Source organism: Miscanthus floridulus, chromosome 19 (genome assembly GCF_019320115.1).
Source record: "Miscanthus floridulus cultivar M001 chromosome 19, ASM1932011v1, whole genome shotgun sequence".
NCBI classification, from domain to species: Eukaryota; Viridiplantae; Streptophyta; class Magnoliopsida; order Poales; family Poaceae; genus Miscanthus; species Miscanthus floridulus.
Genome location: NC_089598.1, coordinates 19343264 through 19485902, shown reverse-complemented (window position 1 = coordinate 19485902; position 142639 = coordinate 19343264). Strand labels below are relative to the sequence as shown.

At 45.1% G+C, this 142639-nt stretch overlaps 8 protein-coding genes, 1 long non-coding RNA gene and 3 pseudogenes across 12 annotated transcripts; 5 read left to right on the top strand and 7 right to left on the bottom strand.

Moving 5' to 3' along the window:
• The first annotated feature begins 38984 nt into the window (after positions 1–38984).
• LOC136528480 (histone H3.2) lies at positions 38985–39635 on the top strand. The gene has a single exon (XM_066521445.1). It carries the CDS (start codon positions 39070–39072, stop codon positions 39478–39480), a length of 411 nt encoding a protein of 136 aa, XP_066377542.1. The 5' UTR covers positions 38985–39069; the 3' UTR covers positions 39481–39635.
• A 1044-nt stretch (positions 39636–40679) lies between these two features.
• Positions 40680–46895, bottom strand: LOC136528478 (uncharacterized). Its single transcript, XM_066521444.1, has 9 exons — positions 46737–46895; positions 46258–46347; positions 44364–44452; positions 44062–44125; positions 43356–43433; positions 41844–41920; positions 41698–41764; positions 41508–41615; positions 40680–40984 (listed from the first exon to the last, which is right to left on the bottom strand). The coding sequence occupies exons 2-9, from the start codon at positions 46327–46329 to the stop codon at positions 40955–40957; spliced, it is 585 nt and encodes a 194-aa protein (XP_066377541.1). The 5' UTR covers positions 46330–46347; positions 46737–46895; the 3' UTR covers positions 40680–40954.
• A 5214-nt stretch (positions 46896–52109) lies between these two features.
• LOC136525668 (BTB/POZ and MATH domain-containing protein 1-like) lies at positions 52110–53241 on the bottom strand (annotated as a pseudogene).
• A 783-nt stretch (positions 53242–54024) lies between these two features.
• LOC136527660 (uncharacterized) lies at positions 54025–59270 on the bottom strand. The gene is made up of 9 exons (XM_066520451.1): positions 58685–59270; positions 58535–58600; positions 58334–58439; positions 56011–56053; positions 55840–55912; positions 55517–55604; positions 54643–54699; positions 54461–54539; positions 54025–54343 (listed from the first exon to the last, which is right to left on the bottom strand). Exons 1-9 carry the CDS (start codon positions 58756–58758, stop codon positions 54330–54332), a joined length of 600 nt encoding a protein of 199 aa, XP_066376548.1. The 5' UTR covers positions 58759–59270; the 3' UTR covers positions 54025–54329.
• On the top strand, positions 59111–61151 carry LOC136527661 (uncharacterized; annotated as a pseudogene).
• Positions 61152–68948: 7797 nt separating this feature from the next.
• On the top strand, positions 68949–71808 carry LOC136529759 (uncharacterized). Its single transcript, XM_066522831.1, has one exon. The coding sequence runs from the start codon at positions 69284–69286 to the stop codon at positions 70307–70309; it is 1026 nt and encodes a 341-aa protein (XP_066378928.1). The 5' UTR covers positions 68949–69283; the 3' UTR covers positions 70310–71808.
• A 3756-nt stretch (positions 71809–75564) lies between these two features.
• LOC136527137 (uncharacterized) lies at positions 75565–77185 on the top strand. Its single transcript, XR_010776688.1, has 3 exons — positions 75565–76296; positions 76388–76503; positions 77043–77185. It is a non-coding gene; the product is annotated as an uncharacterized lncRNA (long non-coding RNA).
• A 4498-nt stretch (positions 77186–81683) lies between these two features.
• On the bottom strand, positions 81684–82199 carry LOC136525667 (uncharacterized). Its single transcript, XM_066518578.1, has one exon. The coding sequence runs from the start codon at positions 82197–82199 to the stop codon at positions 81684–81686; it is 516 nt and encodes a 171-aa protein (XP_066374675.1).
• A 2389-nt stretch (positions 82200–84588) lies between these two features.
• LOC136525666 (BTB/POZ and MATH domain-containing protein 2-like) lies at positions 84589–87590 on the top strand (annotated as a pseudogene).
• A 5681-nt stretch (positions 87591–93271) lies between these two features.
• LOC136526929 (protein-tyrosine sulfotransferase-like) lies at positions 93272–111485 on the bottom strand. 3 transcript variants are annotated; one of them, XM_066519498.1, is made up of 12 exons: positions 111381–111485; positions 108902–109076; positions 108753–108824; positions 107831–108119; positions 107081–107227; positions 96083–96187; positions 95650–95797; positions 94993–95045; positions 94826–94894; positions 94584–94700; positions 93861–94028; positions 93272–93572 (listed from the first exon to the last, which is right to left on the bottom strand). In XM_066519498.1, exons 1-12 carry the CDS (start codon positions 111466–111468, stop codon positions 93384–93386), a joined length of 1620 nt encoding a protein of 539 aa, XP_066375595.1. In that variant the 5' UTR covers positions 111469–111485; the 3' UTR covers positions 93272–93383. The 3 variants fall into 3 exon arrangements, with proteins under 3 accessions (XP_066375595.1, XP_066375593.1, XP_066375594.1); XM_066519496.1 differs by lacking the exon at positions 111381–111485 and adding an exon at positions 109268–109932; XM_066519497.1 differs by lacking the exons at positions 94826–94894; positions 111381–111485 and adding an exon at positions 109268–109933.
• Positions 111486–111788: 303 nt separating this feature from the next.
• Positions 111789–120564, bottom strand: LOC136526930 (protein-tyrosine sulfotransferase-like). Of its 2 annotated transcripts, none has more exons than XM_066519500.1 (12): positions 119841–120561; positions 119464–119638; positions 119315–119386; positions 118393–118681; positions 117669–117809; positions 114648–114752; positions 114226–114373; positions 113560–113612; positions 113390–113458; positions 113135–113254; positions 112486–112650; positions 111789–112079 (listed from the first exon to the last, which is right to left on the bottom strand). In XM_066519500.1, exons 1-12 carry the CDS (start codon positions 119899–119901, stop codon positions 111936–111938), a joined length of 1542 nt encoding a protein of 513 aa, XP_066375597.1. In that variant the 5' UTR covers positions 119902–120561; the 3' UTR covers positions 111789–111935. The 2 variants fall into 2 exon arrangements, with proteins under 2 accessions (XP_066375597.1, XP_066375598.1); XM_066519501.1 differs by having other exon boundaries at positions 111943–112079; positions 112386–112650; positions 119841–120564.
• Positions 120565–124624: 4060 nt separating this feature from the next.
• Positions 124625–128369, bottom strand: LOC136529755 (transcription factor WRKY19-like). The gene is made up of 3 exons (XM_066522829.1): positions 127524–128369; positions 125865–125990; positions 124625–125631 (listed from the first exon to the last, which is right to left on the bottom strand). Exons 1-3 carry the CDS (start codon positions 127853–127855, stop codon positions 124926–124928), a joined length of 1164 nt encoding a protein of 387 aa, XP_066378926.1. The 5' UTR covers positions 127856–128369; the 3' UTR covers positions 124625–124925.
• Between the last annotated feature and the right edge of the window lie 14270 nt (positions 128370–142639).

Below are 142639 nucleotides of genomic sequence, written 5' to 3'. Positions count from 1 at the left end.
TAGCATACAATTGATGATCTCTAAGTCTGGTCAAGACAGTTCTCAGATGCTCTTCATGATCTTTTTCGTTCTCGGAGTACACCAGAATGTCATCGATGAACACTACCACAAACTTATCCAATTCTGGCATGAAAACTGTATTCATCAAAAACATAAAGTATGCGGGAGCATTCGTCAAGCCAAAAGACATGACAAGATACTCATATAACCCGTATCTGGTGGAAAATGCAGTTTTTGGTATATCCTGTGGCCTAATCTTGATCTGATGATAACCGGATCTCAAATCTATTTTTGAGAACACCTTGGCCTTGGATAATTGGTCAAACAGAACATCAATATGAGGCAAGAGATATTTATTCTTGATGGTCACAGCGTTGAGTGGCCTATAATCTACGCACATTCTCAACGTGCCCTCTTTCTTCTTTTTCACAAACAAAGCGGGACATCCCCATTCAGACTTGCTTGGTTGAATAAACCCCTTTTTCGACAAATCTTCTAATTGCTTCTTCAGCTCAGCTAACTCATCTGGAGGCATCCGATAAGGTCTCCTTGAAATCGGAGCTGTTCCGGGGACTAGCTCGATTCCAAACTCAATCTCCCTATCTGGCGGAAGACCAGGTAGCTCATCCGGAAATACGTCCGGAAATTCACACACTATCGGAATCTGATGAATAGGTGTGACTGCCGTAGCACATGTAACACTTATAAGGTCTGTCCTTCGAGGCAATGGTACTTGGAAAGTACCCTTACCCAGGGGATCCTTAAGGGTAAGAACTCGACTTCCCGTATCTATGACTGCTCCCCAATCCTTCATCCAATTCATCCCGATAATGACATCCAAAACTAACCCAGGCATAACTATTAAATTCACTCGAAACTTCCTGCTACCTAATTCAAGGGTTGCCCCTCGAACCATCTGGTTGGTCAAAACATCAGCCCCTGCTGAACTTATTCGGTACCCATAACCCAATTCTGTGCATAGTTGTCTATGTTTCTGTGCAAATGCTTGACTCATAAAAGAATGCGATGATCCAGAATCAAATAGAACAACTGTAGGGTTTTCGTTGACAGGAAACTTACCAGCAGTGACAGGCTCTCCCTCTAGAATTTCATCCACTATTGTACTATGCACTCTAGCATTATAAGTCTGCTGCTTCTTCTTAGGCGGGTACGGACAAAACCTCGAGAAATGACCGGGTTGATCATAGTTATAGCAGGGTCCTCTTACTGTCCCGGCAGATCCCACAGCTCCCTTGGAACTGCCTTGTACCGTAGTTGCGGCTGCTTTGTTGGGCTGTACTGCCATCTTGTACGGCTTTTGAGGTCCACGGAAATTCTGACTTCTTGGCTGAGGTAGCCTGAATCTAGCGCCAGGTGCCGATGGGCGATAAGGAGGACGACCTCCCATAGGTGCCCTAGCTTGAGACGGCCCACCTTCAAAGGCTCTCTTGCGTGTCTTGGCTGCGGTGCTGGCATTGTTATTCTTCTCCTGCTTCAGACAGTCGCTGATGAAGTCGTTGAATCTGACGTGGTTGTTGATACCAACATGCTTCATCATTTTTGGATTAAGACCCCTCTTAAAACTGGCTATCCTTTTAGCATCTGTGTCAACCATGTCGGGAGCATAGCGACACAAGTTGTTGAAGGCATGCAGGTATTGCGTCACGGTTTTGGTGCCCTGGTTCAATGCCAGAAACTCTCCCAACTTCATCTCGGTCAGTCCGGGTGGAATATAGACTCCACGGAAGGCCTCAGCAAACTCTCTCCAAGAAATTTGAGCATTTGGAGGGAAGGTGGTGCGATGGTGCTTCCACCACATTCCCGCCGGTCCTTGCAATTGAAGTGCAGCATATTCCGTTTTCAGCACCTCAGTCATTCTCAACACACGGAATTTATCTTCCATCATGTTGATCCATTCCTCAGCATCGAGTGGCTCTATTGCTTCCTTGAAGACTGGTGGCCTGGTGTCCATGAAATCTTTGAAGCTGCTATATTGGTTCACTCCCATGCCACCACCTTGATTGTTACCACGTTGAACGTTGTTGGCGATGGTTCTGAGAAGATCCTCCATGTTCTTCTGAGATTGTTCTGTGTTGCGCTGACTCCCGAGCAGCTGTGCGAGGAACATTTCGGGGGTAAACGGGGGAGGAGGTGGCAAATGCGGTTCATGGGGAGGTTCATTATTGTTGCTGTGGTTTCCACCACCACCACCACCGGTCCCCGCACCGTTGGCACCGGGCTCAGCGGCCTCATACGTGGTTCGGCGAGTGTTTGTCATCTGCATATTTCAGCAACAAGTATGATTGAGTGATGCTGTAATAATTGCGAGTGAAGGAAAAATTATGCCATACTGAATTTACTGGAGAGAATAAATTCATACAATAAAAACAGAGGCACAACAATCGCATTCCAATTAAAACAACAGCACTTAATCGAATTACTTCAACGGCAAACATTGCGTCCATACAATCACATTGCCAGCATACATACACTGGACTTTTTATGCGTTCAGATATCGCATTCTAAAATCAAGTTCCAACCATATGCCAAGTCTCATACATTCGAAGCAACATACGATAGATTACATGCCAACAAAAGAAAGGTCATCGCGACAAGACCTAGATACTAGCACAAAGCAACTAGCCTACTCCTCGGGGCCATCGTCGGGATCGGAGACGTCACCATCGCCCCCAGGTGAAACTGCAGGCTCGTCCTCGTTGTCGTTGTCAACGTCCATACCAGCAACGTTCGGTGGAGCATATGGGCCAACCCCATTGTAGAGCGCGTGAAACTCCTCGTGCAAGTAGCCGTTGTATTCCTCTAGCTCATCGACCCTCTGCAGCAGAAGGTTTCTTGCGTTCCAGGCTTCATTCCTTTCTTGAACCAACTGTCCAATCATGCGGTCTGCATTGTTGTTAGCTTGAGTCAACGTATGCACTCGCTGCATAGCTCTATCACCTCTCTCAACCGCTTGGTCTCGCTGTAAGTTCATATCAGCCAACTGCTCCTGCAAGCTAGCTATAGCTCGTGCCTATCTCTTCTTCTGCTTCTTCCCTTTGAGCTTATCCTCACTATGCAAGCCAGTCAAAGTCCAGTAGGTACTCTCAAGACCCTCATACGCTCTGATGGCGGCGAACATAGCACTCATTGCCTGGTTGTCGCTAGCCTGTCCCTCAGCTGGACCTCTGACCAATGCACTTCCCGAAGGCTGAACCCAAATGGCATCACGAGGATCATCCCTAGGAAAAGTACCAGCTAGAGCTGCAGTAAGCTCACTGGGAAATCTGCTCATAATGTCCCTAATGACATGGAAGGCTGCTCCCTCTGCACCCTCAGCTGGAGTGCGACCCTCAAACTCCAAATGCCAACCATCCCAATCTAGAGCATCACCGAGAGCAGGAACCGTGATCTCCACCACTGCAAGTCCATCATCTGCTAACTGGCTTTCATTCCACGAGTACACCGGCTCTTGACCCTCTGGGTACCCCACATCATGAAGCACTCTCCAAAGCAAAGTTGGCATGCCAAACTCGCTCAAGAAGGTGTCCGTGGTGCGGTGCTCCCTTAGGGCCAACGGACGTCGAGGTGCTCTTCCTCCGGTGGACTTACGGGCGGTCTGCTTCGTGCGGGCCATCTGTAGCAAAAGTTCTCTTATTACTTCGGGGAAACATATTTTAGGTGATACACTTTTATCAAAATGAGATAATCAATTTATAAGGGGAGGTATGCACGAGATGAATGAGATGCCCAAGTAGCATGATGTATGTACGGTTCGTACGTTCTCACAAACTTAGGAAATAATAATTTCTAACGACGAATTCGGTGGCATAACAACGATCTCTCAAATACGTAGTTAATACGTTCTACACGATAGCGTTGTTATGTACCTGCAGAAGATCCATTTCAGCCCAATTCCCAATGAATGCATAAAAGCAGTAAAGTTTTATCTACACGCTCTACACGAATCCCCAGATACATGTACAACGGTAGTAACTACCTGAGCCATCGTCCTATTGACGGCATCGCCTCCACCGACGGAAGACCCTTACATGGGACACCTTTGTAAAACATGCGTAGAACATGTAATTACTCTAGCATCATATAAGCATTCACCCTAGATCGGCAGTGTATCCAATCATGCTCTCACAACTCACACTTACCGAGGCGTAGAGGCAAATGATCCATTCATTACCACTCAAACAAGTGGCACTCATACAATAGCACGCCGTATGAGTGATGAAAGAGAAATATGATGCAAGAACCCCAGTCAGTACTTAATTAAGCCACCTAAAGTCCTTAACTGGGCATAAAGGATATGATCACTGGCACACTTTATAGTTTTAAAATCACGTTTTCCAAATGCCTTTTTGTTTTAAATACACTTGTGAAGAGTAACACGCTAAACCATGCTCTGATACCAGCTGTGACAGAACCGACCAATTATACGAAATTAAGTAAGAAAAATCATCCACCAGAGCAGATGATTGACAAACTTAAGCCCGTATAACCCGGTAGTCCGTGAAATCACGAAGGATTTCAAACCAACTCGTGTCCCAGCCATGATCGTAGTAAGTTTAGCGGTCACCATCACATATTACATAAAAGTTCGCGGTCTCAGATACATCAGAGTTTAAACATAGTTATTACAAACCAGTTCGAATAAAAGTAGCGGAAGTCATTTGTTCAAACCACACACACACTCACGCGGAGTTTAAATACAGTGCCAGCGGATGATCATCTCCAACAAAAGCATTAGATGAGACGTAAGGAATGACCATGCCCATGGTCCTAAGCATCACCCATCGCAGGATAAAGGCAGTTGATACAGTAGCCGTAATACATCTGCCCATCTGCAACAAGTGGGAATAAAACCCTGAGTACGAGAAGGTACTCAGCCAGACTTACCCGACATGACCGAAAATAAATGACACCAAGGATTATGAAGGGCTTTATAGTAGGGTAGCTGACTCATTTGCAAAAAGAAGCATTTTAGCATTTCAAGAACCTTTCTAGAAGCGTTATTGCCAAGTTAATTATTATTAACCTGTCAACTAGGTTTGCACCTATTCTAGAGTAAACATGTGATTAAGCAGATAATGATAACCAATGATCATTAAACAATTTCCATACTGTCATATTCACTATAACTGTCCAAGTGTTCCATGACATTTACTACGATGAAGTAACTCAAGTCAAGTGCTCACTATCCAGGAGCGATGGCGATTCGAATCGATTCCTAACTAGCTGGTGATTTATTCCTTACACAAACCTCACTCACCCGCTAAAGTGAGATATTGATCACCGAGTCAACTTTTCAGGAATCTCGAGTTTGCTAGGAACCACATGTACCCAGGGGCCGACCGACTGCACTTTGGTCTTATCATCCCGCCCCCGTGTCCTACCACACCTGCTCTGGTACAGTGCGTTGCGGGCAATCTACTCGGCCCGAAAAATCTCCCAGCTTCGCGGTCGGAAGGTACTTTATCTGGCTAGCTAAATGTAAGGCATGCGTTCAACATGACTCGAGGCCCAACAACGGTCGGTCCTTAATCGACACAGAAGGAAACACTACAGTCCAAAACTCTGCAAGTCTCCGTCCGGTCTCAACTTCATTTAACACTTAGTTATACCATGACTTCATAGTCATCCAAGCAGATCCAGGTAACCACCTATAGCTTGCAGGTGACAGGAAATCACCCGACTTCTACCGGTCTAAGCCAGCTAAGCATTGACTCGACTGCGGATACCAGGGTAACAAGGATATAGTATAACAAAGGTAAGCAAGGTATAATGCAGCAACGGTTGCAAACAACTCCTGAACGTAATGCATCAATTTAAAGTAAAGTATTTAATTAAATAATTGCAAACCGGGAGAAAATGCTCCGGGGCTTGCCTCTCTCGAAGGAGCTCGGACGGTGATCGGGGCACTCCGGAAGTTCCTCAACGTCCTCCTCGTCGACTTCTGGCACTTCCTGCTGCTGCACCTCGAGCTACTCCTCGGGCTCCTCGGGTATGACGACTGGGTTCTCGGTTTGCGATCCTATATGATGCAATGCGCGTAAGTGATTATGCAAACGGTGCATCGAAGGAGATGAATGTAATGGATATGTTGAAATGCAAGGTAGTCAACATCATCCAAGAACTATACTACAAGCACATGTCATCTACTGCATTCTCTTCTACTACTAATATGTTAAGTTAACATACCTTATGAAATGCTTCAAAGATACACCAAAGCTTTACTAATTTCCTAATCACACTTAAAGCAACACTTGCTTAAACTCTAATTAATAATAGGTTTGAATAGCAACATATATTTTTGATGTTCCTAAAAATCTGAGAAAATTACAGTAGCATACTACTACCCTAAACAGACTACCATAAAAATTTCATGGCATTTGGATAAGTAAACTATCCTACACAAAAATGACAAGCTATAGCATAAAAATGAGCATGAAATTACTTTGTACTATGAAAAGTGTCAAACAACAGAATTAGTATTTTTCCTAGGTTCTTAATAGCATATAATGACTGTACAAAAATTATCACATGCATGTTTTATACAAAGTTTGCTCTCTAACAAAAATAACAGAATTCAGCCATTAAAGGTACTTGAACTACACCTCAAAATTTTCCCACAACACATGCATGAAACATATTTTTCCTAAGAAGTACATGACACTAGAAGATTAACAAACTTAGAATCATATTTTTTTGAATCCTATAGATTTTTCTACATATTTTTCAAGTTATCAATAATATTCATGATTAAATAAAGTTCCACAGAAAAGTATTTCAAAAATGGCATGCAATAATTTTTCCTAGTAGATCTGATGATAAGGAACCTAGCAAAATTTGTTTCAACAAATTTGGAGCAAGTTTGACCATCCAAATATTTTTCAAACCATTTCAGATTTCAAATAATAAAGAATAATGAAAATCAATTCACTTAAGCGTTACTGGGCCGGCCCGAAGGGAACAGTTGGCCCACGGCCATCACCGGCCTTCGTGGCCCGAGCGCAAGGGAGAGGGAGACGGCCCAACAGGGCGTCAGCCCCCGGCCTGGCTCGGCCTGGCCAGCCAAGGCATGGTGACACGCCGGGGCGCGCGCGCTGGCGCGACGGCGCGGCTCGGCCAGCGGCCGGCGGCCGTCTCCGGCCATGGCAGCGCAAGCCAGTGAGCGCAATAGGTGTGCGAGGCTATGGCACAAGCGAGAAGGCAGCTAAGCACGGCTGAGAAGGGGAGAAAGAGGGCGCTCCACGGCGACCGAGCACGGCGGCGCCATGGATGTCGGTGGCGAGGCGCGGGGAAGCTCACCCAGGGCTTGGAAGGCGGCGCAAGCGCGAGCGTGAGCCGAAGGAAGGCGAGGCGCGGCTATGGGCACGAGCAATCGGAAAATGACGTGGCGGTGCGAGAGCTTGGCGTCGGCGGAGCGGCGGGCGCGGCGAGGGCGGAGCTCGAGCTCTCGGCTCTGGAGGGAAGAAGAAGAAGCGTGGGCGCGAGTGAGCGAGTGCGCGGGCATCAGCAGGTGAAGGTGGGCGCGTGGGCGCGGTGTTAGGCCGCGGCTGCCGCGCGGCGGTTGACGCCGGCATGCGGTCGCCACGCGGCGGATGCTTTCTGCCGCGGTCGTGGCGTGGCGCGGCGAGCAGCAGGGGGATGGCGCGGCGCGCGGGGCTGGGCTGGGCCGAGGCACGATGGGCTAGCGCGCGGCTGTGGGCAGCTTGCTGGCGCGCTGGGCCGGCTTCGGCAGGCGGGCTAGAAGCGAGATGACGGCCCGCGAAGGAGGAAAAACATTTTTTCAAATAAATTTTTCAAGGAATTTAAATGCCATCTTTTAAATATTATTTTGAGCAAGAAAATGACCTCTTATGAAAATGTACCAATAATGAAAGTTGCTTAGAATTTAATTCTCTACAACTTTGCTTTTATGACCAAAGTCCAAATCTATCTAGATTTTAAATTATAGAATCAAAGTTAAATTTTTAACTCAAAACCCTAATTTTGGGAAATTACTTTGGGAAGCAAAATTTTGAATTAATTTGAATACAAACCTTGCTCCAAAAATTGTGCTAAACAAATCTAGATGATTTACAAGCATAACCAACAGTTTCTACTCAACTAGCAAGCAAGAATCAGAGCAAAACAACTCTAATAAGTGTATGCATCATTTACTTTTCACAACATGTTTCGTATGTTTCGAAGTAATGTTTCAGTTGTTATATGCAAGATTACGCATGTGTGATTAGGATGCTTGATGATGCACGATATGCATGATTAGCAATGCCTAAGTGCAGGCATAACACCGGGGTGTAACAGGTTCTCCCTATGGGTACTCAAATCTTTGTGAAGGATGCACTATTGTATCCTAACTCAAAGTGCACTCTTTTGAGCTTCCAAGATATCCGTGCAAATGGTTTCCATGTAGAAACCAAGATTGAGCAAGGTGTTGAATACCTGCTCATCACTAAATTCGATGGGTACCAAAAGTGAGTGGTGGAAAAGTTCCCTTCATCGCCATTGGGTTTGTACTACACGTACATAAAACCCACTGAAGGATATGTTGCGATGAAAATCATATTCAGAAACACGGAATCGTTTTGGATATGGCATGATCGATTAGGTCATCCTGGGTTGAGTATGATGAAAAGGATCATCAACAATTCTGCTAGCCATGATGTCAAAGGCTTCCCTAATCCTAAAGATTTTATTTGCACCACATGTGCGAAAGGGAAGCTAATCACTAGACCATCCCTCCCGAAGATTAGGGATGAGTCACCTGTGTTCCTTCAAAGGATACAAGGTGACATTTGTGGACCAATTTAGCCCCTATCGGGCCTGTTTAGGTACTTTATGGTACTGATTGATGCATCTACTAGATGGAGCCATGTGGACCTGTTGTCCACTAGAAACCATGCCTTCTCCAAGCTTATTGCCCAAATAATCAGGCTCAAAGCAAGTTTCCCTGATAACAGCGTCCAGTCCATTTGGATGGATAATGCTGGTGAGTTCAGGTCAAAAGCTTTTGATGATTATTGCTTAGCCATGGGCATCAAGGTAGAGCATTCAGTACCACATGTCCACACATAAAATGTGTCTAGCTGAATCCTTGATCAAAAGGATCAAGTGGATTGCCAGGCCATTGTTGCAGAATTGTGAGCTGCCAACCAGCTGTTGGAGCCATGCAGTGTTGCATGCTATAGCACTAATCCAACTCAAGTCAACTACATATCATGACACATCCCCCTTATAGCTAGTGCGTGGGTAAGAACCAAGTATTTCCTATCTACGTATATTTGATTGCGCTTTATATGTGCCAATACCACCACCCTAGCGTACATCAATGGGACCCCACCGGAAGTTGGGGATATATGTTGGTTATGAAACTCCATCCATAATCAAGTATTTGGAGCCTATGACTAGGGATCTTCATACGGCTTGATACACTGATTGTGTCTTTGATGAAGACCATTTCCCAGCATTAGGGGGAGATAGGCATCCAGAAGAATGCCGGGAAATTGAATAGAATGCAACTGAAATGCAATCCTTGGACCCACGCACCAGTGAATCTAAACTAGAAGTTCAGAGGATTATACATTTGTAAAGTCTTGCAAATGAGCTGCCAGATGCCTTCACTGATCACAAAAGAGTGACAAGGTCGCATATACCAGCAATAAATGGGTCGTAGAGAGTACAGGTACCCCAGATGGTTACCAACTCTACTGTCTCCCCTAATCCTAGGAAGAGGGGGAGACCTTCAGGTGCCTAGGACAAGGATCCATGGAGACGTCTGTAGAAATGACCTGAGCCACTTGCATCACTCAAGAAATCAGTTGACGAAGCTCAACCTGAAGTTGAGAACGCCCCTGAAGAGGCAACTCAATCTGAAGTTGAGATGGTCCCTAAAGGACCCCATCCCTAAAGATGGAAATCCCAATGTGTCGCACGCACACTATAGCATTGGAAGATCGGGATGCCCTGGCTCAATCATTATGGCGTTCAACATGACTCGAGGCCCAACAACGGTCGGTCCTTAATCGACACAGAAGGAAACACTACAGTCCAAAACTCTGCAAGTCTCCGTCCGGTCTCAACTTCATTTAACACTTAGTTATACCATGACTTCATAGTCATCCAAGCAGATCCAGGTAACCACCTATAGCTTGCAGGTGACAGGAAATCACCCGACTTCTACCGGTCTAAGCCAGCTAAGCATTGACTCGACTGCGGATACCAGGGTAACAAGGATATAGTATAACAAAGGTAAGCAAGGTATAATGCAGCAACGGTTGCAAACAACTCCTGAACGTAATGCATCAATTTAAAGTAAAGTATTTAATTAAATAATTGCAAACCGGGAGAAAATGCTCCGGGGCTTGCCTCTCTCGAAGGAGCTCGGACGGTGATCGGGGCACTCCGGAAGTTCCTCAACGTCCTCCTCGTCGACTTCTGGCACTTCCTGCTGCTGCACCTCGAGCTACTCCTCGGGCTCCTCGGGTATGACGACTGGGTTCTCGGTTTGCGATCCTATATGATGCAATGCGCGTAAGTGATTATGCAAACGGTGCATCGAAGGAGATGAATGTAATGGATATGTTGAAATGCAAGGTAGTCAACATCATCCAAGAACTATACTACAAGCACATGTCATCTACTGCATTCTCTTCTACTACTAATATGTTAAGTTAACATACCTTATGAAATGCTTCAAAGATACACCAAAGCTTTACTAATTTCCTAATCACACTTAAAGCAACACTTGCTTAAACTCTAATTAATAATAGGTTTGAATAGCAACATATATTTTTGATGTTCCTAAAAATCTGAGAAAATTACAGTAGCATACTACTACCCTAAACAGACTACCATAAAAATTTCATGGCATTTGGATAAGTAAACTATCCTACACAAAAATGACAAGCTATAGCATAAAAATGAGCATGAAATTACTTTGTACTATGAAAAGTGTCAAACAACAGAATTAGTATTTTTCCTAGGTTCTTAATAGCATATAATGACTGTACAAAAATTATCACATGCATGTTTTATACAAAGTTTGCTCTCTAACAAAAATAACAGAATTCAGCCATTAAAGGTACTTGAACTACACCTCAAAATTTTCCCACAACACATGCATGAAACATATTTTTCCTAAGAAGTACATGACACTAGAAGATTAACAAACTTAGAATCATATTTTTTTGAATCCTATAGATTTTTCTACATATTTTTCAAGTTATCAATAATATTCATGATTAAATAAAGTTCCACAGAAAAGTATTTCAAAAATGGCATGCAATAATTTTTCCTAGTAGATCTGATGATAAGGAACCTAGCAAAATTTGTTTCAACAAATTTGGAGCAAGTTTGACCATCCAAATATTTTTCAAACCATTTCAGATTTCAAATAATAAAGAATAATGAAAATCAATTCACTTAAGCGTTACTGGGCCGGCCCGAAGGGAACAGTTGGCCCACGGCCATCACCGGCCTTCGTGGCCCGAGCGCAAGGGAGAGGGAGACGGCCCAACAGGGCGTCAGCCCCCGGCCTGGCTCGGCCTGGCCAGCCAAGGCATGGTGACACGCCGGGGCGCGCGCGCTGGCGCGACGGCGCGGCTCGGCCAGCGGCCGGCGGCCGTCTCCGGCCATGGCAGCGCAAGCCAGTGAGCGCAATAGGTGTGCGAGGCTATGGCACAAGCGAGAAGGCAGCTAAGCACGGCTGAGAAGGGGAGAAAGAGGGCGCTCCACGGCGACCGAGCACGGCGGCGCCATGGATGTCGGTGGCGAGGCGCGGGGAAGCTCACCCAGGGCTTGGAAGGCGGCGCAAGCGCGAGCGTGAGCCGAAGGAAGGCGAGGCGCGGCTATGGGCACGAGCAATCGGAAAATGACGTGGCGGTGCGAGAGCTTGGCGTCGGCGGAGCGGCGGGCGCGGCGAGGGCGGAGCTCGAGCTCTCGGCTCTGGAGGGAAGAAGAAGAAGCGTGGGCGCGAGTGAGCGAGTGCGCGGGCATCAGCAGGTGAAGGTGGGCGCGTGGGCGCGGTGTTAGGCCGCGGCTGCCGCGCGGCGGTTGACGCCGGCATGCGGTCGCCACGCGGCGGATGCTTTCTGCCGCGGTCGTGGCGTGGCGCGGCGAGCAGCAGGGGGATGGCGCGGCGCGCGGGGCTGGGCTGGGCCGAGGCACGATGGGCTAGCGCGCGGCTGTGGGCAGCTTGCTGGCGCGCTGGGCCGGCTTCGGCAGGCGGGCTAGAAGCGAGATGACGGCCCGCGAAGGAGGAAAAACATTTTTCAAATAAATTTTTCAAGGAATTTAAATGCCATCTTTTAAATATTATTTTGAGCAAGAAAATGACCTCTTATGAAAATGTACCAATAATGAAAGTTGCTTAGAATTTAATTCTCTACAACTTTGCTTTTATGACCAAAGTCCAAATCTATCTAGATTTTAAATTATAGAATCAAAGTTAAATTTTTAACTCAAAACCCTAATTTTGGGAAATTACTTTGGGAAGCAAAATTTTGAATTAATTTGAATACAAACCTTGCTCCAAAAATTGTGCTAAACAAATCTAGATGATTTACAAGCATAACCAACAGTTTCTACTCAACTAGCAAGCAAGAATCAGAGCAAAACAACTCTAATAAGTGTATGCATCATTTACTTTTCACAACATGTTTCGTATGTTTCGAAGTAATGTTTCAGTTGTTATATGCAAGATTACGCATGTGTGATTAGGATGCTTGATGATGCACGATATGCATGATTAGCAATGCCTAAGTGCAGGCATAACACCGGGGTGTAACAGGTTCTCCCTATGGGTACTCAAATCTTTGTGAAGGATGCACTATTGTATCCTAACTCAAAGTGCACTCTTTTGAGCTTCCAAGATATCCGTGCAAATGGTTTCCATGTAGAAACCAAGATTGAGCAAGGTGTTGAATACCTGCTCATCACTAAATTCGATGGGTACCAAAAGTGAGTGGTGGAAAAGTTCCCTTCATCGCCATTGGGTTTGTACTACACGTACATAAAACCCACTGAAGGATATGTTGCGATGAAAATCATATTCAGAAACACGGAATCGTTTTGGATATGGCATGATCGATTAGGTCATCCTGGGTTGAGTATGATGAAAAGGATCATCAACAATTCTGCTAGCCATGATGTCAAAGGCTTCCCTAATCCTAAAGATTTTATTTGCACCACATGTGCGAAAGGGAAGCTAATCACTAGACCATCCCTCCCGAAGATTAGGGATGAGTCACCTGTGTTCCTTCAAAGGATACAAGGTGACATTTGTGGACCAATTTAGCCCCTATCGGGCCTGTTTAGGTACTTTATGGTACTGATTGATGCATCTACTAGATGGAGCCATGTGGACCTGTTGTCCACTAGAAACCATGCCTTCTCCAAGCTTATTGCCCAAATAATCAGGCTCAAAGCAAGTTTCCCTGATAACAGCGTCCAGTCCATTTGGATGGATAATGCTGGTGAGTTCAGGTCAAAAGCTTTTGATGATTATTGCTTAGCCATGGGCATCAAGGTAGAGCATTCAGTACCACATGTCCACACATAAAATGTGTCTAGCTGAATCCTTGATCAAAAGGATCAAGTGGATTGCCAGGCCATTGTTGCAGAATTGTGAGCTGCCAACCAGCTGTTGGAGCCATGCAGTGTTGCATGCTATAGCACTAATCCAACTCAAGTCAACTACATATCATGACACATCCCCCTTATAGCTAGTGCGTGGGTAAGAACCAAGTATTTCCTATCTACGTATATTTGATTGCGCTTTATATGTGCCAATACCACCACCCTAGCGTACATCAATGGGACCCCACCGGAAGTTGGGGATATATGTTGGTTATGAAACTCCATCCATAATCAAGTATTTGGAGCCTATGACTAGGGATCTTCATACGGCTTGATACACTGATTGTGTCTTTGATGAAGACCATTTCCCAGCATTAGGGGGAGATAGGCATCCAGAAGAATGCCGGGAAATTGAATAGAATGCAACTGAAATGCAATCCTTGGACCCACGCACCAGTGAATCTAAACTAGAAGTTCAGAGGATTATACATTTGTAAAGTCTTGCAAATGAGCTGCCAGATGCCTTCACTGATCACAAAAGAGTGACAAGGTCGCATATACCAGCAATAAATGGGTCGTAGAGAGTACAGGTACCCCAGATGGTTACCAACTCTACTGTCTCCCCTAATCCTAGGAAGAGGGGGAGACCTTCAGGTGCCTAGGACAAGGATCCATGGAGACGTCTGTAGAAATGACCTGAGCCACTTGCATCACTCAAGAAATCAGTTGACGAAGCTCAACCTGAAGTTGAGAACGCCCCTGAAGAGGCAACTCAATCTGAAGTTGAGATGGTCCCTAAAGGACCCCATCCCTAAAGATGGAAATCCCAATGTGTCGCACGCACACTATAGCATTGGAAGATCGGGATGCCCTGGCTCAATCATTATGGGAAATCACGATGAGTTGGAGGATGATCATGAGAAGATCACCACTAATTATGTAGAGTTAGGAGAGTCATATAAAAGAAAGACCAATGTTGTTGACATATATTTCGCCTCAAAAATTACTGACTCAATGGATCCAGATCCAGAACCAAAGTCCACGATAGAGTGCCAAAAGCGCTCAGATTGGGACAAATGGAAAGCAGCAATTGAGGTAGAGCTACGCTCACTTTACTAGAGAGGGGTTTTTGGACCTATAGCCCCAACACCTCTGAAGGTCATTCCTGTAGGATGCAAGTGCGTCTTCCTCCAAAAGAGGAATGAACATGGCCAGGTGGTAATATACAAAGCAAGGCTAGTGGCACAATGGTTCACGCAGAGACCCGGCATTGATTATGATGAGACTTACTCTCCTGTTATGAGTGGCATAACTGAAAGCCCTAGTTTGGTTTTGGATAATTGATGAAACCTAACACTAACATGTGATCTAAGTGTGTAAATTAGATAAGGTGGTCCAACCCAAGTGGTGAAGCTAGATGATGGTTATGGTGAAGGTGGGGGCCACAAAAGAGATGATCAAGTGCTTCACATTTGGAAAAGAAGAAAGAGAAAAACAAAAATGGCCTCAAGGCAAAGGTATAATGATAGGAGCCATTTTTTAGTTTGTACTCAAGACACCATAGAGGATGTGAGTAATTTAGGATCGATAGTTGTACTATAAAGAGGAGAAATCTTTGGCTAAGCGGTTATCCACTACTATAGATTGATATATCACTATCACCACTTTCACTGCTGTAGCGATATAAGCGATTGTGTTATACTTCCACCACTGGTTGGACCGATAGCGAGGCCTCTCAAGGAAGGAAACTGGCAGTTGAGACTTCTACCATCAATGGGTTAACAATAGATGTGGCATTGGTATTTTTTCAGTCATATGAAAAGCCGAGCCGACTGGGCTACATGTTATGGCCGCTAGCCCTCCACGATCGTTTGGTTTATCGATGATGAAGTCAGTGTGAGTTATTTCCCAACTACCCACAACACAGTTGCATCACCATTACTTACACTTCTCCATCTTTAAGGTTAGCCTATTTAACTAGGGTCTGGATGCACCTCTTGGGCTCAATCCACACACTCGTGAGTGCTACTATATCTTTACTTATCACTAAGAAGTGCTTTGTCTTCATCCTTGCACCTCTCATGGCCTCCTCCTGGCCGTGAGAGGTGCAAGATGGAGATAAAGCACCTCACTGGGTGTTTGGAGAAGGACTTCAAGATTGTGTGCTTTAGATTCCATAACCTTGCTACCCTTAGCATCGAGATGCAGATCTGCATCCCTTGACATTAAGAGGTAGCAAGATTATGGAATATAAAGAACCTCACTGAGATGTTGGTGCAAGTTTTGTGAGGTGCTCCTTCTCCATCCTTGGCGAGGTGCTGCCGTTGAACAAGAGCTTGACCTTGAAGATTGTAGATCTTCTTGTAGATCTTGTGTTAATAGAAGATTTGTAATCATCTAGTTCTCTCCTGTTCAAGGGCTCCATACTTGATTGGGGGTGCTTCAAGTTTGCAAGGTGCTCGTTCTTCAAGATTGGGTGCTTTTATATTCCATCTTGTAGCTCTCACGGTCAAGAAGTAGATCACATCCCTTGATTGTGAGGGTTGCAAGATGGAAGGTAGAGAACCTCACTGAGGGTGAAGTTTTGTGATGTGATGTGTCATTCTTTAGATTCCATAATCTTTATACCTCAGAGGATCTATTGCTTTGTATGTGCAAATCACCATATGGTATGGATTTGTTATCGTGTAGACCTCAATGGAAAATATGTAAATAAGTACTACCAAAGTATTTAGTTTGGGTCAATGCTTGATAGCTAAATCTCATCGGCTTAAAATAGCTGACACCTAGAGTATCACCTTTAGAACAAAAAATAACAATAAAAGATAGGATCAAAAGTGACATTCAAACAGTAGATCATTAACTTACAACTTATAAGACCCTAGATATAATCTATGGTCCTAAGAAAACATTGTTTACAACATCTTGTTTATGGATGGTCACTGCGATAGCCTTGGTAGCATCAGTGAAGTCTCGAATTAGGTTCTCTTGATCTTCCAGCCGATCAGTGTTCGGAAAACCAGGATCTAGGTGACAGAACTCATGCCCTGAACGCAATTGCGCTGTAGCAAGAGTGGCACTGACACCATAGCAGACACCATGAGTTGCCACTTCTCTGGCATGAACCAGGATATCCAGCAGGCGATCTTCAAGAGAAACACCCTTGGCGTTGTTGCTGCAACTGCGCTAAATGCTGCACGTTAGAGGGTCTAGTGGTGATTCTCTAGGTTGATCTTCCACCAACGAGCCTCCTCGATCTCGCGATGTGAAGCTGCCAATTGTTCCTCAAGATCTAATGAAAATAAAGGGTTACTGGATAAAGTCACGAATATAAAAGAAAAGACTCTTCAAAGAATTTTTACTGCTACCCTAACATGAGCTTCATTAGCCCTCATCTGAGCAACATTAGTCTCTTCTTCAGATGTAGAGAGGTCTATTTTAATGGCATCAAGACATTGCTCGAGCTGACCTACCTCATGCATGGCTTTAGAATATAGGTTTCTGACCTCCCTCCTTTCATGGATAAGATTCTAGATATCCTAACCTGACTCTAAGGATGAAGATGAAGATGAAGATACCATGGACCAAGCAAGATGTACAATCCATTGTTGTCCAACCTTTGCTGGAGTTGGCCGATGTACCACAGCATGAGAGGTAGGCCTGCATATTCAAAGGATTAATGCAAGGTAACCATAGAGATAAGAAATCATTCCCTCTCGCCCTTGGCGATGAAGAGGGACACAAAGGTGTGGAGGTAGATCCATGGCTTTTGGAGTTTCCTCCCTTGGACGCTTGCCATGAGCCATTGTTCAGAAGAAGACTAGAAGGAGAAAACGAGGAAGAAAAGATACGTGTCACAGCACAACAAAGGAACACAAGCAGTATTCCTTCTACTCTGCCTTGCCTCTAAATTTATAGCCCTAGGAGACAGTTGGTTCATCAAAAATTTGGAGACTTGTGTTCACACCGAAATTTATTCCAAAATTTAGGGGCATGTGTTCACACCAAAATTTGGGAAGGTGCACAGGAAGCCCAAAACTCAGGGAAGCGTGCGTGAGTGTTGAATGTCATCCCAACTTCCAACACCATCCCCACCACTCTAGGAACCGTTGTATACCTCATCTTCTCTAATGCGTCTTAACTGCACTGAGTCTAGGTGCATCTTCAAGGTTGGCGTACAGTAAGTGCGTGATTGTTGAATGTCGTCCGAACTTCCAACACCGTTCCCACCACTTATTACGTCGGGAACCGTCGTATACCTCGTCTTCCCTAATGCGTGCTCCCTAGATCACGTATCTTAACTACACTAAAGCCTGGGTGCATCTTCAAAGCTAGCCTATTTAAGCTGGGTCTAGGTGCACTGAGTCTCTCATCCCTCCCCTCCTGTCCCCTCCCCTCCCTCCAAATCCCTTAGTATTAGACTAAGTGAGAGAGCGGCAACTCCTTTCGTCCACCATGGTTCATGGCGTACTTCGCGCGGCTCCACTATTGTTGGGAGAAGGCTTTCAAGATAGGGTTCTGCAATAGCCTGCTGATGGTGGCCATTCATCTTAGGTGTTAGAGGAAGTTCCGTGAAGAGATGGGGAAGAACAATATCATCTTTGATGCCCTAGGTCACTGATGACACGGTGGCTAGGCTCGTTGATGGTCGGCATGCAGGAGACTTCCATGCCAGAATATTTGTAGAAAATTCTAGAGGGCAGAGGGTGCCTTGCTATTGTCGGGAAGCCTTTTGAGCCCATAGATCTTGACCTAGGATCTCTCGACGCTGTGGCATGCGTTCCTCCCCGACGTTGACGAAGTGTAACCCCTCGGTGTTACGCCCTAAACAAATTACCAAATCATGTCATGAGCATCATGTTTATGTGATAATGCATGTGATGGAATGTGTAGATAACATTTTTGTAACTTAAGATGATCAATAAAAATGTTAAATGAGAATCTATTCCATAACTCATATGCATCAAGTAGGGTTTAAAACTAATTTTTATTGAACAAAAACGCTATAGAACATATATGTAGCCCTTAAATAAAGTTTGGAATACGAACTTTGTAGATGACAATGAAATACTTGCCGTGGAAAACTAACATTGCTAGCCAACATTTTTAATAGCCTAGAAATGCAACTTGGAATCAAGTTCAGCTCAAAGACTTAGAATATTTTCAAGTTTATAAACAGCAAGACAATGTAATGTTTGGCGATTTATTTTGTGAAATCGAGTTAGGAGGTGGTGTCGTGTTTTAGCTTGCGTTGGTAGCCTCACATGCCATCTTGAGCATGGTGAAGATGGTTTGGTTCCTAAAGCAATCATTTAGTTGTTATGGGCGCTTTAAAATGCATGCACGACACGTTTTTGGACTGGCTCGCCGGGTGGATGCGGTCACCAAGCTCGAGCACTCAGCATCACCGCGCTAGTCATGCGTGGCCGACCATGGCTACCTCTGGCCTAGCTATGGCCCGACCACCGCTGGCCCCGCTACGCGGAGCTGCTGCTGCCGGCTGCCCCACCCCACGCCATGATGAAGCCACTGCCGGTGCCATCACCTCGTCATTGCATCCACGCACTACTGCCCTGCCTCGTGTTGATGCTACCAATGCCACCGCAATGCCATGCTATGCTACTGTCGCTCGCTCTACCACCGTGGGCACGTGGGTTGTCCTGGCTGTGCTCACGCCATCGCCTCGCCTTAATGGTCTGGTCATGTGTCACATGGCAAGTGCGTAGGCATGATCGCAAGTTCGGCCGATCGCTAGCTGCCAAGGTGAGGATGGCCAAAGCTCGGACCCATCCCTCTTTCCCTCTGCTGCCATCGTTGTTGCTGTGCCAGCATGTTTGACAGCGAAAGGTCATCTCCAATCAATTCTGCCCATCTACGGCCCCGCCAGTGAGTTCTTTAGCTGCCCAACCCCATCTAGCCATGAATCACGCATTGCCAAGCTCTAATTTGGAGCTTTCCTCACCCCTGGGCCGATAAGGCCATGATCGGTAGGTGCCAATGGTAGCCCTCCTACCATCACCCCGAACCAATTCACCTACACTACTAGCTTCGCCTTGCCTCCCTCTCCACCTTGCGCATGCTAGAGGAACCGCTACTACTTCCCTGTCACCGTTGACGTGACCATGCCATCGTGGTGCGCCACCGCACGACTCGGCCGCACGTGGCCACCCCTTCTTCGCCATCCTCTACCCCAATTGTCACCTCGTCTAGGTCCATGATAGTCTCCTGATGCTCACTCGCTAGCCAATTAGGTCCGTAGCAACCCTAGCTCACTAGAGCGAGTGCACCGCCACCACGGATGGCTGCGTGTCGTTGTAGCTCGCTCCAGCGCGTCCCGCCGCCCTGCGTTGCTGCTTGGTGTAGGCGGTTGGACCGTAGGTTGGCCCGACCGATGGGCCAGCACGAGCCTCTAGTGGCCGACGTGGTCGCGCCGTGTCACCGCCCGCTGCGCCACCGTATGCTGAGTCATTAGGGGTAAGTGCGGGTGAATTAGAGAAAGGTCAGGGGATTAAGTGATAAGGCATGTGAGAGGGGAAAATAGTGTTAGTACTTAGTTGTGATTTGGAAGAAGTTTGAGGTCTCTTTTGCATAAAGTGCCAGCGTGGGGGTGCCTCGCGTGTGGGCCGCGGAAGCGGGCCGCTGCGCGCGGGTCGCGCGTGTGGGCCACGCGGGAGATTCACTTTTCTCCTAATTAATTAGAAATAGTTTTCTAATTTAATTTCTGAGCTGATCTTTGGTAATTAATATAAAATCATGTAGGTGTCCAAAAATTGGGAAACAAATTTTGTTAGGTTCCTAAAATTATGATATATCTGTTGGTATATTTAGTTCATGTTTATATGTGTTGACACTAGGAGCTATTAAATAGTATGAGAATGCTTAATATTATTAAGTTGATTATTGTAGGAATTTTTGTGGTGCATTGGTGATAGCTTGATCCTGAAATTTTTATAGTAGCTTTATTGTATTACTATGTGCTCACTGTAATTTTTGTAGCTTTAGAATAGACTAAGCATTAGGGTAGTTAAATGCTATTTGTTTCAATATACATTAAATCACTAGTAGAAATAAAGATATATCGTTAAATTGCCAAGCTAAGGGTTTGTTAGTTGAACCCAACACTTTGCTTGATGAAGATGGTAGTTAGCTTAGTACCTTAGTCATTAGAGCTAGCATAGTAGCTTAGTATGTGTATTCTTATTTTAAGAGTTGTTGTTGCCTAAATGCTGAATGGTTGCATCATCATCGCATGCATGTAGAGAACGAGTTGGTGGAGATAGTGACCACCGATGATTGCAAGTTCGAGGAGATCATCGAGGAGTATGAGGAGGAGATTCTCATGTAGGAGGAGGTCCTAGAGCCAGCACTGACTGACACAGTTGACACCGCGCCTGCCTAAGGCAAGCCCCAGTGCCTAACCCTTATTTTTGATAATCAGTGAATATATACATGTGATGTGCATTTACGTTATAGAAATTTTATGGAAACCACATGCATAGATATATCTATCCTATGAGTCTTACTAGTGCAGGTTCGAGTAGCTGCTATGCTTTGGTTTTCGGTAGCATAACCTGCCGTTACTCATAATAGGTGATTATTATAATTACTCTCATGATAAAATGATGAAAGGAAAATAAAGACTGGGCAGGGATATGGTATAGGTATTGGTGGGTGTAACGAGTTGTGTCCTATGGCCATGGGGCTTAGCTTGGTTACACTATTTTCTCTGTCCATGTCGATTGAGGACCGTCCATTGCTATGGATGGTAGTTAGATCATAGACTTATTATCCTGAGCACATACTTGCTTATGGGAGCGAGAAGGCTCATTACGCTCTTGTTGTGGGTTCTGGCTCTTTCTAGATCGACTGATTGGAGGTAGGGAAAGGTGGAGGTCTAAGCACCATATTGAGACCGGATATCAAGTGTGGAGGCTTGGAGTCTAAGTTTGGACAGGGACCTGGACCCCATGATAGGAGTGGAATGGGTTGGTCTTGTTTGTGCCTGGGGTACAAATAGGGCGTGTGTTTTGGGGTACCTAGGTGGGATACATTGGTTTGCAAATCACCATTTCTGAGAGACGATACGACTTGGCTATGGTCTAGCACCGTAGTAAGAACTAGAATATGAAAGATGGTAAATTGGTTCTGATTGCTCAACCCTTGCTTAAAAGTAGAATAGGTGTTTACTTAGAATGGTTAGCTAATGAAGTAATCATGACTGCTAATAAAACATGATCTTAAGGATGTACTATTAGTAATGCTTTTCGCAAGCAAAAAGAAAACAGCAAAACCATATTGCCTATCATACCCGTTGGAGTTGGGAAACTATTCCCATTAGTCGGGTAAGTCTTACGAGTACATTGTGCACTAAGGTTTTTATTTTACCATGTTTTGTAGGTGCAGCTCTAGGAGTAGCTCTTCGGAGGATTCTCCTGGTGGGCACAGATGAATCCTTGTATTGTTTCCGCTAGATGTTTATTTTCATTCCACTGTTTAATTATCACACACTGAACCCTGGTATTGTAATAAATAATTTCTAAGAACTCTTGTTGTATAAAATGGACTAAGTATTGTAAGCTCGTACTCATTATTGAATTCTAGAGGTAAAATGTGGATTGATTCAAGTTCTCCTGTGGGGTGTGCTTGATGGAGTTGTTCGATGTAGCTAACTTTTAGGGTGCTTAGTGTCTAGTGGAAGACAAGCGCCTCCGAAAGCGTGTTATTTTGGGCAATTCTACCACATGAAGACATCATGGGCAAGGCTCCCCACGGGGTTCCTCATCCTCTCGGATGTTAGAGGGAGTTCCACGAGGTGGTTCTTCCCCATGCTTCTTCCAGGCATCGTCCCTACTCATGGCGAAGATTTAGAGGTGCGGTGAAGGTTAGTTACACCTTCATTCGGCTTCTACGCTTTATGAGATGTCCATCGCTCAGTGCGGGAATAAACCTACGATCATTGCTAAAATTTGGCTTCTGCCGATGTTTATGCTGATTTGTTGCGAGAGAAAAACACTATTTGTTTGCTGAAAAGTACTATTGAACTAGTGCTGAAGAACAGAGCCAAGGTTTTTGTCATCATACTGTAGGTGCTGATAGATCCTTGTTATTGTATGCCAGGTGAATGAAAAGTGTAACAGAGTTAATCAAAAAAGAATGTCTTTTGTTGATTTTGAACACTATTACCTCACTGTGATGCTAGTGGGGTGTTGCTTTGTATGTGAAAACCATCGTATGGTATGGCTTTATAATCGTGTCCATTGTTATTGTAGAGATCAGTACCTTTATTATGCAACATCAGCTGACGAACTTTGTCATGTTAGCATCCATTCTTTTTGTAAAAAGTATGTTGTCTGTTCAGTACGCTACTAAGGCCCTATTGAATTAGTATCAGCATTGTACAATTCTATCATCATCTGATATAAGCGTCATTGAAAAAATTGTATCACCGCCGGTAGCCTTCACCGTCGATATCATCAAAATTTGCAAGCCAACGCTAGACTCCCGCGTGTTTTTAGAATTTTTGGCATGTTTGTAGTTAGCTTACAAAGACCGCTACCCACCCAGCCACCACCCATGTTCGTCTCCTCATCAAGTGCTGCTATTGGCGTGCAAGCCGCCACTCACTGCCGACAAGCTAGTGATCTGCGCTGGTATGCCTCACTAGCATGCTCACACAGATCCACTAGTGACTAGGCTAGTACTCATCACCGCCGTGGCCGCTCAAGCTCATTATCGCAAGATCCAAAGGCAAGGTTAATGCTTTCTCGCACTTCCCTTATCCATGTTTCTTAGCTTTTTATTCTTATTCCCCTCTTATCTCATCTGAGTATGAATCAAGCTTTCATTTGATCATTAAGGAGCTCACGAGCACATCCCCATAGGTACTCCTACTCTGATTTAGGTGACTGCGCTACCGCTTCCATCGCTGGCCTTGCTCCACCACATCCTAGTCAAGATGGAGGAGGAGGCCACCAACAAGAGGAACAAAGTAGGCATCCTCATAGTCCAATTTTGGCATGTCTTTGTTCAGGTAGGGAGTTGTTTTGAGTCCTTATATAGTCCAATTTTGGCTTGCTAACTAAACCAATGGTATGTTGAATATTATTAATTTTGCTGCTTTGCATTGTGCGGGACTTAGAAAAAGAAAAAGGAGGAGACTACAGTGACCGGATGCTGGCTCTGCCCTGACCGGATGCTGCCTAGCTGAGTATGGTCAATTATAGCGAGGAGGCGCTGTGTTGGACGAGAGCGTAGGGGACATGATCGAAAGCCAGACCTGACGTGGGGTCACGTTCGGTCATGCACAATAGTGGAGGTGCAGTGCTTGGCACGTGATCGGACATAGGCGACGCGGCGCGATCAGACACGCAGGGGGCACATCAGCTCAATGAAGACATACGTTGATGTTAGCTTGGTGAATGAGGTTGTGAGGACAAGACATTGTGGCGCATTAGGTCACCTTCAACCGGGTGCGTCTGGTCATCAAATTTGTGCTCTAGACCCTTACTAGAAATGATCGGACGCTACATGTTCATACATCAGGTCACGTGAGCGGCGCATCCAGTCATTCTTTAACTACGCAAATGAATCATTTTCAATCGTCGGAGATGAGCGGCTGTGGTTCAAAGGAGGAACGTGTGGCATCCATTGGTTGAACAAACTCGGGCGATCGGATGTAGGGGTAGCATTCGGTCAATGCGTCTAGTCATGTCTGCGTAGAGCCAACGGCTCTATTTCGTGAGGTCAGCTATTTAAGGGGTGTGGCCAGCTTGGGGCTCACTCTCTTGGTACTTTGACATACTTGACATCCTTGTGAGCCTAGGGAAACATCTCGCACTCATATCCATCATTGATTCATCATCATAGTGAGTTTGGGAGTGATTTCAAGTACATTTGCTTGAGTGATTGCATCTAGTGACACTTGGGGATTGTTGTGGCTATAGATTTCTTATTTCTATTGGTGGTTGCCACCACCTAGATGGCTTAGAGCATTAGAGGAGCTTCGACATGTGTTCATGATTGTTCGTGGCTGGCTCTGGTGATTGTGAGGGGTCTTGCACCTTCCCCAGCGAAGAGCCACAAGGTAGCTCTACTAAATTGCTTATGTCATTGAGTTACCTCACTTGTGGGTAGGTTCTTGCTGTGTCCAATTATGTGTACGAGGTTTGTGCAATATCTCTTAGCCACTAAACAACCAAGTGTTGGTCGATACAACAGGGACTAGTGTGCTGATAAGCATGTGAACCTTAGGAGAAAAATCTTGTGTCTCTTATGTGATTGGATTTCTCCCGATGATTTGTTATCTCCACATTATGATTGGTTCATTCCTTGATGTGGCAGTATAATAACCCTACTCACTCCATTACTTTCCCGCAAACTAGTTGTAGCAAGCTCTTTAGTGTAGCTAGAATTGAGAGCTTGCAATGTAGCTTAGTTTCATCTAGTGGGGCTCTTTAGTGTAGCCTTGTTGAGAGCTCTTAGTGAGTAGTGACTTAGCCTCTTGTGTGCCTAGTGATCGTAATAACTAGAATTGTTTGGTAGGTGGCTTGCAACCCTTATAGAGCTAGAACAAGTTTACATTTCGCCATTTGTTTCACTAATCAAATTACTCTAGTGAATTTGTAGAGTTTTAAATTGGCTATTCACCCCTCTCTAGCCATATTAGGACCTTTCAAGTGGCATCAGAGTCATGGCAACAATTTGATTGAAGGTTTAACAACCTCGGTGTTAAATTATGGCTCAAGTTGTGTTCAACCATATGGGGGGCAAACCATCGTTCTTTGATGACACATGCTATGATTATTGGAAGAGAAAGATGAAGATGTATCTTGGTTTAATCAATGATCAAGTGTGAGATGTGACCGAGAGTGACTATGTGATTATTGATCCCACCAATCTCACCATCCAAGACAAGGCCAACAAGCAATGCAACACAATGGCTCTCAACACCATCTACAATGCCATTGATTCCAAGGTGTTTGAGCAAATCAAGGATTGTGAGAAAGCTATGAGGTGTGGAATAGATTGGAGGAGACCTATGAGGGCACACCGGTGGTGAAAAGTGCTAAGTTGTACATTCTCAAGGACAAGTTAACAAGCTTCAAGATGAAGGATGATAAGAGCATTCTGGAGATGTTCCATCGATTGCAAGTGTTTGTCAATTATTTAAAGGCTTTGGGTGAGAAGATCAATGATGATGATGTCTCACATCGGTTCTTGATGTGACTACCTCCAAGATTTGAGATGTTAAGATTGCTCATCATAAGAGGAGGATTGAAGGAGCTTACCCCTAACTAAGTACTAGGGGATGTCATGACACAAGAGACATACCATGTGGAAGAGGGGGGTTGACAAGGATGAGAAGAAGGAAGATGAAGACAAGAAGAAGAAGAGTGTAGCATTCAAGGCTAGCTCATCATCCAAGAACAAGGGCAAGTCTAAAAAGAATCAAGTGATGATGAAGATGCTAGTGACATTGAGGATGAAGTTATGGCTCTCCTTGTGCGTAAGATGGGCAAGTTCATGAAGAAGAAGGGCTATGGTGCAAGAAGGAGAAGAGATCACAACAAGGAGTATGTGAGAAGATGCTACAAGTATAAGAGCCCAGATCACATTATGGTGGAGTGTCCCTACAATAGTGACAATGACAAGGATGAGAAGAAGAAGCATAAGGAGAATAAAGAAAAGGAGAAGAAAATGACTCACAAAGAAGAAGGGAAATGGCTATGTAGTCACTTGGGATAGTGATGGCACCTCCGATGATGATGATGGCTCTTGTGATAATGACAAGAAATCCATCAAGAAGGCACTAGCAAGCATCGCCATCAATAACAAGCATTCCATCTTCGACACTCCATCGACATGCCTCATGGCAAAGCCTACCAAGGTAAAATATGATGTGCGTGATGATGATTGTGAAAGCGATGATTATATGAGTGATGATGATGATGAGTATACCAAGGAGGAGCTCTTGGACATGTATGAGCAAGTACACACTTGCTTTGAGATAAAGAGAAAGGAGTGCAAAGAATTACACAAGAAGATCAAATCTCTTGAGCAATCCTTTGATGAGCTCAATGCTTCTCATGAGAGTCTAAGGGAAGACCATGAGATGCTTGGCAAAGCTCATTGTAAGCTTAAAAAGGCTCACTCCTCTCTCCTCGAGCAAGTCAAGAAGGAGCAAGTGATTGTGTCATGTGATGTGGGTCTAACATGTGATATTCTTGATGAATCTTTTTATAAGTCTATTGTTGTTGCTCCCACTAACCCCTCTTGTAGCACTACTACTTCTACTTCACCTTTGAGTGATGGTTTCACTTATGATGCCTCACTAATGGTGGAAAATGAGACCCTCAAGAAGGAGGTAAATGAGCTCACTTGTGCCTTAGGCAATGCCTATGGTGGAGATGCCTGCTTGCTAAAGTGCTTAGATAGCCAAAGGTTTTCTCTCAATAAAGAGGGATTAGGCTATACCCCCAAGAAAGATAAGGCAACCTTTGTCACTCCCAAAGCTAGCTTTGTGAAGGGTAATGGTCGGTTTTGTAATAAAAGCAAGCAAGTTAGAAATATAGAGCAATATTGCAAGACTAGCAAGAATAAGCAACCTAATATATCCTTAATTAGATTTGATTCTTGTTACATGCTTGTTAAGGGTGCCAATTGTGTGAAGGCTAAGTTCATTGGTACACCAATTGTGAGCTCAAAGAAAAAAGTCATTTGGGTAACAAAGACCTTAGTAACTAACATTCAAGGACCCAAGCAAGTTTGGGTACCTAAAAAGAATTGATCTTCTTTTGTAGGTTAATTATAAAGCCAAAGGAAGACATTGGGTGCTTGATAGTGGGTGCACACAACACATGATCGGTGATTTAAGAATATTTAATTCAATCAATGCAAATGAGAGCAATGGAATTGATAGTATCATATTTAATGACAATGGCAAAGGCAAGGTCAAAGGTTTTGGTAAGATTGCAATAACCGATGACTTGAGCATTTCCAATGTGCTACTAGTAGAGAGCTTGAACTTCAACCTATTGTCGGTAGCTCAATTGTGTGATCTTAGTTTCAAGTGCATATTTAGTGTGGATGATGTAGAGATCATAAGTGTAGATGGCTCTAACTTGATATTCAAAGGATTTAGATATAAGAATCTATACTTGGTTGATTTTAATGCTAGAGAAGCTTAATTGTCAACATGTTTGCTTACTAAATCTAGCATGGGTTGGTTATGGCATAGAAGGCTTGGTCATATTGGAATAAAACAATTGAATAAGTTGATTAAGCATGATCTACTTAGAGGCTTGAAAAATGTCACATTTGAGAAGGATAAGTGTTGTAGTGCATGTCAAGTCGGGAAGCAAGTTGGTAACACATATCCTAAGAAGAGCATAATGAGTACATCTAAGGCATTTGAGTTATTACACATGGACTTGTTTGGACCAACCACATACACTAGCATTAGTGGAAATAAATATGGATGTATGATTGTGGATGATTTCACTAGATACACTTGGATGTTCTTTCTTGTTGATAAGAGTGATGTGTTTGCAGCCTTCAAGACATTCATCAAGAGAATTCACAATGAGTTTGAAACAACCATCAAGAAAGTGAAAAGTGACAATGAAAGTGAATTAAAAAATATGAGTTGATGATTTGTGTGATGAGTTTGGGATTAGGCATCAATTCTCGCCCAAGTACACTTCTCAATCAAATGGCTTAGTTGAGAGGAAGAATAGAACTTTGATTGACATGACAAAATCAATATTGAGTGAGTACAATGTGAGTCATTCATTTTAGGCTGAAGCAATCAACATGACTTACTACTATAGCAACCGACTCTATTGTTATCCCATGGTGGAGAAGACACCTGATGAGCTCTTGAATGGAAGAAAGCCCAACATTGCATACTTTTGAGTTTTTGGTTGCAAATGCTACATATTGAAGAAAGGCACTAGATTGAGCAAATTTGAGAAGAAATGTGATGAAGGTTTCTTACTTGGTTACTCCACTACTAGCAAGGCTTATAGAGTTAGAAATTTGGCTAGTGGTACTCTTGAGGAGGTTCATAATGTGGAATTTGATGAAACCAATGGTTCCCAAGAGGAAGATGAGAATCTAAATAATGTGAGAGTCACTCAATTGGTCAATGCAATGAAAAACATGGACATTGGTGATATAAGGCATAGAGAGGTGATTGATATTGAAGATGACAAGAATCAAGTGCTCTCTAACTCAAATGTGCAAGCTAGTGGTTCTCATGATCATAATCAAGCTAGAACAAGTGATGACAAAGTGCAAGATCAACAATAAGTGGCTAGTTCATCATCTCAACCAAGTGATCAATCAAATGCAAGCAATCAAGTGCGAGTGCTTCAACCAACCAATGTTGCAAGAGATCATCAATTGGATTCTATCATTGGTGATATCTTAAGAGGTGTACAAATAAGATCAAGATTGGCATCATTTTATGAACACTTCTCATTTGTGTCATCCATTAAACCGAAGAAGATAGATTAAGCTTTGTTGGATGTTGATTGGGTGAATTCTATGCATAAAGAGTTAAACAACTTCACAAGAAATCAAGTATGTGAGTTAGTTGAGAGACCTAAGGATCATAATATGATTGGAACCAAATGGGTCTTTTGGAACAAGTAAGATCAAGATGGGATAGTTATAAGAAACAAAGCAAAATTAGTGGCTCAAGGTTACACTCAAGTTGAAGGTCTTGACTTTGGAGAAACATATGCCCCGGTTGCAAGATTGGAAGCAATTAGGATCTTATTAGCCTATGTATGTGCCCACAACATTAAGTTATACCAAATGGATGTGAAGAGTACATTCTCAATGGGTACATCAATGAGCTAGTCTATGTTGAGCAACCTCCCAATTTTGAAGATAAGAAAAAACCCAACCATGTCTACAAGTTGAGAAAGGCTTTGTATGGATTGAAACAAGCACCGAGAGCATGGTATGAGAGATTGAGGAATTCTCTACTCTCTAAGGGATTCATTATGGGCAAGGTTGACACCACTCTCTTCACGAAGAAGATTAGCAACGACTTATTTGTGTTGCAAATCTATGTTGATGATATTATATTTGGATCAACCAATCAAGATTTTCGTGAGGAGTTTGGAAAGATAATGGCAAGTGAGTTTGAGATGTCTATGATTGGAGAGCTTAGTTACTTTCTTGGTCTTCAAATCAAGAAAATAAAGAATGGCACATTTGTGAGTCAAGGCAAGTACATCAAAGACATGCTCAAGAAGTTTGGCATGCATGAGAGCAAAGCTATTAGTACACCAATGGAGATAAATGGAAGCTTGAATAATGATGCTAGTGGCAACATGGTGGATCAAAAGATGTATTGGTCTATGATTGGAAGCATACTCTATGTGACCGCATCAAAGCCGGATGTGATGTTTAGTGTATGCATGTGTGCTAGATTTCAAGCCTCACCAAGAGAGTCACTTGAAGGTAACCAAGAGAATATTGAGGTACTTAAAGCATATATAAAGTATTGGATTATGGTATCCCAAATGAGCTAGATTTGAGTGATTGGATATTTGGACTCCGATTATGCAGGATGCAAAGTTAAGAGAAAGAGTACATTGAGCGCATGTCAATTGTTGGGAAGATCACTTGTGTCTTGGTCATCAAAAAAGCAAAATAGTGTGGCACTTTCAACCGCCAAAGCGGAGTACATTTTGGCCAGTAGTTGTTGTGCTCAATTACTTTGGATGAAGGCTACTTTGAGTGACTTTGGAATCAAGTTCAAACAAGTGCCATAGTTTTGTGATAATAAAAGTACCGTGAAGCTCACCAACAACCTGGTTCAACATTCAAGAACAAAGCATATAGATGTTCGCCATCATTTCATAAGAGATCACCAACAAAAATAGGATATTTGCATTAAGAGTGTGGACACCAATGATCAATTTGCCGATATATTCACTAAGCCACTTGAAGAGAAGAGGTTTTGCAAGCTAAGGAATGAAATGAACATACTTGAGTTCTCAAATATGTGTTGATGCACCCCTATATATGACATGCCTCTCCTTCGAGCAAGGCAAGATAAAGTTGATTGACATGTCATTCCTCCATTGCTAAGGGCTTGCTTTAGTGCATCTAGTCATTCCTATCATGTCTTAGGCCCATTCAAGAAAATCAAATGAATTTGATGATTGTATGGTACCACTATTGCTTGTATGCTTGAAATGATCTAGTGGTAGATATGACATGTTTATGGGCTTGTGAACCTAGTATTTGATCTAGAAAATGAGCTATAAGTATTTAACTCAACATACAAGATAACCTTTATTTGGAGGTGTAAAGAAGCTTGTCCTTGGATCAAACCGAGTTAAATATCTTTTGCAAGTAATCTAGATTGAACCAAATTAGGAAAATGATCCTCACTTCACATGGTTTCACCCCAACCTATCTAAAATTTGAGGTCACTTTTTGTGCTAATTGTTGACAAAGAGAGAGAGAAATTCACAAAGATAGAGATAGGGGGAGCAAACAAATGAAATGGCATTGTAAGGGGATCAATTAAACTCATAAACTTGTATGTTGCATTTGTATGTGCATTACATATGTTTGATTTTATGGCACAAGTTTTTAAATTCCCTATCCATGCTTGTGTGGTGTACGCTAGACTCTAGAAAATGATTGATAAAATGAAAACTAGCATGCATAGGATAGCTAGATATTCCTTGATCTTTACAAGTGGTACTAGAGCCTTGCTTCTAATGTTGATCTCATGAGATATCTAGTTTGTCTTTGCTTTTCAAGTGGTATCTAGCAAATCATGGTGCTAAGGATGGTGTTCAAATGACAACTCCGATTGGTATCATGCTTGAAAGGTCCATTCTTTACACCTTAGCATCATTTGGTAGCTATTACTCTCCCAAACTTCAATTCTATGCATATGTGTAAGTTTTTATATCTAAACTCTTAGCACATATGTAGGGGGAGCTAATACTACTAATTTAGGTTGATGAAACTTGTCCATAACCTTTACATATGGTAATATGCTTGGGCAAGCAACATGAATCCTAAAAGATTTCATTGAATATCTTTGTAAATAGGTTGTCATCAATTACCAAAAAGGGAGAGATTGAAAGCCCTAGTTTGGTTTTGGATAATTGATGAAACCTAGGACTAACCTTTGATCTAAGTGTATGAATTAGATAAGGTAGTCCAACCCAAGTGCTGAAGCTAGATGATGGTCATGGTGAAGGTGGTGGCCACAAAAGAGATGATCAAGTGCTTCACATTTAGAAAAGAAGAAAGAGAAAAATAAAAATGGGCTCAAGGCAAATGTATAATGATAGGAGCCATTTTTTGGTTTGCACTCAAGACACTATAGAGGGTGTGAGTGATTTAGGATCGATAGCCACACTATAAAGAGGGAAAATCTTTGGCTAAGTGGTTATCGAGTGCCACAAGGTGACATGATTCTTGCATATGCAATTAGGAACCTAGCGTGCTAACTTTGACCCTTATAAAATACTTTGAAAATGATAACACACGTGTACACAAGTTCTACACTTTATGGTTAGCAAGTTGGAAGTAAGGGTGAAGTGGTTGCAGACTTAGAAAAAGAAAAAGGAGGAGACTGTAGTGACCGAACGCTGGCTCTATCCTGACTAGACGCTGCCTAGCTGAGTCTGGTCAATTATAGTGAGGATGCACTACATTGGCTGAGAGCGCAGGTGATACGATCGGACGCTGGACCTGACACGGGGTTGCGTCCGATCATGCACAACAGTGGAGGCGCAACACTTGGCGCATGATCGGACATAGGCGACGCGACGTGATCGAACACTTAGGGGGTGCATCAGGTCAACGTTGACGTCAGCTCGATGAATGAGGTTGTGAGGACTGGACATTGCGGCGTGTCAGGTCACCTTCGACCGGGCGCGTCCAGTCATCAAATTTGCGCTCTAGACCCTTACTGGAAATGATTAGACGCTGCGTGTTCGTGCGTCAGGTCACGTGAGCGACGCATCCGGTTATTCTTTAACTGCACAAATGAATCATTTTTAACCGTTGGAGATGAGCGGCTGTGGTTTAGAGGAGGGACGTGTGGCATCCATTGGTTGATCGAACTTGGGCGACCGGACGCAGGGGTAGTGTCCGGTCAGTGCGTCCAGTCATGTCTGCGCAGAGCCAATGGCTCTATTTCATGAGGTCAGCTATTTAAGGGGTGTGGACGGCTTGGGGCTCACTCTCTTGGCACTTTGACATACTTGACATCCTTGTGAGCCTAGGGAAACATCTCATACGCATATCCATCATTGATTCATTATCATAGTAAGATTGGGAGTGATTTCAAGTGCATTTGCTTGAGTGATTGCATCTAGTGGCACTTGGGGATCGTTGTGGCTGTGGATTTCTTGTTTCTATTGGTGGTTGCCGCCACCTAGATGGCTTGGAGTAGCGGAGGAGCTTCGACATGTGTTCATGATTGTTCATGGCCGGCTCCGATGATTGTGAGGGGTCTTGCACCTACCCCGATGAAGAGCTGTAAGGTAGCTCTAGTAAATTGCTTGTGTCATTGAATTACCTCATTTGTGGGTAGGTTCTTATGGTGTCCAATTGTGTGTATGAGGTATTTGAAAAGTTCAATATGAGTGAGTGCCACCCTCTGAAAACCCCCATGGTCGTTCGATCACTGGAAGTGGATAAGGATCCATTTTGACCCAAGAGAGAGGATGAGGAAACTCTGGGACCTGAAGTTCCATACCTCAGCGCCATTGGAGCACTAATGTACCTTACAAATTGCACACAGCTAGATATTGCATTTGTAGTGAACTTGTTGGCTAGGTATAGTGCTGCCCCACCAAAAGGCATTGGGTTGGCGTGAAAATCATCTTAAGATATTTAAAGGGCACTTAGGACCTTGGGTTATGGTTTCCTAAGAAGGGAGACCTAAGTATGGTGGATTATGCTAATGCTGGCTATATGTCTGATCCCCATAATACCGTATCGTAGACCGGTTTTATTTTTTTCTATGGTGGTGCAGCCATCTCTTGGTGGTCTGTGAAACAGACCCTAGTTGCCACATCGACCAACCACTCAGAGATAATTACTCTGTATGAAGCCGCACGAGAATGTGTTTGGCTATGATGGATGATTAACCACATCCAGAAGTCATGTGGTATGAACATCATTTATACCCCCACCATTATCTACGAAGATAATGTGGCTTGTGTTGCACAGATGCATATGGGCTATGTTAAGAGCAATCTCATGAAGCATATTGCTCCAAAATTCTTGAACCCCCATGAGCTCCAAAAGAGCGGAGAAATAAATATCCTGCTAGCTAGATCATGTGAAAATCTAGCAAACCTATTTACAAAATCTCTGCCAGCCTCTAGCTTCCACAGATATGTCAGTGGAATTGGCATGAGATGGCTCAGAGAATTGCAGGGTTCAGGAGGAGACCAACCCTGAAGTCATAGCTCATGATCATGATCCTGAAGATCATGAATCAGTCTTGAAGACCTGACTTGAACATCAACTGTTGTACTCTTTTTCCCTTGATGAGTTTTTCCCACTGGTTTTTTTCATGCAAGGGTTTTAATGAGGCAACAGGTGCAACATAAGTAATACATGTGATGTACTCTTTTCTCCTACCCTTTTTTCCCACTAGGTTTTTGGGGGGGAGTTTTTAATGAGGCATACACATAGCATAGATTTGGCCAAGGGGGTGTTGTAAATCCCAATCAAAGATGATGGCCAAATCCATGTGGAGAGAGGGGACAAAATTTCCAAATACATGTGGAAGATAAGGGACACAAATTTTACCTAGCCTCCTTGCTATAAATAGGAGGTCACATTCACCATTGTAAAGTACCAGAAGAAGAGAAGTGAAATACAGAAACAAAGCTCTCCCTTCCTCTCTACATCTCTATTCTTGTTCTAGTTCTTGTGTGCACAGAGAAGGTGATTTCTAATAATTTCATTGTTATTCTAATAGTACTTATTACACAACATAAATATTATTATTCTTTATAAATTTGGTTAAAATTGAGGTTAATTTACTCATCACAAAAGAAGAATTACATTATTTTAAGGGATGGAAGGAGTATGTTGGGTAGCTTAGGTCAGTTTTGTTCCCAAGCAAGCTTTGCCAAGCCTTGCCAACAAGAGCAAGGCTAACCTTGCCAGCATGGGTGAGCTAGATTTGCTCTCCTATGATAAGAAGGATTTTTCTTGCCAGCATAAACTCCATGTAAGCATGTATACCAACCAAATTGTTATCCCTTATCCTATTCTAATTGAGCAAGGTTAGGTGAGGAGGAGGAAGCCAAACAGACCCTAAATTTGCTTTCCTAGGCAAGCTAGCCAGTCACAATAAGCAAATCCTTGATGAGGTAGGCAAGCTAATTTGGCTCTCTTGCTCAAGCAAAACAAAAAAAATCACCAATCAAGGCTCTCACATTGCTTCACTGCAACATATTGCCCCATCATCCAACCCAGTAGTGAGTATCCATATAAGAAATCAGTAGCCTTGCAAGCTATCAGAGAGGCCTGCAGAGGGTGCTACAACTTCACCTGACAAAAGCCACAAGCTATCGAATAATGCGTTGTAGCAAGGAAGTCACTCTGTCATTCAAGATTATGTTTGTTTCCATGTTAATTTTGCGCTAGGCATCTGAAATGAATAAAAAGCAACACATCTTTCTAGGCCAAGCGTAGGAATAGCACAACTTGCATGCAACGTTGTGAGCCCTGCAACTTTTGTCGGTAGCTTGCGTTTACCCAACATTGGTGAAGCTCTCATTGGAAATGTACATACATCATGAACTAAATGTGATGCTAGCCATGTTGTGCGCATACACTGCTGATACATGGGCCATGCTAAAAAAGGCTTCGAATGCTCCTAATACGCCAAATGCAAGGTCTCCACATGCTCCAAATGACCATTTAATCTTTAATCATGGCCATAGATCTCCATGTGCACATATACTATCTCCATGAAGGGGAACTTGTGCATACCATAGATCTTAATGTTGCTCCTCGTAAGGGACAACAACAAGAACCATCCGGGGGTGTTCGGCTGATCCACTTTTGGATGATTTCGGCTGATTTAATAGTGTTCTGTGAGAGAGAATAAGCTGAAACAAGCTAAAACAAGCTAAAAGAAGCTGAAAGTAGTACAGCCGAACAAGCTAGTCACATAAGTATCATTAGATTTTTATGAGATATATTTTCATACTATACTTAATTAATTAGTGTCATAAACATTAATATTTTTACATACATATTTGGTCAAACTTTTCACACATTAACAAAGAATGAACCTAGAATTGCGGCATATGGAGCTTGGGACACATTAACCAGGAATGAACCTAGAATAAATTTAGGACACAGTAACCAAGAATGAACCTAGAGTGAACATATGGAGCTTGGGACACATCACTGAGGATTTAAATTTGTTACCTTTCGCATTTAAGTATAGGAAAATGTTGCACTATAAGGGCCTGTTTGGAATGGAGGATCTTTATAGGAATTTCAAAGGAATCCCCTTCCTCTATTTTGCTGATGTCATGTAGCGTTTGGAATGGAGGAAAGCAACTTCCACGTTCCAGAGGAAAGGATTGGTCTCAGTGGCAAAACACAGGAAAAAAGAATCCAATCCAACCTAAGGGAATAGTTGACACTCGCACAACAAGAGAAACGCAGGAAGAGAAACAAAAAAAAATAATGTTACTTCCTGCGTTTTTTCTGTGTTATGGATTCCTGCGTTCCAAACACCCCTTCTAATTATTTCCCGTGTTTTTATTTTTCTCTGTTTTACTGTTACACACTCATCCTATTCCTGTGCTTTTTACTATTCCCGTGTTTTTTATTCCTGCGTTTCAAACAGGCCCTAAAGGGGATTTAAAGTCATTGTCTTACACGTGTCTCTATGCTCAAAGAGTGGCTAACTAACCCTTGAGAGTTTCCAAAAGTCCGTGAGAGAAAATTCATGGCAAAACCTGTTTTGTTTTTCTAGCAGTTTTTTTTTTTCTGGTTCAGCGTTTTTTCCCTTTCCTGCCAGCCTTTTTTTATGTCCGGAAACTATTTAAATCATTTGACTGAGACTAACATTTTTTTAGGCCTCCTTTAGTTACGAAATTTTAGAATTTGGCTACTGTAGCACTTTCGTTTTTATTTGGCAATTAGTGTTCAATCATGGACTAATTAGGCTCAAAACATTCGTCTCACGATTTCCAACCAAACTGTGCAATTAGTTTTTTTCGTCTGCATTTAATGCTCCATGCACGGATCGCAAGATTCGATATGATGGCTAGTATTTTTAAATTTTTTTTTTTGAAACTAAACATGGCCTTATAGAGGGAGTGGATCAAATACTGTAAGGTCGTACCTATTTGGTTGGCAAAGTTATGTGAGCTGGATATTTTTTTAATAATATCTGAAAAAAATAGATGCACGCGGAAAGGTCTGAACGTGAACGCCGCACTTTACCCATGGACTTTACTTTGGTTGCTCTTATTAACGTGTGGACAAGCAAGGAGTACCAATTTCCAGCAATATTCCCTACCTTTTTGTTTTCGTAACAAACTCCATCCTTCAAATCTATAAGTAAAAGTACTATTCTATGTATATTTTTTTTCCGAATACGTAAAGGGTTTGCCCCGACCAAACTAAAATTACTAATAAGTTGTAATACTCTAGGGGTGGAGCTGGGCCACGGCTATGTCAAATACAATTTTCACTTGCTAAACGGTAAGTTTTACTGTTTAAAACGATTAATACTTAATTATAAAGAATGACCACTCTTACTTCTATTACCGAGCTCCGCCATTAAGGGCGTGATTGGTAGCTTTGATGGAGCCGTCCAAAGCGTCATCTAGCACCATGTCATGCACTATCTCTGTGTTTGGTTCCCTGTGCCGAACGAAATCGATGCACCAGACCGTGCATTTGAGATCCCTGGTGCAGGCTCGTAGTGTACGTAGAAATCAGGCTTCCCATGCGAGCCGGGATGGTGTGGTGCGACGCATGGCCCATGACCCATATGTCATATACTTAAAACTCACATCCATGCATGCAACTAAACAAGATGGCATATCATACTGGACCAACAACAAAGACAATAAAACACGACCGAGTGCACAGTTTGAGCATGCATCTCACCATCCTGGACCGGCTCTCCATCCCGGCTCCCCTTCATCAAAGCAACCAATCACGCCCTAAGAACTCATTTCGTTCTAAATTATTATAAGTCATTATGACATTTTTAGATACATAATTTTTTATATTCATCTAGATATATATTTTATCTGGATGTATAATAAAAACTATACATCTAAGAAAGTCAGAAGAACTCAGTCTGAAATGGAGCAGTAAGTATAATAAAAGCGTCTTTGACGGGACCTCCTGTGGATCTAGCTCCATCTGCACGTCGTGCTGTAATAGCACTGTTGAGGCCTTGGTTAGTTGTAGGAAGTTGGAATTTGGGGCTATTGTAGCATTTTCGTTTTTATTTGGTAATTAGTGTTCAATCATGGACTAATTAGATTTAAAACGTTCGTCTCGCAATTTTTCACCAAACTGTGCAATTAATTTTTTTTCCATCTATATTTAATGTTCCATGCACAGACCGCAAATATTCGATGTGACAAATACTATAATACTTTTTAAAAATTTAAGGTGAAACTAAACAAGACCTCACATGAGTGCTCGATCCTATCAAAATGAACCAGGAGCCGAAACAAACCATAAACTGACTCAAAGGAGTTTAGGCCCTATCTAGATCCCATCCAAAATCTAAAATTTTTCAAGATTCTCCGTCACATCAAATCTTACGGCATATGCATGGAGCATTAAATGTAGGTAAAAAGAATAACTAATTGCATAGTTTACCCGTAATCAGCGAGACGAATCTTTTAAACCTAAATAGTCCATAATTAAACATTTTTTTGCCAAATACAAACGAAAGTGCTACAGTAGCTAAAAGCCAAAAATTTTCGCATCTAAACGGGCCTTAGCCAAACGGAAATGAAGCTGGAGTGTCATGAAATTTCTGTGAATTTGTGATTCCATTTTATGCCCAGTGGTAGCCTGGTTGGGCGTACTGTAGGCACGTGTACTGAAGGTTCCAGCTGTGCGGCCGCATGCAGCCGTGAACAACCAGCAAAACCAGTCCGGTTTTTGAAAAAAAAAGCAAAACCAGTCCGATGCGGAGCTACCAGATGGTGGTCTGCCATTCGCTACCATTCACCACCCACGGATCGCGATCCGCGTGAGGCCTGCCAAATCAATCGGAGCCCTCCATTCCCACGCGATCCGACGGCGCCCGTCCCACCTCATTCCCCACTCGGCCCAAAATTTTCCGCGCTCCGAGCGCCAAATTCCGCCAGGCTCCTATTTATACCACCTCGTCTCGCTCCAATCCCCCACAGCAAATCTAGAGCCCCCTCTCCATTTCAAACACCCGAGCAAACCCCTTCTCCCCGGTCCCCCGCGATGGCCCGCACGAAGCAGACGGCGCGTAAGTCCACCGGCGGCAAGGCGCCGAGGAAGCAGCTGGCGACGAAGGCGGCGCGGAAGTCGGCCCCGGCTACCGGCGGCGTGAAGAAGCCGCACCGCTTCCGCCCGGGCACCGTCGCGCTGCGCGAGATCCGCAAGTACCAGAAGAGCACGGAGCTGCTCATCCGCAAGCTCCCGTTCCAGCGCCTGGTCCGCGAGATCGCGCAGGACTTCAAGACGGACCTCAGGTTCCAGTCCTCGGCGGTCGCCGCGCTGCAGGAGGCCGCGGAGGCCTACCTCGTGGGTCTGTTCGAGGACACCAACCTCTGCGCCATCCACGCCAAGCGCGTCACCATCATGCCCAAGGACATCCAGCTCGCCCGCCGCATCCGTGGCGAGCGCGCCTAGGCGGCCGGCCGATAGGTGGTGCCGCAGTCGCTACTCTGTAGCCTGTAGTTTGTGGTGTTGTGGAAAGAATGGTGTAGCAATCTGCATTCTGCAATGTCTGTCAAACCCTGTCAACCTCTTGTTGTAATCAATGGAAACCGCCTATCTTATGTGCCTATTCTTCGTGCTGCGTTTCTCTCTCGTAATTGTGCGTGCTTGTGAGCTTTTCTCGACTTATTGCTACAATATGCGAAATCGGTAGTTTGACTTCAGTTTTCTGCAGAAGCATACTGAATTCTGGATCTGGCAGATCAACTCTCGATCTATTTCAGCGAAACTGCTCTTTTTGCTCCTGCCCTTCCACCTTGGGCTAGTCCTGACTTGTTTTGGGCTCTCTTTTCTGTTTCTGCCCAATTTCGTGCATCCCTTCTGATTTTTTGATCGAATGGAATATTTTATTTTAGTCAGTATAAAAATTGTAACGTAGTTGCATACAGTAGTACTGTACTCTGCAGAACTGGAATAGCCGAAGGTGGAAATCGGTATTGGGCCTCTGCGCAGTATAAACTTAGGCTTGTTTAATTTCTCTCTAAAGTTTATTTTTTATCATATCGAATGTTTGACACGTGCATGAAATATTAAATATAGACTAAAAAATAGTTAATCACGTAGTTTATGAATAATTTACGAGACGAATCTTTTAAATCTAATTAGCCCATGATTTGACATCGTGATGCTACAGTAACACATCGCTAATAATGAATTAATTAGGCTTAATAAATTAATCTCGTGGATTACTGACGGAATCTATAATTTATTTTTTATTAATATCCGAACACCACTCGATGATTGTTTGACCTCAAGTTTGATTGAACGGTACAGACGTCGTTTTGTTTGATCGGTGAAATTGTCAAAATCAGCGCGAATTGTAATACTCACAAAAAGATATTCTCCTAGTATGTACTTATTTGGAGATATATACATATTAATACTGATTTAGGATGGAAAGAGAAATAAATTATTTGAAACAGGATGGTTCTTTCAAGAATTTAATAAGACGGGGGAAGAAGTAAAGTTCGATCCACCCGTATACCATTACCTCCACATTCTTTTGGTGCATTGCAACTAAATGACATGTAAGCAAGGTTCGGCAGTCAAAAAGGCAGGGCAAAACCGTACAAGTCGTAACAATGTAACAACTTCATCAAAAAATTAAAAAGAAAACAAAAAACTACAAGGCTACAAAAGATGAAAAAATATAACTCAGAGATAAACGATTCCTTTAATACAAGGTGAATGTAAGGAAAAGTATCAATACAGCAGTTTTGGTCGAATTCCAACAAGACTGATGAAGCTCATGTAATCTCACCTACATCACTTCTATTCTCAGCCACACTGCTTTTACATAAATCAAATACAAGAAATCACCAAACTATCCGGTAACGATTCACCTTACAAATAGGCTAGTCAAAGGTTTTGTGTACATACATAAAACTCAGCCCAGTCTTGATTCTCTGTGTAAAACCTGAAAAGAATACATTTAAATTAGCTTATTCAATAGTATAGTCAAACAAACAGATGCAATTACAAAATGCATGTGATTTGGGACCATTGACAAATAAATATGCATGGAATGCTTCTTTAATATTTACTGTTCAAATCAAATGTCTTTAGCAAGGGAGGTAACACAAATTAGCTTATTGTAGACAGATGATAATTTTGACTTAACTAAGTCAAAGTTTAATATCGCAGCCTACATGCCTGACAGAAAGAAAATTATGTTAGACTTCTAAATTGTCTAATTGGATGAAAAATTTCTATGTATTTTTTTTTGTTAACTATACTATACTAGATTGTGGCCTGAATTCAAGTTAGTGACATGACAAGTGGTTGACTAACATCGTAGTTCATGATAATGCATGGTATTTTTTGTATAATTGTTGTCATCAATAAGAACAACAGAGATAATTTAAATTCCTAAATTTGCAATACTATATTTTTCTATTCATTTTTCTAAGCCAGGCTGTAAAAGAACATAAATCTTCTACCTCTGCAGCAAACTTTATCAGGATTGTCGTCCTTGGCCTTTGCTGGCCTTCAATTGGCACGAAATGTGCAGTAACTACGGCAGGAAAGCCAGCATTATCTAATACACCCTACAAAAAGTTAGAAAGTAATGTTGATATATTGCTCCAACAAAATGATAAAGTCAGCAGTCACTAGTACTGGAATTTCTACCTTTACAATTCCCGCAACAAAAGCTCCGCAGTTGAATGTTCCCATGTCTTTTGGCACAGAAATGAAACTGTCCAAACAGAAAGAATATCACATTTTAGACTTGTAGAGAAAGAAGTGCATTATGAAGCACACAAAAGTTCACAAACCGGTTAACAAGAAGCTCCTTTTCACTGATCATGTATTCATCCTCATGTTCTGTTCCCTTCTCAAGTGAGTCAGCTACCTGGTTCATAATAAAGAACTATCAGAATCAAAAAAATAATTGTGTAAACAAAGTCCAGTGATGAGAAGAATATCACAGGTTAGCATCTACTGTCAACCATATTAAGAGATGTATAAAATTCTTATGTAACACAGAGCCATAGGCAGTTGATTTAAATGTGGAGACCAAACCTAAGCAAACTGACTTGAGAGAAATATCAACCCTGTAATAATACATATATAATATATATATTACAACTATTATCCTGCAGCTGTTTAGAAACATGCAACCACCCATATTAATTTCTAAGATGAGTCCAAGAGTACTCTTTGCATGCTACAGCACTGTAAGCATTGTTCAAGATATTCTATGAAACTTAATGATTCAGTCTTATCGTAGAGATGCCTCTACTAATGAGCATGCCTGGCAGTTTTCCAAAATGGCAGCCCTAATAAATATTTAAGTGTTAATGTATGGTCACTGGTTAAACGGCAGCATCAGTCCGGTTAAGCCATATAACCACCATCAGGCGGGTAACCAAATGAATACTCCTTCCGTTCCAAAATAAGTGCACTTCTAGGATTCTTGGAGAAGATCAATGTTACTTGAAAATTACATATTTACCCCTATCAAAAGCTATTTCAGCATTTAACAGTTGCACTTTCGAAATAGAGAAATAAAAAAAAACTACTACAATTAGGTGGATCATACCTATAAGTGCACTTATTTTGGGACAAATTTCAAATGGTAGAAGTGCACTTATTTTGGGACGGAGGGAGTACTACCAAAGCTTTTGAAACCATGGTATTTGGAAAGGGCACCAGATATTGGGAATATTTAAAAGGGGTGTGAGGCATAGTGAGTGGTTGTGCTAGTCATGCACAAAGTGGTATAAGCACCAAGCTCCTCAACAGAGGCTACAATTGGCTACAGACATTGCCATCACTACAGCTCATGAGAAGCTATAAAGCAAGGGAGGGATAAGTTGTCATCTACAATCATACAAGGAGATTTTCACATGTTTTGTAGTATGAACAATACACAGGCAGTTTGCTATAGTGTTGCCCATGTGACAGCTTACAACAAATCAGGGAATAGTATTATTGGTTTCAATGTTTCCTGTTCCTTTTTGGGTACTTGCTACATTTTAGGTATGCTCTTGAATAGTTCCAGTTTTTAGGCTTACTGCCTCTATGTAAGATCAATATTGCCATCACAAAGAAGCACAAACTAAAAAAGAGACTTAGTCAATAGACTTCTTGATGTGGTGTAGCCGCTGTCATGGCATTACATCAGTCATCTAGTCCATGACATTGGTTATTTTACAATCTAGGAGTCACTGATAGTTTACAATCTAGGAGTCACTGATAGTAAAGCTTTATGAATACAAATTGTAATCACCCAATTGTGAGAATGAATAGGAATCAGAAAGACAGTCACAGGCAGAACATAATACCTTTCCAAACAACACTTTCCAAACAGTACTGTGGATGAATGATAAAATACCCAGAAGTCGTGTCTCTCGTCTATTTCCCTGAAGTAACAATCTAATTATCTTCCAGACATGACTGCCTCAAAACAAAAGGTCTAGGACAAGAAAGCAAATAAATATATATTACAACATGGAGATAGAAGGGCAGGCCTGGTGCAGTGGTGAGACCTGTCTCACTGAGTCACCAGGTCGTGGGTTCGAAGCAGCCTCTCCGCAGATTTTGCGAGGGAAAGGCTTGTCTCGGTTTATCCCTTCCCCAGACCCCACTCATGTGGGAGCCTCCGGCACTGGGTCTGCCCTTTTTTTACAACATGGAGATCATGTTTTTAAAAAAAATGGAGAGTACTTGAAATCATTGCACATATTATACCAGATGAAACTTTTATCCTATAGAATTCAATGAAAACAGCTGATGCAGTGACTCTACAGTTGTTATTATTCGATTAGTCTAAGAAAATCCATAACTATGTTTTATGCTAAATGTACAGTACTTGGATACTCATATATGATATATATCAGATTTTGAGCTAGAAAGAATTATCCAAGCAAAACTATTTTTTTAAAAGAAAATATGACTACAACATATAATATTGCAAAAATGGAGCATCAAAATTGTTCCAGTATTTTACAAAGCTCATTATATAACCAAGCAAACAAACTGGTATCAAACCTTCTCCCTGTGACAGAGTAGTTCAAGCACCCTTGCACCAACAGCATAACCAGCATCCTCCAGCCTGTGCATGAAACAAAACAAAAAGGTGTAGCCTAGAGGAATTTATAAATCAATTTACTGAAAGAGTTTATCTGATCTGGGTATAAGTTAGTAGCATGCGGTGACCACTAAGAGCTATACCCCATGTCCCCATATCAATCAAGGCAAGAGAAATGAAGGCACATGGTAGAAAATAACCAACCAACTTCAACACATATTCATCAAACAAGATCAGACAAGTATGTGCACAAAAGAGTTACCTCCGTTCCAGCTCAGTAATGTTGTCAACTTGAGTCTGATTGTACTGAACCAATTCAGAGAACAAGAATGCAAATGCACTCAAACTGACCTACAAAAGGCAAAATACACAATAAGCCTGTATGGTAAGAAAAAGACCATGAGAAAAATCAAACTTCCTAGAAAATTTAGAGATCACCAAGCATATCAGGAAAGCTTATCATGGTCTTTGACCTCTCATTTGAAAAATTTGTCAGGAACTAATTTAACATCACCATAAAGAAATAAGCATTTAATGTCTGGCCGTTAATAAGACCATCACCAAACTCAGCAAAACATAAAGGGCGTACCCAGTGCAGAGAGCTCCCGCTCTGGGGAAGGGTGTCAGTGGCAAGCCTTACCCTCGCCTGTGCAATGCGAGGAGACCGCGACTCGAACCCGGGACCTTCCGGTCACAGGCGGTAAGACTCTACCGCTTGCACCAGGCCCGCCCTTCAAACTCAGCAAAACATATTCCAGCAAAAAAAGAAAGAAAATCTAAGGTTGCTGGTTGAAATAAAAGGGTGAGACCACTCAGGCCCAGTGTCATAAAGTTTAGGCTTGACAGATTGAATTGTAATTAGAATGGATTCTATCTATAAAGAATCAATCTAATAGGAGTCTTAGGAGTCAATTTTGTTGCCCTTATAAATGTAGAGATAATGAATGAAATGTTAAGCTGAGTTTGGGTAATTCCCCTCTGCCTTCTTGTGTCACCACACCCCCTTTTCCCAGTGGCCGCACCTAGCAGCTGCACCCTCCTCTCACGTATCTCACCCACGTGGTTACGGCTCAGCCCTAACCACATAAGCACGTGACCATTTGGTATGCAGAACCTGCTCTATTTCCACTGCAATGGGACCCAATTCTGATGTATACAACGAATGACAAACTGGAGGAAGAAGATCAAAACAGAGATGCAGCCTCTACTGGCATATGCCTGAAACTTGAGCAGTAGATGAAACAGGAACCAACCGTGACTCCTCCAATCTATGTTCCACAGCCAAAAAGGGGAGTAACAGCACCAAAGGAGCCAATTCAGATAGATCAGCTTCTGGTGGAAAGTGAAACAACCTCAGATGCATGGGAAAGAATAATAATGTGACACCAGGGATCAGGAGCCACGGTGTAAATGCAACATGGCAATCAAAACTCCTATAAATTATTGTTTCCAGAGTACTATGGTAATGACGACCCCTTACCCTGGCTAAATAGATGCAAAAACTTCTTTTATATATATCTCAGAAAAATGAAAAAAGAGAGAGATGTTGCTAGCATTCTTCCACCTGACAGGTCACGCCTTAACATGGTTTATGTGCCTAGAATGAGATGAGAGAACTGCTCCATGGCCCTTCTTTACTGTAACTACCAAATGCTTCAAACTTTTGCCAAGAAAGAACTGTCTGGGACAATTGTCAAAAACTCAAGAGCTGGGATGACAGGAGGAATATACAGATCCATTTATAACCTAGATCTCTCAGGTGACAAATTTATGACTGGCCCAACAATCAATGCTATTCACAGAAGAATTAACAGATCTCTTGCATCTCTCACATATAAGTCAGGCTTTGCGGATCAGTAACCTTGCCACTGCTTGAACAAAACTGATCAACAGTGTTCTATCAAACACGTCCCGTGAAAGGGCAACTACATCTCATGCCACATCTCCCACAGGCTGCAAGGCTTGCCTACAGATTACAGGCTACACCCCTAGTGCCTTCCTATTATAGGAGCCTATGTGGGAGCAAGGAACTAGAAGGGATCGCCATCCCAGCGCAATGAGATGCATGCAAAAAAAGATCGACATCTCAAGGACTGAACTAGAGAGACAGTGTGTGCACAGATCCATTGGTAATTCAAGGTGGAGACAGCACATACCTCCTGCCTGCCACGGCTTAGGGGCTTGTCAAGGACGTTGGCGTACTGTTTCGCCTTCCCTACGCCGATCATCTTGCCAACCCCTTCAAGCTGCAAATAAATTTTGGTACAAGTTAGAAAATGTACCATGAACATCACATAATGAAAAATCCAGGGACAAACGATATGCATATCTAAAGACACACAACTGTTATCGAGACTTTTACAGTTTTTTTTTGACTCATAAGATTTAACAAGCCAGTTCATAAAAAACATTTCAAATTTCTTCGGCTAAGACTAATCACGAGGGGCGGACCCAGTAGAGGACATGCGAGTATACATGAACACCCAATATCTTTTGCAAAACAAAACGAAAAAGAAGTTTGTAAGCATGATACGTATACTGCACTTGTAATTGGATCAAATCAGATCCGAATGCAGATAGCTTGGGTTTGGGAGCTCCGTTTTGCACAGTAGGAACGGAAAAGGGGTGACCGTACCTAGTGGGTGCTCGTCGCCGGCGAAGGTGAGATCTAGGGCACCTGGCGTAGGGCGGCGGCGGCGGCCCAGTCGGCGACACCAGACAGAGCGCACGCTACTACGCGAGGGGAGCGGCCGAACGGAGAGAACCGAGGCAGACCGGCAAAGTGTGTGCCCGGGCCCGGAACTGGAGTTAACGGACCGCTCATTAATTTCGTATCAATGATTTTATTTTGACTAGAAAAACGTATAGTACAAAACATTAGAATTTCCTGCATTTTAACGGGATTTAAACTTGTGTTTGATACACAAGTATCCGTGAACAAAAAAAAAAACTCGATATTTATATACACTCAGAAATTCGATCGGAACGTGATATTAAGTTTTTTTTTTTGCCCGTGCCTACCATGTTGGGCTGAAGTTTCTCGAGTTATTTTTATTGCCCGCATCGACCATGTTAGGTCAGAGTTTTTCAAGTTTTGTATCAAAACTTTGGACCCTTGTCTTTAGCCCTGTTCGCTTGAACTTATCAGTCGTACCGTTTCAGCGAAATAATAGTGTTTTTTTTTCCACAACAAATCAACATCAGCATCAGCATAAGCCGTTTTTTCAGCCAGCCGAACAGGACGTTTGTCTAGCCTAGCGGTTGTTGCAGGTAAAAAATAATGGTCTGAGCCCATCCAATGAATTAGTCGGGTTGGCTCGACCCATATTTTTTTTAGGAGTTACATGATCCATGATTGTAGATTCGTGAAACTTACATCGAAGCCTATCAACCTGTTCGTTTGGTCGTATTTGGCTTATCAGCCAACGAATAGTATTTTTCTCACACCAAACCAGCCAACAATACTTTCAGTCATGACTTATCAGTCAAACAAACCCAAACGAATAGGCGTATGTCATCGTAGTTTGTTTAGGCTTAAGTGTATCTAACTCTAGAGTGTTTATTTTTGTGAGTTGTGACAAGGTAACTAAATGATCAACGATGCGAACTGAGATAAAAAGTGCATATCGAAATGTATTGATGATCCCGCCTAAAATCATTTCGATTGGAATGGAGACATTTTGGTAAGTATCTGGAGTTTAATTATTTATTTTGCGGATGAAGTTTTGCCTTTTGCTGTTAGTAAAACCTAAGATCTTTTTAATGCAAAATGGTGTTCATCTGCAGCACAATATCCATCCTGATTATTCTCTGATGTGTGTTGTTTGATTCACTTCCATTTTGAGTTCTCCGAGTAACCAGAAGGAGCCTGTCGATAGAATATTATCGGCAGTCCTCCGAGGGGTATCTCACGAAGGTAGATTGATCGGCAGAGATGCGTGTAATCAAGAATAAGAAGGCAATAGAGACACACGAGTTAGACAGGTTCAGGCCGTCTGCACGACGTAATACCCTACTCCTGTGGTTTGTTGGATTGATTGACTATCGTATGATATTGCGTGTGTTTGGAGGGGGTCTTTGCTCGCCTTATATAGTCCGGAGGTAGGGTTACAAGTCGGTTAGATCTAGGAGATAACCAGAAAGTAATAACAGATTACAGGAATCATGAGATCATACGTATCCTAACAGATCTCGTAGTATCTTCAAGATATCTTTCCGGTGTCTCGAGGAACGCGCCGAGCAGCGTCGTGCCTCGCAAGGCTTCGTCTTATGGGCTGGGCCGTCTCTGGGGGCGCAGCCCATGTGGTGAAACTCGTATTGAAATGTGATTATCAAAGTGCCACTAGATGCTCTAACTCATTACATATGCATTTAGGATCTAGTGGAGTGCTAACACCCTTGAAAACATTTGTGAAAATATGCTAACACATGTGCACAAGGTGATACACTTGGTGGTTGGCACATTTGACCAAGGGTTAGGAACTTCACCAGCGGAGTGTTCGTCCGTAGAGTGCGGACAGTCCGACGGTGCCACCGACGCTCTATACAAAAAGGACAGAGGTCACTGTAAGTGACTGGACGCTGGTCTCGGTAGGATCGGCGCGTCTGGTCAATGGAAGAGTGAAGACGCTAGCGTCGATCTTCGATCGGACGCTGGGTCACTTTGTGACCGGACGCTGACGGGGTGCGTCCGGTCCTGCTGACGTGGCAGTGCACAGAGGAGACGCAGAGTGACCGGACGCTGAGTGAGTCCGGTCGGGCATGACCAGACGCTGAGTGAGTCCGGCTCTTGATTTTTCGCGAATGGAAGCTTACTGGAAACGATCGGACGCTGAGGTCCTACGTCCGGTCACTTTCAAGCAGCGCGTCTGGTCATCACTTGACCGTTGGGATTGAACGCTCAGTATTTGAAGAGAGGGATGACGTGGCACAAATCTATTGACCGGAGCGTCCGGTCACCCCGAGTTGTGCCCAGTGAAGGGGTACAACAGCTCTATTTTGTGGGGGGCTTCTATTTAAGCCACATGGCCGGCTCAAGCTCACTCTCTTGACCATTTACATTGACATAGCAACCTTGTGAGCTTAGCCAAAGCCCTCTCACTCATCTTCATCGTTGATTCATCATCTTTGTGAGATTGATAGAGAATCCAAGTGCATTACTTGAGTGATTGCATCTAGAGGCACTTGGTGGTTGTGTTTCATTGCGGGATTCACTTGTTACTCTTGGTGGTTGCCGCTACCTAGACGGCTTAGAGCAGCGAGGATCGTTGAGCGGAGGTCGGTGATTGTCTCCGGCTCCGATCACGGTGATTGTGAGGGGTCTTGTGCCTTCCCCGGTGGAGCGCCGAAAGGTAACTCTAGTGGATTGCTTGTGTCATTGAGTTACCTCACTTGTGGGTAGGTTCTTGCAGTGTCCAATTGTGTGGACGAGGTTCGTGCAATACCTCTTAGCCGCCGAACCATCAAGTGTGGTTGATACAACGGAGACTAGCGTGCCGTCAAGTACGTGAACCTCGGGAGAAAAATTGGTTGTCTTTTGCCCTTTGGTATTCTCCCGGTGATTGATTTAATATTCATCTTGTGATTGGTTCACTCCTCTACACGACGGTATAATCACCCTACTCACTCATTTATATTCTTGCAAACTAGTTGTAGCAAGCTCTTTAGTGTAATTAGAATTGAGAGCTTGCTTTGTTGTTTTAAGTTCATCTAGTGGAGTTCTTTAGTGTAGCAAGTGTGAGAGCTCTTAGTGAGTAGTAACATAGCAAATTATGTGTCTAGTGATCATAGCAACTAGAATTATTGGATAGGTAGCTTGCAACCCTTGTAGAGCTAGAGCAAGTTTGTATTTCGCTATTTGTTATACTAATCAAATTGCTCTAGTCGGTTTATAGATTTTTAAATAAGCTATTCACCCCTTTAGTCATATTAGGACCTTTCAGGGGGGAGGAGGAGGGCCCCGACGCGTGCGGTTTCTGGAGGACGAGCGGTGAACGGATAAGGTAAGATAAGAAAAGAAAATAGAAAAGGAAAAAAGAAAAAGAAAAGAAAAGAGTGGTATTATGGATATTTCATCATTTTAGACTAGCAGGCGAAGCTGTTTTGCCAAACGGTCTAAAAAACTAATTTAGCTCCACAACTGAATCTACTCCACAAGTGAAGTCATAACTGAAGCTGTTTTGGTTGAAGCTGGAGCTCTACCAAACGAGCCCTTAGAGGCTTTAGATGCACCTTTCCCAGAACAAGAAATCAAGTCGGTGATAAAGGAAATGCCCGTGGAAAAGGCTCTGGGTCCGGATGGTTATAAAAAATGTTGGACAATTATTAAAGAAGATTTGATTCAGGCAACAACGTATTTCTACAGCCACGGGACAACGAAACTGAGTCTCATCAACATAGCTAACATTGTTCTTTTGCCAAAGACCCAATAATGCCTCTTCACTATAGAATTATAGGCCGATAAGCCAGATCAACAGTATGGCTAAAATCATCACGAAAATCCTAGCAAATAGACTTGCCCCACACATGAACGCCCTCGTTTCAAATGCGCAAAATGCATTCATCAAGAAGAGATGCATGCACGATAACTTCATCTACGTGCAAAGAGTAATTCAGTTGCTACATAAAAACAAAAGGTCGGCTCTCTTCATCAAATTAGATATTTCAAAGGCATTTGATTCGATAGGGTGGAATTTCTTGCTGGAGGTGCTCCAGGCTCTAGGTTTTAGCAACAAGTGGAGGCAATGGATAGCAGCTTTGCTAATGTGGTATGAAAATCTAGATGGTGGCACACACGTCATGATATTTGTACAGGTAGAATCAAGTGACACGAACAAGATATTTCAAGCCAGACACCATAAAATAGAGCATGGTTTCAGAAAAAAAAATCTAAACTAGTTTCATAATTTTTCGAGCAAAACAAATTTTGTATGAATTTTTCTAAGATTAAACCAGGTTTTAGGGTTTTTAATTATATTATTTTTTCATGTAAATATATGTTTATAATTTTTTGAAAAAATATATATTTATAAAAAATATTTGTAGTCGATTTACCTACTTTTCAACTTAGTCCGATTTACGTCCTCTGATGTTGATGTGGCACCACATCAGCAAAACAACTATCAAAACCACTCAAGGTGCAAAAGTGAATGGTTTTCAAAAGTTGAGGGAGATTAAAAAAACAGGTTTTGTAGATCAGGGAGGAATATCGGACGATTGCAATAGTTGAGGGAGGTAAATTGGACTTTTTCCTTTATTTTACTATGCGTTGTGTAGATACATACTCCCTCCGTCCCTAAATGTTTGTCGCCACAATTTGCGTGCCGATAACTTTGACTCGATTTATAGAAAATGTGTGCAATAGTTTTATCTCCAAATAAATTTATTAAAAAACTAGATTCAAATATCTATCCAATGATACTAATTATGTATCATAAATATTAATATTTTTAATATATATTTAGTCAAAGTTGTTTCTCGGGAAGCGAAAACGACATACATTTAGGGACGGAAGGAGTAGTTTCGTCCTAGAAAAGCCAAAACAATTTTATAATTTGAAATAGAGCGAGCAATATTTATAATGCGTAATAAGTATAAATATTATTGGATTGATTGTGAAATATATTTTTATAATAAACTTATCTAAAATAAAAAAAGATACTATTTTCTATGCATCTAATCAAATTTGAACAAATTTGACTCCTCAGCTAGCAAGATGTGCTATTATTTTTAGACGAAGGGAGCCAATGCCAATCTGTCAACACGCGATCACCAAACTAACCTCAAATTAAGCAAATCAACATGGACCCATCCCTTCATTCCCAGAGATTTTAATCACAAAATGTCTTCTCTATCGCGCACAGTTTCGGATACGAAAGACAAATGCAGAAACAGTGATTTAAAAAATTGGTCTCATCTCATGCATGTCTCCTTTTAAAAGGTTGGTCTGCATAAAGACAAGCAGAGACGACGATGCTTATGCTCATCTGCTACCTCGTACACCTTTGCATTACGCACAAAACCACAAAGTAACTTTCTCGAACATGTCTACCAACACAGCAGGGCATGTTTTTTTGAGGTGCACGTACCCTTGGCTTGCCACCACGTCACCTATCTCGTTCTCGTTCGACGAGGCGATAAACTCAGCGCAGGCATGTCCGAGAGCCTCGCAATGATGCCGATCAGCTAAAGCTGCCATGTCAGCCACATCCTCGACGCCAATGCTCTCGCAAAGACTGGCCTCGCACAACAGCTTCAGCCTCTCCATGGCGTACCTATCCGCAGCCACAAGCAGGTGCACCATCTCCTTTCCTCTCACTGACGTCGAGCTCGTCCATTATTGCGGGCATCGTGTCCGTGTAGACGAAGTGAAGGAGTGCTCCGAAGACGTCCGGGTTCATGTCCTCGATGGTCACACACTGACTTGTGCTCTCAGCCGCCACAGCCACCGGCCCAAAGAACTCAGCGCTGAACACCGGCGACCGCATCGCGGGTATGATCTTGTGGGCAGGGAAGACCTCGTCTCGGACCTTGAAGGTCACATCGGCGCCTTGCTTCTCCTGCAGCAGCCTCCGTAGGTTGTCCGACAGGTCCGAGGGCGGCACTCGAACGACGACCTCGAAGCCGGGGCTCATGGCGGCGGCGGTCTTCCTCACCCATGGTTTGCCCATTGGAACAGTGACGTCGCACTCTATCACCAGGCAATCATCGCGCAGGAACGTCGACGACGACGCTTCCAGCTCGCTCCTCTTCTTGAGCTTGGGCAAGCCCCATGCAGAAACCGCAGACGGGTTCTTGGTGATGTCGGAGGTGAAAGCCTTGGGACCCTGGTCGAGCAAAACCGTGGACTGTCCGGTGGCCTGGTCGACCAACCTCAAGTCGAAGCTCGCCATCACCTCGGCGACGTCGGTGCTCATGAGCTCGAGGAAGGCCGCCGCGTAGTCCGCCGACGATTGCAACCCGTCGGGGTAGAAGCGGATGGACCAGTCGTAGCCGCCGACGCCGAAGGTGGCGGACCTGACGAAGCCGCCGATGCCGAGGCCCCTATGCAGTATGTACCTGTCCACCTTGAACGCGTGCGTGCCCCGCGCGGTCTCTACCGTGCTCGTCGACGCCGTCCTCGTTCTTGGCCTCATGCTCATCTGGGATGGTAGCTGCTAGCAGCGCGAGGAAGTACCGTAACGACGGCACTGGATGCAGTCGTGTGGATCGGATACTAGGGACAAGTAAGTACTCCATTTGAGATTTTATGGTGCCATCAGCGCCTACTCTCGATTTGAGATTTTATGGTCCCATGGGCGCCTGCGTGATGAGGAGACGGACACGGTCCCGGAAATCGGAGTCCTTTCGTTCCTGTCTCAGAGACGGTCTCCGACTCCGAGCTCGGTAGGCAAGACAGCCCGTGCAGACCGCAGCTTCCTGACGCCTTGTTTAGCTGAAGCAAAGAAAACCGCCATACCAGCTAGCTCCACACTTCACCATCCCTTATACTCACTCCATTCCAAAATTATAATATGTTTTACCGTTTTGGCTTTTTCTAGATACACTTTTTGTACTGTTTATCCAGACATAGTGTATATCTAAATGCGTAGCAAAAGCTGTGAATGGATCTCTGTAATTTAGAATGGAGCAACTAATTATTTCAATAAAAAATTCATATTAGCTTCTGAGGTGATGGGAAAACTCATTTCATTTACAAACTCATAAAACAAAAAAGTGTGGAGCAAGAATATGATGGACCACTCAAACCAAGCTGAAACACTGAAACAAGCCAATAACTCAAACGTACCCAGAACAGCTTACTACTACTTAACAATCAGATCATGCAAGGAGCCCATACCGTGTTCAGAACAATGTCATCGCAATTTAAAAGTGCTGAAATCAGCATCAAGAGCACAGGATTGAGAAGCAAGCTACAGTAGGGGTTTTTATTTTCAAAATGGTCTGCCGTACAATTGAAAGGGAAGAGGATGCCTGATCTTCTAGCGAAGAATTACTTCAGACATCCGGCAACATTGTAAACGGAAGCTATTACATCTGGATGATAACAGTAAAATGGTGAAGCTGGTACAAGATTTCTTAGTAGTTACAATGAGCTCAACCTAGACAGCAGCATTCTTATCCTTCCTCAGTCTGCGCAGTGGCTTCAGACATGAAACAGTGACTTGGTCACATGGACAAAGTGCTGCCACAGTGAAACATTCCAGAACATCTCCCGCGTCTGCACTGATCAGATTCTTGGTGCTGCAAGAGTGCCAATACAAGCATCAGAGTACTGCAAGCTAGTGTGATTATAAGATAAGCTGGGGACAAAGAAAACGCACAGATCAACTGAGTTTATCAGATGAAAATATCACGTACCTCCACCAATTGTGGCCTCAGGGAGCCGTTCTATCGAATACCTGTGTCTTGTGATGTACATGATTGGAACACCAGGAACCTGAGAAATTGAGAAAATGCCCATGATATAAGCATGCAAAACAAGCTTCTTCGATATTAGAACAAGCATGTCCTGAACTGTGAGCAGCGAACACGAAACATACCTTTCTTATCCTCCTTTTCAAATCTCTATCACAAGTAGCAACTATGTAGCATTTGTGCTGTCACGTAAAAATACATGGTTTAGAACAAATAAAACAAAATGCCTAACATACAAGGTAAATAAACCAATATAACAATTGACTAGGTATTGTGAGTTGTGACGGTGAAGAATACAATTTAATGCAATTAAATGCACTGACTACAAAAAGGAGATCACTGCATTCCAACATGTTACCATGAACTAAGCTCAGTACCCACATGCAAATTAATCAAAGCTAAAGCATAGCCCATAGATCTGTATATTAAGACTATAAGAGTAGTCAGAGGACATATCTTCTATAGGTCAGATATTTGATACCACTCACATGCAAGTTCCAATTGCTTAACTTGGAACAAATTTTTGATACTATACATATAGACACAATACTTTAGACAATAACATAAAAAAAATTCAGGGGAGAAAACACAACGAGTGCTATTTTTGTTCACCTTGGGAATAGATACAGTAGAATTTTGGAAAACATAGCAATCAGCCACAACTCTCAAATATTAGGTAAAAGTAAATTGTACTATTTTAGAAAATAAAGTAAATAATTTCAGCACGAAGTTTGAAATTTGAACAGCCAATGTTTCAAGAACTTGGACTTACATCCAAATCAACATTTGAGAAGGAACTAGGAAGATACATTCTATGCAACATTACGTCATTACTTCACTTCTGTACGCAATGTCCCTGTTAACTAGCCATGATTATAAGTCACAAGTTCCCTAACACGAGCTATCTTCCTAATTTGTATAGAGTTAGGACATAACAGAATACTCCCAGTACTCGAGCTCCGAACAAACACAGAGTGTTGAAGAAGGCAGAGCTTTTACCTGAGTGACCCTCTCCACAATGCAGTCATCAGCATAAGTTCCCTTATGTGTGCATGCCAATCTTTGGAACCTTGGGTCCTTGGCGATTCTGTAAGCGAGGTAAATTAGGTTATACAGTCAGATGAAAGTTATACTGCAGAATCGAATATAACTGCAACTTGCAAGTACGTGCAATCAACATTTATAGGTGGAAGATGACAACAGGAGGCATAGATTAAAAAAAAAAAACTAGCTAAACCTCTATTTGAAGACAATGAAGCAGATAAACGCAAAAGAAGACATTGAACACCACGGTATGGCAACAGCTTTGGATAGAAGCACACCTCAAGGCCACACGATACTTCTGTCCAAGTTTTTCAAGCTCAGCCATAACGCAGTCAGTGATACACGGGGTACCTTCATAACAAGGAATCAGAGTTGACAGGATATTAAATGGGTAGCTCAGGACACTAGAAAGATAATAGGAATGCAAGATAACAGAGTTACATGCTTACATTTTGCATAAAGGCAATCCATCATTCCCTTCTCCAAATCCAGCTGCATGAGGGGAAAGAAGGATTTAGTCACAAGGATAAGTATTTATGACCTGGAATTTAGCCCCATTATTATGTGTTCTATAGAATACAGGATTCAAAATCAACTGCACAGCATCCATATGAGTAGGTTGTTGTTTGTTTTGCTATTTGCTAAAACAGTAAAAACTTACTTAACAGACATACTAATAATTTGTTTTGATTTCCATAAGGTTTCAGTATATTGTAAGAATCAGTAGCTCCATGTTAGCATTTATCCTTATGTAGAGATATGAATCTAGAGAAGTCTACTTATTATAACAAAGTGAAATTGTGCACAACCTTGTATACAGATAAGCTATAATGTGTCAACAATCAATTAAATCCACCGCATGTAAATCAGTATCTTCAATTCTTAACTGATGGAATGAAGCAGTGGACATGCAAGTATGCATCCTCTGGTGCATACAACAACAACAACAACAACAACAAAGCCTTTAAGTCCCAAACAAGTTGGGGTAGGCTAGAGTTGAAACTCAGCAGAAGCAATCAAGGTCCAGGCATGTGAATAACTGTTTTCCAAGCACTCCTATCTAAGGCTAAGTCTTTGGGTATATTCCATCCTTTCAAGTCTCCTTTTATTGCCTCTACCCAAGTCAACTTCGGTCTTCCTCTGTCTCTCTTCACGTTACTATCCTGGCTTAGTATTCCACTACGCACCGGTGCCTCTGGAGGTCTCCATTGGACATGTCCAAACCATTTCAACCGGTGTTGGACAAGCTTTTCTTCAATTGGTGCTACCCTAATCTATCACGTATATCATTGTTCCGAACTCGATCCCTTCTTGTATGATCGCAAATCCAACGCAACATACGTATTTCCGCGACACTTATCTGCTGAATATGTCGTCTTTTCGTAGGCCAACATTCTGCACCATACAACATAGCAGGTCTAATCTTCGCCCTATAAAACTTACCTTTTAACTTCTGTGGTACCCTTTTATCACATAGGACACCAGATGCTTGACACCACTTCATCCACCCTGCTTTGATTCTATGGCTAACATCTTCATCAATATCCACGTCTCTCTGTAGCATTGATCCTAAATATCGAAAGGTATCCTTCCTAGGCACTACTTGACCTTCCAAACTAATATCTTCCTCCTCCCGAGTAGTAGTGCCGAAGTCACATCTCATACTCAGTTTTAGTTCTACCGAGTCTAAAACCTTTGGACTCCAAAGTCTCCCGCCATAACTCTAGTTTCTGATTCACTCATGTCCGACTTTCATCAACTAGCACTACATCGTCCGCAAAAAGCATACACCAACGGATGTCCCCTTGTATGTCCCTTGTGACCTCATCCATCACTAATGCAAGCAGATAAGGGCTCAAAGCTGACCCTTGATGTAGTCCTATTCTAATCGAAAAGTCATTTGTGTCTCCATCACTTGTTCGAACACTAGTCACAACATTGTTGTACATGTCCTTAATGAGCCCGACATACTTCGTTGGGACTTTATGTTTGTCCAAAGCCCACCACATAACATTCCTTAGTATTTTGTCATAAGCCTTCTCCAAGTCAATAAAAACCATGTGTAGGTCCTTCTTCTTCTCCCTATACCGCTCCATAACTTGTCTTATTAAGAAAATTACTTCCATGGTTGACCTACCGGGCATGAAACCAAATTGGTTCATAGAGACTCGCATTATTGCTCTCAAGCGATGCTCGATAACTATCTCACATAGCTTCATAGTATGGCTCATCAACTTAATTCCCCGGTAATTAGTACAACTTTGAAAATCCCCTTTATTCTTGTAGATCGGTACTAATATACTTCTCCTACACTCGTCAGGCATCTTGTTCGATCGAAAAATATGGTTGAACAGCTTGGTTAGCCACACTATGGCTATGTCCTCGAGGCATCTTCACACCTCGATTGGGATACCATCCGGTCCTATCGCCTTACCTCCTTTTATTCTTTTCAACGTCTCTCTGACCTCAGATTCTTGGATTCTCCGCACAAAGCGCCTATTGGTGTCATCAAAAGAGTCATCCAACTGAAAGGTTGTGTGCGTATTCTCACCATTGAACAATTTATCGAAATACTCTTGCCATCGATGTTAGATCTCATCCTCCTTCACCGAAGAGATGCTCACTTTCATCCTTAATGCACTTAACTTGATTGAAGTCCCTTGTCTTTCTCTCACAAACCCTAGCCATCCTTATTGTGCAGTCAGAATTAACCTTAAGTCTCACGGAATTAATCAGTGAAATAGCAGAGCACCAGATAATTCAACGACTAACCTTATTCTGTATGGAGAAGTTGATGAAGTTGGTATCCACAATCACCCGGTACGGCGGCCCCAGCGCAGTGTTGTAGCTGAAGAACAACGCCGACGAAACTTGCGGCCTACAAATCACAGAAGCCAAACGGCATCAGCAATCCAAACAAGCACAGGAAACCAAACCGAGCCCCCCAAAATCCGAGCGCAAGCAAGCACTCACACATTCCGGCCGAGCTTCTCCTTGTCCGCATCCTTCTTCTTGTGGTTCAGCACATCCTCCTTGTACCTATCATAAACAAAATTTAGAATTCGCGGTAGCATGAACCTAACCATAGAGGAGCGGACTGGCAGCTGGAGATGGTTGCCTTACTTGTTGATGGTTTTCTTGGTGATAATCTTCTTCACCGCCGCGAATTTAGGGCCCTTGCCCTTTGCCTTCCCCATCTCGAGCCAAACCCTAGCACCCGAAGCTACCTCGCGCTCTCCACGGCAGGCGGCAGGAGACGGCGGCGGCGGCGGCGGCGGCGGTGCCTGCTGTCTGATGGTTCTCGAGAGGTCGGCGGAAGAGAAAGGGTTTTCGGGTTTTCGCCTCCGCAAAGGAAGAAGGCGGCTGCTTGGTGGGCTCGCTCTGGTTTCTTATGAACTTGGGCCTTTATTGCCCAGCACGGCCCAAGGAGTTGAGTTTGATCTGTTGGGTTTGGTTGCTCGCCGTCTGGGCCGTTGAATGTGATAGTCCTGTCTTCGTTCGTCGTCGGCCTGATCCGGAGGGGGGAGGGAGGTGGTGGACTGGTGGGGAATGGCGGCGGCGGCGGCGACGCTCCGGTGGGTGCTGCAGCTGCACCGGGACGTGCCGCGAGCGGCGCAGTTCTACGCGGAGGGTCTCGACTTCAGTGTTGCACGCTCCGCTGGGCCGAGCTGCAGTCGGGGCCGCTCAAGCTCGCGCTCATGCACACCAACGACAGGTGCGAATACTGCTGTTTGTTACCGCGCTCTCCTTGTAGTATTATCCAGTTCGTATGACTTCGGGCTTCTGATGGATGCGGATTCGGAGTTGTTCGAGGGAATGAGGTGGAGGGTTCAATGTGGCGGTTTTCTATCCACTACTATGGTGTTACACGCTGCGAGGCTCATTTGTTACACACTTCGGGCTCATTTGTTTGGACTTACCTGTACCCAAGTGCCCTAGTCCAAAACATATGGCACAAACTTGGCGACCCCATAAACAGAATAACTCTGAAATGTTTGGAAGGAGTGTTGGATCTATTGCATGAAAATATGAGATCCATGGAAAAGTAGTTGGGCAAGTTAGATGGAGTGAGGACTAAGTGATTGTTCTACTGCATCCTTGAAAAGCGGTAAGTTGTTCTCGTTTTAGTGTAGGGTGCAGGCCAACTGTCATTGGATCCTCCATTTCTGGGCAATGATGTGCACTTTACAGGTTACTACTGGCCTTCGAGCAAGCTCAGCCTTCTCTGAGTAAAAGGTTCTTTTTGTTGCTAGGTTAGACTTACCATAGGCATAGGTTATGTGCGGAAATCCAAAACATTTTTTTTGACCAGGGGGAGAGATGTCCCCCTGATTTTCATCTTTAAGAAGCTGGTGCCGTGACTCGAACCCGGGCTGGCCTAGCCAACCGCTTCTTTGGCGTGTTGTGCTGACCAGTTGCACCGTGAGAGTGTTGGCGGAAATCCAAAACATACTGGACAAACTTTGCAACCCTATAAACATAACAGCTCTGAAGTGTTGGATCTGGGGGGTTTCTTGAGAAAAACAATGACCAAGCTGAGTGATGACTCTACATTCTAAACATTGCATGAAAATGATACTTGAAGTCTTCAATACATTCCATAGTGCCCCTTGCAATCTTGCTAGGTCAAAGTAGTGTTTGAAAACAAATGATTAAGAGTCAAAAGGAATTGTCCTCCTTGGAGCTTTTCTCAGTTTTTTTGTGTGGAATTCAAATTTCATCATCGTATAAATATAAGCTAGACAAACCTCACTTTTTTTTTTTTTTTTTGCAATTGTCCAGTGCATGACATCATAACTGTTATCTTATGTTTTGTACATACTTGCAGTAATCTTGCATCACAGAGAGTCTATTCTTCGATGCTGTCCTTCACTGTACCAGACAAACAGTACTGTATCGAAGCTAATGGCATTGGGAGCTGAGTTGGATGGACCAATCAAATATGAGATCCATGGAAAGGTATTGTCTCCATATTCCCATAATTTCCATTTATAATTGTATTTTCAGGACCTCAGAATCATCTATATGATGTTATGTTTCTTTGGATTTTCTATTTCTTCTAATGCAGGTTGCAGCATTGCGATGCATCGATGGGCACATGCTAGGCCTTTATGAGCCAGCCTGAAGAACTCATGCCACAATGAAAGTAATGAAAAGCTCCATTAAGCTCTGACTGAAGACTGATGTGTATGTCCATTTGTTCCCGGCAAAAGATATTTTGGCATATGTCAACTCACTGGGCCTGGTGTGCCTGAAGTGGCAGAACTCCTTTCCGTTAGCAAAATCATTAGAGACAATGTAGATGGTTTACAGCAGCTGAACATTTATCTATCATTCTCTGCCTCGTACTGCTGGTTATGCTGCACATTTTCTCTAACTGAATGCACCTATAGCAGGTCAGCATGGTTCCTGCTCAGTCATAACCTTGTCTACATTGTGTCAGTATATCTAGTTCAACTTTAAATTCTAGTTTTACAATGTGTATGTAGTTTTCAATTTGCAATTCAAGTGCGGGAGTGCTCTGTACCTGTTCATCCTTGTAATTGAAATTCTTATATAATATGAGCACTTGTTTTGACAACTGTGCACCATAAAATAGCTGTTAACTTGTGTGTAAACCTCATGACAGCATCTAATCCCCTTCCTTTCAGATCCCACAACCATACCCTTGTAACTGCACTGTTCTATTTTTCACTTCAGTCACCCTTGCCTTTTCACTGGTTTGCCAGAACAGGAAGTGTTGGGCTTCTGGCTCTCCGGATAACACGCGCTTTGCTAGCTGTGGCGCACGCATATTCTGCTAGTTCTGGAGCATGCAGTAGCATCAACTGCTCCTCAACAGGAAAAGAATGGAATGTATGAGTGTCCTGTCGTCGGATAAGCGTCCTGTGCTCCCGCTGAAGACAGCGAGGTTTGCTGCTTTGCTGCCGGGATCGTCTCGTTGGTTGGTTGGTTTGGGAGTTTGGCCAGTCGCTCTCGGCGGTTGCCGGACCCCGGAGGGAAAAGCTAGTATGATCAAAGCGCCTCCTCCTGCATCTGGTAGGTGAGGCTGTTAGATTGATCTCTAATCATAAATTGGGCCCAACGGCCTAGTTGGGCTTTTGATCCGTGCCCTGATCGGGGGTGCTCAGCCCACTATAGCTGGAGGGTCCCTGTCACACCGCGCTATATATATAGAGGTAGGGGCTAGCGGCTCTGAGTACGAGGTTGACCGAGCTACAGTTCCCCACCGAAATCTATAATCCGATCTAGAGGGTGCGCAGCCAGTGACGGGAACCTCCACTGCCTCGCCGTCACCGAACTGCGCCACCGGACTCCACTGCCTTCGTCGACCCGCCGCCACCGGACCGTGTCATCTACGACCACTACACGACACCACTACCTTCACCGACTTCACGGCGGACACGAGCGGATCCTCCTCCAAGGGCACAGACGTTCAGCCATTTCCATCCCTTCCTCTCCCTCTAGATCTAGTAGTTCAAAGTTCTAGGGTGTGTTCATCATGTTTATAGTAAGATGTACCCGCTAGATCTACGGCTAAGGTCATGTTCTTCTCAACAATGGTATCAGTGTCAGGTCTTCTAGGGCTTTTAGATCTAGATCGGGTGAACGAAAAACACAGTGAAATCGAATCCCTAACCCTAGTTTTGATCCAAAATTTCTAACCCTAACCGGGTAAAAGAAAATAAAAAGAGACCGAGGGGTGGCGGGCGTCACTCAACTACTGGTCACCATCGCCACCGCCGTCTTCGTCGGCACGCGGTAAGAAAAGAACAGAGCCGAGGTGAGAGATTTGGTTTTTGGATCTAAAAGAGGGTCACCGAACCCTAACCCTAACAGGGTGAATGAAAGAACTGTGAGCGAAACCCTAATCCCCAAATCGGATTGATCCGAGAAGAAAAGAAAAGAAAAGAAAATCAAATCAGAGAAGAAAAGGGGAAGGGGAAGAGGCCTACCTCGCCGCTGCACCGCGTTACCGACTCGTCGGCGCTCGGGTGCGTGCTCCGGCCAAGGGCGCCACCGCTAGTCCGCTCGATGGCGGCGCGCTCACCCGCATGGGGAGCGCACGCACCGGCGAGGGGGCCGGCAACGGCGCCATAGTCTCTCCCTTCGCTCGGTCGCCGCCGCTGCTCGTTGCGCTGAGAGAGAGAAGGAGATGTGGTCGGGTCAGATCTAGGGTTTCGCAAGCTCCTCACCGCAGCGCGCGTGGGGATCAGGGCATCACCGCCCAGACCGCTCGACGACGGCGTGCTCGCCCGCTGGGGAGCGCGCACGCCGGCGAGGGGACCGACGACGACGCCATCACCGCTTGCTCTCGCTCGGTTGCTCGCTGCTGCTGCACTGAGAGAGAGAGAGAAAGAGAGGAGTCGAATGAATTAGGGTTTGGGAACAGCGGTCGGCGGATTTTTTTTATATCCCGAAGTCGACGTATGGCCGTCAGATCTGGATGAACGGACGAGAGCGCCTTGGACCAGATTGAGCCCAGAAGCGGGGGAGGCGCCACGAGCGCACGCGGGCGCGAATTGGGCCTGGGCTGCGCTGTCGCTGTGTAGGCCGCGCGCGATGCTAGGCCGGTTACTATTGCTGTAGGTCGGGCTAGAATGAACAGTCAATAAAGTTTCAAGTTTATTTAATTTTTCAGAAGCATATTTCGATGAATTTTGTCTAGTTTAATATCTCTGTTAAAATTTGAACCAACAGGATAATTTTTTAGAGAATATTTGAGAAAAGTTAAATGCTTATGAAAAATAGATATTTTTTACGTTTTCCGCTGCTAAAGAAATAGTTTATTCTCTAGTTATTTTGAACCAGTGATATTTAATTGAAGAAAAAGAGATTTTGACATGATTATGATGTTATTATTTTTTGACCAACGTTGTTAATAACAATATCGTAATTTTAATGATTTTATGCAGTATTTTTATTTCTGCCCAACGGTGATGTAGATTTAATGTATAAACAGTTGTATGTTTTAATTTTGACCAAGGCTGGAATCAAGGCATGCAGTTGTTGTTATTATTTATGTTCTCACTCTATATGAATTGTGTTTTCAGGCGGATACAACTTGATGGGTTGTCTCAAAGAGATCCCCACTCGCAAAGGTGATAACTACATGGAGTGGAAGAAAAAGATTGACCTGACCTTCATCTTGACTGAGGTGGACTGGGTAGTCACCTCACCGTGTCCCACTGAGCCTGTGGCACCGGTGAGGAAGACAAATGAGGCTGATGCCGCTTGGGCAACTAGAGAGAGGGATTTTGCATCCCAAAAGATGTCCTATGACCTTGAGCATAGGAAGTGGGTCACTGCTAACAAGAAATGTTTGGCTGTGACAAAGAACACGATTGAGCTTGCAATTATGGGCTCAATCCCAGGGTGTGACACGGTCACTGAGTACCTCGATAGAATAAAAAGTCAGTTCACTGGCTCTTTAAAGGCATATGCTACCCAACTGATAAAGCAGCTGGTGACAGAGAGGTACTCTGAAAATGGTGGCATAAGAGAGCACGTACTAAGGATAAGTAATTTGACAGCCAAGCTAAAACCAATGGATCTGGCTCTCAAGGAAGAGTTTCTTATCCACCTAATTTTTGCTTCCTTGCCAAATGAATTTAACACTTTTGTTGTCAACTACAACATACAGCTCGAGAAGTGGGGCTTAGAGAGGCTCATGGCTATGTGTGTGTAAGAGAAGGAGAGAATGAAAGCTGCCAATGGTGGCACTATCAATTATGTGAAATATAACAAGAAAAAGAATAATAATGCTAACTTCTCAAAGTCAAAGAGAAAGGGTCTCATGCTGCATCAGCCTCAGCAGAATAAGTTCATAGTAGAGAAAGACCAGTGTCTCTATTGTAAGAATACGGGATATTATAAGAAAGATTGTTCCGATTACTTAAGATGATCATGGCAAAGAAAGGTGAGAACATTATTACGTTCATAAATAAATCCCTGTATGTACAAAATGAGCTTTATTTGTTATCACTACGTGATGATGTAAATGTTGTATGCGATGATGGGAACGTTGCGTGCGACAATAAGAATATATCCTCGTCTGTAGATGTAAACAGAAAATGAAAGAAAGCTCACGATGCTTCGTCGAAATTATGGCACTGTCGTTTAGGCCATATTTCGAGGGGAGAATAGAAAGACTAGTTAAGAATGATATTCTTCCTCCATTAGAGTTCTCAGATTTAGAACAATACAGAGAATGCATAAAAGAAAGGTATGTAAAGAAAATTAAGAAAGATGTCAAACAAAGCGTAGGAATTTTATAGATTATTCACACAGACATATGTGGTCCGTTTCCTGTAAAGAGTGTGGATGGTTATGATTCATTCATAACATTCACAGATGATTACTTCCGTTATGGCTACATTTATCCAATCAAAGAAAGAACAGAAGCATTGGATAAATTTAAGATATCTAAGGCAGAAGTTGAAAACCAATACAATTTTAAGATTAAGATAGTCAGGTCTGACCATAGAGGTACTACGGTCGGCATACCTCATATGGCCAAGTTCCTGAACCTTTTGCAAGGTTCTTACAGGAGAATGGCATAGTAGCCCAGTATTCTACACCGGATGAACCTTAGCAGAATGGAGTAGCTGAAAGACGTAATCATACCATGATGGATATTGTGCGTAGTATGATAAGTTACTCCACCTTACTGTTGAGCCTATGGCTGGAGGCGTTAAAAACCGCATTCATATTCTCAATAGAGTACCAAGTAAGTCGGTGCCTAAAACACCGTATGGGTTGTGGATAGGAAGAGTACCCTCACTAAACCACTTACGTGTGTGGGGGAGTCCTGCTGAGGCTAAAGTATTTAACCCAAACATTGAGAAGCTAAATCCTAAAACAGTAAGTTTCCATTTCATTAGCTACCTAGAAAAGTCAAAAAGTTTTCGTTTCTACTGTCCAGACATACATACAAAGTTTATGAAAACGAGACACGCAGTCTTCCTAGAGGATGAAATGATGAGGGGGGCATGGTAGCTCGAGAAATTGACCTTGAAGAGAAGTGGGTGTATGCGTCCACTCCAATGATTCATGAGCCATTTTTCTCACTACCTGCTTTCGTTGCACCGACAGTGCAAGATACTGTGGTACCAGCACCTGTTGTTATTCCGCCTGTGGCAACAATGAATGACGATGAGGAACCTGTTCTTCACGATCCTATAGAACCGACTGCCACACATGAGGGGGAGCAACAACAGCCTCAAATAGAAGATGTGCCAAATGTGGAGGCCCCTAAAAGGTATCAAAGAGTTAGAAAATCAGCTATTCTTACTAACTATGAAGTATACAACACTGAGGAATTTCAAATGGAGGATAATCCCACCTTATTTGAAGAAGCCATGAGAAGTGATCATTCATCAAAGTGGCTTGAGGCCATGGAAGATGAAATGAAATCTATGAATGCCAATAAAGTTTGGGACTTGGAAATAATTCCTAAAGGAGCCAAAACAGTAGGCTATAAATTGGTCTACAAAATAAAACTTGACTCTCATGAGAATATAGAGAGATATAAAGCGTGACTTGTGGTAAAAGGCTTTACGCAAAGAAAAAGGCATTGATTACAATGAGACCTTTTCTCCAGTCTCATGTAAGGATTCCTTCAGAATCATAATGGCATTAGTGGCACATTACGATTTAGAATTACATCAGATAGATGTAAAGACGACATTTCTCAACGGGGACTTGGAGGAAAATATTTACATGGCACAACCGAAAGGTTTTGTCATGGAAGGAAAAGAACAAAATGGATGCCGCCTAAAGAAATCCATTTATGGATTAAAATAAGCTTCAAGACAGTGGTACTTGAAGTTTGATCAGACAATAAGGAATTTTGGGTTTAAAGAGAATATAGAGGATAATTGTGTCTATGCAAAGTTTAAGAATGGGAAGTTTATCTTCCTTGTCCTGTATGTGGATGATATATTATTTGCTAGTAGTGATGTCAGTCTACTACTGGAGATAAAGAAGTTTTTGTCCTCAAAATTTGATATGAAAGATCTTGGTAAAGCTTCGTTCGTTCTAGGGATCGAGATTCACCGAGATAGAAGTAATGGGGTATTAGGACTGTCACAAAAGGCATACATAGAAAAGATATTAAAGAAATTCAATATGCACAAATGTAGTCCCTCACCTGCTCCTATAGTCAAGGGCGACAGCTATGGGGATTTTTAATGCCCTAGGAATCAGTATGAGATCGATCAAATGAAAACGGTTCCATATGCTTCAGCTGTCGAAAGCTTGCAATATGCTCAAGTATGTACGCGCCCTGACTTGGCATTTGCTACCGGGTTACTTGGTAGATTCCAGAGCAATCCTAAAACAGAACACTGAAAATTAGTAAAGAAAGTCTTGCGTTATTTACAAGTAACGAAAAGCCTCATGATGACGTATAGAAGATCAAATTCACTTCATATAGTGGGATATTCATATTCTGATTATGCGGGAGATGATAGAAAATCTACGTCTGGATATGTATTCACTCTCGCAGGGAGACCTATTTCTTAGAAAAGCTCAAAGCAAATCGTCACTACATCGTCCACAATGTATGCCCAGTTTGTAGCGTGTTATGAGGCAACAAGGCAGGTGAACTGGCTAAAGAAGTTCATACCCGGTTTGAAGGTGGTTGACGACATCTATAGACCACTTAAGTTATACTGCGATTATAATCCGACAGTACAGTATGCTCACAACAATAAGTTAAGTGGTGCTGCCAAACACATTGACATAAAGTATTATGTTGTGAAAGATAAAGTCTTGGATCATGTCATAAGTCTTGAGCATATAAGTACCGAAAAGATGCTCGCAGATCCGCTTACAAAAGGCTTACCACCCAACGTGTTCAGAGAACATGTAGCCGGCATAGGTTTAAGAGAAAGCCTATAATTCCTGGACAAAAGAATGCCCAAAGTTAAGTGTCTATTTCAGAACAGAGTGGTGTGTTGTAGTTGTTAAATCTATCAGCAATTGACCGTAACGATGAAACATGCTCTATGCGCTAATCTGTAATGGAATGAACAAAAGTAAATGATATGAAATTGAAAGATAGTAGGAGATCAAGGGGAAGATTGTTAGATTGATTTATAATCCTAAACTGGGCCCAACGGCCCAGTTGGTCCTTTGATCCGTGCCCTGATCGGGAGCGCCCAGCCCACTATGGCTGAAGGGCCCCTGTCATACTGCGCTATATATAGAGGTGGGGGTGGCGGCTCTGAGTACGAGGTTGACCGAGTTACAGTTCCCCACCGAAATCCCTAATCCGATCTAGAGGGTGCATAGCCAGTGACGGGAAGCTCCACTGCCTCGCTGTCACCGAACTGCACCACCAGACTGCGTCACCGGACTCCACTGCCTTCGCCGACCCACCGCCACCGGACCGTGTCATCTACGACCACTATACGGCACCACTGCATTCATCGACTCCATGGCGGACGCGAGCGGATCCTCCTCCAAGGGCATAGACGGTCAGCCCTTTCCATCCCTTTCTCTTCCTCTAGATGTAGTAGTTCAAAGTTCTAGGATGTGTTTATCATATTTATAGTAAGATGTAACCGCTAGATCTACGGCTAAGGTCGTGTTGTTCTCAACAGAGGCACCACCAGCTCGATCTCGTGCTCCGTACTGCACGGTGAGCATGAGGCCTTCAGATGAAGGCAAACCGGACCGCATGCGTGCTCATTACACTGTGTCAGTGTCAGTATATCTAGTTCAATGTTTAATTCGAGCGTTAAAATGTGCACCTTGTTTTCGATTTCCATTTCTAGTGCACGAGTGTGTAAAGTATCACGCGAGCTGTGGGACTGCTCGATTCTTGTTGATCTCGTGAGCATCATGGATTCATGGATGGATGAGTATTCTGGATGGATTCATGGATGTATGATAGTTCCACCATTTTCATGGCAACAGAGACCTGTGTGTGGTCTGTACGCTGGTGGCCAAACAGACACAAGTATCTGCGGGAAACGCGCGCCGGGATTACAGCGGACGCCAACCTCTGTCCAAACAGAAAGTCGCCACTGGAGATTTGAGGCATCAGCATTGAGCAGCCAACCTGCTCCCACTCGCATCACCTCGTAAACGCCCGACCTGCAAATGCCAATCACTTTTAACCTTGGTCCATGGCCGGCCGTCATCTGTCATGTGCCGGTCACCTGCCGTCCTAGTCCTATACTCCTCCTATGAGCTCCAACAAAGCTGCCGCCTGCCAATCAGTCAGCTGCACTCACGCACTAGCCTTCCACAATTCACTGCACCGGCCGCTAGGCCACTGCAAACACACAGTATTGTGTTAGTTCTAGAGCAGTAGCATCAACTGCTCCTCGATGGGAAAAGAAAATGGAATGTGTGATTGTCTTGTCGTCAGATAAGCTCCCTGTGCTCGCTCAAGACAGCGAGTTTCGTTTGCCTGCTGCCGGAATCGTTGGTTGGTTTGGCCACTTGCTCTCGGCAGTTGCCGTTGCCGGAGCCCGTAGGGAAAAGCTAGCTAGCTAAGCGCGCGGCTGCTGCCTCTGTATCTGCCTAGCGAGGTCCATGCCCCAGCTCTCCTGCTCGGTGCATATAATCGTCCGGCCGGCCATTAACGCCCTTGGCCATGGCCTCCTAAATAAAGCAAACACACCTCCTTCCTTTGCTAATTAGCCTCCGTGCCCAGCTTGGCCTATCCAACCACCACCGTTCCGTTCCATTCCATTCCTCTCCGTCGCGATGGCGGCTTCCTGCCGCCGCCGCCGTCACACGCCGGCGCAGAGCGAGCGCACCGACGAAGACAAGGCGTCAATGGCCAAGGCATCCCTGCAGCTGCTGCCGTCGCTGCTCGTGCACGCCGTCGTCCTCGCCGCTTGCTTCTTTCACCCCTGCACGGCGCAGCCGCAGAGCCGCACCGAAAACATCTCGGCGATCGAGGCCGCGGTCCGCGCCCGCGCGTCCGAGCTGCTCCGCGACACCGCCAACACGGGCCAGCTCGTCGACCTGCCCCTCCCGGCCAACCTCTCCGCCGGCGCGGGCGTCGTCCGGGCCTGGGCGCTGCGCGTGCGCAGCAACGCGCTCTGGGCCGACGGCGTCAACGCCACGGGCTTCGCCATCCCGCCGCGCGTCGTGCCGGTCCCGTTCGCGCGCCGCCTCACCATCGTCTTCGAGCGCTTCGTGCGCAACTCCACGACGGCCGCGTTCGCCGCGCCGCGTCGGTACGCGCTGGCCGCGCCCGTGGCGGGCCTCCTCGCGTACGACGCGTCGGCGGGGCCCGACGCCCGGGTCTCGCTCCGGGCGTTCGGCGCGCCGGTGCGCGTCGAGTTCAAGGACGACCTGTCGGCGGAGAAGGGGTTCATGTTCAACGCCACCACCGCGCGGTGCGTGACGTTCGCGGCCAGCGGGGAGGTCGTGGCCATGCACGCCGTCGCCGCGTCGGGCTCCGCGTGCCTGGTCACCGGCACGGGCCACTTCGGCATCGCGGTGCGGCTGCCCGAGACGCCGCCGCCAGCCTCGGCCGTGAGAGCCAGGTGGTGGGCGTGGACGGTGGGCGTCGGCGCTGGTGGGGTGCTGGGAGCCAGCGTGTTGGCGCTCTCTGTGGCCGGCGCGGTGAGCTGGAGCAGGAGGCGGCGAAGGGAGGAGATGGAGCGGCGGGCGATGGCTGGGGAGGAGCTCGGGAGGATGACGGTGCGCGGGAGCAGGATGCCGTCGGCGAAGGTGGTAAGGACGCGGCCGGAGTTGGAGGAGCGCAGCCGGCAGTGGTAGCGGTAGGCGAGCTCCTCTCCGAGTACGTTGCACCAGCCGCCGCTGGCTCAACTGCTTGAGGATTCTAACGTTTCCTTCTTTGTTTTGCCACACATGGTGTGTCAAATCATCGAACTTTCTTCCAATTTTCAATGTAAAATCTTCTCTTTTAGATTCTGCGGCGCAGGAAACTTGTACAGTGTTAGCAGCAGCACAGGGGGAAGAGATGGAATCGGAGGATAGTGCAGCAATACAGCAGTAGCAATTCATCCAGAATAGCTAGGAAGGAAGGGGAATTGGGAGTAAGAAGATGAACAGAAGATGAGTAGCTAGAACATATTAGGATATCTGATTGTTGATTACAATATTCTTCGTATCCCTCTCTCTCCATAGAAACATGTAGATATACTATTTCATACACGGGCTAAGCCCAACCAGTAAGAGACACACAGGCTCAAGTCCAAAACCCATTATGTATTACTAATAGTAGCCCATGTCCCTAACATTCTCCCCCGCTTAAGTAACAGCTCGCCCCCAAGCTGTTAAATCTTCAAGCGTCGAGGTATCGTATAGGCACTGATTCGTCATGACAGTGTTCTGAACTTCCTTTGCAGATAACCCAAGTCATCAATATAGGCCAAGCCATCAAGGGTCGTCAATCATCAAGTGAGAGAATTGAATTACCAGCGGCCATAGAGTCATTCTTGACATGTTGACAGTCCTAACCATGCTCGAACGATCTCCATGTCTGGTTTCATCGGAGACTTGTAGGCGAACTGAGAAAAGTTGTTGCGAGGCTGTGGAAGCATTGCAATGTGAAAGCTGTACCAGTCCTGAATTGTCAGCCAGCACCAACGTGTTGATAGGATAATATAGGCCAGTTGCAGGAAGTATTATAGGTGGTGGCCATGGCTGCAACTCAATGCAACAAGTCAGGTACCCCTGGATTTGATTTTTCTCGTAGGAGGTGGAGCTTTCGTTTGATTCGATTCTAATTAAATTCCCACTCCGATTCCGACTTGCTCGGACAAAATCACGTCTTGTGCCATTGTTCTTTCGCTGCTTTGCGTGATGCCGCCAATGCCAGCTGAGGCGGCGGACTGGGCGGGCAGAGGCAAGAGAGCCGCCCGCGGACGCGATGTGCTGTACGGCCGCGGAGGAGGAACGCGGTGGAGTCGTGCGCGACGGCGGCGGCCTCGGGCGCGGCGTAGGACCCCATCCGCGTGCTGGGCACCCTGGGCGTAGCGTACCCACGCCCGCCGTCGCACGCCCAGTACTGGCACCGCCGCTCCGCACCTCTCCCGACGCAACTCGCCGCGTTCTTTTATCGAGAAGAAGAGGAACGACCGGGACGGGAGCGACGCCACTCGCCGCGATTTTTTTTTTTATCGAGATGAAGAGGAACGACGGGACGGGAGCGACGGGAAGCGGAGCGCTGTGAGTCCATCCGATCGAATCGGGTCGGGCCGAAAGCTAGAGAGTGGCTGGACGTTTTGGCCAGATTAGAATGGGCTAGCAAAAAAAAAAGGCTAGAAATTTTGTATTTTTATTATTAGGGATAGAGGGACAGATGTTGTTCTTATTGATTCTTCTACTTTTTGGTTCTAAATTATTTAATCTGTAAAACCTACGGGCTATGCATACTAGAAGTCACTAATTGAGTAATAATTTGTTGTCTAGTGAGATCTTCTGATGCTTTTTTGAGATAATTTTAAATCTTTGTTATTTAATTTGTCCTAAGCCCCAAATTGCATAGCTGTATGCTCTATGTATCCTGTGAACTGTGACCTAATTATAAGTACTAAAACTATTTTTTCCATCACCTACGTACATATTGATTTTAATTAGCAAATTACCCTCCCCCTATATACACTGGCGGAGCCAAGGGGGGGCTGGCAGGGGCCATGCCCCCCCCCCCCCCCCCCAATGTTTGACAAAAAAAAATTAGTAGTATGACTTAATATTTTTTATTTATATTAAGAGGGAGATTATATAAAATCCTTGTCATATATCTATTAATATATTCTAGATAATATAATCATACAAAACACAACTAGATAATAAAATTATCGCAATGAAAAAGACCGAGTCGGCCCCCTAAGTATAATTCCTGACGGCCGGCCCCCCCTGAGTATAAATCCTGGCTCCGCCACTGCCTATATAGGTCCTATTCGCTGGGAGGAATTTGAAGAAATCTGGATGAATTTGAAGAAATTCGTGAGAGAGTGAACAATAAAAACCAGCCGTGCAGAGTGAAATCCGGCTGGTTTTCTTACCAGCCGAACTGCCCCATAATGGTTCAGGCTCCGCCACTACGTGGAGCGGTGACCGGCGGCGAGCGGCGAGACGCGCAGGAGTGCGTTCTGTGCGTCGCACGAGAAGGTCGATGGCGCCCGAGTAAGGCCTTCCACGGTGTGGAAGTAGAGCCAGCAAAAAAATCGGACCAGACCCCACTGCCAAAACCAGGAGCGTTCTTCAGTTGCTACAGCGTGTAGAGCTGCTGGGCATCACTGTTGGGACCCATAGGAGAGAAAAAAGAAACGTAAATGCTATACAACACACATATGTTTTAGCAAAAAAAAATATACATGGATTTTTTTTATCTATGAAAAAAGGGCCCGTCACCTTCGTCCTCCCTGCTCCCGCGCCTATATATCGCGCCATGGAACTCGCTCTGTTCTTCTCAGCGAGCTTTGGCATAGAGAACAGCAGCCATACACCGTCCGAGTGAGAGCGATCCTCTGATCGTTGTTGACCATCGCGTTGCCATTGATGCCACCTAACGAGTCGAAGCCCACAGCCAAGATTGCCACAACTGCCGCCGCCGCGCCCAAGCTCACCAGCACCACCAGCACTGCAGCGGCACCCAAGGCCAGCCCATCGTCATCCGCGTCACCGTGCCTATTCTCCTTGCGGGACGACGAGCTCACCGTCGGTGTCGCTGGCGACGCCGGCAAGGCCGCCGCCCTCCTCACGGGCGTGCCGAGGAACGTCACGCTCACCCCGTTCGCCGGGGCCTTCCACCCCACCACCAAGGCGTCGGAAGCGCCGCGGGAGCTGGTAAGGCAGGCCGCCACGAACGCGATCCGGGGCGTGTTCCTCCTCCTCTGCGATCTGTGATTTTTCTTTCAATAGAAAAAAATGTTTCTTGTGATCTGTGGATCTGTGATCCTGTGATTTGTGATTGTCTAGAGGTAGAAGAAGGCTGGAGGCTGGAGGTAGAAGAAGGGTGGAAGCTGTTGGATCTTATTTCTATGGTGCAAAAAAAAATCATATGTTTACATAAAACATATGGTTGTGTAGTAGACAGACTCGAAAGAAACACATAGAACCCACTAGCTAAACCCAACCAGTATTCTGCATCGGCCAGTGAAGTACCAACGAAATTTTATTTTATTATATTGTTTAGGCACCGGAGCAAGTAGTTGCTCCCCTCTTGATTTTTCTGGCACCGGTGAAAGCTGAAATCACTTTCTGCCGTGAGAACGAGTGACTCCCAAAATCTCTCTCTCCTCTACGAGCACCACTCAAGCCTAAAGATGGCAACGGGCAAAATGCCCGCGGATAGAGGTGTTGCATGCCCACGCCCACGACCAAAATTCCGTGCCCGTACCCGTGCCCGCCACCCGCCATGGGCACCATCCCATGCCCGCGCCCGCTATCCGCCGGCATGCCTTGCCCGCGGGCATGCCCGTGTGCCCGCAAGATCTAGAGGAGGGCGGTGACGGCAAGGACGACTGCAGGGCGGCGAGGACTATACAACAATAAATTTCCAATCGAGAAAGTAAAGTAGAAACAATTGTAGTTCCTATCTCAAAAAATCCAAATAAAAAAATGCAAAGCGGACAGCAGTGCTGTGCTGCTTTCCTCCAAGACTTCAATCCTCATCCTTTAGCCAATCACGGACCAGAGTTGAAGGACCAGCAGTTCTACGCTTCTTTTCTCCTTTAGCCAATCATGGACGAGTGTTCAAGGATGCATGCCTGCTGAATGCGTGACTGCAAGAGATAGGGAGTGCGGCTCTCGATCTGGAACGCATGCTGCATGCATGAGCATGACTGCAAGAGAAGGAAATGCGTCTCTCGATCTAGAACTTGCGAGCAAGAGGGACTGTGGGCGTGATGCTTCGGGACCGCGGAAGTGCGACGCGCAATCACGACTCGCTAAGCAGGCAGCGACGGCGGCTAGACAGGAGAGTGGGGAGTGGAGATATGTTGGGCAGTTAGGTTTAGCTTCTTTTATATGCGACTTTTGTGCTGGGCTTCAATGGGCCGTGAACAAGAATGTGGGCTGTTGGTTGCCAGCGTTGGGGATAACGGGTATGGCGGGTTTGTGGGTGCGGGTAGCACATTTTCTCGCCCGTAAGCTGATATCCGCCGGGTTTGGGGACGTACCCGTATTCGTGCCCGCGGGCAGACTCATACACCTGTATCCTTGCCCAGCGGGTCTCTTACCCACGGGCATGCGGATATTTTGTACCTGTTGCCATCTTAGTCAAGCCTCACGCTGTGGACTGTGGAGGGCCTAAAGGCCCAACAACCCTTGAGCTAGCCCACTCCTGGACGACCCATACATCTCACGTCGCAATCTCCCTCTCTCGACCTCCCCCAATTCCACAACTGTGTTTTTTATTGTAATAAGGTCCCATTTGGCAGAGCTTCACTTCACTAGTGAAGCCATTTTTTTTACTTCAGCTCCACGAACAGCTCCACCAGTGGAGCTGAAGCGGTTTTGGTAAACCATTTGGCAAAATGGCTTCCCTGTGAGAGCATGTTTTTAGGGGTCTGAATGAGGAGCCAGGAGAAGCCACTTTTTTTTTTCTCCATCCCACCCCAAATCACTGTGAGAGCATGTTTTAGGGGCTTCACTAGTGAAGCTATTTCACTTTACTCCGTTTGGCAGAAAATAGCTCCTGAAGCCGGTGAAGAAGCCCTGCTAAACGGGGCCTAAATTTCTGTAGGGGCGCAAGACCCTCCAGCATTCTCAAAAAAAAAAATCCACATCACGACATCGAGGCTAAGGGCGCCGGCGGCCTCCGCTGCGCTGCCCCAAGCATGCCACCGTCACACCCTAGCTGCTGATGCCCCTCTGTGTCCCTTCCAATGCTGGCCCGCTGTTGCCGCTAGCCTACGCGGCACAGCCGGCAGCAGCCGCCCCGGTGCCCCTCGCTGCCTGTTGTAGTGCAGCTGCTGCCGCCCCTAGCTGGTGCCTACCTGCAAATTGTTGCTGTGCTGTATGGAGGAGAGGGTGGGGGTGGGCCAGAGGGGAATGGCGGTGGTGAGCAGGAAGATATGTTCTGCTGAACCTAGATCTTTCGTATGCTTGAACTGTTCTGTTGAACCTATATGTTCATTGATTATGGTCCTACTTATCTATGTAATTCTCTGTTTACATGGTAATGTTGTATTTTATACGAGCAAGTTATTCTGTGTCAGGCGATGATGGCTTCTTGTTCTATTGTATTTCCTCTTATGATGGCTAGATGAATTGATTGATTTGTTTCAAATTTACCAGTTCGTTAGCTCTTGAATAGTTTAATCTTGGACTCTTATTCAGTTGGTATATGTTGAATTAATGAATTGTATTGGACTTAAGGTGCTATGGACCGCTACCTTCTAATAGAAGGTACTATCTTCAATTGATCTTTAAATTTGACTATTTATATGCGTCTGTGTTATATTATTAAAAATATGGTGTGCATATGTTGTCTCTCTTATTTCGTACTATTAGTTATGTGTGCACGGTCCGCCCCACCTAAAATTCTGGTTGAGCTCCGTCACCGATTGGCATTTCATTGAACACATCACACCTGCACATATCCTGCTTATCAGACTAGAACTGCTTGCTGTTTCATATGGAACATGTACATTAACTCTTGTGCGACTGAATTTGTTTTAACGGCCGGAATACTGCTGCAGGAGGAGGACTTGAAGCAGTTCAAGCAATGGGGAAGCAGCACACCGGGCCACCCAGAAAACTTGAGACTCCAGGAGTTGAAGTTACCTCTGGTCTGTTTTCTTCTCTACATAGCTAACACTTGCAAGTTTCCCAGCTGCACTGTAAAGCTTAAGTTTCGATTTCCATATGGTTGTTCCGCAGGACCTCTTGGTCAGGGTATCGCCATTGCAGTTGGGTTGGCACTTGCTGAGAAACATCCGTGCAGCTATTAAGGAAGCAAAGGTGGTCTGGTCACTAACAAACCCACCTTAATCAAGGTTGGTTTCTTTGGTATTTGCAATATTTTATGTTTTGTTTGCTGTCAGCGTGTCACTACTATGCAATGCACATTTCGAAATTGTCGCCCTCAAGATGGCGAAGATTCTGAAATATTCAGCTCATTTTTAATAAAATATTGTGCAGTAACTTGCATATTTCTAATTAATGTTATGGCAATTTATTACCATCCCTGATGATGGTCCGCCTCATAACATCATTGCTTGGTTAAGAGTTGTATCTGCTTGCTGCAAAATCATGTAGACAACTTTAACACACTGGATATTTTTATCAAGTATTTCAGCCTGCACGCTTACGCAAGTCTAAACTGGTAGACACCACTGTAGGATCGACCTTTAATTATTTGGTTATAAAATTCAATGTTCATGAATATCAAATTAAAAACATGTCTTAAAAACACTACTATTCAACATGGTATTTTAAATGAGAATATATCATAACTCTAAACTGAACAAATATCAAATTATAAGTTGTTTTAGCTTTTTTTAAGTATCTTATCCCGTCGTCATGTTCTATGCAGGTGGTGGGCAGCGGTGGCCTCGAACGTTCACCTTAGCTATGGAAGGCTCACACCACTTTAACAACTCCACGGTACCACCCTATCAGTTCATCAAGCCCCGTTTCACCGACCTACCCGTTGGTGAGAAGGTGCCGATTAGTCTCGTTGGCGGAGGCATTTGCCTGGTGGTAACGGTGCTCACGGCGCTAACTGTGCACTGTTACCACCGCCGGTGGGGCAACGCGCTTGCGCGCGATGCGGAGGCGGCGTGGGCGAGTAAGGTGGAGCTGTCAACTGCACAGCTTGTGTAGCTCGCCGCTTCCCAGGCGAGGACACACGAACTCGAGCAAGAGCTCGCCGCGGCACAGGCGCGGACGAGCACGCTCCAAGGTCAGATTGGCGAGCTGGAGCAGAGGTGCCACGGCTTCTATGACGAGCTCAGGCAGGAGAGGCAGAGGGCTAAGCAGGACAAGGATATGCTGAAGCAAGGTCAGCAGACATCCTATACGCCATGTACAAGGAGGCACTGAGAGAGGTTTGTTAGATTCTTAGGATCACTAGTAGATCTAGCGGGTGATTTCACTTGCATTTGGGATAAAGCAATCTAGAATATGTACTGGAGAAAGAGAGAGAAGAAAGGATGAGAGAGGGGAGGTGTTACCGACCATCGGTGGACTTGGCGGGGGAGGAAGCCATGGCGACGGTGATGGTGGCACAAAGTGTCGGTGAAGGGTAGCAGTGGCGTCCGGCGGCGGTGTGGACGTCGGGGTTGGTGCAGGGGCGGCGGTGAAGCTTCCTGTCGCTCATAGCGCACCCTCTCTAGATCGGATTAGGGTTGTTGGTGGGGTTGTGGCGGCGTCGGTGAACCTCATGTCGCGACCCCTGGCCCCCACCTCCTTTATATAGCGCTGCACGACGGGGGGCCACCAGCCATATGTGCGGCTTGGCGCCCCCGATCAGGGCGCGGGATCAAGGCCTGAGTCGGCCGTTGGGCCGACTCGGTGGAGATCAACCGAACATTCTCCCCCTTGATCTCACATTTTGTCTTAAACTTAAAATACTTATCTCTTTTCCCATTCCATCACAGATTAGCGCATAGAGTGTGCCTCGTCACAATAATTAGTACTATTGGATTAACAGCTATAATACACCTCTCTGTTTTGAAACAGATTCTCAGCTAGACCCTTATTGTCCAGGGATCATAGGCTTTCCCGTAAATCCATGCCGGCTAAGTGTTCTCTAAACACATTGGGCGGTAAGCCTTTAGTAAGCGAATCCGCAAGCATTCTCTTTGTACTTATATGCTCGAGACTAATAGAATGATCTCGGACTTTGTCTTTCACAACATAAAACTTTATGTCAATGTGTTTGGCAGCATCACTTGGCTTATTGTTGCAGTACAACTTGAGTGGTCTATGAATGTCGTCGACCACTTTCAACCCAGGCATAAATTTTTTTAGCCAGTTCACCTGCCTCGTGGGCTCATAACATGCTACAAACTCGGCATACATCGTGGACGATACCTTGACGGTTTGCTTGGAGCTTTTCCACGATATGGCTCCTCCTGTGAGAGTAAATACATAGCCTGATGTGGACTTTCTATCATCTACATCTCCCGCAAAATTTAAATATGAATACCTCTCTATATGAAGGGAATCAATTTTCTGCACGTTAGCATGAGGTCTTTTGTGCCTTGCACATAACACAAAGCTTTCTTTACCATTCTCCAGTGTTCTATTCCTGGATTACTCTGATATCTGCCAAGTATCCCGGTAACAAAAGCTAAGTCAGGGCGTGTACATACTTAAGCATAGTGTAAGCTTCCAACAGCTGAAACATATGGAACTACTTTCATTCGATCGATCTCATATTGATTCCTGGGACATTGTAATTCTCCAAAACTATCGCCCTTGACTATGGGAGTATGTGAGGGCTTACATGCATGCATAATGTATTTATTTAGAACCTTTTCAAAGTATGCCTTTTGCGATAATTCTAAAACTCCCTTTCTTCTATCTTAGTGAATCTCTATTCGTAAAACAAACGAAGCTTCACCGAGATCTTTCAGATCAAAATTTGAGGACAAGAACTTTTTCGTCTCCCGTAGTAAATTAACATCGCTACTAACGAGTAAGACACCATCCACATACAGGATTAGGAAAATGAATTTTTCATTTCTTTAACTTTGTATAAATGCAATTGTCATTCTCTTTAAACCCAAACTTTCTTATTATTCCATCAAACTTTAAATACCACTGTCTAGAGGTTTGTTTTAATCCGTAAATGGATTTCTTCAGGCGACATCCCATATGTTCTTTTCCTTTTATGACAAAACCTTTTGGTTGTGCCATATAAACATTTTCATCCAAATCCCCATTAAGGAAAGCCATTTTTACATCCATCTAATGTAATTCTAAATCGTAATGAGCCAATAACGCCATTATGATTCTAAAAAAATCCTTACATGAGACCGGAGAAAATGTCTCATTGTAATCTATTTCTTCTCTTTGCGTCAAACCTTTCGCCACAAGTCACGCTTTAAATCTTTTCACATTTCCATTGGAGTCATATTTAGTTTTGTAGATCCATTTACAGCCTACTATCTTGGCTCCTTTAGGAATTTTTTCTAAGTCCCAAACACCGTTGGTGCTCATTGATCTCATTTCATCTTGCATGGCTTCAAGCCACTTCGACGAGTGAGCGCTTCTCATGGCTTCTTCAAATGAAGTGGGATCACCCTCCATTTGAAATTCTTCTTCACCCTCCATTTGGAATTCTTCACTAGCATAGACTTCGTAGTCATCAGAAATGGCTGATTTTCTAGCTCTTTGAGACCTTCTGGGGCCCTCATTAGTTGTACTTTCCATGTGGGGCTGTTGTTGCTCTTCCTCATGTGCGACAACAGGCTCTATAGGATCCTAAAGGACAGGTTCCTCATGTTCATTTATTGTGGCCACGGGAGAATTAACAACAGGTGTTGCCACTACAGTGTCCGACACTGTTTGTGTTGCAGCAGCAGGTAGCGAGAAAAATGGCTCCTGAACTATCGGAGTGGGCACGTATATCCACTTCTCCTCATGGTCAATTTCTCGCGCTACCATGCTCCCCTGACCATCTCATCCTCTAAGAACACAACATGTCTTGTTTCTACAAATTTCGTATGTCTGTCAAGACAGTAGAAACGATAACCTTTTGACTTATCTGGATAGCCAATGAAATGACAGCTGACTGCCTTAGAGTCAAACTTCCTAATATTTAGGTTAAATACTTTAGCCTTAGCTGGGTAGCCCCACACACATAAGTGGTTAAGTGGGGGTTCCCTTCCTGGCCACAACTCATATGGTGTTTTGGGCACCGACTTGCTTGGTACTCGATTGAGAATATGAATGGTGGTTTTTAACGCCTCCATCCACAAACTTATCAATAAAGTGGAGTAGCTTATTATACTTCTCACCATATCCATTAAGGTACGGTTCCGTCTTTCAGCTACTCCATTCTGTTGAGGCTCGCCCAGTGTGGAGTATTGGGCAACTATGCCATTTTCCTGTAAGAACTTTGTAAAAGGTCCAGATATTTGGCCATATGGGGTATGTTGACCGTAGTACTCCCCCTACGGTCGGATCTTACTATCTTAATCTTTAAATTGTGTTAATTTTCTACTTCAGCTTTAAATATCTTAAATTTATCCAATACTTCTGATCTTTCTTTGATTGGATAAATATAGCCATAACGAGAATAATCATCTATGAATGTTATAAATGAATCATAACCATCCACACTTTTCACAGGGAAAGGACCACATATATCTGTGTGAATTATTTATAAAATTCTTGCGCTTTGTTTGACGTCTTTCTTTATTTTCATAACATACTTTTCTTTAATGCAATCAATGCAATGTTCTAAATCTAAAAATTCTAATGGCGGAAGAATTGATTTCTTAATCAATCGTTCTATTCTCCCCCTTGAAATATAGCCTAAACGACAGTGTCATAATTTCAATGATACATCATGAATTCTCTTTCGTTTATTACTTACATTCATAGACGAGGAGACATTCTCATTTATAGTGCTCACAATATTCATATTCTCACAAAGTGATAACAAATAAAGCTCGTCTTGTCGGAAGGCAAGACCAACACACTTATGATTAAACATAATCTTACATTGGCCATTACCAAAATGTCAATCAAATCCATCATCGTCTAAACGTGAAACACTTATTAAGTTTCTACGCAAAGAGGGTACATAAAGGATATCTATAAGATTAAGTACAAAGCCATCATTTAATTCTAATGGGAGTTCTCCAATGGCTTCAACTTCTGCTCTGACTCCATTTGCTACCTTAATGTGTCTTTCTCCTCTTTGCAGGGTCCTACTTGTATGGAATCCCTATAATGAATTTGTAACATGAATAGTTGCACCTGAATCAATTCACCAAGTAGATTTTGGATAACTTAAATACAAGGACTTATCTATAAATGTAATAATGTCCTCACCTTTTCTCATCAGGTGCTTCAGGAACTCTGGACAATCCTTCTGGTAGTGTCCTTTCTTCTTGCACCATTTGCAGGTATCCTTGTCTACTTGAACATTATTGAATTTCTGATGGTGATCATTCAGTGGGGCCTCTCCTTGTGGCTTGGAGGGGGAGCTATTGTCCCACTAAGGTTTCCCTTGTGGTTTAGTGTTCTTGTTGTTAAAGTTCTTTTTATTTTCCTTCACATGGTTGACGGAGTCACCATGTGAGCTCTTAAGCCTCTTCTCTTCTTGCACACACATGACAATGAGCTTCTCAATGTCCCACTTATCTGGTTGTAGGTTGTAATTAACGACAAAGGTTTCGTACTCTTTGGGCAAAGAAGCAAAAATCAAATAAATTAGGAACTCATTCTTGAGCCCCATGTCCATTGGCTGGAGCTTGGATACCGTGTTGCTCATTTTCAGTATGTGCTCTCTAATCCCTCCACCTGTGTATTTCTCACTGACTAACTTCTTAATAAGAGTGCTTGCATAAGCCTTTGAAGAGCCAGTAAACTGACTCTCCATCTTTAGATACTCAGTGGTGGTGGTACATTCTGGGTTTGATCCCCTTATTGGATCCTCGATGGAGCTCTTAATCACCATTAAACACTTGTGGTTTGAACTATCCCACTTCGCACGATCAAGGTCGTACTTCATTCTCACTGATGCATGGTCATACTGCCGAGTAGCGAAAGCTGCATTAGTCTCATTTTCGGCCCTCACCTGGTCCTCAGGCTCAGTGGGACACGAAGAGATAAGCGCTAGATCATTGTTGGACAGCGCAAGTGCTATCTCAAGCTTCTCTCGTCATACGTTATAGTTGTTTCCATTGAGAGGCGGAATGGACGAGATAAACATCAATGGGTTGTATCCTGAAAACAACATCAGAGAAAGTGAGAAAAATTTGATATAATAATTGCGTGCATTAATTTAACGTTGGTCAAAATTAAAACATACAATATGCTTCTACATTAACTTTACATCACCGTTTGGCAGAAATAGAACTAATGCATAAAACTCATTAATAAAAATTATAATGTTGCTATCATCAACTTTAGTTAAAAAATAGCAATATCATAAATACAACATTCTTCTACATTAATTCTACATCACCGTTGAGCAGAAATAGTATTAATGCATGGAAAACTCATGAATAAACTTATAATATTGTTATCATCAAAGTTGATCAGAAAAATAACAATATCATAATTTAACTTAGACAAATAGGACTACTACTCTAACTAAAATATTTTCCTTTGGTTCTAATTTAATTAGAGGATTAACATAGTCGTTGTAGCGGAAACATGAAAAAGCTTGAAAAATAATAATTCTTGATCAGAAGCATCTCAGCATACTCATCTACTATCTAAACAAATTATCCCGTTGGTTCAAATTTGAGTAGAGATTGAAAACTAGACAAAAATCATCAAAATTGCTTCTGAAAAAAATAAAATTAATTCATAAGCTTTACTGTTCATACGAGCTAGCAGTAACACAACACACGTCCCAGTAGCTAAAAAGCCCGCGGCTGGCGTGCTCCCCCGCGCCCAGGCCGCAACGTGGGCCTAGGCCTAAAGTGGCTCGGCCGCCGCCAGCCGTCAGATCCGATCCGACGGTCATTCGCGCTGCTCGGTGGAACAAAACCCGCCGCAGCCAGCCTCCTCCCCGAACCCTAAGTCATTTGTTTCTTCCCCTTCTCTCTCCACACCGCAGCCGAGTAAGAGCGAACGGCGGCGGCCACCGGTGGCAGCCAGAGGAAAGATGGGGCGCCACTGTAGGCCCCCTCTGTAGGCACTGAGAGGCTTTGGTTTATTTTTAGTTATGCATTGGATTTCTATGATAAACAAGATTAAACCAGAAAATATTTGGGTTAGTCTTTGAGAGGTCCCATTGGTCGAAATAGCTTCCTATGAGGTCTGCATTACTCTCTGTCAAACTTTTCTCTCATTGTGATAACCGAGGGTATGTATCATCATGTTTGTGTATGAAAATGGATAAGGAATTAAGGATAACTATATCGTAACTAATCTTTACAATGGCAGGTTGGTCATATTTTTAAAATTCTGGTTGAGCTCCAGCACCGCCGGTGGCGGAACAAGGGGGCCAAGAAGACCACCCCCCCCCCCCCCCCCCCCCCCCCCCGCGCCTGCACAGTAGATTTTGTTTAATACCTATATAAATATTTGAATTTACATCATAAAAAATATCAATTTTCACCCATTTTTATTTAAATATTATGATTTTGGTTATAAATAGTGTAAAAATATTTAAAAAGTTGTTAAACATATAATTATGTATATTTTATCACACTAAAAATATGATTTGTTTGGTCCCCTTAATCAAAATTGCTGGTTCTGCCACTGGTCACTGCCGCCAGGAGGCTGCTGCCGCTGGCCTGGACGCACACAGAAGGTGGCAAAACCGTGAGGAAACCATAGAAGATATTCGGAGGGAAAGGCCGGGAAACCGGGAGCAAAACATGCATTAATAAATTAAATAATTACAATGGACTTATATTTTCATGCTTGAGGCTAAAAAAAAAGAAAGTCTAGAAGTGAAATAGTCTGTCTATTTGCTTCAGCTTAACCTTTTGAATTGAACTAAAATTGATGCATGCAACCCAATAATAATGATGCGTGCTAGCCCGGATGGTACGAATTTCACCAGCCAAATAAAACCATGTAATTCCGAGCTCTCGTGTGGCCTTTTTGTCGCTCTACTAGGAATTGTACAAAAAAAAAAAAACACGTACGACTTGGACGGAGGTAGATCGGACCCGGTCCTTAGTTGGAACAATTCCGTTTCGGACGTGTCCCGTCCTCTGGCCCCGTTCACAAAACCTCTCTCTCTCTCTCTCTCTCTCTCTCTCTCTCTCTCTTCATACCGCTGCCGATACGACACCAACTTTCCGTTTCTCCGGCCCTTTTCTAGACGTCGCCCAAATTCTTGGCCTTCGTACCGATATGATTGCGCGCACGTACATCGTCCTGATATCCGCCACCGCTCTGATCAAGCTCCTTGCGTAAACGGCAAATTAGACGCGACCATGGCAGCAACATCCCAACAATGGTCACATCAGACGTGGACGTCGTCGACGTGCACTCCAGAGACGGCGCGGTGCACGCACGTGCTCCGGATCGTCGGCTACAGCCTGCACAAGGGCCTCGGCGTGGACCGCTCCACCACCTTCCCCGTCGGCGGCTACCACTGGAGCATCCACTACTACCCCGACGGGATCAGCTCGCCGCTCGCGCCTCCCGGCCGCCTCGTGCTCTTCCTGCAGCTCGTGAGCAAGAAAGCCGAGGTGAGGGCGCGCTTCACGTTCCGGCTGGTCGACCAGGCCACAGGGAAGTCCACGCTTTTCCACAGGCCATGGGCAACGCCGATTGCGTCGTTCAGGACCATGACCATGATGCGCCGTGAAAGATCAGAGGACGCCTGGGGCGTCTCCTGCGTGAAGAAGAAGAGCGAGCTCGAGGCGTACCTGCGAGACGACTGCCTGGTAATCGAGTGCGATGTGACTGTGATAAAAGAGCCGCGGGTGAACGTGACGGTGCGCGTGCCGCCCTCGGACCTCTCGGGCAACCTCGCGAAATTGCTCGAGGGGAAGAAGGGAGTGGACGTGACCTTCAGGGTTGGGGACGAGCTCTTCCCGGCGCACAAGATCGTGCTTGCCATGAGGTCGCCGGTGTTCGACGCGGAGTTAGTTCTACGGGCCAATGCGGGAGGACGACGACGACACAGCAAGCCAATGTAGCATAGCTATCGAGGACATGCAGCCTGCTGTTTTCAGGGCGCTGCTTCACTTCATATACACGGACTCGATGCCGTCCATGGAAGGGTTCGACGCTGGCGACCGCAAGGAGATGGTTAAACACCTACTTGTGGCTGCGGATAGGTACGCCGTGGAACGGTTGAAGCTGATGTGCGAAGGCATTCTGTGCAAGAGCCTTGACGCCAAGGATGCGGAGACCACGCTGGCTCTGGCTGACACCAATCACTGCCACGGCCTCAGGAAGGCTTGTGTCGCGTTTCTCGCCTTGTCCAACAAAGTGGGTAGCGCTGTGGCGAGCCAGGAAGTGTATATGCAACTCAACAACAATGACAGACCACGCCCTGCTACGTTCTTATCATGTTCAAGAACATGCGTAAGTGGATGTGTAGCCGTCCCACGAGATAATCTTGTCGACTGTCGTCGTTGTCGTTGTAAACACAGTGCTTTTTAATAAATTAGCAATTATTCACTATTTAGATTAGCTGCCGTCCCACGACATAATCGTTGTAAACACAGTGCTTTTTAATAAATTAGCAATTATTCACTATTTAGATTAGCATATAATAATGTTTTTCTTAAATTATTACCACGCCGCCATATTTTTAGTACTCCGTCCGTTCAAAATGATAACTTTTTCTGTAGCAAAAGTTGTATTGCTGGGAAAGGCAAAATGGCTTACAATTTGGAACAGAGAAAATAATATTTTGTTTATGCTAATACCGGGCCACGGACGTCCACCCCCTTCCAGGCGCTGTCTTCATAGGCCTGCACAGCGAACAGCCCAACAGGCATGCTCTTCCTCATGGCACTCGCATCTGGCTATCGAGGCATCATCACGCATTCGCCACCGCACCGCCCCCTTCCCGGCCCCACCGCGTGCCCGTCCACCGTGCACGCAACGCCCTTCCCCCTGCCGCGCTGCACCCCATCGCTAACCGCGCGCTGTGCTACCAACCCCGCCCCTATCCACCAGCGCGTCCCCGTCCACCTTGCCCGTCGCGGCCTTGGCAGGCACCACGCCACCACCACCCTAGCACCACCAGGAGGAGGTCACCATCGGTCAGGACTTCATCTCCCGCGACAGGAAGGGGAGGCCTGCGCACGCTGGGCTGTTTGTTCTCGACGTTCCCTCTGGACCTGAGGTTGCTGGTTATTGCAAACCCCCACCAGGTAGGTCATGGCTGCTGGCGACGCCATGTTTGAAATGTTTCAGGCGTTTCCAACTTATGTTTCAAGTGTTTCATCTGAATATTGCCAAAGTTGATCTGAGATGTTACATATGTTGGAATGGCAATATACGCATGTTGCAAGCGTATGTTTTAATTATTTCAGACGTTTATTTCAAATGTTTCATCTGGATGTTTCAAAAGTTGATCTGGTGTTGCAATGGCTATACACGCATGTTTCAAGTATTTTATATATTTTCAGATGTATGCTGCAAATGTTTCATCTAGATATTTCAAAAGTAGATCTTGTGTTGCAGGTCGTTGTCAATCTACTGCTGTTGGTGTGTTGCCGTAGTTCACATGCCGGCTCCTGAGGCTTGCAGACGCCTCCACAACACGCATCCACAAGAGGGGCAGGTGGGCGCGGGTCGCGGTTCCACCGCGCGGACGTTGGATGGGCGCGGTTCTGTCGTGCGGGGCGTGGGATGGGCGTGGGCCGCGGTTCTAGATGCTGGCGCTGGTTGGGAACGAGACGGAGCGCATGGGATGCGATGTGGGCAGGGGGCGTGGGAGCAGCGTGTGAACGTGGGCTTGGGGCCGGACGTCTGGGCGCTAGCCTTACGGTTTTGTTTACGATTTTGTTGCTATACCAGATGTCATATGGATGCCGTCGTCGAGGAGCATCCATTACAGGGCTGTCATATGAGCCCCACCTTTCAGAGTGAATCCATCGTTTAATACTTTACAATTTATCTATGCTTGTGAACCCACTATCAACACGGCATATCAAATTGTCTGGCACGGGATGTATTCAACGTACAGATTATCTGCTTAGGAATTTCGAACCAGCCCCCGCCGCCCAACCCTAGAGCCGCTGGCCCCACCCCTGTCGACGCCAGTGGTGCCAGCGCCCGCACCCCACTCGGCCACTCCCCCTCCTCTTCCCATGCTGCATCCCCTCCTCTCCTCGGCCCCGCGCGGGAGCGCGCTCGGAGGAGCGCGCGGTATGGCTGTGGCCGCCGCCCGCAGCAGCATCCTCCACCAGCGAGGCTCCTCTTTTGCCAGGGGCTGGTGCCACCGCTGCAGCCTCCCTGTAGCCACACATGAGGGCAGGATCTAGCGTGCCATGGCCGCCTGCCCCTCCTCACCCTCGCGTGGGTGCCGGCGGTGGGGAGCACACGAAACAGCCATCGCCGCCGGCCATGTCGTCCCCTAGGCATGTTTCCACTGCTCCCACCCCTCCCCCACCTCGCGCTGATGCCGGAGAAAGGCAGCTCCGCCGCACGGTCTTCACAGCCGCTACTGTAAAGACCCGAGTTCATTACAATATAGGCTCTTATTTTTTACTATCAGTGAAGCGCCCTATCGAATTCCTATGGAGATCCCTAGTGCCTTGAGTGGGATCAACGACCTTGGATCCATTGAGTCAACCCCGCAAGCATCCCCAGATAGACATGGTCAGACTAACAACGGAAGCAATGAAGAACCCTTACTTGGATTAGTAATCATCCTATTGGCATCATCAACACTAACTCAACCTCAGAGAGTACTCTAGAACATGATATCTTGGTCTCCAATACCAAGCCACTCAATCACATAGTCAATTCAGCAAAGGCAGAGAACCACCGGAGACTCTGTCGGATCCACCGGACTATCCGGGTTATCACAGAACAGCAAGGATAAGTGGGAATGAGCTGTTTTCCACTTGTGAAGCTTGGACCCACAAGTCAGCACGAAATTGGACATTCATCAGCTGAAGCCATACCCCTTCACCCACTCATTCATTTGCAACTCCCCCCCTCTCTCTCTATAACTCAAGAACAAGGAAGAAACCCTAGAACTAGAGAGAGAAAGGAGTGGAGAGTGGATTGGAGAAGGAAAGGAAGAAGAGGAAGGGAAGCACCAACAACGCCTCATGGACACCATCAACATCTTCAACCTCATTCATGGTGAGCTCAAGAAGAGTAGCTCTTACTTCTTGGATTTTTCTCCAAAGGCCTAATTTGTGGTTTTTGGTGAAAGCTTGAAGATTTCTTGCTGGTGGTGGTTCCATCGTATGTAGGAGTAAGTTCAAGAAACCTTCATCTAGCTCCTATGGATCACCTTTTGATTCATCCTTTTGGAATGTTGCAAGAGGAAGCTCATAAGAAGCCAATCTCTCTTTGGATGTGAAAGTAAGAATGGAAAGCAGTTAGATCTTCAAGTTTTTGGCTACGAAAGCTCTCAAATCTCAGAGCTAAGGATTTCATCTCAATCTCATGATTTATCTCTATTTTCTCATGTTTTTGGTTAAATCACAAAACCATAGTTGCATTTAGTAAACCTAGCTCAAAACCTAGCTATCTTGAGCCTAGTGAGCCACCTAAATTGTCCTAGGAATGTCTTGCAGATGCATGGATCATAGCACAACACATCTAGGATTGAAACCCAAGATCACCCATGAAAGACTATGAACATAGGTTCTGTCGACCGTGTGGTGGAGAGTCCGTTAGAATCGATGGAGGGTCCGCTAATCCTAGGGAGTTACCCAACAGAGCCTTATCCTCTATCGATATGAGTCAGCGAAGAGTCCACGGTATCACGCAGAGCATTCGCCAATTTATAAAGTCGGTAGCCTGAGTACATGAGAACACCTAGTTTCCAGCGGAGAGTCCGTGACCTCTCACGGAGGGTTCGCTGAATTATAAAACCAGTCAACCAGAAACCCGAGACCTCCCAGTCTTCACTGGAGCGTCCGACACATGGCTCGGACTGTTCGATGGAGGATGCAAACCCAGAAATGCCTAAGTCCTAAACCACTGGAATGTTCTTTGGAACGCCCGCCAGGTAACGGAGCGTCCGTCACCTTCAGTGGAGAGTCTATCAACCCCAACTGAGTCAAACCAGAACTAAGTAACCTTGAAGCCCAACCCGACGGAGAATCCGCCATAGATAGCAGAGGGTCCGCTAGTTAATAGAAGGTGTGAGATTGTTTAGGAAGCTTACCCAAGTGGTCAACAATACTAGATCGAACCTAGATATAAATAGTGCAATAGTAGAGTCCTGTTGACATCTCTTCCCAAGTTCCGAACCAAGTCTCAATCTCTATCTCTATGTCTCTATCAATTATGTCCAATCTTGATCCCTGTTTCTTTCAAGAACTCGCTTAGTGTGAGGATGTGTATAAGTCATCATCGACAACTTCGGATTCGTTTGTACATCATAACCAGGCAGGCACCCCACTATTATAAGACCTATTTTGGATACTTACTTGTTTCATTGTGAATATGCATTTCATGCTAGAAGAGTTAATAAACTAAATAATATTGCTTCATTAATTTAGAACTGCTCAGTAATTAATTAGAGCCTCTCATCTAACGAATTGGGATGGGAACGTTTAATTGCTTAGTTCCGGTAGAAGTTGAGTTTGAGAAGTGAACTCACTCTCACGCGTGTAGGATGCTACATCGGGTCTAATTAATTACTAAAACTTGAAGAGGGTTACAACTTATCTACTTCCCTAATCATGACTGAGGACCAACCCCAATTTGAAATTTGAACTTGATGATCAATTTGGTAATTCTTGCTCATGCGAGGGGTAGGTCACTGTGAGTGTGGATCTCAAGTGACGTAGCTCGTGGAGCAATTAAGGACCATGCATTGGGATATGTGAGTCCGAGTAACCATCCATACAGAACACATGTCGCATATGGGGGCGACAAGCCGAGTAAATAATTGCGACCGGTCTATCCGTGAAGCTGGAAAGAAGGTGGCGCCGATTAGATGGTGGTGGCATTAATCAGGAACCAGTTGAACCTTTCGTCGGACATTTTGGCCGGGTTTGGGAAAGGTTGGAGACGTGAGGCAGCCCTTACCCTCGCACACGGGTATGGTGGTTAGTACCGTTCTTCCGTGTGGATATAGTTGTACACCTCTGCAAAGTTATTTGAAAGCCTGAAGTCCCTCAGAACGAAATATTATCGGTTGTTCTTACTTTCTATACCCATGGTAGAGCTAACGATAAATGGAAATCATGACATGGATTAATGTGTTGATCATTTTCATATGTATTATCTACTACTACTTGTAATCATGTTAGAATTAGATTAATAGTGAATCATGAGCATGTCATCTTAATAAACGCCATAGCTTTTCTGCAAATGTACAAATGCCTGATAATATCCTTGCATCCACAAAATATCTATATATTGGGATTAAGTCCCACGAGTACGCAATGTACTCACGGTGCTGTCGTTAAGTTGTTTTGCAGGTAATCTCAATTAGTTTGTCCTGAGCCGAGGCTCACTCCACCGATGACTAGTAGACCTTGGAATGGGCGTTTCCAAGATGAGCTGCATGTTAACTCCGATAAGATTTTGAATGAATTTTGAGGAGTTGAAATGTAGAGGGAGAATTATATAATTTTGTATATTAATGCTTTGTTATTTTTTATACATGAACAAACTCAATGGTTTACTTTAAGAAAATTAAGTCCTATGGTGCAAGGTTGCGTGTTATATGTTGGTTTTCCATTTGGGGTGTTTTGTGTCACTGACCGTTACAAAGATAATGAAGAGGAGATGCAGATGGCATTCTCCTAGGGCCTCATGTCAGTCGAGAACAACTCAGGTCGGTCAAGAGGATGACACCTGTGTTGGTCTAGAGGGCGCGGGAACAATCCCCCGACAGCCGCCACCCCCCGAGCACAGCCCGACCGGGTAGATCTGTGGCCGCGGTGATGGTAGGCCCATGGTGCGACCGCCGTAGCCGCCGCCCACGAGGGAGGGGGCTGGATCCTGTGCGGGCGGATGCGCCGCCGCCAGCATTGGGGACTCGACCTCATCTCCATCCGTGATGGCGAACACGCTGCCGACAGCTGTAGATGTCCTCGTCCACCCACCTGCTCCCAACTCGTTAGCCTCGCCGAATGAGAAGACAACCTCTGGATCTAGTGCGGGCGGACCACACGCGGGCAGATCCACGGCAACAACAACTAGTACTAGCTCTTCCTCCCTCTCACTGGCCACAGCACCATTCTACTTAGGCTACTCCTTGGGTGGGCGCACGAAGCGTCGTTGGTGGGCGGACGACGATAGCGGCCACCCCACAACACTTAGATGTCGTTCGTTGCCCGGCGAAATCGGTACCTGCGTCCCTGCCACGTGCCCAGACTTGTTCAGTCGTGGTTTTGGACCATGGAGGAGCAGACACTGGGCGGCAGGGACATGGGCGGAGGCGGAGGAAGTTGGTGTGCGGCTTGCCTGCTTGGGCAGTGGAAGGCCACGTCCCTGCCCGCCAATGCCTTGGCCACCGCGGACGGGTCTCCGCCCCATCGCTGATGGATGGCTAGGGATCCATCCTAGGTATGAGACGCAACCCGTGGCCGCCTTGGTTGAGCATCGCCGAAAATAGCTCTCACAAACCTGGATGATCCTCGCAGAGCATCACGTCAGATGTTTCAACTGTCTCTCCTACTCGCACCGAGTAGAGACTTGCTAGTTGCCACGGTGTTGCCTGCGATGTCACGGCTTTCGCCACCACATCAAGGATTGCAAGCCGCCCAGGTCCCTTGCGGTGACAACGGCAAAGGGAGGCGACCTTCCATGGCACTCTTCTTGTGGCGACTGCCCATCGGACTCCTAGCACGCGCCCACAGTGGTCCACCGAGCTTGGAGAGGGCCGTGTAGGGTATAGCGGGGGGGGGGGGGGGCGCCGGCGGAATCCAATGACAACGCTGGTGGTGCCGGAGCAAACCGGCGAGGGACATCAACATGGGCGCGCCCACTGACAATGCCGCTACCTATGCTGCTGCACACTGCTTCCCCGATCCACTGGTGTGGGAGCTGTGCGCAAGCGCGGGGCCTCCCGCGTGGGTCGAGCCAATGCTGGAGGAGCTCGTTGCCTCGCTCGTCGTGAGCCGACCAGCAGGAGCACCATCGCTTGCTCCAATGGCCGCCTCTCAGGATGTGGAACCATCGCTGGTGGACGCCCCTTTTTCGGCGAAGGCTGCCAAGCGAACGGCGGACTCGCCTCCGTTGTCGCTTGTGCTAGAGCAGCCACAAGTCACGCCGCCACAAGGGACAGCCTGTGGATGCCGAGGGGCACTCTAGCGCCATCCCCCCAGGAGCGGATGCAGCCACCCCTCCCTGGCCCTTGAGCCCGGCACTAGTCAAGGCAACTACCTCGAGAGACGTGACAATGGTGGCTGAGACGGACACCGTCAACTGCACTCCTTCACCTCAGACGACCTTAGCCAACAGGCGCCTCAAGCGCTTCACCGAGCGAATCACAAAGCCAAGGCAGCCACCACTTCTGGAGCTGCCCGGAGTTGAGACGGCCCTCGGCGGACATGCAGCACCCTCGCTCCCTAAGCGAAGCAGGCGGATAGTGGTGCAGAGCATAGCTCATATCTCGAAAGCCAAGCAAGATGAGTACCTTGTCATGAAGCGCCTGGGACTTTCCAGTGGGAGGCCATCTCCGCCAAGTCGGCCCTTGGTGTATGAAGAACTATTCAATGGGGACCTGCTCATATGCAGGCGTTGTGTGAGTTGTTCCCACTGGATGGCGACGTACACGCGCAAGCAGCGCCACCGCTCGGTAGCCCGGGCGTAAGCCTCCTTGCCAGTGCCGTAAACTTAGGTTGATCATTGTCTAATGTAATAGCCTAGCTTACGGTATACTAGAGAGGGTCTGAACTTTCATGTAAATCTTTATTGACTCCCTAGGGTGCCGCTAAGACGTGTTGTATCGAACTTTTCCTCTATCCTAATATAAAGACGCGTAAATCTTTTGTGTGATCAAGAGAAAATGGTCTGGCACCAGTACGACCGCACTGAGTATACACGATGATTCTGTGGACGCTATCACCTCTGCCCCAAAGAATGCTAAGGGTAATGTCTGGGGGCATCATCAGATTGTACATCAAAATCTAGAGACTGCCTCATGAATTCTGGTTAAAGCAAGTTTAGACGTTCTTTTTCTCATCATTACAGCTAATGTGACCAAAACTATGATTGTGGTGATCCCTAGACCAAGGAAGACCACCATCCAAGGAAGACCACCATCCGGAGAGCAAATCCCGTCGCTCCAGATTATGCTGACCCAGCCCTCCTGAAAGATATAAGGCAAAGCACATGAGGATTGCTAATAGCAGAAGTACAATTCTTCATTTCACAGTTCCACCGCATACGAGAATGGTTCATCTTATATCCTATCGTGTTTTTCCTCCCTGGAATGTGCGCATGCATCAAATACTAGAATATGCAATGTTAATGTTATGTAAAAAAATAGGAAAACTAACATCACTGAAGTTCTGAATTCTTGCAGGAAAACCTTGTCAAACTAACATGAACCGCATAACAAAGTACTGGAGTAGTTCTCTTTTGAGTTTGAGCAAACCTTTTGTTCTCCCAACTGTCTGTGCTGCCCCACCATGGATTGCTGAGCTTTTAACATCAGAAGATGTTCCTGGGTAAAAATTTTCTTAGCATGATCATAAAGTTCCATGTCAAGGCTGTTCAATGAGATAATTTGTTTCAAAATTGCCTCAGGTACCAGCTTCCGTGCCTGCAAACAGAACTTCCTATGTCATTGCTGAAACATTCTAATAAGAAAGCACTCATATTTTTTGATCAAAATATGAAAGCACTCATATATAATAAAAGCTAGAAACAAGTAGAAATTTCCAACTATTATTTGACTGTTGCATTATGACAAAAAGCACCTCAACGATTGTGAAGTTTTGAGCACATCAGCCTTAGCATTTGTATCTCTATTTTTTTTAATTGGACTCAGTGTGTGCTTGCTATTTATAGAGAGGAAGAAATCAGGTATCCACATAAGCTAGAAACTCAAGCAGAAACTTCCAATTATCTTTGGTGTTTTGTGTTATGATGACAAAAAGATAAGCACAAGAATGATTGTGAAGTTTTGGGCACATTAGCCTTAGCATTTGTATCCCTATTTCCTTTTTCTTAGCCTCATTTTGTGCTCGATATTTACAGAGACAAAGGAATCAGGTATCCACATATGGTGCAAATTTTTATAATCGTAAAATAGAAAATGAATCAAGAGCAATCTTCAATGTGCATAAACTTCATTGCCCTTTAATTTGGTCGTTACCTCTTTTGGAAACCTTGCTTCCACTTTCTTTAGTGATATTTTACGACGGCTAGATTCAACCTTCCGCAGTTCAGCAATGCAAGTTTCATAAGCTTCCATCAGTTTACCAATAGTCATCTGGCATCAGGAATAAATTAACATTGTGATCACAGGATAATAACAGGAAACTCTACACAAGGTTCGCAAAAAAAAAGGAATGAAAACTCTACACAAATAATTGAGCCCTTCAAGTAGTGTATTACATTTCCTTTTCCATGTTCGTCGCTGGTAGAGTTCAGGGCTTCATTATTTTGCCAACCATGTGCGTTATTCTATCACGAGAACATAAATATGAGATGGAGTGTACAGATTCCACCATCTAATCCGCAAAACTAAACAGCTCAATTAAAAGGTTTAACCACCCTCATACCAGATGTTCATTTGTTTCTTCATCCTCGTGCTCCACCATGGATGGGTGTGAGTCTGTGAACAGTAGAGATTAGGTCCTCATTTATCATCTTTGTGTTGTCAAAACTGTATCAAAAGAATATGGGGAACCATACACCAAGAATGAACATAATATTTCTTTGTGTAATAATTTCTTCAAGTCACTTTTTTTCCATACACCGAGAACCTAATGTTAAGTTATTTCTTCAAGTCACCTTTTTCATATATACTTGCCCTAATGATTTTAGTGTGCAGCAAATCATGAACAAAACCATAGGTTGCTACTTGAACTGCTACACCAGGCACGATAAGAGTGCTGCTTATGCATTTAGTGGTTGGTGAGCAGCTTCGTTCCACTAGTTTGAACTTTGCTGAATGTTATGCCGGTTCAAACTCACATTCATTTTGATCAGGGATGCACATAACATGCCTCTGTATTGATGTATGAATCTATACTTGGGTTTCAACAACTGAAGCGATGCATTGCTAATTTGTTAGCGAATTTATCATCAAAACCTAGCAGTACTATCTTTCAGTTTCAATAAAAGATAAAGTTGAGCTGTTGCCCATTGGTTTATAAAATAATGGTGCTACTGAAGACACAATTATAAGTTAGGGCCACCAGATTGCAGTGTAATACCAGTCTCACTGGGCAGATCTTCCTTGAGATCTAAATTCAATGTCCCAGATTGTGAAAACACCTGTGCTCCTACCATATGAGCAAACAAACTCGCTGATTCTTCATGAACCTCCGTAAGTCCTACATATAGCATCTGGTCCAGCCTATTCTGTAATAAAAAAAAATGATGACATTACTTTTGGGAGGGAAGTATATAAAAGATTCCAGACCCTTTGTATAGTGAATGAATATATTTGCTTTAGTGAATGTTATTGTCATAATGCATTACCTATGCTATTAAGTTCCTTCTGCATGACAGTATAGTCAACACAGTGGTGTTTTACTGTTTTCGCATGCTGGAGGATATATAATTAATAAATAATGTATCATATGCTTTGGCCATTTGGATGCGCACCAAAAACAGTCTTTCACGGCATTCATCTTTGATATATACCTTAGCAACTTCAAGCACAATACGACCAAGATCTGGATGCTTTCTGACACAATGTCGAACATCGTGTGCTCCATCAAAGTATGAATTGTTCGATAACCCAGTAATCTGCCAAGGTAACATGAGTACACATAAACAAATTAGAAAACCATATCGCTAAAGCTGGCTGGGAAATCATCAGCATGCAGATGTTTACTACGTACAGTTCTGCTTGTGCAAAAAGATATAAGTATATAACAGTACTAGAAGTATTCCCCGCGCGTTGCTGCGGGAACTACTAGTTGAGATTGAAATATTAAACTATTCATACAATTTTTATGAAGGGGTTAACTATTATATAGTGAATAGCGTGGCAATGCTGATGTGGACAGCTAAATGTATGTTAGTGGATGATGTGTCTCGCTGACGTGAATATCATAATTGTTCGTGCTAGTGAACTTTAATTGCAAGTAATAGTGGACTACTGAGGTGGACATCTTGCATGTCCAGATAACATTCTAGTGGGTTTAGTTGCAAGTGATAGTGGACTGCTGAGATGGACATCTTGCATGTCACGATAACTATTAGACATGTATAGTCCTGTATACATTGTATTTGGACATGTACTCCAAGCTCCATTGGGCTATATATATATATATATATATATATATATATATATATATATATATATATATATATATATATATATATATATATATATATATATATATATATATATATGAAAGGTCACCGCCTAAAAGAGTGTGTGGTGTTTCCCTATCTCTCTACATGGTATCAGCCAATTATATCCTAATCTTCTGCCGCCTCCCTTCCCTTTCCCGATCCGCCCCCTCCCTTCTCCTTCCCAACCGCGACTCTCGCGCTCGGTCGCGCAGCACGCACGCGAGACGTCCTCGTGCCCATCCAACCTCCCCGATGGCTTCCTCCCTTCCCGGCGATGGTTACTGATCCATCCCTCAGCACCAGCACCATCCCAGCCTCCACCAACGGAACCATCCCGGCCACCGGCAACGGCACCATAGGTGCCCACGGCACCGGTCTTGCCGCACCCCCGCCGCCGATCGTGGCTCATCCCTACGCCACGGTCTCCGTCAAATCCCACGTCCTCTTCATGTTGGAGCTGAACTCCAACTACTCGAAGTGGGCGTTCTTCTTCAAGTCGTGCGGCAAATTCGGGCTTCGCTCGCACATCGACGGCTCCGCTCTTCCTCAGCCCGATGACCCCCAGTGGGACGCTGCGGAGTGCTGCGTTCGCGGCTGGATCCTCGGCTCCGTCGATGACTCCATCCTCGATCTCGCCATGGACGAGCCTAACCCGACCGACCGCGACCTCTGAGTGGCCATCGAGGGGATCTTCCACGACAACAAGGAGCCACGCGCCATCTTCCTCAACGAGTTCCACTCCATGGTGCAGGGCGACTCCACCATCTCAGCATACTGCCAGCGCCTGAAGACCAAGGCCGCTGCCCTCCGCGACGTCGGCCATCCCGTGCAGGACTCTGAAAGCCCTAGTTTGATTTTGGTGAATTGATGAAACCCTAAATGCTAACCTAGTTTATCAAAGTGATCATGAGATAGGTAGCACTATTCTAAGTGTGGAGCAAATGGTGAAGATCATGATGATGGTGTGACCATGGTGATGATCAAGTGCTTGGATTTGAAAAAGAAGAAAGAAAAAACAAAAAACTCAAGGCAAAGGTAAAACTTGATAGGAGCTTTTTGGTTTGGTGATCAAGACACTTAGCGAGTGTGATCACATTTAGAATTGATAGACGTACTATTAAGAGGGGTGAAACTCGTATCAAAATGCAGTTATTAAAGTGCCACTAGATGCTTTAAATCATTGCATATGCATTTAGATTCTAGTGAGTGCTAACACCCTTGAAAATGTTTGTGAAAATATGCTAACACACGTACACAAAGTGATACACTTGGTGGTTGGCACATTTGAGAAATGGTGGAGAAGTTGGTGAAGTGAAGGATATGATTGTCACTGTGAAACAGTGACAGGACGCAGGTCACGAAGTGGCCAGACGTTCAGGCGGGTGAGTCCGGTCCCTGCTGACGTACGCTGATGCAACGAAGAGGAGCTGACCAGAGAGGACCGGACGCTGAGTGCGTCAGGTCACGTTGCACCGGACGCGTCAGGTCACGGTTTTGCCTCTCTGTAACCTCTCTGGAGTCGACCTGACACTACACAGTGGCGGTGAGCTGCGCGTCCGGTCGCAGGGTGAAGGCTTGGGAGCGCGCGTGGGCTGAAGTGAGCACCGGCGCGTCCGGTCTTGGATTATGGCGTGTCCGGTTGTTCTTTAAGACGCGCGAGAAAGCGAGTTGACCGTTGAAATCGTACGTGCGAGGTTGAACGCATGGGACACGTGAACGGCGATCAGTGACCGGACGCTGGGGCTGGTGCGTCCGGTCGCCCCGAGTTGGGCTGCAGTGAGAGCCTAACAGCTCTATTTCGAGGGGGCCACTATTTAAGCCCCATGGCCGGCTCAAACTCACTCTTTTGGCCATTTACATTGATATAGCAACCTTGTGAGCTTAGCTAAAGCCCTACCACTCATCACCATCATTGATTCATCATCTTTGTGAGATTGAAAGTGAATCCAAGTGCATTGCTTGAGTGATTGCATCTAGAGTCACTTGATGTTCGTGTTTCGCTGCAGGTTTCGCTTGTTACTCTTGGTGGTTGCCGCCACCTAGCCGGCTTGGTGCAGTGAGGATCGTCGAGCGGAGGAATGTGGTTGTGTCCGGCTCCGATCGTGGTGATTATAAGGGGTTCTCGACATTTTCCCGACGGAGAGCCAAAAGGTACTTTAGTGGATTGCTTGTGGCTTGTGTGATCCTCGTCTTGTGTTGGTTGTGCGGCACCCTATAGAGGGTTTGGTGTGTGATGTCAATTAGCGCGTGAACCTCCAAGTGAGTGTATCGCCACAAAGAGCACTAGCTTGCCGGCAAGCAAGTGAACCTCGGTAAAAAATCTTATGTCATCTTGTCCGAGGATTTCTTGGTATTCATTGTGATTGATTGGCTTCATCATTGTGATGGGCTCAATTCCTCTACACGGCGGTATAATAATCACATCCCCTGCCTTGCATTTACATTTCTAGTGTTGCTTCACTCTTTAGTGTAATTAGTTTCGAGAGCAAGCTTGTGTCCGGTCTAGTGGTTAGTGTGGCTCTTTAGTTAGTCTTTGAGAGCACACTAACTTAGTGTAGTGACATAGCCATTGTGTGCTTAGAGATCATAGACACTAGAATTGTGGTAGGTGGCTTGCTTTTATTAGGCTAGCGCAACACTCGCTTCGCCGTTTAATTGTCTAACATATTTACTAAGTGTTGTAGTAGAATTTTTTTTAAAAGGCTATTCAACCCCCTCTAGCCATTAGGACCTTTCAAGTGATATCAGAGTCGTGGTCACCGTGATTTGAGGCTTAACAACCTTCAGTGTTAAAATGGCTCAAATCAACAACACCAAGAAGCCACCCCAATTTGATGGCACAAATTATTCATATTGGAAGTCAAAGATGACCACTCATATCAAGTCAATCAATAGAGGAGTGTGGAAAGTGGTGGAGACCAAAATTGAAATAGCCGATCCGGAGAATCCCACCGCGACTGAAGAAGTGCTTCTTCAAAACAATGACATTGCTCTTAGTGTTATTCATGATGCTATTGATAAGAGAACATTTGAGCAAATCAAGAATATTGAGATGGCTCATGAAGCTTGAAAAAAGTTAAAAGAATCATTTGAGGGCACCAAAGCAATAAAAAGTGTAAATGCATACATTCTCAAGGAAAAATTTGCTAGCTTCAAGATGAAGGAAGATGAGAGTGTGTCGGACATGTTTTATCGGATGAAAGTGCTTGTCAATGATCTCAAAACACTTGGTGAGAAGGTGGAGGACAAGAATTTCTCCCATAAGTTCTTGAGATACTTACCCGCAAGATTTGGCATGTTGGTCACCTTATTCGTGAGGACCGGTTTGGACACAGTGACACCAAACCAAATCTTGGGAGATATCATGAACGATGATGCTTATAGAAATGATGATGAGAAGGAAGAAAAGAACAATGAGAAGAAGGATGAGAAGAAGAGTGTGGCATTCAAGGCCGGTTCATCATCCAAGGGCAAGGCCAAGCAAGATACATCAAAGTAAAGATGATGGTTCATGTGATGATGATGATGAGAAAATCCCCTTTGTCAAGAGATTTGATAAGTTCATAGTGAATAAGGGCTACCGTGCTAGAAAGAGGAAGTCTTCATCCAAGAACAAGGAAGAATTAAGAAGGTACTTCAAGTGTGGAAGCAAGGATCATCTTGTTCCTCAATGCCCATATAATAGCGACAATGATGATGATGACAAGAAGGACAAGAAGGAAAAGAAAGAGAAGAAGGACAAGATGACCATAAAGAAGAAGAAGAAAGGTGGTTCATATGTGGTCACTTGAGATAGTGATGTCTCCTCAAATGATGATGATAGTGATGATGACAAGACCACCAAGAAGAAGACTCTTATAAGCATTGGTATAAATGAGAAGTCTTCCCTCTTTGACACTCCATCATGCTTCATGGCTAAGGCCACTAAGGTACAAACTTGTGATGATGAATGTGATGAGGAACAAGATAACGAAAATGAAAATAAAAATGATAGTGATGATGATGAACCTACTAAAGATGAACTACTTGACATGTTAGATGATGCTAAGGAATATTTTGACATTAAGAGAAGGGAATGCAAAAGCTTATGTAAGGAACTAAAAGCCCTTAAACAAGTCTTTGATGAGCTCAATGCATCTCATGAGAGGCTAGAGGAAGCCCATGAGAAACTTGGCAAGGCTCACAAGAAGCTTGAAAAAGCTCATTCCTCTCTACTTGACGAGCAAAATGAGAAGAAACATATTGTAACATGTGACAAAGGCTTAACTTGTGATATAATTGATGAATCATTCTACAAGACCGAGGCTTTCTTGGTATTGATTGTGATTGATTGGCTTCATCATTATGATTGACTCAATTCCTCTACACGACGGTATACTCATCACATCCCCTGCCTTGCATTTATATTTCTAGTGTTGCTTCGCTCTTTAGTGTAATTAGTTTTGAGAGCAAGCTTGTGTCGGGTCTAGTGGTTAGTGTAGCTCTTTAGTTAGTCTTTGAGAGCACACTAACTTAGTGTACTGACATAACCATAGTGTGCTTAGAGATCATAGACACCAGAATTGTGGTAGGTGGCTTGCTTTTATTAGGCTAGCACAACACTCGCTTCGTCGTTTAACTGTCTAACATATTTGCTAAGTGTTGTAGAAATTTTTTAATAGGCTATTCACCCCCCCTCTAGCCATTAGGACTTTTCAGACTCGCAGCTCGTCCTCAACCTTCGCTTCTCTAACACCACCGACGACATCGCCAATTCCGCTTTACTTCCCACGTTCGCCAGAGCCCATGACATGTTGGCTCTCAAGGAGCTCCGCTTGGCCAACGATAAAAACACCATCGTCAACACCGCCTCCTCGCTACGGCCGGCTTGGGCTACACCAACCCGGGCGGGTGCCGCTCCATCACCACCGTGGCTACCCCCGGCGGCTCCATGAACACCAACAACGGCGGCAACAAGGGCAGCGGTGGCGGCAAAGGCAAGGGCAAGGGAAAGCGGGCTGGCAGCCGCGCGGTGGCGCTGCAGGTGCCCCCAGCAGGCCGGTCAGTACCAGCCCATGGGTCCCTAGTTCTACTACAACCCGTGGGCACCCCAAGGCCCACCCCCGGCTCAGCAGGGACCCGGCATCTGGCGTCCTCGGCCACTACACCACAACACCGCATCACCGTCAGACATCTGACACTAAAAATTATATTTATCGATGGATGATCAGTCGCTAAAGATAACTCAAAGACCATCTATCGCTAATTCCATATTTACCAATTCATGATCTGTTGCTTGTCAGTCGCTAAAGGCACTTATGTTGTCATACGGTCCGTCGTTAAAAACTAGTCCCACCTATGCCCGGCTCGGACGTGAATTTTAGCCAGGCCCATGAGTATGGAGGAGAACCCTAGACCGTGTTTTGTACCCTAAATCCCGCTCTCTTCTCCCTCCCGATTCTCTCCCCAAACAATCGCCACTCAATCCTAGCTCCAGCCCTGCGCGACCCACCTCGCCTCGATCGCGACTTCGCGAGTCGCCGAGTCGGAGGAGTTGCCCCGTCGCAGGCGCTGGTTTCCCACGACCCTGCCTCTGTCGCCTAGACCCACCAGCCTCCGACCTCTCGCCTGGCTGCCTTCGCCCTTCGGTAGTTCGGCGCGGCGGCACCTCCCCGAGCCGGTGAGCCGAGCGAGGACCCCAACTCCTCGACGGGCAGCGACCACAGCCAGAGCTAGGGACGGCCTGGCCCTCCTCTCACCGAGCGTGCCACAGTGCACAGCGCTCGGCTAGTAGCCGCCCCAGCCGCCCGGCTCCGCCCCTGCTGCCTGCAGCTGCCTGCAGCCAACAAATCTGCCACTTGCGACCTCCCTGCCTACCCCTTGTGGCTTCTGCAGTTCTGCCTGCTGGGCACCAATGCCAAGAAGTGCAGTTGCGTTGAGCCCACCGTGAACGAGGAAGTGTTCCCTAAACGCCAATAGCAGCTATGGCACCGCTCTGTTCCGACTGTTCTTCCATGACTGCTGGATCTATGTAAGTAAACATTGCTAATGCAAGATGGACATATATTACTTGCTTGCTATAAGTATTCAGGGCAACATTTGACCTATCGGTAAAAGTACTGTCTGTCGCTAAAGGTTTTTAGCAACAGCACTTACATCGTCTGGACAAGTCTGTCGCTATAACTTTTTAGCGACAGATCATCTATCGTTGTATCCACTTTTAGAGTTAGATCGTCCATCGTCAATCTTGGTGTTGTGGTGTAGCCGACACGCCACCTCAGGCTCACATGGCCTTCTCACCCGTACAGCCTCCCACGACCTTCGCGCTGCTCCAGGTCTCCCAGCCGACTCCTATGGGGAACCAGGCTGGTCTCGTCGCCGCGCTCAACCAGCTCAACCTCCAAGATCAGAATCCCTAGGTGTTGGACTCTGGTGCTTCTTCCCACATGAACTCTCGGATGGTATACTCATTTCCCACCATCCTTCCTCTCACTCCTTCATTACCGTTGGCAATGGTCAAAATCTTCCTATTTCATGTCGCGGAGAGTCTATCCTTCAAACCCCCGTATCAAATTTCCCTCTTAATAATGTTCTAGTTGTTCCATCTCTAGTGCACAACCTGCTTTCAGTTCATCAGTTCACCAAGGACAACAACTGTTCTATCGAATTTGACGCTATTGGTTTTTTTTGTCAAGGATATCCCGACCCGGCGCGTGATGTTTTGCTGCAATAGTGCTGGCGACCTTTACACCATCCCCGCTGCACCTTCCGCTCCGCATGCCAGCCTTGCCATCTCCACCAACCTTTGGCATCACCATCTTGGTCATCCCAGCTCCGCCACTATTGACATTCTTCGCCATAATGAGTCCAACAGTTGTAATAAAGTAGAGCATCATCTATGTCATTCGTGTCAGCTTGGCAAACATGTGCGGCTGCCGTTTTCAAACTCTAGTTCATTTAGCTCTATGCCTTTTGAACTTGTTCATTGTGATGTGTGGACATCCCATGTTGCTAGTACTCAGGTTATCAATATTACCTCGTTTTGCTCGATGATTTTACCCATTTTTGTTGAACTTTTCCCCTCGTTCGCAAATCTGAGGTTGCAGCCCACATCACCAATATTTGCAACTATGTCTCCACATAGTTCAGCCTCGCTATCAAATCCATCCAGGCCGATAACCAGCACACATCACCAAATTTTGCAACTATGTCTCCACACAGTTCAGCCTCACTATCAAATCCATCTAGGCCGATAACGGCACCGAGTTCGTAAACAATACCCTCTAGACTTTATTTGCCTCCCATGGTATTCATTTACACCTCTCGTGTCCATATACTTCTCCACAAAATGGCAAGGCCGAACGCATTCTTCGCACACTAAACAATAGCAGCCGCACTGTGCTCATTCATGCGCACATGCCAGCACCTTACTAGGCTGAGGCGCTCGCCATAGCGACGTACCTGCTAATAAGGCGCCCGTGCTCTGCCGTTCGCAATGCCATCCCATATGCTCTACTATACAACAAGACACCCGATTACTCCCATCTTCGTGTTTTTGGGTGTCTCTGTTACCCCAACTTCACCGCCACAGCTCGCCACAAGCTTGCCCCTCGTTCGACAGCTTGTGTCTTTCTTGGCTATCCGTCCTCGCACAAGGGGTACCGCTATCTCAATCTGTCGACCCGGCGCATCATCATCTTGCACCGCGTTGTATTTGACGAGAGCGACCTGGATTTCTTGCTTGCAGGTACTGTGCCGACGCGCCTCCCTGCGGCCACTCCGTCGCACGCCGACATTGAGCGACCGCGACCTACTCAGGCGGTCCTGGAGGAGTTGCCGGACAACCCCACTATTCTTCTCTGCGGGCCTATGGTGGCTGCCGCCCCTGCTCCAACGGCACGGGACATCCACTTGACGTACAATCGGCGTCCCTGGGCCTCTGCGACGGCACCAGCGGTCGAGCAGCCCGCACCACCACCAGCGGCCGACTAGCCTGCACCACCCCGCCCGAGAAGCCTGCTCCGGCGCCGGTCGTGCCGGCCCCTGCACCAGCACATGCGCCGCCGGCCTCCCGGATGGTTACCCGGTCACAGACCAACACTCTTCGTCCAGTACAGCGCTACGGCTTCTCCGCCACTCACTCCGTCATCTCGCTAGTATCGGCGAATTACCGAAGTGCCTTGGCCGACCCTCAATGAAGGGTTGGCTGACGAGTACAAGGCGCTCGTTGATAACGGGACATGGCGCCTCGTTCCTCGTCCTCCTGGCGCCAACGTTGTGATGGGCAAGTGGATTTTAAACATAAATTCCACTCGGACGGTTCCCAAGCCCGCCACAAGGCGCATTGGGTGGTTCGCGGATTTTCTCAGCGCCACGGCATCGATTATGACGAGACGTTCAGCCCCGTCGTCAAGCCTGCCATGATACGCGTTGTCCTCAGCATTGCCGTTTCGCGATCCTGGCCGGTCCACCAGCTTGACGTGAAGAATGCCTATCTTCACGGTCATCTGGCGGAGACCGTGTACTACCAGCAGCCTCCAGACTTCGTCGACCCTGCTCGTCCTGACGATGTTTGTCCTAGTACCAGCGTTTCGCGCCTATCTCTGGCTGCTCGGCTTCGTCGCGTCCGCCTTCGACACGTCCCTCTTTGTGCACAAAGAGGGGGACACTGCCACCTACCTGCTCCTGTACTTCAACGATATCATCCTTATGGCATCCTCGGGCGACCTCCTGCAGCGCATCATGGCGCGTCTTCACTCCGAGTTCGCCATGACGGACCTCGGCGACCTGCACACCTCCTCGGCATCTCCGTCACGCGCTCGCCAGAGGGTCTGTTCCTCTCCCAGCGCTAGTACGCTATGGATCTTCTACAGTGGGCGGGCATGACCGAGTGTCACCCTACCGCCAAACCGGTTGGCGCTCGTGCCAAGCTCTCAGCCACCGACGGAGCTCCAGCCGCTGATTCTTCCCAATACCAGAGTCTTGCCGGCGCCCTACAGTACCTGACTCTCATCCGTCCTGAGCTCGCCTACGCGGTCCAGCAACTGTGCCTCTTCAGCCACGATCCCTGCGAGCCTCATTTCGCGTTGATCAAGCGCATCCTGCGCTACGTGAAGGGCACTTTGTCCACCGGTCTCCACCTCAGCTCCGGGTCGATCAACTCCCTCACCGCGTACTCCGACAAGGACTGGGCGGGCTGTCCAGACTCCAGGCGCTCTACGTCCGGCTACTGCGTCTTCCTCGGCGACAAACTGGTCTCTTGGTCCTCCAAGCGCCAAACGACAGTGTCTCGTTCCAGCGCTGAGGCTGAGTACCTCACGGTTGCTCATGTTGTGGCCGAGTGCTGTTGGCTTCGTCAACTACTCCAGGAGCTCCACGCACCCATTGCTTCTGCGACCGTCGTCTACTGTGACAATGTTAGCGCCGTCTATATGACCGCTAATCTTGTCCACCATCGTCGCACGAAGTACATCAAGATCGACATTCATTTTGTCCGCGACTTGCCTTGGGACAGGTTCGGGTGCTCCATGTCCCTTCGACTCATCAGTTCACGAACATCATGACCAAAGGCTTACCTTGTTCACTGACCTTAGGTCCAGTCTTTGTGTCCGAGATCCTCCCGCTGCGACTGCGGGTGGGTATTAGACATGTATAGTCCTGTATACATTGTATCTAGATATGTTGTACTCCAAGCCCCATTGGGCTATATATATGAAAGGTCAAACCCCCCCCCCCCTAAGAGGGTGTGTGGTGTTTCCCTATCTCTCTACAATAACATTCTAGTGGGGTTTAATACATGTGTTATATAACTCTAAACTTATATTTTTCTATTGTTTATATTGCATATTCTTCTATTCAATAGATGTGTAGTCATAAATCATACTAATATTTGTTTAGACTAAATTTTTTTTTAGAAAAAAACATACTTCATGTGCTAATCTCTAAATAAATTTCGGCGAAATTTCGGCCGAATTTCACGAAATTCGGTAATTTCGGTGGTGGCCGAAATTTTTGTGATACCAAAATTAAAAACCCCAGGAATGATCACATATTTCATGAAAAAATAGTAGCAAAATATGTACTTCATTATAGATCTAAAATGTAGATGATCTCCAGAAAATAATCAAAATATGGAAAATTGACAAAGTGGACGGAAATCACAAGTCAATACTACAGCAAATGTTATTGCATAATTTGTTACAATGGAAAATATCAATGTTGAGGGAGGCCAGAGAAAATGGATGGAGGACAGTTTACAGTTCCCAATACACAGTTAGAACAGAGAGAGTAAACAAATAAAACCATACAGGATAGTACAACAGAAGTTGATATATATACAAAACTGACACGTCACCATACCTGAAAGGTAGCACCATTATGAATGATTTCATGGGCAACTGGATCATTGATGTACTGATGTAACGGCATAACCATATCCTCCACATCATATGCATATGCCTTGACCTTCTTACTACTATGAACTTGGTCAATCCCCCTGGCATATCTCTGGACAGTTACAGTATAGTCATTGAAGGAATACTCTAATACAGGCAATGGAAGAATCATAGTTGTGATCTATAAGTTCATTAGTTCCAAGATAATTTGGAATCTATGCTCCTGGTTGTTCAAATTAAATATGCCAAGAAAAATTATGGAAGTGTAACTGCTATTGAAGCTCAAGGGGTCACACTTGGAACCCTCCTCTGACGGAACTAGGATGTTGAATCACTGTCCTGTAACACCTAAAAAGTAAATGGATGGTAGGGAAACTGTAATATACAGAGCTCTCTACCAATTTAAGGAAAATACACAGTGGATCAACTGATTTATATCTATTACAATTGGTGTTTGGTTTGGTTAGTACCAGATACAGATATCTATCAAAGATCCAATTAAATGTTGAATATAAAGCACGAGGTCCCAAAATATAAGGTACATGTTTTAGAAAATAAAGTATCTTGACAGCATTTTGTCAAAACTGTTGCATTTGAACAGCTGCAATTTGAGCCCACAAGCATATCCACCATATGTTACTGAGTACTTTCAGCCACTATAATTCTATAAAGTACAAATCTAAACCAAAGGTTGAACTGAAGTGGATAGGCATACCCTGGCAAACAGATCTTCCCTCATCCATGGAACCAAGTACTTCCAAGGCCAGATGTCCAAAGTACTGACAGCACGAGACTTTCTTAACACACGGGTAGTCATTAACTTTGCAGAAGTTAAGTTTGGGTGCACAAGGAATCTAGCTGCAACTTCCACTGAGAACTCATATGTGCTAAATACACGATCAACTGGGTTCCTTAGTATTGTTACAACAGAAGTTCTCTCCCTTGGCAGCTTGGAAGTTAAGCTATAGTCATCATGACTAACAACCAGCTTGCAATCAGGATGGCTGATAAGAATACCAAAATGTCATTAGTTGTAAGCAAATTATCATAAGAAAAGATCTTGGAACTGAACTCATGGGACAAACACTGACAGTTGCTTCATAAGGAACAACAATTAAAAAAGGTGCTCCTTCACTACCTACATATTTGTTGGCATGATCCATAGACAGGTCACGACATACAGTTAACAATTTGAAGATGTAATTGCTATGCATATACTAGGATGCAGTAATTAGCATACTGGGAGACCATCCATGTTAACAACTTTCACATTCCTGGTCAGGTAAGCACTAAGAACATTATTTCACTAGACAGAAATGTAGTAAACCATAGATTACATTTAAATTCTTTGGTTCGTGATCTAAATTTGTAAAATAGAAGATAATTTTCCTAGAGTGAGTATTTTCAAAGAAATATTTTCATAAAGTCCACAAAATTAATTAATTAAAACAGCAGGGCAGATGGCACACAGAATTTGAAGGAAACACTCATTTTTTAACTAATTCAGACAGTTCACCAGAACAGTGCTATGATTCAGAACTGAGATGAGGTGCTCATGAAACAGATATCGTTTGTCGAATTTTGCCCAATCGACATGATGATGCAGTTGAATAAAGTAGAGAGCTAACTTTCCTCACCTTGGGTCGAACCGTAGCTTGTCGTAAGATCGCGGGCATTCCTGCGCATTTGTATACAGCTTTTTGAGGAAGCTGCAAGGCATGAAACATCAGCGGGATACACCTTAGATTACTGTGAACCAAACTGATGTCCAGTCCAGCGAATGTACCAGTGAAAGTAGGTGCGGCCTCCAGTCCTAGGAATGTGGAGGAAGAAGAGCAAATCCTTGAGGCTCAGTTTGTCCCCGTCCTTCTCGCGCCCAGTGGAGGAATCCGCCCAGCCCCTGACGATACCCTCACAGTGTTTGTACCCATCGTCGGAACTGACAAGCGGAAGCAGAGCCACTGCATCACCCGAACGAACGAGCGTTCAATTAGTCCACACACAATGCAAAAAATCCGAGGCAAGAATGTTTCCCAGCTCAACGAGCGCGCCGCACCGAAACAGTCCCAGCGAATGAATCGCTCGATCAACACGGCGGCAGCTAGCAACCGCAAAGCAGAATTCAGACGTGCCGAGAGGGAGGCGGGCGCACCTGACACGAGGACGAGGAGCGCGAGCGCGCGGGCGCGGGCGCCCAATCGGAGCGCCGCCCGCGCCATCGATTCGGCCAGGGGCCCGGGCCGAGGCCGAGGCGGGCATAAATAGTGGGGGGTTGCCGGGTTGGCACTTGGCAGTGGCAGCACCAGCAGCGGTGGCGGCCTGGTGGGAAAGCGCGGCGGAAAGGCCAGTTTTCCTCGCCGTGCCGCGCCGTGGGATGGGTTTTGGTCTGTTTCGCGCTGCTGGCCTCGGCCCTCGGCCAGCGGTGGATCTTGCCGTGCCGGCGGATTTTCCATTGTTCTCTACGCCTATGTTTGTTTGAAGTCGAGTTAAGCGACGAGGGATGCTAGTTTCATTCTGGTTTGCATTTGGTTGAACGGATAGAATATCTGTTTGGTTAAGGTGATTAATAAGTCAAATAGATGTATGGAGTTTTCAAAAACGTCTTCTGTAGTTACACATATCTTCCTTCCCTTTTCTCCTCGAGTTCTCGTCTACGCCGACCGGCCGTGTGCTCTAGCGCCACCGGCCTTCTCGAGCCGCTCGCCAGAGAGCTAACCAACACGCGCCTCTCCATGGCTAGACTAGGCTTCTCACCGAAGCATTGGCCCGTTCGCACCCTCCACGCCTAAATCGTGCAGCTCCGAGCTCTGGCACCACCCCCGCCCCGGATCCAACGCCTCAAACCTTCCTGCGCGCACCCTACCTTTTATCTCGTGGTTCAATCTTGATACGGTCGGCATTGCCCGAAGCCCATCGGCGCCTGAAGCTATGCCTCCTGAGGCGCATGGTTGCGCTACCCAAAGCTACTACGGCTGATTTGTCGTAAGAAAAAAACATATTTCCATAACTAAAAAAATAAAGCTAATTCTGGCTTATAAGCTCAGAAGAACAGAGCCGAAAGTCGCTTCCCTGTGCCAAAAGCTCCTCCCGTGGCGATGTTACTGTGATCAAAGAACCACTTGTGAATGTGATGGTGCACGTGCCGCCCTCGGAGTCCTCGGACTCGGACCTCTCGGGCAACCTCGCGAAACTGCTCGAAGGGAAGAAAGGAGCGGACGTGACCTTCAGGGTTGGAGACGAGCTCTTCCCGGCGCACAAGATCATGCTCGCGATGAGGTCGCCGGTATTTGACGCCCAGTTCTACAGGCCAATGCGGGAGGAGGAGGACGCAGCAAAGCAAGCCAAAGCCAATGCGTCGTAGGTGTTGAGGACGTGCAGCCTGCTGTTTTCAGGGCGCTGCTTCACTTCATATACACGGACTCGATGCCGTCCATGGAAGGGTTCCACGCTGAAGACAGCAAGGAGATGGTCAGACACCTACTTGTGGCTGCGATAGGTACGCTGTGGAACGACTGAAGCTGATGTGCGAAGGCATTAATTTTCTGCAGGAGCCTGGAGGCTAAGGCCGGGTTCGCTTGTCTCGTAAGCCATATTATTTCAACAAATAAATAGTATTTTTTCTTACATTAAATTAGTGAAAAGTACTTTTAGTCATGGTCGGTAGAGGGCCTAAGTACGTGGATACCACGCTAGCTCTGTCGGACACGCATCACTGCCACAGCCTCAGGAAGGCTTGTGTCGCGTTTCTCGCCTCGTGCAACAAAGTGGGTAGTGCTGTGGCGAGCCAGGAAGTGAATCTGCAACTCAACGACATGACAGACCACGCCCTACGTTTTTATCAGGTACTATGTTGAAGAACAATAGAACATGCGTAAGTGGATGTGAAGCGGTCTCACGAGATAATCTTGTCGACTGTCGTCCTTTCCTCCGGTTTGAAGAACATCGTTGTAAGCAATTGTTCACTATTGAGATTAGCATACTAATGTTTTTCTTAAATTATTACCACATTGCCCACATTTATAATAATACTCTCTCCGTTCCAAATGATAAATCGGTTTAAGCTTTTCTAGGCGCATAACTTTGCTACATTTGTAATAACATTTCATCAATTCCAAATGATAAGTCAGTTTAAGCTTTTCTACGCACATAACTTTGATATGTACCTAGACATACTAGCAAAAGCTATGTTTCTAAAACCAAAATTAAAATAACTTATAATTTGGAATGTATGGAGTAGTATTTTGTTTACCATTTAGTTACTATACCAGATGTTTTTCTAGTCACCAGTCTGCTCCACTGGCTGCCCTCCCTCCTCGCCGGCCTTCTCCTCGTGCCTCTCTTCGGTCTTTGCATGTATGCTCGCCGCGGCTTCACCAGTCTCTAGCATGATAGCATCCCGACAACCGCCCGTGGGCCGTGGGCCGTTACGTGGGACCAGAGGCCCAGGGATGGCGCGGGTGACGCCCGTCGCCAGTGAGCACCCATTACAGGACTGTCACATGTAATGAACCCCACAATTCAGAGTGAATCCATCGTGTACTACTGTACTTTACAATTTATCTATTTGTGAACACACTACCAACGCGTCATCTCAAATTGTCTGACCAGTACGACCGCACGAGTATACACGAGATTCTGTGGATGCTAACACCTCTGCCCCCAAAGAATGCTAAGGGTAACACCTGTTCGCTTATGCGAAAATGTTGCAAGAGAAAAACACAGTTTCATGGCTAAAAAGTAGCTCAAGCGAACAGAGCAAATGTCTGGGGGCATCATCTGACTGTACATCAAAATCTAGATACTGCCCTCATGAATTCTGGTTAAACCTTAAGTTTAGACGTTCTTTTTCTCGTCGTTACAGCTAATGTGACCAAACCTATGATCGTGGTGATCCCTAGACCAAGCAAGACCACCATCCAAGGAGAGCAAATCCCGTCGCTGCAGATTATGCTGATCCAGCCCTCCTGAAAGAGACAAGGCAAAGGACATGAGGCTTGCTAATAGCAGAAGTACAATTCTTCATTTGCACAGTTCCACCGCATACGAGAATGGTTCATCTTATATCCTATCGTGTTTCCTCCCTGGCATGTGTGCATGAATCAAATAGTAGAAGCACATGTGATGTTAATGTTATGTCAAGTAAATTGGAAAACTAACATCAAGCACTTGATGACTGTTGATATGAAGCAGGCTCCCTTATTTGTCAAATTTGACTAGATTGTATTTAAAAAATTAGCATGATTAGCCATGGTACACCCTCTGGACCTCACCCATGTCCACCACACATCACTGAGATTCTGAATTCTTGCAGGAAAAGCTTGTCAAACTAAAATGAACCGCATAAGTAGTGTTCTTTGAGTTTGAATAAACCTTTTGTTCTGCCAACTGCCTGTGCTGCCCCACCATGGATTGCTGAGCTTTTAGCATCAGATGTTCCTGGGTAAAAATTTTCTTAGCATGATCATAAAGTTTCATGTCAAGGCTGTTCAACCAGATAATTTGTTTCAAAATTGCCTCAGGTACCAGCTTCCGTGCCTGCAAACAGAACTTCCTATGTCATTGCTGAAACATTCTAATATGAAAGGACTCAAAAACATAATATAAGATAGAAACAAGCAGAAATTTCCACCTATTATTTGAGTGTTCCATTATGACAAAAAGATAAGCACATGAATGATTGTGAAGTTTTGAGCACATCCACCTTAACAATTATATCTCTATTTCTTTTTTCATGGCCTCAGTGTGTACTTGATATTGATAGAGAGGAAAGAAATCGGGTATCCACATAAAATTTACAATTATTTTTGCTGTTTTAGTTATGACAAAAATATAAGCACATGAATGGTTGTGAAGTTTTGAGCACATCGGCCTTAGCATTTGTATCCCTATTTCCTTTTTCTAAGCTTCAATTTGTGTTTGATATCGATATAGACAAGGGAATCAGGTACATATGATGCAGATTTCTGTACTCGCAAAATACAAAATGAATTAAAAGCAATGTTCAATGTTTGGTCGTTACCTCTTTTGAAAAGTTTGCTTCCTGAACTTTCTTTAGGGATATTTTACGACGGCTAGATTGAGACTTCCGCAGTTTGGCGATGCAAGTTTCATAAGCTTCCATCAGTTTACCAACAGTCATCTGGCATCAGGAATAAACTAACATTGTGATCACAGGCTAATAACAGAAAACTCTACACAAGGTTTCGCAAAAGGAAAACGGAAATAAAAGAAAGAACTCTACACAAATAATTGAGTCCTTCAAGTAGTGTATTACATTTCCTTTTCCATGTTCGTCGTTGGTAGAGTTCAGGGCTTCATTATTTTGCCAGCCATGCGCGCTATTCTATCAAGAGAACATAAATATGAGATGGAGTGTACAGATTCTACTATATAATCACGCAAAACTAAACAGCGCAATTATAAGGTTTATAACCACCCTCATACCAGATGTTCGTTTGTTTCTTCATCCTCGGGCTCCACCATGGATGGGTGAGAGTCTGTGAACAGTAGAGATTAGATCCTCATTTATCATCTTTGAGTTGTCAAAACTGTATCAAAAGAATATGGAGAATCATATTCCCAGAATAAACATAAAATTTCTTTGTGTAATTATTTCTTCAAGTCACTTTCTTTCATACATATCGCCTTCCTGGCCTAATGTTAAGTTATTTCTTCAAGTCTCCTTTTTTCAGATTGGCCCTAATGTTTTTAGTGCAGCAAATCATGCACAAAACCACAAGTTGCTACTTCAAATGCTACACCAGCCACAGTTTGAGTGCTGCTTATGCATTAAGTGGTTGATGAGCAGCTTCATTCCACTGGTCTGTACTTTTGCTGAATGTTATGCTGATTCAAACTCACATTCATTTTGATCAGGGATGCACATATGATGTCTCTGTATTGATGCATGAATCTATGCTTGGGTTTCGACAATTGCAGTGATGCATTGCTAATTTGTTAGGGAATTGTCTCATCAAAACATTGCTGTACTATCATTCAGTTTCAATAAAAGATAAAGTTGAGCTGTTGGCCATTGGTCTAAAATAACATAAATGCAACTACTGAAGACACAATAATAAGTTAGGACCACCAGATTGCAATGTGTATTACCAGTCTCACTGGGCACATTTTCCTTGAGATCTAAATTCAATGTCCCAGATTGTGAAAGCACCTGTGCTCCTACCATATGAGCAAACAACCTCGCTGATTCTTCATGGTCCTCCGTAAGTCCTACATATAGCATCTGGTCCAGCCTATTCTGTAATAAAATATCATGGTATTACTTTAGGGAGGGAAGTATATAAAAAAAAACTCCAGACCCGCCTTCGTATACTGAATGGATGTATTTGTTTTAGTAAATGTTATTGTCATAATGCATTTACCTACCGTTTAAGTTCCTTCTGCATGACTGTATAGTCAACACAGTGATGTTTCGCATGCAGGAGAATATAGTTAATGAATGATGTATCACATGCTTTGGCCATTGAAATGCACAACAAAAACGTTTCACGACATTCATCTTTGGTATATACCTTAGCAACTTCAAGCACAATACGACCAAGATCTGGATGCTTTCTGACACAATGCCGAACCTCATGTGCTCCATCAAAGTATGAATTGTTCGTCAACCCAGTAATCTGCCAAGGTAACATGAGTACACATAAACAAATTAGCAAAACCAGATCGTTAAAGCTGGCTGGGAAATCACCTGCAGCCAGATGTTTACTATAGTTCTGCTTGTGTGAGAAGATATAATAGTATAACACAAATACACACGAGACAAAACACAGTACTGGTACAGATTTGCAACGAAATTACTGAACAGTGAATATACAAATTGATCAGTTTGTCAGGCCAATGTTGTTAGAGTATGGCAGGGGCCTATTGGGCCTGGGCTGGATGTATAGCCCATTAGTGTTAGGGTTAATTAGAGATAAGGGTCGCTTGCTTAGGAGTCAAGTAAACCTCTCTATATAAGGAGAGGATATGTATCAATCTAATCAAACAAGAATTAAGAAGGAAATCCCTTCCTCCTTGCCCCGTCGTAGGGCATCCCATACTGGTACGAGATGACCGGCGCTGTGGTCGCGGCGAGGAAGGCCCTGATGCCCGCCACGGCCTGCCGTAAGTCCAAGATTGCGGCCGTCAGCTGCTCCGAGGTGAGGACGAGGGCGGCGGGAGACGACGGCGCCGGGACAGAGGGCGCGATCGCCCCTGAGGACGCCAGCGTGCCCAATGCCGGCGCGCTGATATGTGGCAGCAGCGCCGACGAAGACGCTAGTGGCAGCGGGTGGACATGATTGAACCACATGATCGAACCATAGATCTCTGATACCAGATTGTTATGTGGCTGCTAGGATTGAGAAGGAGAGAGATCTGAGGGAGAGGCGGCTGCTACAGTACCCGCGGGTACTGTTTGTGCGAGGGTGGCTGGAGGCCGGCCGTGGGCAAGGCCCACGGCCGGGCAAGAGGGAAGGGATTTCCTTCTTAATTCTTGCTTGATTAGATTGATACATATCATCTCCTTATATAGAGAGGTTTACTTGACTCCTAAGCAAGCGACCCTTATCTCTAATTAACCCTAACACTAATGGGCTATACATCCAGCCCAGGCCCAATAGGCCCCTACCCACCTGGACATGCAGCTCGTCCTCGAGCTGCAACCTAACCAACTTATAACGATGTCTCGACACAAACCTATCACTTAAAAACAAGCCTTTTACATCTCGGCTTATTTTATTATTATCAACCGAAAATAGATGTGAACTCTTTATTTTTTGCAGCCTCTTCAATTGATGGCGGACACCAGCCCGACGCATAAGCTGCACGTTGACAACCACCTGGATCCCATGGACACCATCTTGACGAAAGGGGTGCATGTATATGGCCACCTAGAAGTAGTCGCAACAACGGCCAGCAAAGGCGCCCTCGCGGTGGTCGGTGGCGGAAAGCGGCGGTGCTAGGCAGTGCGCTCCCGCCGGTGACACCATGCCTTCTCCCCGCCGGACAGATGCTGGTCTGCACCGCACAAAGAAGAGCGGATGGCTTCCGATGGAGAACGAGGAGGGATGCGCCTCCCCAACTGCCGCCCGCAGGGAAAATAGCATGCCCGCCGCCCGTGAGGGAAACCGCATGCCCGAGATCCCCGACGCAACAGACGAGATCGAGGTCCTCCGTGCAGCTAAGCGCAACTGGAGGCGGGTCCTGTGAGGAGGCCGAGGGCGCCGCGCCCGTGCTGTCCAGCGAGGGCGACGTGGCGGAGAGCGTCGGCATCAGGCTGCCGCCGTCCACCCCGCCGTAGAGGACGCCCGAAGCCGGGGCGCCGCCATGCGCCATGACAGCCCCGGTGGTCGGGAGCGGCGGTAGGTGCGGCTGGGTACTGGGCGCCATGTAGATGGGTTTCGACAAATCGGCGATCCAAGCCGGAAGCGGTGGCGGCGACGGCAGCAGCTGCTGCTGGGACGGCGGCGGCGGGTTCGGCTGCGGCCCCAGCAGGAACCCATGAATCCCGGCCACCATCTTGCCGAGGTCAAGGACAGCCGCCGTCAACTGCTCGTTCGTCATGACGCCCACGGCGGAGGACGACGGGTGGACATGATCGAACCAAAGATCTCTGATACCAGATTGTTATGATGTTATGGGGCTGGAGGATTGAGAGGGAGAGATCTGAGGGAGAGGCGTCTGTTACAGTACCCGCGGGTACTGTTCGCGCGAGGGTGGCTGGAGGCCGGCCGGGGGCCTTGCCCACGGCCGGGCAAGAGGGAAGGGATTTCCTTCTTAATTCTTGCTTGATTAGATTGATACATATCCTCTCCTTATATAGAGAGGTTTACTTGACTCCTAAGCTAGCGACCCTTATCTCTAATTAACCCTAACACTAATGGGCTACACATCCGGCCCAGGCCCAATAGGCCCCTGCCATACTCTAACAAATGTGTACTGGGAAATTGGTATGGGAAAGAAAACCCTATTATTCGGCTCAATCTTTCCACCAAGGTTTTTGTGCCAATTATTCTTATAAAGATCCTGAGGTTATGTAGGAAAACGTATATGCATATAATAGAACTGCTGAACTTGTCATTGTTTGAGAACACATGGTGATGAAGTAGAGGTTTAACTGTGGTGGGTATATCATATCAGTAAAAAAGTCATAGTAAGCATGCATGCATGCATCTGTTTTTTATTGTCCAGCTGTATCGCATGAGCTATCCAGATTGTTCAAGTAGGGAATGATCACATATTTCATGAAAAATAGTAGCAAGATATGTACTTCATCACAGATCTAAAATGTAAATGATCATCTTTTGAAAATAATCAAATTATGGAAAATTGACAAAGTGGATGGAAATAGCAAATCAATACTGCAGCAAATGTTATTGTATAATTTGTTACAATGGAAAATATCAATGTTGAGGGAGGCCAGAGAAAATGGATAGAGGACAATTTGCAGTTCCCAATACACAGGTAGAACAGAAACAGACACAGTAAACAAATAAAACTATACAGGAATAGTACAACAGAAGTTGATATATACAAAAATGACATCACCGTACCTGAAAGGTAGCCCCGTTATGAATGATTTCATGGGCAACTGGATCATTGATGTACTGATGTAACGGCATAACCATATCCTCCACATCATATGCATTAACCTTCTTACTACTATGAACTGTGTCATTCCCCCTGGCATCTCTCTGGAAAGTTACAGTATACTTATTGAAGGAACATTCTAAGGCAATGGAAGAATCGTAGTTGTAATTATAACTTATAAGTTTATTAGTTCCAAGATAATTTAGAATCTATGCCCTTGGTTGTTCAAATCAAATATGACAAGAAGTGTAACTACTATTGAAGCTCAAGGGGGGTCACACTTGGAACCTTCTGACAAAACTAGGATGTTGAATCACTGTAATGGGATACTATGGATGGTAGGGAAACTGTAATATACAGAGCTCTCTACCAATTTAAGGAAAATACACAGTGGATCAACTGATTTATATCTATTACAATTGGTGTTTGGTTTGGTTAGTACCAGATACAGATATCTATCAAAGATCCAATTAAATGTTGAATATAAAGCACGAGATCCCAAAATATAAGGTACATGTTTTAGAAAATAAAGTATCTTGACAGCATTTTGTCAAAACTGTTGCATTTGAACAGCTGCAATTTGAGCCCACAAGCATATCCACCATATGTTACTGAGTACTTTCAGCCACTATAATTCTATAAAGTACAAATCTAAACCAAAGGTTGAACTGAAGTGGATAGGCATACCCTGGCAAACAGATCTTCCCTCATCCATGGAACCAAGTACTTCCAAGGCCAGATGTCCAAAGTACTGACAGCACGAGACTTTGTTAACACACGGGTAGTCATTAACTTTGCAGAAGTTAAGTTTGGGTGCACAAGGAATCTAGCTGCAACTTCCACTGAGAACTCATATGTGCTAAATACACGATCAACTGGGTTCCTTAGTATTGTTACAACAGAAGTTCTCTCCCTTGGCAGCTTGGAAGTTAAGCTATAGTCATCATGACTAACAACCAGCTTGCAATCAGGATGGCTGATAATAATACCAAAGTGTCATTAGTTGTAAGCAAATTATCTTAAGAAAAGATCTTGGAACTGAACTCATAGGACAAACACTGACAGTTGCTTCATAAGGAACAACAATTAAAAAAGGTGCTCCTTCACTACCTACATATTTGTTGGCATGATCCATAGACAGGTCACGACATACAGTTAACAATTTGAAGATGTAATTGCTATGCATATACTAGGATGCAGTAATTAGCATACTGGGAGACCATCCATGTTAACAACTTTCACATTCCTGGTCAGGTAAGCGCTAAGAACATTATTTCACTAGACAGAAATGTAGTAAACCATAGATTACATTTAAATTATTTGGTTCATGATCTAAATTTGTAAAATAGAAGCTAATTTTCCTAGAGTGAGTATTTTCAAAGAAATATTTTCATAAAGTCCACAAAATTAATTAATTAAAACAGCAGGGCAGATGGCACACAGAATTTGAAGGAAACACTCATTTTTTAACTAATTCAGACAGTTCACCAGAACAGTGCTATGATTCAGAACTGAGATGAGGTGCTCATGAAACAGATATCGTTTGTCGAATTTTGCCCAATCGACATGATGATGCAGTTGAATAAAGTAGAGAGCTAACTTTCCTCACCTTGGGTCGAACCGTAGCTTGTCGTAAGATCGCGGGCATTCCTGTGCATTTGTATACAGCTTTTTGAGGAAGCTGCAAGGCATGAAACATCAGCGGGATACACCTTAGATTACTGTGAACCAAACTGATGTCCAGTCCAGCGAATGTACCAGTGAAAGTAGGTGCGGCCTCCAGTCCTAGGAATGTGGAGGAAGAAGAGCAAATCCTTGAGGCTCAGTTTGTCCCCGTCCTTCTCGCGCCCAGTGGAGGAATCCGCCCAGCCCCTGACGATACCCTCACAGTGTTTGTACCCATCGTCGGAACTGACAAGTGGAAGCACAGCCACTGCATCACCCGAACGAACGAGTGATTAGTCCACAAACATCGCAAAAATCCGAAGCAAGTATGTTTCCTAGCTCAACGAGCGCACCACGCCGAAACAGTCCCAGCGAATGAATCGCTCGATCAACACGGCGACCGCAGCCTCAAAGCACAATTTAGACGGTGCCGAGGAGACAGGCGGGAGGCGAGAGAGAGGCAGGCGCACCGGACACGAGGACGAGGAGCGCAAGCGCGCGGGCGCCCACTCGGAGCGCCGCCCGCGCCATCGATTCGGCAGGGGCACCGTCCAGCGCCCAGATCCGGAGGCGAAAGCGGCGCCCAGGCGCCGCAATTGGGGGGCGAGGAGAACCCGCGGGAGGACAGGCACGGAACGCAGCGGCGACGGAAGAGGAGGACGACGCGGGGCGTTAAAAAGGGGTGCGGGGAGAGGAAGCGGAAACGGAAGGATCACGAACGGGCGGCGGCGGTGGCGGCAAGCGGGGGACAGACGGAAGAGGGGTGAGGTCCTCGGCACCGGCGCGGGCGGCCCGGCACCCGCCGCTTTCCTCGCCTCCCTCGGCCTCCGAGCCCCCACTGCCCAGTGCCCCGCCCTCTGCTCTCTTCTCGTCGCGGCGTTGTTTATTCGCTCGCACGCGCGGCTGCCCAGCGCTAGTGCCGGTCGCTCTCGGGGCGGGGAGGGAGGGCCGGAGGGCGTGCCGAGGCCGAGGCGGGCGTAAATAGTGGGGGGGTTGGCGCTGGCGGTGGCAGCAGCGGTGGTGGGAAAGCGCAGCGGAAAGGCAGTTTTCTCGCCACTTGCGCCGCGCCGTGCCGTGTGCCGTGGGATGGGTTCTGGTCAGTTTCGCGCTGCCGGCCTCAGCCCTCCGGCCAGCGGTGGATCCGCCGTGCCGGCGGATTTTCCATCGGTTTCTACGCGTGTGCTTGATTGAAGTCGAGTTGAGAGATGACGGATGCCAGTTTGATTCTGGCTTTTTTAGGACGAAGTCGTCCCAACTCCATTTGGTTGAAGAGATAGAATATCTTTATTTTCTTTGTTTGGCTAGGGTGATTATAAGTCAAATTGTCAGTCATAGAATATCATTTTTCTAGAACAACAAATCAGCTTCAGTCAATTTATCAGCCGTAAAAACCATTAGACGAACAGCTCCGGTCGTCTTCTATAGTTGCAAATCTCTTCTTCCCTTTTTCTCGTCGAGTTCTCGACTATGCTGACCGGACGTGCACTCTAGCGCTAACATCATGCTTGGGTCGCTCGCCGTAGCGCTAACCAACACACGCTTCTCCATCGGGCTACGCTCTTCACTGAAGCATTGGTCTGTTCACGCCTCCGCACTAAATCCTACAGTTCTAAGCTCTGACACCACTCTGCCCCAGATCCAGCGACTCAAGCCTTCCCGTGCCACCCTACCCTTGATCTCGTGGTTCAATCTTGATACGGTGGACATCGCCCCAAGGCCATGGCCGCCTAAAGCTATGCCACCTAAAGCCCATGGTTGCGCTACCCAAATCTGAAGCTGCTTCCCTGCACCAAAAGCTTCTCCCATAGCCACCACCCCACACCAAAAACAGGCGACGACTCCATTAATTGGAGGCAAGCCAATCCCCCCGATTTTAGTGGGCAGGGTGATCAAATCTAAGGGGAATATTCTCTCTAAGAACATATCCATCCTGGCTCGTTTTAGAACTAAACACTACATAAAGAGCTCATCATGTCCTACTCCCAATTATCCTAAGAACCAAACATGTAGTACAGTCATTGGTGAGATCCATCCGGTCCTTCAGAAGTTCGTATGGTGTGCACCACACTGTCTACTGTGTGTATCATCATTTGTTCATCAATAAGTGCAGTGTAAGTACACTTGTGACCATCAGGGCAAAGAAACTTAACACCAAGGGAATGTTTGTTTGGTGGACTAACCAATTTAACCACGTCTAATCCTAAGCCTCCAGAATCTTACGTCTAACGCATCAGCAATAAAAAAGGTCTATGTACAGAAGAACCAGGCAACCTTGCCCACGAGCGAGTTTCCTATACGGAACTAGCTCAAACCAAAGTTTGGCATGCCTAACTCGTGAGTCGCGGCTAACAAAACGTCAGCTCTACAAGATCTGTAGTAGCAAAATACGGACTAGGCCAGACTTGGCTTTCAACCGAACTACTAGTCCAAACGATGATGATAAACCACCTGGGTCAGACGCCCTCAACAGTCGACACATGGAGGTTGGTGCTAATGATAAATCCTTTTCCTCCGATCCATAGAATTCTATATTCGGCTGGTGGCCTGGTGCTCGTGGTAATTCGGCTCTTGATTGGTGAGCCGCAATCCTGCAAGGAAAGATGCAACTTGTGGTGGGCGGCCTTTGCCCGCATGTGTTGTCTGGTACGGGGGATGAGCAGAGTTGCCGGATTCAGGCTCTTGCTGCCTGCCTAGTGCCGTTCGGTGGACGGAGGATGATGGATTATGGATGGATGGATCGGATGGTTACCCACTAATCAGGGATCCTGCCATGCAAACCTTTTCTTCTACTGGTACGTATTATTTTGTGGTCCTGATGTTTGCTGCCTTAGAAAAAGGGGTAAGAACGCATGTGTGCTGCTTCCTGTTCCGATGAAGCATCTCTCGATCTGATACTGGAAAAGCAGGAAGCAGATTGAGCTGAACTTCTGCCACTGTGTTTCCTGCTGTGTGTGGCTATGTGTTTGTGTGGTGCCATTCAGTATGCAGATGAGAAAGTCGTTGCAGAATTGTCCAATTGGGAAGGCTAGTAGTTAATTGCTGTTTTTTTGGTTGTTTTGTCCTTGGTCATCAGTACATGTATGTGTATCTAGTGTTCTGGCGGTTTTTTAGAGTAACTTCACCCGATCTGTTCTAATACATCTTTTATAAATTGTTTTAAGAGAGCGTCTTAAAATTAATTTAGGATATATGAGAGCATTGCTGAAGCTGATTACCTAAAACTTATTCTTTTATTTCTTTACGGATATGAGAGGAGATGTCTCCTTTATTTAGGAGAAATAATGCTTCTTTTAGGAGGTCTCTTGAAAATTTAATTGTAGATACAAGAGATGAGAAATGAGATCTGTTGTACCACATTTATCTTCTAAAATATTACTTTTTAAATATAGAAGATTAGATAGAATATATCCCATGGAGACGGTCTTGTTTCCACTGACAACAGATTCTATGGAACGGAAACATACTACCCTGTTTTCCAAGAACTAGGCCTGGTTTACTTTGCAAATTTTTTGAACCCGATAAATAGTACCACTTTCATCTTATTTGGTAAATATTGTTCAATCGTGGATCAACTAGGCTCAAAAGATTCATCTCATGATTTCCAACTAAACTGTGTAATTAGTTATTTTTTTTACCTACATTTAATACTCCATACAAGCGGCTAAAAATTGATTTGATGAAGAGAGAGTGAAAAAACTTTTGGATGACATCTAAACAAGGCGCTAGCAGCACAAGAACAGAGAACAAAGAACAAAATGAAGGGCCAACCAGTGCCAGTGCCACGACACAAATATACCAGTACTATGCTGTCACATCCGGAAAAGCAATCTGCCTCCTCATTCATGCTTGCCAGTTGTTAAATCCCTATTGCCAGTCTAGTCGGCCTACAATGCCTTTGTTCGTCATGGTTACTCCCTCTGTAAAACAAAATACAATTCTATATTTAAACTAAGTTATTTTTTCTTAAAAAGTTAAAGTTTAATTTAACTAAATACGTAGAAAATAATATTTATGTTTATATGTAAAAATATGTTTACTATTAAAATATATTATATAACTAATCTAATCTAACTTATTTGATACCATAAATATTAGATTTTTTTACAAATTTGATCAAATTTAAAATTATTTGAGTTCATTAAATTCAGAATTGCTTGACTCTTCTAAAATTGAGTAATTCTCTTTTTGAAGGAGTACTGCTACTCAACAGCATTATTCCTCATTCATTCACCTCATCGCCATCAGTCACAGGGATGAGGATGAATCTTGCAATCGGTCATTTGACGACACCACCACTAACCAGCAGTCAAAGCCGTTTCAGTTCGACAGATTCCCCTCTTTCAGCAACTCGTAGGCCCTGTTGTGCTTCTGGCTTTTATATTACTTTTTATTAGCACAAAGCCACAGCCCACAACCACAAGGTTTTTCAGTCACCTGGTATCAGATTTCGCTGGCTTAAGAGAAATGCTGTAATGATGGACGTTACATTTGTTATACATATTTCATTGATTCAAAGTTTGTCCAACTTTTCACGAGCTGGCTTTTACCAACAGCCATAAAAAGCAAGCTTTTCAAAAAGCAACAACTCAAGCCAGACAAAAAAAGCTATTAGTGCAAACTACATCTTAGATACAAACATGTAAATTACTTTAAAGACCATACTTTGGTTATTTAAAAAATACTGAAACTTCATACACCCATAGTGTACTCATATGTAAAAGTTAAGATGTAAACTCAAACTAGAAAATTCATAAGGAAAGAATAAATTTTAGGTGCATGTGCACTATAATTTTTGTCTTGTACTGCAAATGCATATGAAATTTGTTATTTTCATATGAGTTTTTGTAGTTTGATTTTGCATCTCAAGTTTTACATGCGAGTACATACATGGATAAGTTTAAATTTTATTGAATGATCAAAGTACGTTTTTCAAATAGTTTATATGTTTGCACGAGTTTTCCCAGACGGACATGCCCTAATTAATTAGCACTCCAAAGTTTATATATGTCTTATTTGTAACACAAGAGTTTTCCCTTACGTATATAGTTGCGCTCCCTCTCCAGAAATATATAGGATCTTGAGTAAGTAAAATTGTCCTAAATTGAACCAAATTTATAAATCCTTTGTATTTCAGAGGAAGAGTACAATTTTAATGTTTTTAGTCAAGGACTCAAGGTTCCTAGGCTCAAAAGAGAAACCTAGGTCGAAATATACTTATATAAGCAACAATAATATAATCCTCTTACATTACAACAACCGTCGATGCTCAAAGTTATTACTCCCTCTATTCTAAATTACAAAATAACATTTCTAGATAGATTTTAATATACACTATATGTAGATACATAATAAAACTAATGTATCTAAAAAGCTCAAAACAACACATATAATTTATAATAGAGGGAGTACTTAGGTCACCAAGACAAATGTGACAACAACTGTTCAGGATCAGGAAGACCAGGAACTAATAAGGTACTACTACCTAGCGGGTTAAGGTGCAAAATCCTCGATCATTTCAGCGTCCGTGCCTCCATGGCATGGCCGCCCCTGATCTCCTACTGGTATGGTCCGTGGGGCGGGCCGCCAAATGGCGGAAACGGCAGGTGCGGGTCGTCGAGCTCAGCCTGGTGGTGGAAGAGTGACGAGTAGTCGAACGCGGCGGGGGCGGTGATCGCCCTGGTGACGACCTCGCCGAGCTCCGACGACTCCGCCCCGTGCATGCGCGCCCCCGGAGCCTCATAGTCGTAGACGACGTCGTAGCAGCTCCCGTCCACCACCACCGGGTGCTGCGGCGCAGGAAAGTAGCTCGACGCGGGCAGCGAGAAGGCCGCCGCCGCCGCCGCTGCCGCGGCGGCGGGGTTATTGTCCGTCGTCGCGTCGCCGGGATGGTGGAAAGGCGGCATGGAGGGGAAGGAGAAGGACGCGGCGGGCGCGGAGGCGGGGCCGCGGTCGCGGTCGTGGTCGTGGTCGTGGTCGTGGAGCCCCGCCGTCTCCACCTTGAGGACGCGCTTGAAGCCCATCCCCAGCAGCTGCATGCTCGGGTCCTGCTGCTGCTCCAGCGGCTCAGGCGGCGGAGGCGGCGGCGACTGGCTCCCGCCGTGCGCGGCCGCGGCCGCGGCCACGGTGGCGCGCTGCTTCTGGCGGCAGGTGTGCTCGCCCTGGTACGTGACGTCGAACACGCACAGGTCGGTGTCCGAGCGCTGCACCTGCTTCGTGGCGGCGCACGCCTGCGCTGTGCGGTACGTGCACCGGTAGTAGCCCCTGCAACCGCAGCAGCAGTACGCGTCAGTACCAGACATCATATATATATACTCATATGCTACCTAAATCAGAAACTTCTGTCACATGAATCGAATTGCTTCGCTACGAAATTCGTGCAGAATTTCTCGTGAGATACGATTCACCAAAACAGAGGCCGTACGTTATAAACATGTTGTACATATGAAATTAATCTGCATCGTCAAAGTTTTCGGTGTTGATGGTTGAGGGTTTACCTGGGAAACTTGGCGCCGAGGATGTCCTTCTGGCCGTACTTTCTCCAGCTGAAGCCGTCGTCCGGGGTGGCCTCCAAGCTTGCATCTGGCACTCGGAATTTCGCGGTCCATCTTGGTAGACCTTTCCTGTAGGATTCATGACCAGGAAAACGAGTGGGGTTAGTCAGATGCTCAGATCTTTTTTTGTGTTGACTTGCGAATGCTCTGTATTTGACCGAGTGTTGATGCCTATGATCACAAAAACATGTTGTTCCCTTTTTTGACCAAACAACCATATGTCCATAGCCTATGACTATGACCAGGATGCTACTGCCAATTTACTCTCTGTAGTAGTATGATAACTAATTCTTCATGCTGTTAGGTACCTTTTCAAGATCCTTTTCAGGTTTACTGAGGAGTAAATTAGTCTGTTGACTTACTGCCTATATATGACAGAGTAGAATAGTGCGATTTTTTTTCTAAAAATATAGTTTCTTATGCTATACGCCTATACTTATAAGTCAGCCTCTGAGATAACATGAACACTGCATACCGTTGCTTCCAGGATTCTGTGATCATATTAGATCCTAACGCAATAATATATCCACCAGAACATACTCTATTCGTTCTAAATTATAAGAAATTTTAATTTTTTAAATATATTATTTTTATTATATATTTAAGTGCATATTGATATCTATGTAAAAAAAACTTATAATTTGAAATGGAGGGAGTAACGTAGTATGTAGAACGTTTGTATGGGATAGCTTTTGGCACCACACCCACGTTTCTATCACTTAGGGTAGAGTAGCTTTGTTGCATATTGCACGCGTCCTTAATGCTCTGTTTCTTTTCTTAAAAGAAAAAAAAATCCTCAAATAAAGTTTGTTTTGTGGGAAATGGTTTCTGAATATGGCTGGGGCATCTGTCTGACAGTGGCGTTACCACGAAGTATTGTGCACTATTACGTAGGTGTTATCTCCTAATTTGGTCTAAACACACAAAAAGTGCTGCCTGTGATGCTGAGAAGTCTGAAGCAAGGTTGTTCACAGCCCTGAGACGCGTGCGCAGTGTGCCACATCGCTAGACTATCAAAAGTGAAAAATTGAGTTTTTGTTTAAAAAAATGAAAGTGAGTAAATAATGTTTGGCATATGTGCTGAAAATGGTACAATTGTTGGAAACTGTACAGATTCACATACATGAACGTGCTCAGCTTCAAAGAATATCAAACTCTGTAGGATACTAGGATCTAGGTGATATCGTTTTCTATATGCATGAACGTGAAGATTCAAGTTCAGAGTCAGTCAACTCTAAAGGATATGACAAAAGGAATTAGGAGCAATTGCACTGCAAAGACGTCTCGTGCTAGTTCTATTGTTCCTGAATTTTTATGTATATATATGCTTCATAAACGGAGTCGAGTCTGAACTTGCATATTTGCATGAACATAGAACATGACCATACCTAGATCTGTGTAAAGTTTCAATACTTTGCGAAGTTTCAAAGTATGTTTCCGATGAATTTGCATACGCGTAGTTTTCGATTTTTATGCCATTTGACCCTACGATGCATGCATGCACCCGCCAAAACCACTTCGAGTGCACCTCATTTGGCGCGCGGCACGTACGTACGGGTACGCAGTGTTTTTTGAGTTTGAAAAAAAGTGAACGCGACGCACCTTCTCTTGCACATGCTCTGGCGCTCCTGCACCTCCGTCGCGACCGTCGTCGTCCCGCCGGAGCTCTCGTCCGCCGACCGCGGCGAGTCGGAGCGGTCGGTGCCCCGCGACGACCCCGGCGCGGCGGCCTCGATGGCCCTGGCGACGGCCGCCGCCTTCCCGAGCGTGCACTGCAGCCGCCGCGCCGCGCCCCTGTAGTGCTCCGCGCGGGAGGACCACGGGTCGTCGGCGGCCATCATCTCCCCGAGCTGGCGCGCCTGCTCCTCGCCGTCGGCGAGGAGCGTCAGGAGCGTCTGGATGCTCCCTGCTTCTGCTCCCGCGCCGTCTTGCATGGCTGGCGTGCTCTTGCTTGCCGGTTGCCGCCTAGCTCTCGATCTGCAGTGCAACAGACACTGATTCGACCGACCGGCGCTCAGCGACTGCTTTGTGATGATTCTTGGATGGTATAACACCCTGGTTGTTGATTTGTATGAACAATATTTCAGCAGCAAGGATGAGCTGGTGATGGAGGCAGAGAAGAACAGCTCGGACCCGACGACGACGACGCGGCACGGCAGTGACCGATTTGAAGGGCGAGGCTGGCAGGGAGGAGCAGCGGGAGGACAATCACAAGTTCAGAGAAACAGATGGGAAAACACAAGGTGACTCAAGTGGCGATATTAACACAGAAGAAGGATGTATGTATATGAACAGGTGGCTTCTCGGCCAAGAATGGCGGCAACCAACAACGATGATCACGAAAGCTTGCAGCTGGGTATATATATATATATGCAGGAGATCGGGAGAGGGAGAGCAACGGAGAAGACGAGAGGAAGGTGTGGCATGCAATGTTTGTTCCGGAGAAGGAAGGAAGGATGGGAGCAGTAGCAGTTATAGTAGAGTGTTGTCTGAGATTCAAAGGCCATGAATCTACTGCACGCCTGCAGCACTTGTGTCACTGTCTTGTGGTATTCTAGACGTTGGTGAGAGGGAGAGCACGTTTGACCGGGGGAAACGGGAAATGAAACCGAGTGAGTTTCTGGTCTATATTTTTTTCTCTGATTTTGGGTGCTCGTCCGTCCATTGACCAGTCTTTGGTCAGACTAGTTATCGTGCTGGAGGAGCTGGAGGGGAAACTGCTACGTCCACTCGGTAGGGAAACTGGGAAAGGCGAAGGGTGCTGCAGCCGAAAAGAAAAATTGGCATCTTTTTTAGTGGGCAGGAAATTCGGGGGCGCGACGATGACCGTCTTTCTTTTTCCTGATAAACTCTTGTATATTGATATAGGAGTACTTTGGTTTGGAATTTTGGATGCATTATTGGTATAGATTATAAAAGGTGGTCTTGTGAATTCTGAAGTTTGTTTTACGATAAAGCTATAGCTCACTCGAGTGATTTGAAGCAATCCATCACTCGAATGTTCTCTTCCCCAAATCTGGCCTCTCTCCCTCCTCTTCTCCAACTTTGGCGGGTTTAGAAGGGGCCGATCCGGTGCGGATGGTGGCCGGGCGAATCAGGGCCCTGGCGGTGGTGGAGGCGGCTGAGCCATGTCCGGGTGGGGGAGTTGCGGCCGTTCGCCAGAGTTGGAGAAGAAAGTGGCGGCGGGAGGGAGGGAGGGGAAGAGGGAGGCCGCCGCAAGCGCTGGGCATTGGGAGGAGGAAGATGAACAGTGGCCGTTAGGAGGAGAAAAATTCAAGTGATGCCTCACTCTGGGTGACATATAGACAGATCCTTTTTATTTTATTTATCGCTACTTTAGTTTGTTGCATGTTGCTTCCATCTAGAAGTTTTAGTAGGGAAAAAAGGCAGCAGGTAAAGTCTAGCTAATAGCTACGTGCATGCACGATTCCAGATATGAGAGGAATAATAGAAATCGATCACCATATTCGTGTTGTTGGAGCTGGGCGGAAACAAAATTCTTATTTGCATCAGAAAAGCCTAGCAGTCAAAGCACCAAATGAGCTCCGAGAGAAAATGGCCCCTTTTTTTTATGATATCAGTCACGGTCAGCTTCACAAACAAAGGGGCAGCTTTTGGAGAAGCAAGCAATGCAATCTTGTAGTTGTAGAGCTTGAAGATGGGAGGTGGAACTCTTCTAATAAACAAGCCCTACTACGGTCATCGATCAAGATCAAGCCCTAGATAGATTGAAGGAACTGAGGCGGGGCGGCTGCCCTGTTTCGTCTGAAAGAACGCGGATAGTACGATGAAGTTTCAGACATGACGAGATAAAAAGATTTTCAGACATCAAATGTGTTGCTTTCTTCCCAGCAATCGAGTCGGATGCACACAGTACTTCACTTGGTACTCCTGATTCCTTGTTACGACCTGAGATGGTAGGCTTGTTCTCACTGAGACAAGACAGTGACTTATTCGCCGAATACTCCTGCCTGTCTGTGCGTGGTGTGTGTGTCGGCATTCACTCACTCTCACGAGTCTCGACTCCTTTTGGAAAATTCGGTAGGAATATTCAAACCCAAGGCCAGTGCCGATCGTGTGCTGACCGTTCAAATTCAACCCTGCGATGCCACTAGTCCAGCTGATCACCCAAAAAGGTTCTTGCAGAAGACGAGCTAGAGACCACGATGGCTAGCGTTGGCTGGCTGAAGCCTGAAGAAGGCTGAGGGGAGGAGGTGAGGTCAACGGCGAAGGTTGGACGAACTGGCATCGAATCTTCAAACCCGTTTCCGCGTATTGGACTGGGGAGTAAGAGCAAGTGACAGTGACGCAAGTGTCACGACGTTGTGCTGTCGACGCCGGGGGAGCTGAGAGCTGACCGGGGAAAAGGAGGCAAACCAGCCAGCCGCACAGGGAACAGTGTTTCTCACTACTCTTCTCTACTCCTGTTCTGCGTACTGATGCCGACCGAATGAGATTCTTCTGCGGAACTTGCGGAATCCAGCGATGAGCAGTACTCCCTTCGTAAAAAAAAAGACGTTATGAGATACGCGTAAGTAAAACTTTTTTAATTTTGATTAGATTTGTAGAAAAATACGTACAATATTTATATTTTCAAATAAGTTTATTACGAAAATATATTTAAACGATCTATCTAATAATACTAATTATATATTATAAAAAATAATATTTTTTATATATAATTAGTCAAAGTAAAAAAAAACTGATTTATCGAGAAACGAGAATGATTTCTATTTTAAGACTGAGGAGTACTCCGTAGAGTGGTGCATCGAACAATGAACGAATGATGTCGCCCGCTAGTCGTTTCACCTTCGACTTATTCGCATGACTTGCTTGTAAGCGTAGCGTACATACATGTACAGTACCAATGGAAGAAGTCTAGTACACGACGGGCTGTCGCCTACTTGTGATTCCATACAAACCAGGGTGGAACAATTCAGTTCTCGTACGAGATATAAGGTTAAGAATTCTATATACGAACAAAAACAATCACTTTTCAGTGGGAATAATAACAAAGTTTTGTTCTTGTTCCTTTCCGAGACCCAGAGCGTGAAGTGCTGACTGCCGACATGGCTGATGTGGGACCAAGGCAAGGCAAACCGGTGGGCCACTTAAACATTTTATTTATCGATACTACTTTCATTTTAGAAAGGATTTAATTCTAGGTTTAATTGGAGTCCAGTTTGATAGGGCTCTAGATTCTTCTATAAACGTTCTAGTTTTGAAATGTCCTTAGAAACGTTTCTCTGGTGATTCTCGAATCTCAATCACATTCTTTGAAAACGTTTGGTAGGGATGATAGATTCATATTCTTGAAACAAAATGAGGTGGACATGAATCGGAATTTCTAATTCAGAAACAAGCAAAACACCCTTTTGGGCGATTCTCTCCTGTAGTGTAAAAAATGAGAATCATCCCAATTGATTCTTGGTGGAACGTTTTAGCATGGATTTTGGAGATCCATGGTGAAACATTTCACGTTTTAGCATTTTTGACAGGGATTCTGGAGATCCAAATGAGAATCCAAAACATTTGTGGAGAATCAAAAAAACATTTGTGTCGGTGCAGAAAGTGACCAACAAGTAACTATTTGTTGTTTTGCCATACGTTGTGATCGGAGGTGGCCTAGCACTCAATGACACAGGGTTTATACTAGTTCAGACAACGTGCCCTACGTCTGGTTTGAGTCGGTCGGTGACTTTATTCCTGAGCCCAGGTGCTCGAAGTTTGTAGTGGGGTTACAAACGAGAAGAAGAAAGATAGGGTGCACGAGAGGTCCGGTTGGCTCCTATCGGAAGGACCGAGAGCGACAAGAGCTCCTCTATGAGCTAAGTGTTCAAGCGTGAGCTTGAGGTCCGAACCTGACGGTTCTGTGATTGTGAGCTAGTGAACTTGATCGTTCTGGATTAACTTATATGAACTTGAATCAACTTAATGTTGGGAGAGAGCGCTGTAACACCCCGGTGTTATGCCTGCATTTAGGCACTGCAAATCATACATATCATGCATCATCAAGCATCCAAATCATACATGCCTAATCATGTAAATAACAATTGAAACACTGCTTCGAAACATTTGAAACATGTTGTGAAACCTGAATGTTGCATACCTTTGTTAGAATTGTTTTGCCCTAAATTTTGCTTGCTAGGTTAGTAAAACATGGTTGGCTACTATTGTAAATCATCTAGGATTGTTTAGTTCAATTTTTGGAGCAAGGTTGTTTTCAAATTAATTCAAAATTTGGCTTAAAAAAAATTCCCAAAAATTAGGGTTTTGAGTTAAACATGGACTTTGAATTTACAATTCAAAATCTAGAAAGAATTTGGCTTTGGTCATAAAAGCAAAGTTATAAGGAATTAAATTCTAATCAACTTTCATTTTTGGTACATTTTCAAAAGATTTCATTTTCTTGCTCAAAATAATGTTTGAAAGTTGGCAATTAAAAATTCCTTGAAAATACAAATGGAAAAGGGCTTTTTCTCCTTCGCGGGCCGCCGCCTCGCTTCTGGCCCACGGCCGAAGCCGGCCCAGCCAGCAGCCCGCCGCGCCGCGCGCCTCGCCTCGGCCTAGCCCAGCCCAGCGCCGCGCTGGCCTGCCTCTGTGCGTGCCTGCCCGCTGACGCGCCGCGCCGCGATCCCGACCGCGGCAGAGCTTGCCCGCCGCGTGGCGGCCATGCACCGTCGACGCCGCCGCGCGTCGCAGCCGGTCTGCGCCCGCGCCCACGCGCCCGCCTATTCCTGCCATAGCCGGTGCGCTCACTCGCTCATTCCCGCGCTGCCTCTCCTCTCCGCCAGAGCCGAGCGCCCCCAGCTCTGCCTCTCGCCGCGCCACCGCACCCGCCGGCGAAATCCGCCGCGGCTCCTCCACCTCGGCCAGCAATCACGCCCCCGCAGCTCCGCCTCGCTCTCCTTCAAGTCGTGCTCGCGTTTGCGCCGACTGCCGAGCTCAGGTAGAGCCGTCTCAAGCCTCGCCACCGCCGGCCATGGCGCCGCCGTGCTCGGCCGCCATGGAAGGCCCCTTCCTCCTCTTCTCCAACCCCGCCTAGCTACCCTACCGCATTCGCCAGCTTCTCGCGCATCGCATGCGCCCGCTATCTCGCCCTGTCTTGGCCGGAGATGGCCGCCGGCCTCGTGGCCGAGCCGCGCCGCCGCGACGTCGCAAGCGCCGGCGTGGCCTCTCCCTCAGCTGAGCCAGGCCGAAAGGCCGTGGGCCGACGCCCTGTCGGGTCGCCTCCCCTTTCCCCTTCGCTCGGGCCGTGCAGGCCAAAAGCGGCCGTGGGCCAGCTGATTCCAGTAGGCTGGCCCAGTAGCGATTGAAGGAATTGTTTTCAATTTATTCTTTATTATTTGAAAATAGAAATGGTTTGCAAAATATTTGGATTACTCAAAGTTGCTCCAAATCTGTTGAAATAAATTTGTCTAGGTTCCTTATCATCAGATCTACTTGGGAAAATTTCTGCATGTCATTTTTGAAATACTTTTCTGTAGAACTTTATTTAATCATGTATATTGTTGATAACTTGAAAAATGTGTGGAAAAATCTATAGGCTTCAGGAAAAATATGATTCTAAGTTTATTAATCTTCCTATGTAATGTACTACCTAGGAAAAATATGTTTCATGCATGTGCTATGGGAATATTTTGAGGTGTAGTTCAAGTACCTTTAATGGCTGATTTTTGTTATTTTAGCTAGAGGGCAAACTTTGTATAAAACATGCATGTGATAATTTTTGTACAGTCATTGTATACTATGAAGAACCTAGGAAAAATACTAACTCTGTTGTTTGACACTTTTCACAGTTCAAAGTATTTTTATGTTCATAATCTGCCATAGCTTGTGATTTTTGTATAGGCTAATCCACTCATTCAAATACCATGAAAATCTGACGGTAGACTACTTAGGGTAGTAATATGCTATGGTAATTTTCTAAGATTTTTCTAAGCAAGAAAAATAGAGGTTGCTATTCAAACCTATTATTAATTAGGGTTTAATTAAGCATTGCTTTATGTGTTTAAGAAATTAGCAAAGCTTTGGTGTATCTTTGAAGCATTTCATAAGATATGTTGACTTAACATATTAGTAGTAGAAGAGAATGCAGTAGATAACATGTGCTTGTAGTATATTTTCTTGGATGATGTTGACTACCTTGCATTTAAACATATCCATTGTATTCATCTCATCCGATGCACCGATTGCATAAGCACTTACACACATTGCATCATACAGGATCGCAAACCGAGAACCCAGTCGTCATACCCGAGGAGCCCGAGGAGCAGTTCGAGGTGCAGCCGCAGGAAGTGCCCAAAGCCGACGAGGAGGACGTTGAGGAACTTCCGAAGTGCCCCGATCACCGTCCGAGCTCCTTCAAGAGAGGCAAGCCCCGGAGCATTTTCTCCCGGTTTGCAATTATTAATTAAATGCTTTACTTTAATTGATGCATTAAGTTCAGGAGTTGCTTGCAACCATTGCTGCATTATATCTTGTTTACCTTTGTTATACTATATCCTTGTTACCCAGGTATCCGCAGCCGAGTCAATGCTTAGCTGGCTTAGACCGGTAGAAGTCGGGTGATTTTCTATCACCTACGAGCTATAGGTGGTTACCTGGATCTGCTTGGATGACTATGAAGTCATGGTATAACTAAGTGTTAAATGAAGTTGAGACCGGACGGAGACTTGCAGAGTTTTGGACTGTAGTGTTTCTATCTGTGTCGATTAAGGACCGACCGTTGTTGGGCCTCAAGTCATGTTGAACGCATGCCTTACATTTAGCTGGCCGGATAAAGTACCTTCCGACCGCGAAGCTGGGAGATTATTCGGGCCGAGTAGATTACCCGCAGCGCACTGTGCCGGAGCAGGTGTGGTAGGACACGGGGGCGAGATGATAAGACCAAAGTGCAGTCGGTCGGCCCCCGGGTACATGTGGTTCTTGGCAAACTCGAGATTCCTGGATAGTTGACTCGGTGATCAATATCTCACTTTAGCGGGTGAGTGAGGTTTGTGTAAGGAATAAATCACCAGCTGGTTAGGAATCGATTTGAATCGCCATCGCTCCTGGATAGTGAGCACTTGACTTAAGTTACTTCATCGTTGTAAATGTTAATGGAACACTTGGACAGTTATAATGAATATGACAATATGGAAGTTGTTTAATGATCATGGGTTGTCATTATCCGCTTAATCATGTGTTTGCTCTAGTATAGGTGCAAATCTAGTCGATAGGTTAATAATAATTAAATTGACAATAATGCTTTTAGAAAGGTTCTTGAAATGCTAAAAATGCTTCTTTTGCAAATGAGTCAGCTACCCTACTATAAAGCCCTTCATAATCCTTGGTGTCATTTATTTTCGGTTATGTCGGGTAAGTCTAGCTGAGTACCTTCTCGTACTCAGGGTTTTATTCCCACTTGTTGCAGATGGGCAGATGTATTACGGCTACTGTATCAACTGTCCTTTATCCTACGATGGGTGATGCTTAGGACCATGGGCATGGTCATTCCTTACGTCTCGTCTGATGCTTTTGTTGGAGATGATCATTCACTGGCACTATATTTAAACTCCGCGTGAGTGTGTGTGTGGTTTGAACAAATGACTTCCGCTACTTTTATTCGAACTGGTTTTGTAATAACTATGTTGAAACTCTGATGTATCTGAAGATTGCGAACTTTTATGTAATATGTGATGGTGACCGCTAAACTTATTACGATCTTGGCTAGGAATGGAAGTTGGTTTGAAATCCTTCGTGATTTCACGGACTACCGGGTTATACGGGCTTAAGTTTGCTAAATCGTCTGCTCTGGCGGATGATTTTCTTACTTAATTTCGTATAATTGGTCGATTCTGTTACAGCTGGCATCAGAGCATGGTTTAGCGTGTTACTGTTCACAAGTGTATTTAAAACAAAAAGGCATTTGGAAAAAGTGATTTTCAAAATATAAAGTGTGCCAGTGATCATATCCTTTATGCCCAGTTAAGGACTCTAGGTGGACTTAATTAAGTACTGACTAGGGTTCTTGCATCATATTTCTCTTTCATCGCTCATACGGCGTGCTATTGTATGAGTGCCACTTGTTTGAGTGGTAATGTATGGATCATTTGCCTCTACGCCTCGGTAAGTGTGAGTTGTGAGAGCATGATCGGAATACACCGCCGATCTAGGGTGAATGCTTATATGATGCTGGAGTAATTACATGTTCTACGCATGTTTTACAAAGGTATCTCATGTATGGGTCTTCCGTCTGTGGAGGCGATGCCGTCAATAGGACGATGGTTCGGGTAGTTACTACCGTTGTACACGTATCTGGGAATTCGTGTAGAGCGTGTAGATAAAACTTTACTACTTTTATGCATTCATTGGGAATTGGGCTGAAATGAATCTTCTGCAGGTACATAACAACGCTATCGTGTAGAACGTATTAGCTACGTATTTGAGAGATCGTTTGTATGCCACCGAATTCGGCGTTAGAACTTATTTATTTACTAAGTTTGTGAGAACGTACGGCACTGTACATACATCATGTTACTTGTGCATTTCATTCATGTCATGCATTCCTCCCCTTATAAATTGATTATCTCATTTTGATAAAAGTTGTATCACCTAAAATATGTTTCCCCGAGGTAATAAAAGAACTTTTGCTACAGATGGCCCGCACGAAGCAGACCACCCGTAAGTCCACCGGAGGAAGAGCACCTCAACGTCCGTTGGCCCTGAGGGAGCACCGCACCATGGACACCTTCTTGAGCGAGTTTGGCATGCCAACTTTGCTTTGGAGAGTGCTCCATGATGTGGGGTACCCAGAGGGTCAAGAACCGGTGTACTCTTGGAATGAGAGCCAGTTAGCAGAGGATGGACTCGCAGTGGTGGAGATCACGGTTCCTGCTCTCGGTGATGCTCCAGATTGGGATGGTTGGCATTTGGAGTTTGAGGGTCGCACTCCCGCTGAGGGTGCAGAGGGAGCAGCCTTCCGTGTCATCAGGGACATTATGAGCAGATTTCCCAGTGAGCTTGCAGCAGCTCTAGCTGGCACTTTTCCTAGGGATGATCCTCGTGATGCCATTTGGGTTCAGCCTCAGGGAAGTGCATTGGTCAGAGGTCGAGCTGAAGGACAGGCTAGCGACAACCAGGCAATGAGTGCTATGTTCGCCGCCATCAGAGCGTATGAGGGTCTCGAGAGTACCTACTGGACTTTGACTGGCTTGCGTGGTCAAGATAAGCTCAAGGGGAGAAAGCAGAAGAAGAGACAGGCACGTGCTATAGCTAGCTTGTAGGAGCAGTTGGCTGATATGAACTTACAGCGAGATCAGGCGGTTGAGAGAGGTGATAGAACTATGCAGCGAGTGCATACGTTGACTCAAGCCAACAACAATGCAGACCGCATGATTGGACAGTTGGTTCAGGAAAGGAATGAAGCCTGGAACGCAAGAAACCTTCTGCTGCAGAGGGTCGATGAGCTAGAGGAATACAATGGCAACCTGCACGAGGAGTTTCACGCGCTCTACAATGGGGTTGGCCCATATGCTCCACCGAACGCCGCTGGCATGGATATCGACGACGACAACGAGGACGAGCCTGTAGTTTCACCTGGGGGCGATGGTGACGCTCTCGATCCCGACGATGGCCCCGAGGAGTAGGCTAGTGGCCTTGCGCTAGTATCTAGGTCCTGTCGCGATGACCTTTCTTTTGTTGGCATGTAACCTATTGTATGTTGCTTCGAAACAGTATGAGACTTGGCATGTGGTTGGAACTTGATTTCGAATGCGATATCTGAACGCATAAAAAGTCCAGTGTATGTATACTGGCAAATTTGGTTGTATGGACGCGATGTTTGCCGTTGAAGTAATTTGATTAAGTGCTATTGTTTTAATTGAGATGCGATTGTTGTGCCTCTATTTTATTGTATGAATTTATTCTCTCCAGTAAATTCAGTACGGCATAATTTTTCCTTCACTCGCAATTATTACAGCTTCACTCAATCATTACTTGTTGCTGAAATATGCAGATAACAAACACTCGCCGAACCACGTATGAGGCCGCTGAGACCGGTGCTAACGGTGCGGGGACCGGTGGTGGTGGTGGTGGAAACCACGGCAACAATAATGAACCTCCCCATGAACCACATTTGCCACCTCCTCCCCCGTTTACCCCCGAGATGTTCCTCGCACAGCTGCTCAGGAGTCAGCGCAACACGGAACAATCCCAGAAGAACATGGAGGATTTTCTGCGCACCATCGCCAACAACGTTCAACGTGGTAACAATCAAGGTGGTGGCATAGGAGTGAACCAATATAGCAGCTTCAAAGATTTCATGGACACCAAGGCCGCTAGTATTCAAGGAAGCAACAGAGCCACTCGATGCTGAGGAATGGATCAACTACGATGGAAGATAAATTCCGTGTGTTGAGGATGACTGAGGTGCTGAAAACGGAGTATGCTGCACTTCAATTGCAAGGACCGGCAGGAATGTGGTGGAAGCACCATCGCACCACCTTCCCTCCAAATGCTCAGATTTCTTGGAGAGAGTTTGCTGAGGCCTTCCGTGGAGTCTATATTCCACCCGGGCTGACCGAGATGAAGTTGGGAGAGTTTCTAGCGTTGAACTAGGGCACCAAGACTGTGACAGCAATATTTACATGCCTTCAACAACTTGTGTCGCTATGCTCCCGACATGGTTGACACAGATGCTAGAAGGATAGCCAGTTTCAAGAGGGGACTCAATCCAAAAATGATGAAGCATGTTGGTACCAACAACCGCGTCAGATTCAATGACTTCATCAGCGACTGTCTAAAGCAGGAGAAGAATAACAACGCCAGCACCGCAGCCAAGACACAGCAAGAGAGCCTTTGAAGGTGGGCCGTCGCAAGCTAGAGCACCTATGGGAGGTCATCCTCCATATCGCCCATCGGCACCTGGCGCTAGGTTTAGGCCACCTCAGCAAAGAAGTCAGAATTTCCTGTGGACCTCAGAAGCCGTACAAGATGGCAGTACAGCCCTAACAAAGCAGCCACAACTACGGTACAAGGCAGTTCCAAGGGAGCTGTGGGATCTGCCGGGACAGTGAGAGGACCCTGCTATAACTGTGATCAACCCAGCCATTTCTCGAGGTTTTGTCCGTACCCACCCAAGAAGAAGCAGCAGACTTATAATGCTAGAGTGCATAGTACAACAGTGGATGAAATTCCTAAGGGAGAGCCCAGTCACTGCTGGTAAGTTTCCTGTCAATGAAAACCCTGCAGTTGTTCTATTTGATTCTGGATCATCGCATTCTTTTATGAGTCAAGCATTTGCACAGAAACATGAACAACTATGCACAAAATTGGGTTATGGTTACCATATAAGTTCAGCAGGGGCTGATGTTTTGACCAACCGGATGGTTCGAGGGGCAACCCTTGAATTAGGTAGCAGGAAGTTCCGAGTAAACTTGATAGTTATGCCTGGATTAGTTTTGGATGTCATTATAGGAATGAATTGGATGAAGGATTGGGGAGCAGTCATAGATACTGGAAGTCAAGTACTTACCCTTAAGGATCCCCTGGGTGAGGGTACTTTCCAAGTACCATTGCCTCGAAGAACGGACCTTATAAGTGTTACATGTGCTACGACAGTCATTCCTATTCATCAGATTCCGGTAGTGTATGAATTTCTAGATGTATTCCTCGGATGAGCTACCTAGTCTTCCGCCGGATAGAGAGATTGTGTTTGGAATTGAGTTAGTCCTCGAAACAGCTTTGATTTCAAGGAGACCCTATCGGATGCCTCCAGATGAGTTAGCTAAGCTGAAGAAGCAATTAGAAGATTTATCAAAAAAGGGGTTTATTCGGCCAAGCAAGTCTGAATGGGGATGTCCCGCCTTGTTTGTGAAGAAAAAGAAAGAGGGCACGTTGAGAATGTGCGTAGATTACAGGCCACTCAACGCTGTGACCATAAAGAATAAGTATCCCTTGCCTCATATTGATGTTCTGTTTGATCAATTATCCAAGGCCAAGGTGTTCTCAAAAATAGATTTGAGATCCGGTTATCATCAGATCAAGATTAGGCCACAGGATATACCGAAAACTGCATTTTCCACCAGATACGGGTTGTATGAGTATCTTGTCATGTCCTTTGGCTTGACAAATGCTCCTGCATACTTTATGTTTTTGATGAATACAGTTTTCATGCCAGAATTGGATAAGTTTGTGGTAGTATTCATCGATGACATTCTGGTGTACTCCGAGAACGAGAAAGATCATGAAGAGCATCTGAGAACTATCTTGACCTAGACTTAGGGATCATCAACTGTATGCTAAGTTTAGCAAATGCGAATTCTGGTTGAAGGAAGTTCCTTTCCTTGGTCACATTCTGTCAGAGAATGGGGTTTCAGTCGATCCAAGTAAGGTGCAAGAAGTTATGAATTGGAAAGCACCGAACACAGTTCCTGAGATTAGAAGTTTCTTAGGACTAGCCGGTTATTATCGTCGCTTTATACCAGACTTTTCGAAGATTGCCAAACCGATGACAAGTCTCCTACAGAAGGATCACAAGTTTGTGTGGACAGAGGAGTGTGAAGCAGCTTTCCACACTTTGCGGAAACTGTTGACCACTGCTCCTGTTCTAGCACAACCAGATATCGAGAAACCATTTGATGTGTTTTGCGACTGCATCGAAGACTGGATTAGGCTATGTTCTTATGCAAGAAAGGAGAGTCATTGCTTATGCATCACGTCAATTGAGAAAGCACGAGGTCAACTATCCAACACATGATCTTGAACTTGCTGCAGTTGTGCACGCCCTAAAAATTTGGAGACATTACCTACTTGGTAATATGTGCAACATTTTCATAGATCACAAGAGTCTTAAGTACATCTTTACCCAACCAGAGCTAAACATGAGACAGCGCAGATGGTTGGAATTGATCAAGGATTACAACTTGAATGTGCAATATCATCCTGGAAAAGCCAATGTAGTGGCAGATGCTTTGAGCAGAAAGTCACATTACTTGAATGTGCAGCCATTACTTGAAGATGGGTTCGATCTAATGCATCCTGCTGTGTTACATAGTATTCAGATTAGTTGCTCTTTGGAGAGTAAGATAATAGAAGGCCAGAAAACCGACAAGGGGATATTCCACATCAGAGAGAAAATAAAAGAAAAGCCGTCTCAACACTTTAAAGTGGATGAACAGGGCATGTTGTGGTTTGACGACCGTCTTGTGGTTCCCAAGGATCGAGAGCTTAGGAATAAACTCATGGATGAAGCTCACCTTTCTAAGCTATCTATCCATCCCGAAGTAGTAAGATGTATCAAGAACTAAGATCTCGTTATTGGTGGACCAAAATGAAGAAAGAAATTACAGCATATGTTGTCAGATGTGACACATGTTGTCGAGTGAAAGCCATTCACATGAAACCTACTGGTATGTTGCAACCCTTGTCAGTCCCTAGTTGGAAGTGGGACGATATAAGTATGGATTTTATCATGGGTTTGCCCACTACTAAAAAAGGACATGATTCGATTTGGGTAATTGTGGACCGTCTTACCAAGACCGCTCATTTCTTGCCTGTCAAAACAGATTATCGACCACCTCAATATGCCGAGAAGTATATCGCAGAAATTGTGAGGTTGCATGGTATACCAAAGACCATAGTATCTGATAGAGGCTCACAGTTCACGGCTCACTTTTGGGAACATTTACACAAAGGCTTAGGAACTAGTTTGATTCGCAGTACCGCTTATCATCCTCAGACAGATGGTCAGACTGAACGAGTGAATGCTGTTTTGGAGGATATGTTAAGAGCCTGTGTATTGTCTTCTAAGGGATCATGGGAGTCATGGTTACCGTTAGCTGAGTTTTCTTATAATAATAGTTATCAAGAAAGCATCAAGATGGCTCCCTTCGAAGCTTTATATGGCAGAAGATGTAGAACACCATTGAATTGGGTCGAGCCTGGAGATAGAAGGTATTATGGCATTGACTTTGTAGAAGAAGCCGAGAAGAAAGTTCATATTATTCAGCAGAATATGAAAGCTGCCCAATCACGTCAGAAAAGTTATGCAGACAGAAGAAGAAGACCCCTTGTGTTTGAAGTTGGTGACTATGTTTATCTGAAAGTCACGCCAATGAAGAAGAAAAGGTTTGGAGTCCGAAGAAAGCTTGCCGCGAGATTCATAGGACCATACAAGATCTTGGAGCAAAGAGGTCTGGTAGCCTACAAGTTAGAGTTACCTAAGACAATGAGTACCGTTTTCCTAGTTTTCCATGTATCACATCTCAAGAAATGTTTGCGTGTTCCGGAGGAAAGAATAGAACCTCGAGGTATCCAACTCAAATCAGATTTGGTGTATCGTGAGCAACCAGTCCGGGTGTTAGACACTAAGGAACGTGCTACTCAGAATAGTGTGGTGAAAACATACAAGATACAGTGGGATCATCATGATGAGGGAGATGCAACTTGGGAAACAGGAGAGTATCTACAAAAAGCTTATGAAGATTTTTATAACAAATGGTTCGTAACCCAAATCTCGGGACGAGATTTTTATAAGGGGGAGGGCTGTAACACCCCGGTGTTATGCCTGCATTTAGGCACTGCAAATCATACATATCATGCATCATCAAGCATCCAAATCATACATGCCTAATCATGTAAATAACAATTGAAACACTGCTTCGAAACATTTGAAACATGTTGTGAAACCTGAATGTTGCATACCTTTGTTAGAATTGTTTTGCCCTGAATTTTGC

What these genes read in the sequence shown, in the direction of transcription:
- LOC136529759 (XM_066522831.1), top strand. Translation starts at nt 69,284, where the DNA reads ATGGCGGCTTCCTGCCGCCGCCGCCGTCACACGCCGGCGCAGAGCGAG.
- LOC136527660 (XM_066520451.1), bottom strand. Translation starts at nt 58,758, where the DNA reads ATGGGGAAGGCAAAGGGCAAGGGCCCTAAATTCGCGGCGGTGAAGAAG. An exon ending in GAGAAGCTCGGCCGGAATGT is followed by an intron (nt 58,440 to 58,534) that starts GTGAGTGCTTGC and finishes TGTGATTTGTAG; the next exon opens with GCCGCAAGTTTCGTCGGCGT. An exon ending in GGATTGCCTTTATGCAAAAT is followed by an intron (nt 55,913 to 56,010) that starts GTAAGCATGTAA and finishes CTTGTTATGAAG; the next exon opens with GTACCCCGTGTATCACTGAC.
- LOC136529755 (XM_066522829.1), bottom strand. Translation starts at nt 127,855, where the DNA reads ATGCAAGACGGCGCGGGAGCAGAAGCAGGGAGCATCCAGACGCTCCTG. An exon ending in CAGAGCATGTGCAAGAGAAG is followed by an intron (nt 125,991 to 127,523) that starts GTGCGTCGCGTT and finishes TGAATCCTACAG; the next exon opens with GAAAGGTCTACCAAGATGGA. An exon ending in CTCGGCGCCAAGTTTCCCAG is followed by an intron (nt 125,632 to 125,864) that starts GTAAACCCTCAA and finishes CTGCGGTTGCAG; the next exon opens with GGGCTACTACCGGTGCACGT.
- LOC136528478 (XM_066521444.1), bottom strand. Translation starts at nt 46,329, where the DNA reads ATGATCGGCGTAGGGAAGGCGAAACAGTACGCCAACGTCCTTGACAAG. An exon ending in TACTCTGTCACAGGGAGAAG is followed by an intron (nt 43,434 to 44,061) that starts GTTTGATACCAG and finishes TTGTTACTTCAG; the next exon opens with GGAAATAGACGAGAGACACG. An exon ending in AAGGAGCTTCTTGTTAACCG is followed by an intron (nt 41,765 to 41,843) that starts GTTTGTGAACTT and finishes CTGTTTGGACAG; the next exon opens with TTTCATTTCTGTGCCAAAAG.
- LOC136526930 (XM_066519500.1), bottom strand. Translation starts at nt 119,901, where the DNA reads ATGGCGCGGGCGGCGCTCCGAGTGGGCGCCCGCGCGCTTGCGCTCCTC. An exon ending in GGCCGCACCTACTTTCACTG is followed by an intron (nt 119,387 to 119,463) that starts GTACATTCGCTG and finishes CATGCCTTGCAG; the next exon opens with CTTCCTCAAAAAGCTGTATA. An exon ending in TTGTGCTTGAAGTTGCTAAG is followed by an intron (nt 114,374 to 114,647) that starts GTATATACCAAA and finishes ATTTTATTACAG; the next exon opens with AATAGGCTGGACCAGATGCT.
- LOC136526929 (XM_066519496.1), bottom strand. Translation starts at nt 109,568, where the DNA reads ATGGAAAATCCGCCGGCACGGCAAGATCCACCGCTGGCCGAGGGCCGA. An exon ending in GCTCCTCGTCCTCGTGTCAG is followed by an intron (nt 109,077 to 109,267) that starts GTGCGCCCGCCT and finishes CGGGTGATGCAG; the next exon opens with TGGCTCTGCTTCCGCTTGTC. An exon ending in AGATCTGCCCAGTGAGACTG is followed by an intron (nt 95,046 to 95,649) that starts GTATTACACTGC and finishes TACTGTTCACAG; the next exon opens with ACTCACACCCATCCATGGTG.
- LOC136528480 (XM_066521445.1), top strand. Translation starts at nt 39,070, where the DNA reads ATGGCCCGCACGAAGCAGACGGCGCGTAAGTCCACCGGCGGCAAGGCG.
- LOC136525667 (XM_066518578.1), bottom strand. Translation starts at nt 82,199, where the DNA reads ATGAAGTACGACCTTGATCGTGCGAAGTGGGATAGTTCAAACCACAAG.